At 49.9% G+C, this 137,181-nt stretch overlaps 1 protein-coding gene across 6 annotated transcripts; it reads right to left on the bottom strand.

Moving 5' to 3' along the window:
• Positions 1 to 56,414: 56,414 nt before the first annotated feature.
• Positions 56,415 to 118,255, bottom strand: LOC121445228 (bifunctional heparan sulfate N-deacetylase/N-sulfotransferase 1). 6 transcript variants are annotated; one of them, XM_041647259.1, is made up of 15 exons: positions 118,220 to 118,255; positions 84,164 to 85,071; positions 78,797 to 79,291; positions 75,834 to 75,921; positions 74,180 to 74,334; positions 73,032 to 73,217; positions 72,038 to 72,166; positions 71,268 to 71,450; positions 69,926 to 70,022; positions 68,607 to 68,730; positions 66,699 to 66,873; positions 63,682 to 63,852; positions 63,101 to 63,210; positions 61,918 to 62,020; positions 56,415 to 61,295 (listed from the first exon to the last, which is right to left on the bottom strand). In XM_041647259.1, the coding sequence occupies exons 2-15, from the start codon at positions 84,674 to 84,676 to the stop codon at positions 61,176 to 61,178; spliced, it is 2,649 nt and encodes an 882-aa protein (XP_041503193.1). In that variant the 5' UTR covers positions 84,677 to 85,071; positions 118,220 to 118,255; the 3' UTR covers positions 56,415 to 61,175. The 6 variants fall into 6 exon arrangements, with proteins under 6 accessions (XP_041503193.1, XP_041503189.1, XP_041503190.1 ...); XM_041647255.1 differs by lacking the exon at positions 118,220 to 118,255 and adding an exon at positions 117,597 to 117,949; XM_041647256.1 differs by lacking the exon at positions 118,220 to 118,255 and adding an exon at positions 99,685 to 99,767.
• Between the last annotated feature and the right edge of the window lie 18,926 nt (positions 118,256 to 137,181).

The raw sequence follows: 137,181 nt of genomic DNA, 5'->3' as shown, positions 1-137,181 counted from the left end.
GTAGTACAAAGCAGCAGCTCCCTGGAGCAGGGTAGGTGGCCGTGTGAGTACTGCTCCTCACTCCTCTCGAGGCCTCCTTGGGTTCTCTGCAGAGTCACTTTCTGCTGCTGCTGCACAGGGCTGGAGTGAGGTCCAGATGAGGGACGAGACAAGTCCTGTCTGGGCTGGGGGAAGATGGAGTCCTCCAACACTTCCTACCCTCCTGAGCTCTGCTATGAAGGGCCCTTCAGAGCGATCTATCTGTATAGGAAGAGACGATACCACACATCAGAGAGCTACTGAGTGTTCTGAATGGAATCCCTGAGACCTGTCTACTCCTGGGTACCTGGAGAGCTGGGTGGGATCTGGGGTACAATTCCCACTCCTCCACAGGAAAGTGTTCCCAGATGTCCGACCTTGTAGTGTGCCATTCACGCCCTATCCTTAGGCTACCTGACATTTATTTACTTAATGTTTCCCTTCAATCCACTTTAAATAACATAATTTCTATTACTTTAGAATTATCTTGAGCAATAATTGCAGGAAAACCACAAGCATACAGTGCCAAGTCATTTTCTTCCCTGTGCACATTAAATAAATATGTCGTTATTTTAAAGCACTTGTGAGCACCATGTAAAAAGAATTCTTTCACATCCCACCAAAGGTACACACACCACAAGAATCACAGGGACAGTGGGGTGGGGGACACAAGTAGGGTACACAGCTGGTTATAAGAGTCAACACACACAAAAGAAAATTTGCCAGGCGGTGGTAGCACATGCCTTTAATCCCAGCACTTGGGAGGCAGAGGCAAGCAGATCTCTGTGAATTTGAGGCTAGTCTGGTCTACAAGAGTTAGTTCTGGGACAGGCTCTAAAGCTAAAGAGAAAGAGAAAACCTGTCTCAAAACAAACAAACAAACAAAAAAGAGCCAACACAATGGCTTGCTTATGTGTGCCCAGACTTTGAGCGAGGATCCAACTCTACCACATATGTGTTGGTCTCGGAGTCTCCCACTCCCCACTTGTAAGATGGACATTGTAATCTAGCTTGAACACCCCAGAATTTGAAGATCACAAACCCAAAACTTTCTGAGCACCATCATGTAGCCACCAGTCCCAATCCCATCCTGGACTTGGGGACTAAGTCACAGAAAACATAAGGTACAGTTAACAGTAAAAAGCCTCTTGTAAAATGGCCTTCAGGCTGGGTATATGATATGTATGAAACAGAAAGTAAACTTAATTTTAGACTTGGCTTCTCATCCCCAAAGCTATCTCATTATGCATATGCAAATTTTCCAAAAACCTAAAAGAGTCTAAAATTTGAAACACTTCTGGTCCCAAGCACTTTGGATGAGGGATCAACTCTAATTTAATCGTGCCAAGGGTTCTATGAAAAAATGGATGCAGAGCACTGAGCCCACTTTCTGAGCCATCACTTAACTTATGTGGGTTGCTCTTTCAACCCACAAACATTTATCAGGCAGGCCCCTGTTCTACTTCAGGTATCGTTAAGAGACACATAGTGTAGATGGAGGTATGGTGTTCTAGCTCATGAAGTTTTGATATTTGTGAGAGCAGTGATTCTCAATCCTCCTAAGGCTGGGGCCCTTTAATATAGTTCTTCATGTTGTGGTGACCCCCAATCATAAAATTGCCTCATTGCTGCTTCATAACTGTAATTTTGCTACTGTTATGAATCATAATATAAATAAATATCTGTGCTTTCTGATGATCTTAGACAACCCCTGTGAAATGGTCCTTCGACCCCAGAGGTACAGGTTGAGAACCGCTATGTTAGGTAGCACTGTGAATAATAATGAAAAATAGTGATAATAGTAGAATTTTTTATAAGTGTTACAAATGATAATTAGCAGAGGGCGGAAGCTTTCTCTAAGGGCGGAGGAGGAGGGGATGAATGGAGGATACTCGGGCGGAAGAGCTTGGCAGATGGACAGTGGGCGTAGAAAAGGGGGAAGAATATGGGGTGCCACGCAGGTCCCTGGCTCTGAGGACACGTGACTGTGCTCGTGGGGGATGAAAACAAACTGGAAGGTGCAGGTGTTTGGTGGAACAGGGAGGTGTTTGATGCTTAGATTCCCAGGGAAGATGTGCAGTGGGCAGGTCCAGGTGGGGTCCCAGAAAGCAGGAGAGAGTCCCATGGTGGGGATAACAGTTTGGAAATCATTTGAGGAGATACAGAGTCTGATATGAAGAAGCCATTTTCAGTTGAGCGGACAGCCCTTGAGGCAGGGCACATTGCCAGTTACACTTGCGGGCACCCTTGTAGTGAGTGGATGTTGTAGAAAGACGCCGTCTACCACAGCTTAGCCGTGTGAACTCTCTATTAGGAGATAGCTAGAGGACTCGTGCGTGCATATACTCATGTACTGACTATGCCTGGCTGGTGAGGATTTATGGAAGGCTACTGGCTTGATGACAATGGGGCCGAGCCCTACCACCCATGGCCCTGAGGCCTCCAGTCCGGGCGGAGGCCAGTCATCTCATCTGTAATAGTCTGGGTTGAGCTGCTGGCCTCTGACTGGGGCTGTGCCAGGAGAGACTGGTAGGCAGTCTGGGGAATAAGTGCATTACCAGACCCTCTGGTAGGTCGGAGCCAAGCAGGGGAAGGCAAACATGAGTCCTGATCATAGAGAGAACCAAGCACCTGTCAGCGGGGCCTGGGAAGAAGGGAGCCCCCAGGACTGGGCATCCACTCCCTCCTGGGTGTTCACTTAGGCAAGCACCAGATAGATGCTTCATAGCTCATCCTAGAGGGAGGGAAAGAGAGAATCCACTAAATGAAGTGACCCAGTTAGGAATCACACCTTGCTTTGACACCTTGATCCTGGGGCTGGACCTCAAACCTGGTGAAGGTGGCCTCAGATCTTCACTCCTCCCCAAGACCTTGCTTGCTTACCAACAGATGCCAGACTCCTGCCACTGAAGTCAAAGGCCTTTGACTCTCAGGAAGAGGACCTTAGATTCTGTGTGAGCCTGACCAGACGCCTCCCACCCTCTGGAGGCAGTTTTCCCCAAGGGCACAGTGCAAATCAGGCAGCCAGCGCTAGAAGGACCACGGGACTCTGGCATCACAGATCCATGAGTTTCAGTACTCAGAGCCACCCACCCCTACCCTGTCACAGAACCAGATGGCAGGAGGCAGCGGGAGTGGGTGAAGGGCGGGGGCAGAGCTCTCTGACTCCCTGTGGGGGCCTCGCCTGCTCCATCTTCCCTGCTTCTGTTTTGCTGTAGTTGACAGTGGCCACGGTTTCCAGGAAAGAAGAGAGAGGCGGAAAAGTTAACTTTCCGCCACCCACACAAATATTTTTGGCCAGCTTTGTCTTCAGGCTGCCAAGCCAGGAGGGAGGGGTTGGCAGGAGCACTGCAATTCAAAGCTCCCTCCCAAGGAGGCAGGGTTTCCAACCCAGGCAGGGGACTCAGCAGGGGTCCAAGCAGGCCCGGAGGCTCTGAAGTACCCACAGATGCGCCAGAGTCACAGGAACTACTCATAATCACAATAGAGGGCATCGCCTCTTACGTGTCTGCCAGGTGCTGGTCTGAGATCTTTACCCATAATTCTTCAGGAAGGTGGCAGGGGTGGGGGGAGTATGGTCTGGGGATGAAGACCCTGAAGCTTGATACATATGTAGAGTTTTGGGCAAGAAGGGTAAAAGAGTGGGGACCAGCATTGCCAGGGTCAGTTCTCTGAGCTACCATTTTCAGCAGCTACGAACTATGGCTCCAGGGTCCCTGGAGATGCTGAGCCCATATGACAGCCCATCCGTGTGGGCAGGAGAAGGCCAGTCCTGCTTAGCAGAGATGGAAAGGGTCCCTCCCGAGCTTGATTGCATCTTTATGCACGCACTGCCCCTATCTTGCTACCAGCTCTGAGCTCTGGCAGAGACCTACAGAGTACACCCGTTTCCTCCCAGAGGGAGCTTGGAGCCCAGGTTAGGAGCAGGTACTAATTGAACCCAGGCACCTGGATGCTCCAGACTCAGCACCACAGTCCAGTTGGGCATCAGATGCCCTGTAGTCCCAGCACCTGCTTCCAGCTTCTGAAAGTAGAGTTCAGCATCTGGGACCCAGGGTGTGTGTGTGTGTGTGTGTGTGTGTGTGTGTGTGTGTGTGTGGTCCTTTGTGCTGTTCTCTGCATAGTGGAGGAAGGAAGGGTGCTGGCTGGGGGTCAGGTCTCGATTCAAATCCTGTCTCTCTGTCTCTGTCTCTCTCTGTCTCTCTCTGTGTGTCTGTGTCTGTCTCTCTCTTTCTCTCTGTCTCGCACACACACGCACGCACGCAGGCACGCACTCACACGCTGAAAATGCCCAGCCTGAACTAGCACCCCGTGCCTCCCAGGGTGGTTGTAGGGATCTGCAGGCAGAGTGTAAGCTCACTGCTTTCAGCCACAAACTTCTTGCTTTCCAGGCCCTGTGCATGCTTGCAGCCCAGACATTCAGGGCCAGTGACTGCCATTCACAGGCTACCATGTGGTTATGAAGGAGCTGAGGGAGCGAGGGCTGCAGGAGGTAACAACAGTGTCCATCCAGACATGGGGCCCTTGTCGTTCTCCCAGAGTCATCACAGGATCCGAGCTTCTCTTTCCGCCTTTTTCTAATTATATCCCCACTTCTCTCTTCTCCCTTTCTTTTGACAGAGTCTCTAGCCCACATAGGCCTCAAGCTGGTTATGCAGACAAGGATAACCTTGATCTCATGATTCTCCCGTCTCTTCCTCCTAGCTGTGTGCCACCAAAGCCCAGGTTATATGGTGCTAAGGGTTTCGCCAAAGGCCTTGTACATGGTAAGCAAGCACTCTACCAACTGAGCCACATCTTTGGCCCCTTTTTTCTATTTTACAAATCTTTTTAATTTTTTCTTATTTTATCTGTATGAGTGTTTTACTGATGTATATATGTGCACCACGTGCATGCCTGGTGCCCACAGAAGACAGAAGAAGGTGTCAGGTCCTCACAACAGGAGTTATGGATGGCTGTGACCCATCATGTGGGTGCCGAGAACTGAACCCGGATCCTCTGCAAAGGTAACAAACGATCTCAACCACTGAGCCATCTCTCCAGCCAGGCCCAACCCCTTATTTTCCTTTTTGGCAGAGTCTCACTATGTAGCCCTGGTTAGCTTCCAACTCATAGCCTCCTACCTCTCCCTTATCCCTACCCAAGTGCTGAGATTCTAGGCATACCTGGACCACAGGGTCTGATCCTGTAGGCAGAGGACAAAATTAGGCTGAGAAGGAATTAGTAGCCTAGGAAAATAAGACCCTAATCCTCCAAAAGGTCCTTCTCGCTACCTGACCCCATCCTCCCCTATAGTCTATTCCCACCTCTATACTGAGTAGAATATGATCCATTTTTCTTGGCTTCCTAAGGGAGATGATCCATCAAGGCCCCATGAAGGCAAGGCAAAACCACTGGAGAGAGAGATCTGGAAACCCATGTGGGTTTGGATAGGCCAAGGCTGAGCATATTGGGAAGGGTATAGGCAGGGGAGGCTGGAAGAGAGAGGGCCAGATTACAATAGGCTTTAGTTGCCAGGACCTTTCTGTAGATACAACCCTGTAGGACCACTCCTGGCCAGTTCTGTGGAACGGGGTCAAGGGCGGGAAGGTTGGAGCGGAAGGCCAGAAACTGGACCAGGGCTGGCACACAGGGGTCCCTGGAACGGAAATGTTTTGGAGCAGTTTCCCAGCTCGTGGCCCAGTGCCAGGTACATAAAACCAATACAGGTGATAGAGATGACAACTGTGTAGTGTCTATGTCAGGTTCTCTTCCAAACACCTCCCTCATCTGACCCTCTTCAGGAGAAGGGGGTGCTATTATTAACCCCATTCCATAGATAAGGAAGTTGAGCCTCCATGATGTGCCAAGTTCACACAGCCAGCAAGTGACTCAATCAGGTTCTGATCCCCAGAGTCTCATTCGAGACATCACAGCTCATCCACAAGGCTGCACTTCCCTAGCAGTGTAAATAGCTCCTGAATGAACTCATGGGTGAGGGAAAAGGACAACAGGATGGGAGATTTCCTCCAGTGCCTGCTACATCACCTAGCACACTCGCTGTCCCTTAACATACGAATGTGGGGTAACCAAGAATTAACTATAGGTGTAGCTGATGCTAAAAACAGGGTATCCCTGGGAAAGGGGGTACTCAGAATCTGCCCACCCCACTTCTATCTGGCAGTATCCTCAGATTCAGATTGGATAAAAGGGCATTGTCTGGTCTGTTTAGAGCTATGGTCTTCCTACCACTAAGCAGAGGGCCCATGCTATCCCCAAACACCTGAGCTAAGAAAATGCCCTGTCTACCTCTCTCTCTCTCTCCCGGGGCAAGGATGGGTACCAAGGAAGGGACATAAAGCAAGAATCCCATGCATTGGCAACCTCCAGACTGGGGCACTTGACATTGCTCTGCATTCTTGGAGAAATTACTTTCCTTTCCCTGGGCCTCAATTTCTCCTGCTGAAAAAAAAGGTATTAGGTAGTGTGGTTGGTGGAGCAGAAGCAGTGGGGTGACACCGCATGGACCCCTTCCTTGAACTTCTCCTGTCCCATTGTCTTTGTGGCATTGGAAGATGACTGCCCATTTCCAAGCCCTCCTCCTAGGCCCTGAAGAAAAGACAAGGCTTCTGGCCTCCTCCATCTCTGCCCATCAGCAGTGTCAAGAGACCCAACCTGCTAGGGCCTTTCCCTCTTCCTTGATATTCCTTTCCTTCCAACCCTACCTGTCCCTCGGGGAGAAGGAGCCTGGGCTGAGCGGGCATGGCTCAAGGCTAGGAGAGCCCAGAAGCATCAGGAAATCCCAGGCATGAGAGGGCAGTGAGAACCGAGGGTCCTCAGGGAGGTGAGTGCTAGCCAAGCCTCAAGATTGCAAATGACCCCGGATGTGTCTCGTTGCCCCCCTGAATCCCACCCCCACCCCCACGCCCTCTTGGCAGAGCAGAGGCTCAGTCATTCATTTCTCTGTTCTTTCACTCAACACGCATTCACGAACGCCTGCTATTTTAAGCTCTGGTGGCACACGGTGAACAAGAGGGAGAGAAACCCTACCCACGTGGAGCTCACATGTTGTTGGTTGGGGTGGAGAGATAATAAATAAATAAATAAACGAGCCAATCAGATGGTGCGAAATGGGATGGACACATAGTTAAGCAGGAAAGAGAGCCAGGGCGTGCTGTGTAGAAGTCGAGATAGAGCAACCAGAGAGAAACCTCCACAGATGCTATTCTGGGTTTTGGGTGGCATGTGTATTTCAAGTTCACAATGGTGTTAGATTTTCATATGCAATTATTTTAAAAAAGCATAAAAATCAACACTAAACGGCAGAAGCCCTGGGAGGTGCTATTGTTCGAATGACTCAGCTACTCACAGTTTTAGAACCTATTCATCCCCCCCAATGACTATGACTACCGTGATTTTTGCAACCTGTACCTAAACCTTTGGTTTCATATATTATTTCATTTGAGAACACAGTGTCTCAAGGTTATGAAATTGATAGGATGCCTCCTCCTCCTCTTCCTGGAAAAACAGACGCCGCGCAATGAGCCTGGCAATAATGGCAGCAATTCTGGATAGTCCTTGGATGGATTAAATCAGGTAACCCGTGAACGAGCTCTCTAAGGTGCAGCTCTGGCCACTGTAATTATTGGTTTGTGAGAGGATGCCTGAGTGTGTAATAAGAACCAGAGCCAGCACTGAGTACTCATCCCGGTACCTGCTAATCTTTCTTCCCAGTTAAATGAAGAAAGCCCAAGTCCATGGTCCAAGAGAAGGGGGATGACCACGCTGGGACTTGATAGGTCCCTGGGACATGAAGAAATCCCCAGGGTCCTCTGAGGACTCCCAGAGGGGAGGAATGTACCATACAGCACAATAGGTCTTTATTCTGGTCCTGGCTTAACCACAGACCTCCATTCTGGTCCTCGGTGACCCCTACGCTTGAGCCTCAAAGCCTGTTTCCAGCTCTGGATTGCCTGTGGCACCAGGCACTCAAGGCCCTGGATGTCAAGTCTGTTCTAAATGGACTTGCAAATCCAGGCTGCACCAAATCAGTTAAGCCCCCTGCACGTCACACCTATTTCTGCCATGCTGGGTTGACAAGTTCATGGGCCAAGGAACCAGTTCTGACGAAACTGGAGAGACTGAAGTCAGGGCTATAAATATAGGGTTAGTGCTGGCCAGATCAGACCAGCCTGGGAAGCCACAAGTCCCCTCCTGGCTACAAGAAAAGATGAGGACTGAGAAGGGAAGGAACTTCCTCAAGTTTGTGTGGTCATGGAGGGCCCAGAGTAGGCCAGAGCTCCAGGCACTTGGCCCTAAAGCTGTTCTATCTGACCATGCTCGCTCTGCTTTGGGGACTTGATGTGAGAAGTCCTTCTCTGTGTGTTACTTTTATTGGTTAATGAATAAAGCTGCTTGGGCCTATTACAGGGCAGAATAGAGCTAGGTGGGAAAACTAAACTGAATGCTGGGAGAAAGAAGATGGATTCAAGGAGACGCCATGTAGCTGGCAAAGGAGAAAGACGTGAACCACCAACCAGAACCTTACTGGTAGGCCACGATCCTCATGGTAAAATTCAAAATAATAGAAATGGGTTAATTTAAGAGCTAGCTAGTCAGGCAGTGGTGGCACCCACCTTTAATCCCAGCACTCGGGAACAGAGGCAGATGGATCTCTGTGAGTTCGAGGCCAGTATGGTCTACAAGAGCTAGTTCCAGGACAGGCTCCAAAGCCACAGAGAAACCCTGTTTCGAAAAAAAAAAAAAAGAGCTAGCTAGCAATATGCCTAAGTGATTGGCCAAGTAGTGTTTTAATTAATACATTCTCTGGGTTTCTGGGTGATTATTTCGGGTCTGGGAGGCCAGAATGAACGAGCAGCCTCTGTCTACAGGGACTCAATAAGACGAGTCCAGCCTGAACAAAAATGGTGTGTTATGATTTCAGGTTGTAAAAGAATCTGAAAATCCAGAGCGTTTCTATCCATTTCCCTCCCACTCGCGGGCTCCCCTCTTCACCCAGAGTTTTTGTCAGCATGGGGGAATCCAGGCATATATACTTGATAGCCAAATGCACACCTCTCTTTTGTTTTATCTGAGTGTGTCTGTGAGCATGCGCATGTGGAGTATGGGGAGGGTGCCCTAGTAGAGGCCAGAGGAGGACATCAGGTGTCCTCCTGACCACTCTCCATTTTCTTCCCTTGAGACAGGGTCTCTCATTAAACCTGGCACTTGACTGATGGCCAACAAACCCCAGTGATCCTCTTGTCCCCGTGCCCACAGCACTGGGGTCACTAGCACAACCACACACCTTCATGTTTACGTAGCAAGCACTCTTACCCACCAACCCATCTCCCCAGCCAGATACGTGCACATCTCTTGCCCCCTCTGCACCCCTCCAGAGAAGAATCGATAGCTTGAAATGAACTGCGGCAGGAGCAGTGATACCATGGAAATGAGAAGATGCCACAAACCAAGGTCTTTCCCCGTACAGAGCCCCCTGTTCAGCACTGACCTCCCCAGAACTGGTTAAAGTCACAGCCAGCGAATCCCGCTACACCACAGTTCCTCAGTCGTGGTGAGTCTCTGCTTTCCCTGAAACCGCACCTGCGCCATGACCGCCGCGAGAGCTGCCTGGGCATATGCCTTGAGCACAGGCCTCCAAGAGGAAATACCTGCTTCCCAAGCTAGCCCATACATTAGAACCACCTGAGAACGCTTCACACATTCCAGACCCCCGGCTGAAGCCCTGACGGATGACATACGCACCAATGAGTAGAAATGGAGCATCTGAAAGTTTTTATCTTTCCCAGTCATTCCTATGTGCGGAGAGTTCGGGAAGACTACCCTTCGCGGGCGCTCATTTCGCTGTTCCCAGACAATAGCGGACAGGGAGCAGTGCGGACCCCTATCCCTGTTGCACTTAATAATTCATGGGGTTTCATGAAAAGTGTGTGTGAAGGATAATGGGTTTTATTTGTTGGCCTACAACCCTCGCAGCTGAAAGGACACAGGACCTGGGAGGCAGAATTTCCTTTGCCTTCTCGTTTGCAGCCCAGCCACTTACAACATCCTGAGCAGATGGGCCCCAGGCTCATCAACCCTCGGGAGGCCTCGCCTCATGTGGTACCCAGCTGGCCAGTCAGGGAGATGGAGGGTTCTCAGCCAGCCCCTCCTCCTCTCCAAGCTGCCACTGCCTAACCTAAGGGCCAAAGGTTCACAAAGGAGGCTCCCCCTGGGGGACATCACGCATCAGGCTCAGGAGACTGGAAATAAAGACATCAGGGCGCAGCTTATGCCACAGGCTTGAGGCCCCATCCCGGCCTTTTCCTGGACAAACAACAGCTAATGGTAAAACTGATCATTCTGAAGTCTAACGTTTATGGGTTTCTTCCTGTGACCCACAGTAAGTCCTTGTGAGGTTGTGCTAACCAAGTTGGCTACCGCTAGCCACATATGCTTCTGAGTAGCTCTAATGTGGCCCTCCAAGTGACACAGCCCTGGGCAAATAATACAGACCATTCCCAAGATGATACCAAAAGAAAAAACAAAGAAAGGAAGGAAGAAATGGAAAAAGAATTGAGACTTGTCTCAGAAAAAATAACTCCACCTGGTTTGTAAGTAAGATATTAGAATTAATTGCACTGGCCTCTTTCGTCCACCAGTGAAGTTTGGTGTTGGTTTTCTCCCTCCCCTTTCGGTATGACCGCAGGTAGACATTTTAAAATTAGCCATGTGCTTCTCTGATCAACCCTAGCCGAGTCTGGAAAGGCATGGCCTCCCCCACCACAATTCCGAACTTGAGACTAGAGTCTGCGTGTCACCATTTTGCCAGCTCAGAAACTGGACAAATTATGGATCTGTCCCTCAACTTCCTCATCTGCCAGCTACGATAATATTAGCCAATTTCCTGATAGTGTGTACTTGGAATCTCAGCGCTTAAAAGGCAGGGGCAGGAGGACTGAGCGTTGGAGGCCTGCTTGGACAACCTAGTGGATTCCACACAAGCTTGTGCTACGGAGACCCTGTCTATAAGAGAAACACGACAGCCTGAGATAAGAATAGCACACACTTAGCCAGGTGGGGTGTACACCTTTAATCCCAGAACTTAGGAGGCAGAGGCAGGTGGATCTCTGGGAGTTCAAGGTCAGCCTGGGCTACCGAGTGAGTTCCAGGATAGTCTGAGCTGCAGAGAAAAACTCTGTCTGGGGTGGGAGTGAGGGAATAGTATGTGCTTCTCAAAGCCATGGTGGGGGTTGGAGCAAGTCCTGTACAGAGAAATTTCCCAGCGAAGAGTAGCCAAGCTGGGAAAGTTGAACTCTGGACTAAGTGGCTTTTTGGATATCATATGCCTCAGTAAATAAGCCGACTCCCCCCAGTGGTAGGGAGCCAAGGGGTCTGGGAAGCTCCTTAGCAGGCCTCTCCAGACGGGGTATAAAGAACGGCAGATGAGGGAGTCCTTGGGAAAAGGTCTGACAGCGTGCATGCATCCTTTCCCTTCCCCAGTTTTCAGTCAGCCCAGCTGGACATACACGGGCCCTGGACACTGCGGGAGCACACAGTGAAGACAGCAGGAGTCAAGAGAGTGAGGCAGGAGCTTGAGCGTCATACAGGGTGGGAGATGACACAGGACAGGAAAAGCTGCTGAGCCTCTCAGCCTCAATTTGACAACCTGTAAAATGGGGCCAAATACAGGGCCTTGTGGGCATGTGGTGGGGCTGAAATGAGGTGACACAGGGAGGGCCTGGGCAGGAAGGGTTTTGGTTAGTAGTCCTCTCCCTGAGCCATGTCAGCTTTTCTCACTGAAATTGTTCTATTTCTCTCTCTCTCTCTCTCTCTCTCTCTCTCTCTCTCTCTTTCTGTCTGTCTCTCTGACAAGGTCTCATTGCATAGCCAATTGCCATGGCTAGCCTTCAAATCACTATGTAGCCCAGGCTAACCTAACATTAATCTAGCTGCCTCAAGACTCTTAAATGCTATGATTACAAGCATAAGCCACCACCTAGTCCCTCCTCCCGCCCCTTCCCTCATTTTGTTTTGGAAGTCTTTATACAGCCCTGGCTGGTCAAGAACTGACTTTGTAGACCAGGCTGCCTTATAATGATCTTCCTGCCTCTGTGTCCAGTGTACTGGGACTGCAGGAACAAGTCACTATGGTGATTTGAGTGACAATGGCCCCCATAGGTTCATAGGGTGTGGGACTATTAGGAGGTGTGGCCTTGTTGGAGGAAGTGTGTCACTGGGGGTGGACTTTGAGGTTTTAGATGCTCAAGCCAGGCCCAGTGTGACTTTCTTCACTCTCTCTTCCTGCTGCCTTCAGATCTGGGTACAGAACTCTCAGCAACCTCTCAAGCACCATGTCTGTCTGCACACTGCCATGCTGCCCGCCATGAGAATAATGGACTAAATCTCTGAAACTGTAAGCCAGCCCCCAATTAAATGTTTTCCTTTATAAGAGTTGCTGTGGCCATGGAGTCTCTTATCAGTAATAGAAACCCTAACTAAGACAGCCACCATCCCCAGCTCTGACAAGCAGCTCCTGAACACACACCGTGTACCAAGCTTGCTCTAAGGACTAGGAGTCAAGCAAGGACTCTCCTGGGTTTGAGAGCAAGGTCAGGAGGGCAAAGAGGGAAACAATAAAAAAAAAAGTGCCAAGTAATTTCAGGAAACAGAAAATGCTCTGTTGGGGGCAAGTCAGGAGGAGACTGCCATTCCTTCCTTTTATAGTGGCCATCAAATCCCTTGACCTACAAAAACGGATGCCAGCCGGGCGGTGGTGGCGCACGCCTTTAATCCCAGCACTCAGGAGGCAGAGGCAGGCGGATCTCTGGGAGTTCGAGGCCAGCCTGGTGTACAAGAGCTAGTTCCAGGACAGGAACCAAAAAGCTACGGAGAAACCCTGTCTCGAAAAATCAAAAACAAAACAAAACAAAAAAAATGGATGCCATCTATAGGGCCTAAGTAAGTAAGTGCACACGAACATATCTCAAGCCAGAAGTGCCTTGAGTTGTGGTGAAGGGCATGCAGGCTCCTCCAGAAAGCCTTCTCTGATAGGAATGTTTTTAGTCCCTCACTGGCCTGGCAGGCTGGGGACATAGGAGCCTAGGGCTGGAGACACGTTTGAGCTAGAACTATAACCCACCACCTCCTCTGAGTCCACTGATTTCAGAAGAGCTGAGGTGCATTCAGGCTGGTATTATTGTAGGCAACCCATTGGCTTTAAACAACTTGTCCTCGTTTGCCTCAGTTTACCCCTCCACCAAATGAGAAGGTTGCTCCAGGTGCTCGCCAATAGTTCCCTCAACTCTGGTAAGTACGTGTCTCTCCAATTAAGAAACCATGTCCTGGAAGGAGTGAAGAGGGTTGAAGATGAGGCTGCACCAACATGCAGTACTCAGAGCAGGTAGGACATGTCCAGTTCTCCCCTGAGGGCCCCACATCTTTAGCGCCTAGAACAAAAACAGCAGTGTCACGGGGACACTAATTTGAGTGGTCAAATGTTGACCCCGAGGGGGCTGACCTCTGTGATTTCTGGAGTCCTTATATATTTTTAAATTGTACTGACTTCTTTTTATGTGTATGGGTGTTTAACCCGCATGTATTTCTGTGAACCACAATTCATGCATGGTACCCATAGAGATCAGAAGAGGACATCCGACCACAGGGACTGAAATTACAGATGATTGTGAGCCATATGAGTGCTGAGAATTGAACCCGGGTCGTCTGGAAGAGCAGCCAGTGAGTGCTCTTAACCTCTGAGCCATCTTTCCAGCCCATCTCTATGATTTCCAAATCCGTTTCACTAGTCACCCAGCAACAGCTGGTACCTCCAAGGTGTCAGGATGTGTTTCCTCCAAAACTAGTGTTTTTTGTTGTTGTTGTTTGTTTGTTTGTTTGTTTTTGTTTTGCTTTAAGAGAGAGGGTTTATCTGTAGCTTTGGAGCCTGTCCTGGACCTAGCTCTTGTAGACCAGGCTGGCCTCAAACTCACAGAGATCCACCTGCCTCTGCCTCCCGAGTGCTGGGATTAAAGGCATGTGCCACCACCGCCCAGCTGCCAGAACATTCTTGCGCTTCAGAACCCTTTTCCTACAGACTGAGGCCTCTCTTCTGGTACCTCAAACCATTGCCGCTGCCACCACTGATCTCTGTTCTCTGGGCATGCTCACCTCTCCTATGCAGCTAACCCTCATTGAGACCTACAAGAACACACGGCCCCTTTCTCATCCTGCCCACCCTCCCTGCTGGGAGCCCGTCCCATCATTTCTTAGAAGTGGAAAACCAGACTCAGACCCATGCAAAATCTACGCCTCACCATTCTAGACATCCTACCTACATCAACAAAGAGAAACATTAGATCAGTGTGGTGATGTTTCCTTTCAACAGCCGCTTGACCACTGTCCACAAAGACCTCTCTGTACATCTGTCTGTACCCCGTGTTCTACGTCCCATACCTACGCAGTTGTCATTCTAAGCCCAATAGACAGATTATAAATGTTTTAGTTTTACACACACACACACACACACACACACACCACACATGTATGAACTCTTGGGAGCAGGGTAGAGCCAAGACTTAAGCCTGTTAAAAGATGATAATGACTTCCTCTGCCATCATACATGCTGGCTGATGCAGAATAATAGAAGGGAAATACAACTAGCAGCCAAAGCTTGGAACGTGCTTGCTGAGGTAGTAGCTGGGTGGGTGGGGGAGAGAGGAATGGGGTGAGCCAAGGAAAAGGGGGTGATGGAAGATGCTCAAGGATCAGGCAGGTGCAGGTCCACCCTGTCACTGCTTCTGCTCTTCATCAAAGCCTGAGCTAGACACACACAGAGACCCAGCCTGCTTCTTCCAGTCTGACATGAGCATGGCTCTCCTTGTCTAGGCCTGAAAAGGGGCCAACTCCTATCGCTGCTGCCCTGGACCTGACCGTGGTGGAGGTGCAGAGATGAGCCCCCATGTCCGGGTCATGGTAGGACCTTAGTGACTCAGACACACCAGCTAAAGTTCTGCACTCTGGTGGTCTGCTTCGGAAAAGCTACTAAACCAACTACAACCTCCAGCAATCTGCTCGCCTCTCTGGGACTGGATTTCTCCATATGCAAATCAGGGCTAAGGACAGTGCCTGTCTCACAGGGTGCTGTGAGGACTGAGTGAGGTCATACAAGGGTTTAGAGCCTGGCTCCATACATGGCAAGAGTTAATAACATTGCAGAGTGAGGCTGAAGAGAGGCAGCAGGTTGAGCCCAGCACCTCCCTCTGGCTTGGAGCTTCACTGCTGTGTGTGTGTGTGTGTGTGTGTGTGTGTGTGTGTGTCCATATGCCTCTGTGTGTCTGTATGCTGATATGTGGCTGTAGGCTTGTTTCCGTGTGTGAGGTGCATGCCCACTGATGTTTAAACCTCAGTATGTTCATTTGCTCGTGCACATGGTAGGGGCAGCCTGCAGACCCCAAGAGTGATCCAGGAGGCTGCTCAGCCAGACTAAACAACCCCATCTTAGCACTCCAGGCTTCCTCCTGAATATGTATTCCTCTGTGTTCTGGTTCTCTTAACCCTTTTCTGTTTTTAAGGGGAGCTCAAGGGCAGTTTGGTCTAGGTTCCCCCCCCCCCCACCCCCCGTTCTTTCTTTTTTCCTGTCCTTTCCCTCTCAAGGTCTCCGTTCCCCCAAGTGTGTCCTACTTAATATTCTTCAGGTGTGAAGCCACCCCACTGTCTTTGCCCCACCGCTGGCCGCACCCATCCTATGATCCTGGAGTGAGCCCTTCCAAGACCTAGTCTGGCATTGTTCATGGCAAAGTCTAAGATGAGCCCTGAGGCAAGGCACCTGAAGCTGCTGGCTAGTGAGCCAACTGACTATGTGGACCGTGACCTGAAGCAGCAGGAAAGGACTGTGGGAGGGGCTTCATCTGAGATACAAGCCAGGCCTCCATCATCTGAGTACTTACTGTGTGCCAGGCACTTGAGCTGATGGAGTCCAGTAGACACCATGAAGGGGGCACTGCTCCTGCATCTGCTTCATATGAGGGAATAAGACCCAGCAGAGTTCAATGGCCTGCTATAAGTCACAGAGACACAGGTCAGGATTCGAGCCCAGTCTGGGGTCTGCTGGTCCTAGACCTCAGGGCCCCTTGTCTTGTCTTCTCTGTCACAGGATGGTGACACCCCTCCCTTCGGTCAGCAGAGTTATGGAACTATTATGGCCTTCATGTCTACTGAGTGTGTACGTATCAGTCTGTCCTGGTTACTGTGTCAGTTTCTGGTGACCCATCTTACAGATCAGGAAAGTAGAGCCCCGATGCTCACAAGGATCTAGCGACCCCAGCGGGAGCTACAGAGCCTGGCTTGATCCTTTGTTTCTTAGCCCAGTTGTAGCCCTCAGTTTCCCCTTGCCTGTAGTGGACATTGTCACTAACAGCTCGGGTGCAACACGACAGATAAACTGCTTTGACTACTTCCACTCTGCTTCTAACAAACCCAGAAAAAGGATTCAAGGAAACCGGAGGAGGTGGCGAGCCCAGGCATGGCTGTGACGAGGGAGCTCAGTGGAGCGCTAATCCTACGCCTCTGTCACTGATCGCCGTAACAGAAGCAGGTCTGTTCTCTAAATGAGGACATTTCTTTGGGGAAAAGCTGGTCTTGCAGCTCACATCCTGCCCGCTGAGCAGAGCCTCGGTCAAGCTGAACCCCATGACTCTCAGGCGTGGCCCAGGGCAGGTCTGCATGGCCTTGGCTGTGGAGTGCCTGTGAGGACTCAGCAGGCCTCACAAGGCCACCGCAGGCCTGTCAGATGTGCTGAGTTCTACAGGCAGAAACTATGCCCCTGCACCTAGCCAGTTGCTTCCTCAGAGTTTGACAAAGCTACCACCAGCACCAAAGAAACCTGGACAATCAGAAGACGGATGGCTCCAGTCGGCCAACCTGCCTGAGGGAGCCATCCACATTCTGCAGGGGAAGCATCCTTCTAGAGGAACAAGAACATTCCAGGAGTGCTCAGTCCAACCAAAGACAAGGATTCCTTGGGTTAGAGAGGAGAAAGCGGATATAAGGGGCAAGTTCGTGGTCACGCAACATATTAGTGGTAAATGTATGAGGAACCCAGCCTTCAGCTCCTTCCTCCACCTGCTGCGTTCGCAAGAAAAGGTCATGAATTCCTCCCTAACCAAGGACGCTCTCTGCCACTGTGTGCCAAAGACCGGTGCCCTCTGCTTGGTATGGGCTGAGACAAGAAAGAATGGTCAGAGAAGATGCTGTACCACAACAGCAGAATAAGTCTTTCCCAAGAGCTGATGATAAGAAAGCGCCCAGTGAAGCTCTGTGTATGAGCTACAACAAGCTACAACCAAGCTACAACAGCAACCACAGTGAACTCATGCAAGAGGGGCATGTCCTCACGGGTGCCATCTTAGACCAACTCAGCCTGAAGAAGTAACTAAGATGCTGCTAAGCCCCCCCCCAACCCCTGCAAGTCCCCCCAGCACTCCCTACCTGGGGTAAGTCCTGGCCCAGCATCTAAATCACAGCCAAGTAGCTGGGAGCTAGTAGTGAATGGCAGGAAAGGCGTGAGCCACAGTGGCCTTAGGACAGCCTCCACCCGGCCCTCTCAGCAATTCAAAGGAGGCTGTGACCAGAGGAAGCACTTGAAATGCCACTCAGGGGACATTCTTTTTCCCAAGACCCTGCCTTTGACCTTGGACACCAAATCCACATTAAGAATAAACTGATCTTTCCCCTCTACCCATGCTGGCCCTTGCTTTCTCAAACAGCACCCATCACACACACAAAAACACACACACACACACACACACACGCATGCATGCACACAAGGTAGCAACTGGGCTTTCTCCTCTAAACTCACGGAAATTAGTACTGCTAATTTGCAGAACCAAAGGATGGTCTCCACAGCAGATCACATCTGGCTCTCAACAGCTAGAATTAGATTCTTTTTGTATGTGTAAGACAGGGTCTCATGTATCCCATACTGGCCTCAAATGATATATATTGGAGGATGACCTCCACGTCCCAGCCACTGGGATTACAGGCACACACCACCAATCCTGGTTTCTACGGTAATGAGACTCAAACCCAGGGTTTTATACACGTGGGCAAGCACTCTATTAACTGAGTTACATACCCAGCCCAAGAAACAACACTCCTGAGAGCAATTTCAGTGCTATGAGCGTAAAAGGAGGCACTGCCCAAAAGGACAGGACTCAAAGGATTTTCTACCGAGTCCTAGTTTCCATTCATTGTAGAAGAGTAAATCTCCTCACAGTTTTGAGATGCTGCTTGTTTATTCTTCACAGTATAAGTAAGACAAACACACACTTCTTGATAAGATGAAAACCGGCAGTGCACAGGGCACTGTGACATGAGCTGCCAGTGGTAGGCATGCTGGGCTTTGGAAGCACCGCCCTGACCCAACCATGTCAATGTAGGCAAGAAGACGAAGCCAGGTGATGGGCGGGGCCCTGTGCAGCAAGGCCTGGCAGGGCCACCACCTGAATAGAAAGCTAGTTCCCTGCAAGGCTCATTCTTCAGGAAGAAATGGCCTTGGACTCGGGTTACCTGGCCCTCAGAAATGATCCCACTGGCCAAAGAATGGAGAAGGAAGGACCTGTCTTTCCTGGAGCCTAAGTCCTCACCCCTGCCAACCAATGCTGCCTGCCTGAGTGTACGCAGCCCATACCCCAATCCTCCCAGTGGCCAGGGACAAGCTGCCCCCTGACTCAAGCTTAGTGTCCTTACCTTCCAGGGCTATGGTGACAATGTCAAGTTCCCAAAGGTGAGGGAACACTATGAAGAACAGGAAACAGATGGGAAAGGGGGCTGCTATTTCCCTCCCTGTCTTCTGCTATTTCATCTGGCAAATGAGAAGAAGTTCCACAAGTAAGAGAAGATGAAATGTAGCTGCAGGAAATGCATAAAAGACAGCAGTGGGCAGGATGGAGCCTGGTAAAGTCCAGAGCCCACTGGGCCAGGAGGGAGGCTGTGTGAGCCCTGTGAGTCGACACACCTCAGCTTGGAGATGGGCACACACCCATTCATGCATGCACATCACACACACACACACACACACACACACACACACACAACCTTACATCTCTAGCACTCTGATAGCCCCAATACACGTACATATACACCCATGCGCACACAACGCGCACACGCACTTACACACATGCACACGCACACGCACACACACATGCACGTACACACACACGCACACACGCCTTCCTGCCTAGCCCTTCACCTACCCTGGAGCACACTGCAGACCAGCCTACATCTTTTCTCTCCTAGTCCCAAGCCTCAGGCCAGGCAGCGTCCTTGTCCCGCTGCATGGGAGGCACATGTGGTTTCAGTTAGCTGCAGAGCGGGCATTTCCGTCCCAGACAGTGGGACCCTGCCAGGGCCCCAGCTCCATAAGAGCCCACGAGAAGGGCCATCTCAGCTCCCACTCCCCACTGGACATCCCAGGGCCCTTTCTCCTCAGGAAAACTCGACGGGCCCTTGCCCACTATCACCCCCTCACCTGGAGCTGGACTTTGCACACACTGGAGAGGAAGCCGGCTGTGCCCAACCTCTGTCCACGGCAGCTCGCTGCCCACCGCCTGCCCGCCTGCCTCCTCTCTCTGCTGTCTCTAGCAGGCTGAAAGGGATGGGAGGAGGGCAGGGTGTCAGGGGGCGGGCGGGAGGGAGGGGAGGGGGCGTGTGGAAATGAAACTTTAATAACAGAGCCCCTTTTGTTTCCGAACATATGGGATATTTCATACATACTGAAGACATTAGCCGTCTATATTTTTAAGGGCTCAGGCGAAAGGATGAATAAATACAGCCCATGTTCTACTCAACAAACACACATGCAGAGTGCTGACTTCTGGGGCATTTCAAACCCCAAAGAAACAGCCCTAGTGACACCAGACACTTCAGAATAAACATGTTTCCAAGCCTTAGGGCTTGCCTGGCCCCCTCTTGGAGCCACCTGAAGCCTTGGGGCACCTTTTCCCCTGCACCATCTACCCTGTGCCTCCATACCTCCTATTCTATAGGGGGAGGCGAGTCTCTGGAATCCAGCCCCATCCTACCCCCTTTCCCAGGACCCCCAGCCCCCAACCAGATCTCAAGTGTCAGAGTTCCAAAAGAACTTGGAAATCTCTGCCTTCCTCACTGTACAAACCGGGACCAAGGCCCAGAAATGGGCAGGGACTTGCCTGGGGTCACACAGCAAAGACATCAGGATCCTGGGCCAAGGGGCAGTGTTGCTTCCTTCAACAAGCGAGATGCCCTATTTCCTCACCTCAGGGATAAAGGTGGGGAGACCCCAGGACCCGGAGGCAGGGCCAGCAGTGTGTGTACTGGGAGTGTGCCCGCCTCTTTTTCCCACTGGAACGCCGCTCTGAGCACTGCCCCCCAATTCTGGGCACCCATCCAAGGGCACCGTCAGCAACGCTAGGAACAGGGCCCGCCCCAGGAAATCCCCTTCAGGCCAGCAGATCCCAACAGGCCTGGAGGCTTCAGGTGCGAGAAAGTTTCCCTCCGTGGAAGCTCAACTCTTACTCCTCACGGACCTTCTTTCTGTCCTCCAGAAAGAGAAACGGGCCCAGAGAGGGGCAGGCCTTGAAGGAGGCAAAGCAAGATGGTGGCCAGGAAACAGAAGCTTGACTTCTGGAGCCTGTGTTTGCTGCACGACCGTGATTGAATAGGCCTTCAGCCCCCTTCCGGCAAACCCTTGCACGGTGCCACAGGGAGCCCCCAGTGTCAGTTGCCTCTCTCCCTGTTGAAGCCCATTCTCTTCTTACCAGCCATCTACTCAGTTAGCAGAGGGCACCACACTAAGAGCCCATAATGAACACACACAACTATGAGGTTGCCTCAATCCTTCAGTGGGCTCTAACCACAGCCACGCCTCTGCAGCAGTCATACACACTCAGTACGAGAGGGGTCTCAGCCTCCATTTGCTCAAAGACCCTCCAAGACAAGTTTTGCAGTAGACTCCACTATCCATCTCTGTTGGTATTCAGGCTCAGGGATTGGGCTCCTTCCCTGGGTCACATAGGTGGTCAGTGCAAGCCCGGGTCTCTAGACTCCAGATGTGACTTCTGTGACCCTGTCACTCGCTCATCATTTATCCCCAACTCTAGTCCTGGGACTGCAGAACCATCACCACACTAACGAGAACCTCTTTATTTAATAAAGTCTGTTACAGGCCTGCCTGCCTAACCTGTTGTTAGGGAGCACTCTAAGGTGTCTGTGGAAAAATGGCACTGGCCTCAGAGCAGAAGATAGGACCTCTTAGCCTCATCCTGCCATCCGTGCCCTGCAAGGGTCCCTCTGAGGACATGTTCCTTTTCTCATGGACAAAGTAGATGGAGCCACCTCACTGAGTGACAAAGATGATAGGATAGAGGGTGAGAAGGACTCTCACCTACATGGTGGTTTCCCTCTCTGGAATTTCATGCTGAGCCTGGATCCTGGCATTAAGTTCTGTCTGGATTCCAACAGGCCCTAACTGGTCTCTCTGCACCTGGGAGGTCCTACTGTAACCTTCAGCTATCACAGAGGCAGTCTACTGATGGAGCGGGTCCACCTCTGCACCCCAGCAGTGAGCAGACAGCAGCTCCCATCACCCGGATGGACGGATGCACGAGGGTAGGCGCATGTGAGACTCCACGCGGTTTTCTCCTTCTTTCCCATGCTGACTGCACCTTTGGTCTCCAGGATGCTAACCATCCCACTATCCCTTCCACTTCCGTTGACAGCGTTCTGGTGAGAGGCGTACACAACCTCTGGACACAGGCACAGAACTCTGTTGGAGGTCAGGGCCGTTTTGAAGGAGGTTTCTTGTGTGTCCTGTGCTGTATTCTGCATTAGGATCTTTTCTAGGTGAGGAGCGGTTGTCTTGATTATAGTCATTTCACACCATAATAATAATCCTGCCAAGAGCAGAGCACCGACTGCTGCCACTGTGGGAAGCGTTTTGTAAGACTGTCCCTTTCCTGGCAATTGTTTGAAGCAAGCCTCATGGTCCCAGCTTGTCCCTTTCAGGGCAAGCATACAAGCACGGCCACCAGCTTCCGCTCTCTTCACTGTTACACCACTGGCTTGAGGGTCAGCTTCCTCTGGCTCCTCTGACGTGCAAACCCCTGGGGAGGGAGGTGTGGCCTCAGACTTGTCTTTCCCTAGGCAGCAGACGTGAGCACAGGACTCTGATCTGAACTGGCATCATGGGCACATGCCTAGCTCTCCACTCGACTTGTGTTGAGTAGCTCCTCAGAGGCAACGCATAGTTCAGTCTGTGTGGCCCGTATGGAGCATATGCTTGGGGCCTCGCTCACCCAGAGGGCTGTGACCTTCACAGGCATGATGCCGCTACTGATGAGCATGTGTGAGCTTACCTGCTGCTTCTTTCTGTCTTTTCAAAAACTTTAAAAAAAAAAAAGATGTATTTTATGTTTATGAGTACTCTATTTGCATGTACAACTTTATGTCAGAAGAGGGCATCTGATCTCACCATTAGATGGTTGTTGAGCCACTATGTGGTTGCTGGAAATAGAACTCAGGACCTCTGGAAGAGTAGCCAGTGCTCCTTAACGACTAAGCCATCTCTCCAGATCCACCTGCTGTTTCTTATCCAAGCCTGTTCATCTTTCCTTAGGCTACCTGGTGATCCCTCACTAGGAGGTTGCAGGCATGATGACAAACTCAATAGAGCACCTGATTTGCATGGCACACTGTGCCCAGAACTCCTAAGTGCAGATCTTGTTGGATGTGTTGGTAGAAATGGAGAAAGGGGGTGGGAGGGGCAGGATGGCCAAGAAAGTAGCCTTGAGCCATAGGCTCCTAACAAGGGTCCCCATCGGAGAGTCTGAGCAACAGAAGCTCCAGAGACCAATGACCCCACTAAACTTGGCAAAAAAAAAAAAAAAAAAAAAAAAAGACATCAGAAGACGGCAGGACTTATCTTGATTTCTCAAAGAAGACATAGTCTAATATCCTTAAATCCTAACTGTCAAAGCTTTGCAAACACCATCTTAACCATCAAGGTCCCCTAGCAGGGGTCAGAGTGTGAATAGAGACAAGGAGAATCCCCTTTGCACTGGTGTGTGGGCACGATCCACGAGCCAACTTCCATTTCCCTCCAGCTTCTACACGCTTACCCGGCTTGGGGATGGGGTAGACCTTACCAGGTCTTTGTTCTTCGCCCAGTGGACATGGCTCTGCACATCTCGTCTCCCCAGAGACCTCCAAAAAGCACTAGAGCTGTGAGAGCAGTCAGGCACCCTCACCCCCGCAGAACAGCCTGCTCCGGGGCCCCTCTGACACATGAGCTGTCCTGATCGCATCACAGCAATGGAGTTGCATTGGGGGTAAATTCCATCCAGATGTTTGGAGGGTGGGGTGACTTCCTGAGCAGAGTGGGGTGGTGTGTGCTGATATGTGGGGGCTACACAGCCAGCTCGCCAGTACCCAGGAATCCCAAGGGAGCACACTGCTTTCTGCAAAAGCCAAAGGAGGAATTTCAAGGCCAGGTTCTCTGTGTCTAACCTTGGTGGGCAGAGGAAACTGGGGCCCAGAGAGGCGAGGAACTGATCCAGGTGACTGGTGGATTTGGTGGGTCAGGACCCCAGATCTCTCTGGCAGGAGCTCTTATGTCTGGGGAATTTTAGATGGAAGCTGGCTGAGGAGCCTCCACCTCCCTGCAAAGTCCCTGAGGAGCCTTGGATTAGGAGGGCAGGAGTGGGGGGCAGGAAGTGGAGACTCTGTGGTTAGGGGAGCTCTAATAACCTCCAGCTTGAACCTCCAAACCAGAGAATGTTCCGCATTCCGTTTGCAGGGGTTATGAGGATAGCATGAAGGAGCAGGCTGCAGGGGTAAGTAAGGCTGCAAGCGCCATGCCCTCTCTCTTTATATCCCGCGTTGGCTAGTTAAGGGGAGCCTGTGGCCTAGGCCTCTTTCTTCAGGGAGGACTCTCTACGTGTCTCTCCTTGGACTTCCGCTGGGCCACATACCTTCCTGACTCCTTTGGGCTGACTTACTGGAAGACAGGAAGAAGCCAGTCAGCTTGGGGGGAGCATGAGAACTTGGAGAGAATGAAAGGAAACAAGGGGGAGTGGGTAAGGGGGAATCGAGAAGGGAATTTTTTGCCTCCTGCCTCATGTTTTGGCTGCCTTAGTGTGAACATGTCTAGGCGCCTTATCGTGAAGGCCTGCACAGCCTGCACAAGAAAGAAAATAGTGTCTGCAGCAGGGGAAAAAATACATCTTGATTAAACATCCCGTTGGAATGGCACTGGGGGTCTCTTATCAGCAGGCAGCTGGGCCCCACATACCTCTGTCTGCCTGCCTGTCCCAAGGCTCCCACCCTCACTCTGCCCCACCCCCAGCCCCTACATCATGTCTCCCCAGCAAGCCGCCTGTGTAGAGACTGTCAGCAGAGCGGAGACTCACCTTCTCGTCCTGCCACTGTCCTTGACGCTATATGACCCAGGCCAAATTCTTTCCTCTGTCTGGCCAGGTCTCAGTTTTTCTTCATTAAAAGTCAGGAAGGGAGGGCTGGAGCAGCTGGTGTCTAGAGACCTTTCCAGCATTAACACTTTGCAGCTCTGACATTTTTGTAGTTTGTCATTCTGTGTGTTTCTGAAGTTTTCCAGTCTCCACCCTAATCCCGATGGACTAAATGTCTACAATCTAACACTCTCAAGTCCTATCTTTCCCAGGAGACCCTTGTAGCACTTTTTTAAAGCTGCAGTCAAGCCCTGAGCTGGTGAGACTCACCAGAGGGTCCTTCTGAGCTTCTGTGAGAATTCCTGCGGCAGCAAAAGGCCAGCAACACTGTTTAAGCACAAGTATGTTTTTCTCAAGATTCCCATGAAAATCCATACAGAAAGCAAGCAACTGGAACACAGTGCCTGCTCTGCCTAGCCCCTCCTCAGTACATTCTGTCTTCTGGGCCCCTGTCTCTTCTCTATAGCCTCCAGGGACCCACCGATGTCTCTTGAAGTCTTCAGGCGCAGTGGACAGAGACGAGGCCAGAAGGCATCTACAAACAGGATGGTACCTTTTTCTCTGAGCTATGATGCCGTCACCCGAGGGCTAAGCTTGCCAGGCTCCCTCTGCCCCAAGTTGCTGAGGAATCAGTAGGAAAATCTCCAGGGACATCCTTCGAGGGTAGGGCTGTGATAGCAATGAACTTCAAACTCCACATAGCTGGAAGGGAGGCTTGGGAAGGCGCCTAATACAACGCAATGATAAACGTTTGAGACATGGATAAGCTAATTACCCTGTCTGATCCTATCCACCCACTGAAATGTTGTCCTTTACCTTATAAATACGTGTAATTATTGTGTCAATTAAAGGGGGAAAATAACAAAGTACTCCGCAATCTTAAGAGCGCCATGGTGGTGTTTACGGAGAGCTTGGAGACTGTAAACATGGGACCAAGGAGGGTCTCTACTGGCCAACTGTCAAATTCTTCCTCACACAATTAGGAAAACTCGGGCTGGAGGTGAGGGCGGAGTGCTTGGCCAAGGTCAACAGCAGAAGCAGAGTCAGGGCACAAGCCGTCTGTCAGAAAAGCCTATCCACAAGTGGGGGAAGGGCTGGCTAACATTTAGGAATTCCACACACACAATTTGGAGGTTCAATATGACCCTCTTGAGATATTTAGAGTCTCGGCTCTCCCTACCCAGGCTAGGCTCCTAGCCCTGAGACACAGGAGTGAGGAGAAAGCCCCCTTTATGTGGCAGCTAGGCCCTGCCCTGAGCCATGATAAACACCTTTCTGTCCTCGTTCCCCTAGCCCTGCCAGCCAACCGTCTGCTGCAGGCCACAAATCTCAGCCTGTGCACAGGACTCTACAGAGCGCCCCTGTCTTCCAGCTGTCTGAGTGGCACACGTGTGACCGTGTGCAGGATGGTGGAAGGCCAGGCCAGAAGCAGCAGAGGCAGATTCCGCCTTGCCTCTGACTTGAGAACAACTCCCCATCCTGCCAATGCCGGAGCTCCCTGCCCTTCTCACCTGCCGCCTATGTAGCCCCAAGTCACCGTTCCCTAGTCACCCTGCCTGCTTTCTCTCTGAACTCAGACAAAGCCTAGGATGCTTTCCGATCCCTGAATTCCAAACAGCACTAACTAGTTAGAACTGACCCATTCAGAGAGATCAGCCAGGACACTAGGAGAACAGTAAAAAGATGCAGCAAAGAGAAACCAGGGACTGAACAACAACAGAGACCAGGATGCCACGGCTCTGCCTGCAAATGCCACAGCCTGAGCATCACAAGAAAAGTGGCTCCCTCCCTGGCAATGGCCTCCTCTAGGAGCACACCCACCTCTTCCCGCTCCCCACATTGCACACTGTGGTGCTGCTCCAGGTAATGCCCCGACACCCAACCCAAGACCAAACTATAAGGACAGCTCAAAGAACTTAGTCTCTTCAGACCCCAGCAGGCCTCCAGGCCAGATGGCAGCAGCTAAGGACAGTTGGTACTGGGGTTGAAGGCATACAGTGCTCTACTGTAGACTGACGAGTCTGCAGTAAGTGACTTTACCCAGTCCAAGAAGACCTTTCAAACAGTAAAGGTGCCCCATGCGAACAGAAGCCTCAGGAGACGGTGAGCTCCATTGCTAGAGATAGACCCCAACCCCAAAGGGATACACAGGGGAGGGTGAAGATGTTCAAGGAGACCATCTCAAAGGTCTTTTCTGTCTTGGGAGGCTGTGTGGGGGACAAATGTTTAACACACATGCTTTCAAACTGGACACTCAGACATAAGCCCTCTGTCCTCCAAAAGCTGGGTCAAGCCATCTTCCCCGAGGCTGTCCTCTACCCACAGGCCAGCTGACCTCCGGAGCCAGCCCCAGTGTCGCCTTGTCCCCCACATGCCTTTCAGAAATTCCCCAGCTAGAACGCTCTTTCCTGCATTTCCTCATCAGCTGCACACAGTGGCCCAATGCAACCTTGACTCAGAACGAGCTTCCTCAAAATTCTTTTTGATAGCATAGAAACAGCACAAGGAAACATCTAACTTCTCAGCCGTGGGAAAGTTGCTCCTTCGAATGCTATATTAAATCAGGGCTGGAAAGATGGTTCAGTGCTTTAGAGCTTGCGCTGCTCTTCCAGAGCACGCTGGTTTGATTCCCACATGGTGGTCCATAACCATCTCTAACTCCAGTTCCAGGAGATCCAACACCCTCTGCTGACTTCTGCAGGCACCAGGCACACATATGGCGCACATACACATATGCAGGCAGAACACTCATACACGTAAAACAAATAAATCTAAAAAAAAATAATTTTTAAAACTTTATTGCGTTCACTGAGGGTAGAGTCGCCAGATTTAGCAAGTAAAAAGGCGGCTGCCCCACTAACTCTGCACTGAGACAAATCAGTGTATGTATGATTATGCATTATCTGAAATGTACTTATACAATAATTATTTGTTATTGGGCTTGGAGTATAGCTCAGTAGTAGAATGACTTGCCTAGAAGGTAAGAGGCCTGGGTGAAGTTTGATCCCCAGCGCCACCAACAGTGAAAGTTAATCAATATCTATAAAGAATGGGGTCTTGTCTCCAGCAATGGTGCTCACCATCTCTGCGGGTTTCTCCTTGCATGGTTAATAAAAAATAATCATGTTCTACTATCTACGTTTAACTACCTATCTTACATTATACCTGCCAGCTGGAATGGAAAGGAGTCTTGTTCTATAACAGTCCTCCTATGTGTTGATCTCCCTGTTTTAAATCGGAGGAACCTCGGCCACTAAAAGTCACAATTAACAACACTGTTTCGTTTTTATTATAACTACCTATATTGTTGCTAGGTACTGGGAGCCTAGAGTCTTCCATTGACAGCAGCAATGTAACTTTCCTTTTGACATAAGTGTATTCAAGGTGTTTTAAATAACTCAGTCTAAAGGGAAATGTTACATAAGGAACCTCACAGGCTAAACAAGGATAAAGCAAAGCAGAACAATGTAGCCCAAGAGATCAAGGCATGGGCTCGTCTGTAAAGGTGCTTCTATTGTTTGCTCCTCAGGGAGGCAGGAGCCCTGGTCCTCTGGCTCCAGTGAACACTCAGCCTTCAGGTCTGGGAGGCCTGCAGGAAGTACCAGAGCCTGCACTCTGTGATTGCAGGGGCGAGGTCACAGCCTACTCTCCATCACCAAGTCCCCGGCGCCCCTGTACACAAAACAGCCCTCCCTGGCCAGCTTGACTTCAGAGACTGTTTGAGGGGGGAGGCAGCCGCCAGGCCCTTCGCACACTGTTTCCAAGTCAAATCCAAACCTTTTCAGTTTTGCCAGGAAACCACCCCACCCCACCCCCTTTCTACTCTGTCTGCCTCCAAAAGTCGGGGCTGCAGGCTTCCAGATGCTGCCCCCACCTACCAGGCCCCTTCCGGCCCAGACAGAGCCTCCCCCACCCATCCCTGCCTGGCACCTTCTCCTTATCCTCCCGACCCCCTCTAAGCCTGGGACTCTGAACAGAGAGCTGTGGAATTAGAGGCAGGAGGTAGGGAAGAGCCAAAGTAGGGGTTAATTTTCCTTTGCACCAAAGGTCCCTGTAATCCTCAGGCCATGTCAGTGAGGAAGCCCTTAGACCGCTTTTTCTCAGAAACCCCTTCGCCACACCTTGGTCATCATCCTCGGTCGCCAGCTGTTCTTTTGTGAGTCTCTTCACACACCAGACACTTGTGCCGTATACCTCACCATCTCCCTATTTCTCCATGACAGAAATGCTCAAGGTGGCGATTACCATTTAAAAAAAAGTTTGGGGCTGATTTACTGTGCTAATTATTTTCACTATACCATCTAGCTATATACAAGGGACAGAACTGAGGGTTTGGACCTAGGTAGGGTGACCATCGAGGTCTACAAAGGACCACTACCCTCAGCTACAGGGTATTCATGCTTGGAGTCTCAGGAAGTGATAGAAGGGAACTGAGAGGTTGACGGTAACAAAAGCTGCCCGACTCCTATGATACTGGCAGTTTTGTGCTCTTCCCATTCAAACTGGGGCGCGGAACAGCTCCTTGCCATTCCCGGACTCCACTTCCCATTGTAGGCTTTCCAACTCAGCCGTAGACCCACAGTTGTAGCTGGGGTGGCTCCTGGAGAAGACATTGGGGGAAAGGCCTGGGGACCATCTCGATCTGCAAACCCCTCTTGATCCTCGGCAAGATGTGTCTCCCCCAGGCGGAGGCAGGCTCGGCCCAGACATCAAAGGGCCTGCGCGGCTGGCTCTTTGAAGGGAGCCTTGAAGAGTAATAGGAAACATGAGGATGACACTGTGACCCAGCCCAAAGCGCAAGACTTGGAAAAATGAAACGAAGGAACTTCTGGCAGCCCTCCGTGTGGGCTTTGGCTGAACTCAGCCCCTCGCAGCTGCTGGCAGTCTGTCCTCTCTCCCTGGTTGTGGGTCCTTGCATTGCCCAGGGGCGGGGACTTCGCCACACAGGAGAGGATCTCTAGCGCCTAGCGCCCGACTCCTCTTTTGTTGCTGCGGCAGGCATTACAGAGCTCAGGACTTGGAAAAGGGTTAATGGGGACTCAGAATAAACCCACCTGAAGATCCTTGAGCCTGTTGAAACTCTACGGCTCATAACTTACGCTCCCTGCCAAAGGTAGCAGCAGCAATGAACTAGCCCATGCAAGCGACAATCTGCTGATGTCTACTGAAGCCGATGCATGGGGCCCCCTGGTCTGCAATAGCAGTTCGAGGAAGTTATCTGGCACATGGCCTGAACCATATGCTCAGAGATAGTTGCACCAGCAGGTTTCCATTGCAGGACCATTTGCGGAAGGAATGAGACCAAGAATATTATCAGTTCACTTGTTCCTTGCTTATGCTAAGGCAAGCACCCTAACCACTGAGCTCCACCCCTCCATTTGACAAGCGGTAGCATATTATACACACCACTTTGTCTAATGAGGGCTCTTAGCGATTATTTCCACCCGGCACCTGCAGTCCGTGCCAGCGGGGTTGCCTTCATGCACTCTGTTGGGCCGTTTGGGTTTATTTTCCTCTGACAGCGGTTATGCAATATGAATTTGTTAATGTCAGAAGCACATGAAAGCTTTTTATAGAAACATCATTCTCTCCTTTATAGAGGAGAAAGTCCAGAGGTCAGCCTGGCTTTATAGCCTTGCGAGACCCACCCTACCTCTCCTTCTTTCCCTGCCTGCACCCCAGTTCAGCACAGCTGTCATGTGGCTCCCCAGCATGGTCAGCAGAAAACCCCCTCCTTCTATCCAGACTCTACAGTCCTCTGTTTGTGGGGTTAGAAACATCTTTTTTTTCCCCTTTTAGTTTTTCAAGACAGAATTTCTCTGTGTCACAGCCCTAGCTGTCCTGGAACTAACTCTTGTCGACCAGGCTGGCCTCAAACTCACAGAGATCTGCCTGCCTCTGCCTCCCAAGTGCTGCAATTAAAGACATATGCCACCACAATCCACTTAGAAACATCTTAAGGCCTACTTGTGTTCCACAGCCATGACAGAGATCCCTTCCTTACACTCAAGCCTTTCCCCTACCCCGACCAGGAGAGGCATCCCCCAGCCTCAGGAGCTGGAGGGCTGCAGGAGTCGTCTAGGACTCTGAGCATGTCATAAACCTGGCATGAGGAGTCAGAAATCCACTAAGGGGCTTTTCACAGCACAGCATCTATGGGGCTCCTAAGATAGTGATAATGGGAGGTAGCCAGGCTGGCTCCAGAGAGAGACTGAGGCTCGTCCTCCTACCCTAAACTTCACCCCCGGGTTTGGAGTCACCTTGTTAGATCCGGGGATCTTTGTGGACGGAGTGGGAAAGGGTAGCTGAAACAGGTCTAACACCCCCAACAAGGTAGGACTTCTGAAGAGTCAAAGGAGATGCTAGATTTGGGTCCCGGTGGAGCTCCAACCTTTTCTTTCAAAGGTTGAAAAGCGTAATTCCAATATCTTGTCCCAGGTCACCCAGATGCTCAGAAGAGACCCGCTGTCACTAGAACTTTGATCTTGTTGCAGGTGGTGAGGAGGCATTAGTATCACGTCATTTGCTGTGTGATCCTGGGCTAATCTACTTCATTTCTCAGAGCATGTGGGAGCTTAGGTCTGCAAACATCCTTCCTGATAACAGTGCTGACCCATGCTGTATTTCAGCAAGGCAGAAAAAAAAATCTGATTTTCACAGTTTAGAACTACATGCTTAGTCTAATGTCCTCGAGGTTCCTCTCTCAACTGTCTGTTACCTTCCCAGCATCCACTGCGTAGGTCCATCTCTTTACTTAACCAGCCACCATCTTCCTGCTCACTCCGCTTCCCCCTCGTTTGTTCACCCATCTGCCCACATGCATCTATGCTGAACGGGCCCTTTGCTCATCAAGTATTGCTTCGGTTCTCATCACTCTCCAAGGCCCGAGGATACTCTGGGGAACACAACAGGCACATCTGCCTCCTCAGAACTTTTAACCACAAGGGACATAAATCAATCTAAGCATACCCCAGCTCGGAGTATAGTCTAGTTGAGGCATAGGAAGCCCAACTGTGGAAGGGCTGTCGAGGAGAGGGCCTGTGTCTCTGCAGAAGGAGAATGCATGGCAGAAGGCTGGTCAAAGCAGGCTGTCATGGATTGGACACTTTAAGGTAGAGGTTCAGGATTCTTCTGCCGTAATCATCTACTGGTTCCTGGGGGCGGCCTCTGTGCTTTGGGGGTTTAAGTGAGCACATCACAGTACTGAACTCTCAGGCTCCACCCCACGAAGAAGACACCTGGTAATGATGGGGTTTCCCGCCTCCCATATCATTTTCCAGCCCACAATCCCCTCAGCCCACCATTTCCAAGGGCAGTCTTGCCTGAACTCACCTCAGCAGACCTGCAGCACTGGCCAGCAGCCATCGCACATGCCAGGGGCGGTGATGCTGATGCGCACAGAGGACCTCTAGGGTGGTATAGCCACTGGGGCGCTCATGGCTCCTCCTTCCACGTGGGCTGGTTTATGATGCCAAAGAGACCTTTGCCCGGCTTAGAGCCTCTGGGGCCACCGACAAGAGTCTAATGAGCTCCCAGACCTGGGGACATGGAACCAGACTGACTTGCTGGAACCTCTTTGGAGAAGGAAGGGCTATGGGGATGCCCTGTCCCTTAGTTGGTACCAGAATTCGCCAGGCATTTTTTTTTTGGCCTTGCTACACAAAGACACACAGACAGACATGTAGAGAGAGAAAGAGAGACAGAGAGAGGCAGACACGCAGAGAAACAGAGACAGAGAGACAGAGTGAGAGAGACAGAGAAACCAAAGAACAAAGCATCACCCAGAGTTATCATACACAGCTGGGGATATAGCACAGCAGTAACGTGCCTAGCAATTTTGAAGACTTAGATTCAACTTCCAGGAAACTCAACTAAAAGCAAAATTCAGGACTGCGGATGTGGCTTAGTAGGTAAAGTGATTGTCTAGAATGTTCAGAATGCTCAGCGCCACATAAACCAGATGTAATACCTCACTTCCGTAACCCCAGCATTTGAGAGACAGAAAAATCAGGCATTCAAGGTCATCCCTGGCTACCTAGTAAGTGCAAGGTCAACTGAGCTCTATGAGACTCTTTCTCAAAATAAATCAAATAAACAAACCAACAACCACAAAACCAAAACAGCAATGAAATGACCGTATGGCATAATTTACTGCCAGCAGGCCAGTACAAATTCTTTTTTTATTTATTTATTCTGTATACAATATTCAATCTGTGTGTGTTTGCAGACCAGAAGAGGACAGCAGACCTTGTTACAGATGGTTGTGAGCCACCATGTGGTTGCCGGGAATTGAACTCATGGCCTTTGGAAGCAGGCAATGCTCTTAACCACTGAGCCATCTCTCCAGCCCCCCAGTACAAATTCTTATATTCAGGTTTACACGTGTAAAAAGTTAGGTGTGCGTAAAAAATGGGTTCATCATTGCTGCCTATCCTTGTAAACTTCCTGCCTACTCAGAGTATGTTGTGAACGTCTGCTGGTGTAAGAGATGCAAATCTACACCAGCTCAAGGCTTTCCGTGTGTGTGTGTGTGTGTGTGTGTGTGTGTGTGTGTGTGTGTGCCTGTGCCTTCAAGCCGTGCCGATCTAGATAGACAACACCGTCCCTGAGCATGCGTCTTTGAACATACCTGCTTTGCTCCCTTAGGATAGATCCCCTGAAACAAAACTGCCCAACTCAGCCAGCCAAGCTCATGGGTGCAGCCCTCCATCCTCAGCTCTGTTGCTTCTCAGTTCAGTACCCACCATGTCCCAGCCCCACCTCTGGAGGAGGGTGGCTGGTGGCTGAGGCGGCAAAAACCTACCTGGGGGCCCAGAAATAATACCTCCCATTGTTCTATAGGAACCCACAGGATTCCTGGGGACTGAAGACACTATGAGTCATTTTGGTTTACACTTTCTTTTTGGGGACCTGGGGAGCCGATGTCGCTGTACCCTTCTGTTCACACAGCCTGAATGACAGGGGTTCCTTGACAAACTGGCCTGATCTTCAGGGACATTTAAGGACTGTGGTGGGCACGAGGCAAAAATGTTCATATCACAAACACTCACCCTAGGCACAGGCTTATGCAAGGACAGGCCAGCTTTCTGCCGTAGAGCCAGGAAGATTTGGCCAAGGTGAGAGCAACCCAGCTTAGCCTAGGTTAAAGGGACCAAGGAAGACGGGATGTCCCTCTTTGGGGAGATGGATGTAGACAAAACAGCATGAGTTTTGCCACTGAGAGGAAGTTGGAGGTAGGACTTGGACTGGGAGATGATGGTTCGAAGCTCTTTGGAACTCAAGAATCCTAAGAGCTGTGCAGAGCCAGTGCCTCCATGATGGCATTTGCCCGCACACACTCTCCTTTATCTGCACACAAATCAACCATTGTCAGCAGCTTCTCTGCCCTACATACACGCACACGTGCGCACACACGCATTTCCATTGCCTCACCGCACACGTCACTGCACTCAGACAGCACAATGAGAATAACACTTTGAGTGGCACATTCCTTGATTTATCGTGCACTTGCTGAGAGCCGACCTTTCCTGGGCTTTGTTTACTCCTCCCATTGTTGGCTCCTTCGCGCAAAGGGGGTGAACTCACTTGGCTAAGGTCACAGAGGTATGGAACAAGGGCGCCCCACCCTATACACACACGCGGCCTCTCGCCCACTCAGACACTCCCACCCCCCTTGGTCTCCTTACTTGCCCCCTTCCTATCCCGTTCAGGCTGAGTACTTACCACACACCGCCCCTCATGCCTCACCCAGCCCTTGGTACACAACTGAACAGACCTGACTTGTCCACATGCAGGCAGTTAGAGACCCAGTAAATCCAGGCTATAAACCTCCTTAGTTTCTTGTGTAGACACAGTTTGTTTGTTTGCTTGTTTGTTTATTATTTTATTTCCCAGCTCAGAACTTAACTGGAATGAGGCAGAGGCTACCACCACAGGCTGCTGAATCCTTTCTCTTCCCGACTCTCTCCCCTGTCCTCCTTTGCCCTCTCAGCCAACCTCGAAGACTTGTCTTCTCTGTGCCTGGCACTAGGCTTGGCACTAGGCTGTGGAAAGGATGAGAACCCAGTCTCCTGGTCCCAGGAACTCAATCCAGTCGTAGGAGGTGCAGGAGAAAGGGGTTTGCTCAAGCTCATACAAAGACCAAGTGACAGAGCCAGATAAAACAGGGAAAGCACCCTCTGCCCGGGTCAGTGCTGTATCTGGGAGCTAAGCAGGAGAAATGGTGACCCAAGGTGACATCTGCTACCCTCTAGATCCAGGCAGAGATACTGGAGGCTGAGTTCAAAGCAGCCCTGACATTGGTCAAGGTTCTGAAGCCTCCAGCACTTTCTATGCATCCTCTCACTTACTGCTCTCCAATAACCCAACAAGCTGCTGCGATACTATTATTCTCTTCTGCTACTTTGTAGCTACAAAAGGTTCACCGTCAGCCACTGAGACTTGAGTGTGTGCTACCAAACCCAAACTCTTCCTCTAGGCTGTGCTGCCTTGTTTGAGGTGGATTTTGGCAGGTGGCTGGAAGTGAGTAGGACGTGGATAGGATGGGAGGAGAGGGGAACATTCTGGATAGTGGTCACTGTTTGGGGCAGTCAGATTCCCTCTGGTGCTGAGAGCTTTTTCCTAGGAAGTGTGCCTTGACCAGGACAGGGCAAGTAAGGACTGCCAGCAACAGACCAACACCAGCCACAGAACCAAAGCTCCCTCAGCCCAGTTGCAGAAAACACAGAGAAGCCCAACATCTGGGCAGCTGCCCTTTGCCTCACTGTTGGCCTGCCCTGCCCCCACCCTAGTTCTCCAAAGGCTGGGAACATCTGGCTGCTGGCCTTACTCCAGGAGGGGTGAGCAAGGGGCTTCCTTCCACCAGGCCCGGAGGCTGCCGTGGTGTAAGGCACATCTATCAAAGGCTGCAGAGCTAGCTGGTGCTGGAAGAGAAGCCGGCTCCTTTCCCACCCCCTCCCTAGACATTCCGATGTAATGGACTCTCCTTTCCTGTTCATTTATTACCAGCCCACAGAGCTCCGTCAAACCCAGTCTGCAGACTCCAGCTCTATCAAGCCTGCCTTCCCCCGGGAGACCTGGAAGAGCATCAGACCCTAGTGCTCACTCGCACATACTGACCATGCTCCCCTGCCCTACCCACAGTCCTGCTCCAGGGGCCAACTCTGTTAAACAGTTTACATAGGCATCTTGCATGTCCCCGCTCATGAACTGAATGTCCTCTTACTGCCTGTGACTGCTAACAGATGAGAAACTCCACTCAGAGACACTAGGTCACTGGTCTGGGAAGTACTGTCATTTCAACTGGGGTAATGTGTCTTCCAGCCCATGGACAGATGGTATTTTCCACCTAAATATAGGTATTTCTTTCCAAAGCTTTATATTATAGCTTTATAAGTATTGTGCCTTTTCTGTTAAGTTATATCTATGTATTTTGTTCTTTCTTTTTTTTTTTTTTTTTTTTTTTTTTTTTTGGTTTTTCAAGACAGGGTTTCTCTGTGGTTTTTTGGAGCCTGTCCTGGAACTAGCTCTTGTAGACCAGGATGGTTTCTAACTCACAGAGATCTGCCTGCTTCTGCCTCCCAAGTGCTGGGATTAAAGACGTGCGCCACCACCGCCCGGTATTTTGTTCTTTCATTTCAATGTGGACTATAATTGTTTTCTTAATCTTGGATTGTTCTTTGTGACTATGCAGAAAATACAACTCTTATTCTCTATGTTTATCTTGTACCATATTAAACATATTCTTTTTGCTTGTTTGTTTTTGGTTTGTCGAGTCAGGGTTTTTCTGTGTAGCCCTGGTTGTCCTGGAACTAGCTCTGTAGACCACGCTGGTCTTGAACTTGGAGATCCTCTGCCTCTGCCTGCCAAATGCTGGAACTAAAGGTGTGCCTCTCTACTGTTTATCTTAAACTAATTCCTTTAAAGGTTTATTTGTTTATGAGAGGGACAGACGACAGACAGACTGTGGGTGCATGGTGCCATATTATGTGTGCAGAGATCAGGGGACAACTTTTGAGGGGTAGGTTCTCGCCTTCCACCTCGTTTATGAGGTGCAGTTTTTTGAAAGCTTCCAGCATTACACAGTGTATGTGCACTTTGGTCAATTGTCCTGTATCTGTCTCCCGTCCCGCCATAGGAGGGCTGTGGTTCCTATCCCACCATAGAAGGGTCATGGCTCCCATCCCCCAATAGGAAGGCAAATCTCTGTGAGTTTGAGGCCAGCATGGTCTACAAGAGCTAGTTCCAGGACAGGATCCAAAGCTACAGAGAAACCCTGTCTTGAAAAACCAAAACCAAACAAACAAACAAACAAAGATGAAAAACAAAATCTTGGGTTCAATCCTCAACACTCCATGGAAAGGATAAGGCATATACTTTTGTACAAAGGTAGAGGCCCTCCATCTCAATGCTTTTCCCCCTCCTTGCTTAATCACCCCGAGGAGAATCACCTCTAGAACATGATGGGTGGAAGGGTCGAGCATGCACATCTTGGTCTCTGCCCTTCTCTTCCTGCCCTACATCTTCCCCCTCACTTCCTTAAGCTTCAGGTCTTTCTTCCCTGATCCTGCCCACCAGGACGGGTGTGGGAAGTGTTAGAAGAGAGGAGTGCTATCGCACAGTGGGTGATAAAGAAAAGAAGAAACACTGAATGATGATGCATGCCTATAATCCAAACACTTAGCAGACAGAGGCAGGAGGACTCCCACAAGCTTCTAGCTAGCCAGATCTCCATAGGAAATTCCAAGCCAACTAGGGCTACATAGAAAGACTTTCAAACAAGCAAACAAGCAAGCAAACAAACAGGACTAGTGAGGTGGTCTGGTCAGTGTTGCCCTTGTAACTATGAAGCCCTGAGTTTGATCCCCAGAACCCATGGAAATGTCAGGTGTAGTGGTACCTGCTTGTAGTCCCAGCAATGGCAATATGGGAGATGGAGACAGAAAGGTCCTCAGAGTCCACCGGTCAGATACTTGCACTGGTTGCTCTTGGAGAGGACCTGCTTCTGTTCCCAGCACCCACATGGTAGTTCATAACTGTAATTCCAGTGCCCGGTGCCCTCCTCTGCCCCCTGGGAGTACCAAGCATGCATATACTACATGTCTATACATGCAGGCAAACACTTATACATACAAAACAAAAAGGTATTTTTTTAATTAAGAATTAGTTTTAAGATACTCATAACATAGAAAGTGGAAGCCTAAGAAGAACATGATGACTGATATCTGCCACTCACCTACTCCCATGTGCTCCCATGAGAATACAAAGATGAACCAGATATAACGAGTCAAAGCTGTGGGCTGGAGAGATGGCTCGGCAGTTGAAAGTACATGCTGTTCCTGCACAGGACCCAGGTTCAGTTCGGTTCAGTTCCCAAGGCCCACATCAGGTGGCTCACAGCTGTCGGTGACTCCATCTCATTGTTCCTGGTCTTCTTTGCTGTTCACACTAATGTGCGTGTGTCCAAACATAGACAGATCCACATACATACATACTTACTTACTTACTTAAAAATAAAAATCAAATCTCTTAAAAAGAGTCAAAGCTGGAATTCAAACTGAGATCAAAGCTTGGGTAGACCCACAATCTTTTCTTTTTTATTCCCACTATCAGGCTTGAACCTAGGATCCTGCACACGCTGGTTAAGTGCTCTACCACTGAGTTACATCCTTCAGTGGCCCATATTTCATTTTGTAAAGAGGCAAAATCTATACTGAGCCCATCATTGCCATTCAAAATTCTCCAGAGTCTACCAGCAACAGACCCAGAGTTGTGCAACCTGGTTCAGATGGAGTCTGCAGTTCCTAGTTATGGGCTTAACATTGTCCCTGTAACTTTGTCCTTCCGTGAGATGAAGAAACACGGTAGCAACCTCAGAAGGGGGAAAATATTGTGAAAACCAAGTTAGTTCGTTGGTAAAATACTTAGTAGAAGGCTTGCATGCAATGGAGCTATGTGAGTGCTTCCTCCTCTGCACATGTGGTACCCAGAGAAGCCCACCTGCCTGTAGTGAGTCTGGTTGTGTAGCATCTTGGAGGCAGATGGCTGCTTGGACCCCATGGAGTTGCGGAAAATTTGCCATGACTTATGTTCCTTATAAGACAGATCTCTTTGGCCAGGCGGTGGTGGCGCACGCCTTTAATCCTAGCTCTCGGGAGGCAGAGGCAGGCGGATCTCAGTGAGTTCGAGACCAGCCTGGTCTACAGAGCTAGTTCCAGGACAGGCTCCAAAGCCACAGAGAAACCCTGTCTCGAAAAAAACCAAAAAAAAAAAAAAAAAAAAAAAAGACAGATCTCTTTGGTGTCCGCCAATGGTGAGCTGTGTGCAGACCCAGGGCTGGAAACTCACAAACATAACAGTCTAACTAATGGTTATTCTTGCTGTGGCTTACTATGTGTAGGTCAGAGCTCAGCCAGAGAAACCCAACCAGCAAGAGACATCTTCTAGGATACTTAATGCTAGGACTTGGCCTTGGTTGTAGGGATGAGCTGGGTATCTTCCGGTCTCTATTGCTGTGATAAAATGCCATGACCAAAAACAACTCAGGGAGGAAAGGGTTTATTTTGCTTACACTCCCAAATCACAGCTCATCGCCGAAGGAGGTAAGGATGGGAACATGGCGGCCATGGAGAAACGCTATTTACTACTTTCCTATACCACCCAGGACCACCCGCCCAGGGATGGCACCCTCCACAGTGGGTAGGGCTCATCTACATCAGTCATTAGTCAAGAAAATGCCTTCCAAACTTACCTAAGGCCAGTTTTACAGAGGCACTTTCCCAATTATGATTTCCTCTTCCCAGGTATGTCTAGGTTTATGACAAAACCATCACACTAGGCCAGTCTGATATCCACAAGTGTGATGGTTACTGTGGCACCTCGTCAAAAGAATGACGCATGGTGAACAGTGCCTCAGGGAACTGTGAGAGAGGCTCCAGGAAAAAAGGCAGAGGCCTTTTACCTCCGGGCACTCTGTTCCCTGGGTTGCTCTTGAATATGATTTTGTACCTCTGTGTTGAACATTTACACGCCACGTATAAGACGTTTATTCTTGTTGGTTGTCAGAGGCTATAGAACCTCATCTGGTCAGTGTACCCTGAACCTGGGCATGGCCTTCTGCCTTGCTTTCAGGCTTTCCCAGGTATATACGTGCCAGGCAATTGTGTGTTTGTTTTTATTATTATTATTTTAACAGAATGGTTTTTTAATATTATTTATTTATTTATTTATTTATTTATTATGCATACAATATTCTGTCTGTGTGTATGCCTGAAGGCCAGAAGAGGGCACCAGACCCCATTACAGATGGTTGTGAGCCACCATGTGGTTGCTGGGAATTGAACTCAGGACCTTTGGAAGAGCAGGCAATGCTCTTAACCTCTGAGCCATCTCTCCAGCCCCCTTTTTATTATTTTTTTAAAGATTTATTTATTGCCGGGCAGTGGTGGCGCACGCCTTTAATCCCAGCACTTGGGAGGCAGTGGCAGGCGGATCTTTGTGAGTTCGAGACCAGCCTGGTCTACAAGAGCTAGTTCCAGGACAGGCTCCAAAATCACAGAGAAACCCTGTCTCGAAAAACTAAAAAAAAAAAAAAAAAAAAAAGATTTATTTATTATGTATACGATGGTCTGCCTGCATGTGTCCCTGCAGACAGAAGTTGGCACCAGATCTTATTACCAGTGCTTGTGCACCACCATATGGTTGCTGGGAACTGAACTCAGGACCTCTGGAAGAGCAGTCAATGCTCTTAACCACTGAGCCATCTCTCCAGCCCCCAATTGTGTTTTTAAATTGGTCTGACCTGAGAAAGGGCTGCTCCATTGGTATTTAGTATGTGTTTGTTGATGTTTATTTTTCTGATCATGTTTTTCGGAACTCAAGCAACCTTCCTTGGGTCATTGCCTTCTTTGTTACATTTGTGTATTTAAAGTAATTGAGAAGAAAGTAAGGCTGCCTAACAGCATTAGACTGTAGCCTGCCCCGTTCTTTCGGCTCCTCAGATCCCAGGTCTAGCAGTCCAGATCTGCACAGATCGGCTGAAAACTGTACAGCTAATTTATGGGTCAACTTGAGTGGGCTAAGGAGTGCCCAGATACTTTGCTAAGCAGTCCTCTTCTACATGAGGATGGGATTTGCATTTGAACCAATGGGATGGCTAAGGCACACGGCCTCACCATTGCGGGGGGGGGGGGGGGGGGGGGACACGGACTCTTCATCCAACCAGCCAGATAGATACAAAAAGAGGAAAAAGACTCCCTCCCAGGAGTAAGGGAAAGTTTTTTTCTGTCCAGCTGCCTTGGAACTAAACTGTTATCTGCTTTTTTCATACCTTCAGGTTTGAGCCATAACATTGTCTAGGTTTCCAGCTTGCTGATCTGGGGAAATGTTTAGCCTCCATAAGCACATGAACCAGGCCCTTGTAACAAATCCTTTCCTATGTAAACAAATACACAAGCACACATGAACACACTCACACGTCGGCAGAAACGCTCCTACAAAGCCTGCTGGCTCTGCCTCTGGAGAAGGCTAACAGAGGGACGGGCCTTGAGGAAGGACAAGCTGGGGTACGACGCAGGCCTAAGCTGGCACACACAAGCAAACGTTCTTCTTGAAGGAACCCTCAGCTTTGCACACAGATGAAGACAGGCCTGCACCTATCATCTGGACCCATCTCTCTCACCTCACGCAAACACCTTCCAGATTTGGATTTGAGTCACATCCACGGTGTACCCCGAAAGCATCATCCGCATCACCATCTGGCCCAACACCTGGGTCTACCACCTAGTCAGACGTATACTCTCACACAATGCGTGTGAGCACGGTGCCGAGCCCATAGCAACTGCTCTGTTTTCCCAACAACCCCACAAGGAAGGCTTATCCCGCTCTTTGTTCTACAAGAATCTGACTTGTCCATGGTCACACTGCTATTGTGGAAAAGAGCTGAAGAAGAACCCGGGTCCTCCAGGGCCACCTATGAAATCACAGCTGGCCCTGGGCCACTGACTCATTTTCTAATCATACCACCCTCGGTGCCAGGATGCTTTTGCTGGCTTTATAGAGGGTAGGTGGCTGCACCGGTTACTCAGCAGGGAGAAAGAGTCCCGTCCACCCCTCTTCCTGCCTCCCCAGAGCCATCTGCCCTCTACCTCACCTCAGCAGCTCATCACACAGGAAAACACCACCCAAGGTCTCTCCCTCGGATGACACAGCACAACCTTCCACCCAGCCTCAGCCTTGCCCTGTGGAAGGAAGGGCACTCTTTGCTGGCTTTCACACTGAAGGGCCTGGCTTGGAGACACAGGGTAGCATGCAGGATCCCTTGTCCCAGGGAACTCCTAGGGTGGGCTAGTCCCACCCACGGGAGGTGCTGATACTTGTTGGTCAGGATCCACAGTCACTTTGTGAGCCTAGTGTTAGGCTACCAGGCTGTGGGTCACATAGTAGGATTTGCCTTCCTGGGAAACCAGGGCAGCTTCTGAGGCTAAGCACTCAGCTGGAAGGGTCTCAGTGCAGCCAGGCCTGTGGTCAGGGCAGGCTGTGATCTGACTTAACCACCCACCCCTTCCGGTGGGGGGCCTCAGCACCAGGAGAGGCAGTCCCGTGAACAATGTCTCACTGTGTTCTTGGCTAATTCAGCTACACCTTAGACCACTCCCGACTCACCCCCACAAAGCACAGCTTCTGCCCCCAAACAACCTCTGAGTTTCCTGACACAATATTGAGGTCAGGACAGGGGTCCAGGATCTGGAGATGAGGGCGGGCATATCAGCATATCAGCAAAGCATCCATCCAACTCATCCATCCATCCATCCATCCTTCCCCTCAACCCGGATAGTTCCTCCTTTGTCCAACCACTTTGAACAGGGCCCAATCATCGTGGTGAACGATGAGAGAGGGCTCTGAGGAGATGAGCAGCTTGCCTCTTGTCAAACAACCTGGGAGCAACCCAAGCAGAAACAAGGCCAGATCCGCGTGCACCCAGAGCTCCCGGTATTAAACGCTGCATCCAAATGCCCCTTTAAAGTTCTGAAGAAATCTTAAGGTCAAGGGCTCCAGGGGTGCTTTGTGGCGATCTCAACAAACACATACACACCCATCCCTGGGAACCAAAGCCTGCCCACAGTCTGCCTTTTCCAGACGGCTTTGGAGAGGCCCCTGCAAGGTCCTGAGGTATTCTAAGCCCGGGTCTCCACCTTCACCTGGAGAGAACCGCTGTCTCCTACAACTCAGCCTGACCCCAAGAGCCCAGCTCAGGGTACAATTGGTATGTGTTAGGGGGTAGGAGTTCCAGTCCCGTCCCCGTGCTCTCTCAGCCTGATAGACCTGTGGGTCACCAGCTCCTTCCCCCAGCCCTTATAGCCACAGGCCCCAGGCCAGGCCTGGTTTCCGGAACTGCCGCCAGCAGGGCCAGCCACACCACACATGGTTTTAATCAGTAGCCCGCCTGAATGAATAGTGCCTTGTGCACACGCCACAGGGCTCACCTCCATGGCAGGGCAGGCCAGGTAGGCAGCCTCAAAGAGGGTGGAGTGCAAAAAGACCTCAGCTGAGGAAGGGGGGTGGCGTTTGAGGCAATGTCACGGTAACAAGAGTTACGAGCCAGAGCCTGTGTTCAGACAGAGGGGTGAAGTTCTGGCCCTGCCACCCACAGTCTGTGTCTAGGCTTCTCAGGAAACCTCTGAACGTCCGCCCCACCCTGGCACACAGGACTGAAGAGAGCTCCTGGCAGAGCCGTGAGAACGCAAGAAATGACACTTGGCACATAGCAAGCACTTTGTGCCCAGAGTCCAGCCCAACCTGCTGGGGGACAGGGCAGGGGACCCACCAACTTGCTTCTCTATGGGGAGTGGCCCTTAGAGGTAGAACAGCATCTGTGAGCAGAAGGGCTCCAGTTACTTCTATGGTTCCGTTGGCCCTCACCCCTGAAGCTCCCTGCTCACTTCGGAAGCCTAGTGAGAAGAGACCTCAGTCAGAGACAGGCCAGCTACCTTCCTCCTTTGCTGCAGCCAGTTTAGATGACCGGATCTAATATCTGCAAATACCTTCACTCACGCTGCTCTGGTTAAGCCTTTAGTCAGCTAGACACAGCTGGAGTTATCTGAGAAGAGAAGCTTTGATTAAGAAAGCACTTCAGGGCTGGAGAGATGGCTCAGGGGTTAAGAGCACTGGCTAATCTTCTAGAAGTCCTGAGTTCAATTCCCAGCAAACACATGGTGGCTCACAGTGATCTGTAATGAGATCTGGCGCCCTCTTCTGGCCTGGAGGCATACATGCAGGCAGAATATATGCATAATAAATAAATCAGAGAGGAGAGAGAGAGAGAGAGAGAGAGAGAGAGAGAACGCTTTAATCAGATTGGGTTGTAGGCAGGCCCGTGAGGCATTTTCTTGATTACTGATTGATGTGGAAGGGCCCAGCCCACCATGGGCAGTGCCACCTCTAGGCAGGTGGTCCTAGGTTATATAAGAAGGCAAACCGAGCAAACCATGGGGATCAAGCCAGTGAGTAATCTTTCCTTTATCTTCCTATGAGGCTTCTTCTTCAGTTCCTGCTTCCAAGTCCCTGCCCTGAGTTCCTGCCTCTTGGCATCCTTCAGTGGCCTGTGACCTGGGATATCTACATATCTACATGAAACGAACCCTTTCTTCCCTGTGTTGCATTTGGGTCGTGACGTTTTATCACACTGGAAAGCTAACAAAGACCTGTGCTTTACCCTTGACTCGGATCATCTTACATCTTTGACCATTGATTCTTCTTTCCTATGACAAAGCAGAAACAGGTAAGCAACTGGAAGATAGCTCCTTAGCACCACCCACCTGCCTGGGAGCATCAAGTCTGCACCCCTCCCCTCACGGGGGAGTGTTCTTGAGAGAGCTGAGGAGGCCTTTTCTATGGCCCCCCAGGGGCAGGCTGTTTACTCACAGAGACCCCTGCCCAACCGTCTTTCTGTGCACAGACTTCTCATGGCCAGGACAAGGGCCACAAACTTGTATCTCTATTCCCACCTCACCCGAGCACCCCACAGCCTGGTAGAGAAGGGAGTCCCGGGGATTTGAAAGGGGAGTAGGAGAGTGAGGAGGGAAAGTACAGACTCCATGGTTCTCATACCCCACAGGCTGCACAAGTCCCCAGTTCCTCATTTCCCTCTCTGCCTTCCCATCGTGACCACTGTGCTGCCTAAGCTGTGAGGCCTAGCTCACACCTCCAGCTTGGCTCAGTGAGCTCCACTAACTCCCCCTCCCGCCCTGGCTAACTGTCCTTTGAGGCCCAGCCAGGCACCTCATACAATGTGATACCTGACAGTCATTGTTGTGGAATATTAGTTGAAGATGTGTTATACTTGTTTATGCTGTGGAACATTTGTTTTAAAGATACAAAGATGTGTTGCATTCTTGTTTGTTGTGTTTGTTTAACTCTGTGAAGCTGTGTTGCTTTGCCTGTCTAAAACACCCGATTGGTCTAATAAAGAGCTGAATGGCCAATAGCAAGGCAGGAGGAAGGGTAAGTGGGGTTGGCCGGCAGAGACAGTAAATAGAAGGAGAAAAAGGGTGATGGAGGAACAAGAGCGAGAGAAGGAGAAAGGACATCAGGGCCCAGACACCTAGCTACACAAGCCAGAATGAGAAGGAAAGAAAAGATATACATACATAGGTAAAGGCACAGAGGCAAAAGGCAGATGGGATAATTTAAGAAAAGCTACCTAGAAACAAGCCAAGCTAAGGCCAGGCATTCATAAGTAAGAATAAGCCTCAATGTGTTATTTGAGAGCTGAGTAGTGCACCCCCTCCCCAAGAGTAAAGAACAAAGAATAGGGCTGGAGAGATGGCTCAGGGGTTTAGAGCCTGGTTGCTCTTCCAGAGTTCCTGAGTTCAATTCCCAGCAGCCACATGGTGGCTCACAGCCATCTGTAATGAGTTCTGGTGTCCTCTTCTGGCCTGAAGGCATACATGCAGGCAGAACACTGTATACATAATAAATAAATGAATAAATAAATATTTTTTTAAAAAAAGAACAAAGTAAAATAACCAACTACAATGGTCTGACTGGGTGAAGTCCCTCTGTGTTCCAGAGGTTTCTTTCTGTTAGCAGAGCCTGAGGATCCTAGGAGTTCCCCAAATCCAGAATTCATTTCTGCAGAAGCAGGAACTATCCTTCTATCCAGCTGTGAGAAGCCGTCTTTATGGACTGGTATCTCCTATCTATTCTATTCTAACCCAGTAGCAGCCAAGCTGTGGGTGACAAGCATCTCCCCTGGGTGTCAACTAGGTCTTAGGCTCTCAGGGGGCTCCAAGCTCAACGAGAAACCATTTAAAGAATAAACTGTACCCAGGCAGTGGTGGTGCCCATGCCTTTAATCAATCACAGCACTCAGGAGGCAGAAGCAGGCAGATCTCTGTGAATTCGAGGCCAGCCTGGTCTACAGAGCAAGTTCTAGGACTGGTTCTATAGCTACTGAGAAACCCTGTTTCGAAAAACCAAAAAAAAAAAAAAAGGAATAAAACATGTTAGTCATGTTTGCATGACTTGGATATCCCTCTAGTTGCGGTATCCCTGTAATAATGGGGCACATACGGATCTTCAGTGGCCCCAGTCACCCCCAACTTGCCTGGCTCTTGATGCAATGGGCCAGTGAAAGCCAGGAAAGAAAACATCTCTGGAAATAACTGTGGACACACTCGAGGGCTTGACCACAAGAATGTTCAGCATGCCTTTGTTTACAATCCAGAAAACTCTAAAGTAACCCACACGGTCAATGGTTAAAGTCTGGTGCCTTCACAAAACCTAATCCCACAAAGTGGGTGTTACATGACACCCAGAGATGGTCCCAATGCATCTCCAAGTGAGGGGGGTAGAACGCAAGAAAGTTCATGGGAAAGCTGACTCCAGGCAATTCTGTAAAGGAAGCAAAGGATGAAGAGAGGGGTTGGGGGGGTGGCTGGGGGTACACTACCTCTTGGCCAGGGACTCTGGGAGATCTACCAGACACAGAAGTTAAGGGACCACCTGCAAATGGGAAGGGTACAAATGCCTGTTGGTGCGGGCACACCAGCCACAAGGAGCAGTATGGGAGGCAGGAACGAACCCAATTTGCACACCAATGTGAGCAGCTCTGATCCCACATGGTCGGTCCTTTTAATCTCCTTATGTGTGTGTGCTTGTACTTCCAGAATTATCTGCAATGAATGCGTATGGCTTCATGTGCACGTGTGCCTGCATGGGAACGTGTGTGTGCAGACTGCAGACTGCAGATTGACAACAGGTGTCCTCCTCAATCACTCACCACCTTCTGCTTTTGTTTGTGGTGATTTTTTTGGAAACTAGTCTCTCACGGGTTCTGGGATTCACCAGTTCAGCTACCCTGGCAGGTCAGCAAGCCCCAGGAATCCCTCGGTCTTCACTGGGATTCCAGGTGCAAACAGTCAGGCCTAGCTTTTCCTTGGGTGCTGGGGATCCAAACAGGCCTTATGCTGTGTAGCAAGCACTTTGCCCACTGAGACATCTCTCCAGCCCTCTGAGGCTTCAGATTTAGAATCAACATCGTTCTTTTACGAGCTTGGATTACAATGAAATGGGAATAACATTGATGGGGTAGAAAATGTTTAATACTCCGTAAAGATTTTGAGACGTATTCTGATTGAAAAGAAGCTTGCAGAACGCAGTAGACGGGGCCAGGGAGAAGGCTCGGCAGGTAAATAAAAGGACTTGCTGCCATGCCTGACAATCCAAGTTCCGTGCCAGGAACCCACGCAACAGAAGGCAGAACCAACTCCTGCAAGCTGCCCGATAACCTCCACTTGCACGCTACAGCACACTCATTCACACACGCAACACCAAGAAACGAACCAATGTGTCATCTTAAAAAGCTTTATTTCACCAAGAAACGAACCAATGTGTCATCTTAAAAAGCTTTATTTAGAGGCTGGAGGGATGGCTCAATGGTTAAGAGCACATACTGCTCTTGCCGAGGATCCAAGTGTGGTTCCCAGCAACCGTGTCAGGCGGCTCACAACCACCCGTAACTCCAGCTCCAGGGGATCCAATGCCCTTTTCTGGCCTCCTCGGGCACCAGCACACATATGAGTACGTGCACACACATAGAAATAAATAATGATAAACAATGTTTTTAAAAGCTTTATTTAAAAAAACACACACACAAAAAAATAGTGTATGTTCTTTTACAGAAACTACTCTGTGCCCATGAACAAAAGGCAGAGAGTAAGTGGTCACCTCAGGACAGTAGGATCTGGACATTAACGCTGTCTTATTTGTCTGTGTTCTTCATTTTCCACAATGGATATTTATAACTTAGGGGATTAACATGTACATATGCAAGCATGTATATTCTTAAAGGAAAGAGTTGGCTCAAGTTCTCGCCTGTGCTAAAAGTGCCTCAGCTACGGCAGACTGCGTCTCCAGGCTTCTCCTTGCCTCCACGTTCTCCCTCACATACGTTCACACCTGCTTCCAATTTGCACCATCTTGCTGTCCTTCCCGAGTCCTTATAAAAGATCTGAAGTCCGTGTTGGAACCAGACAACCAGGGCTTGGGCCCACTCCACCATTCCTATCCAGTGGGCGCCCACCACCCCACATGGCCTCCTGGGATACTGTTCCAATTACTGGAGACTCAAAGCAGATCCAAAGACAGAACTATAAACACCACAGGCAGAGGCCCATAAACATCTGGGTAAGTGACTCCAGCTGTGCAGATGGGCCCTGGCCTTCATTCACACTGGGACCAGAGGGGACTGGCTAGTCACGAGGAAAGCCCTCTGCCTCCTCCTTGGACCATGAACTACCAAGAGTCATACAGACTTGCAGGGAGGGCTATCCTAGGTGAAATCACATCCAATAGAGAGGAGGTATGGGGGCCAGAGTTTCTCAGTCATTTGAGCCACATTACCTATGTACTGGGGTCACAATTTATCTGTCTGTAAAATGGGGAAGCAAAGACGCAACAGACTAGACAGCCATGAGCTCTAGTACACTGCAAATAATTCATTAAGTCAACGCCCTAGGCATGAATCTGCTCACAATTTCTTTGTCTATACTATACTAGGTATATATGAGAATTTGATAGCATAAACATAAGCTATAATAAATTGAAAAATTTTTTGAGACACCATCTCTACCTCCCGCGTGCTGCAATTACAGGCATGCAGCATCGCACCCTGACTTACTCTTATTATTATTTTTTTCTCCAGGTATGTGATAGGAAGGTATGTAGAGACAAGTCAGGGGGCGTTCCTGTAAGAAGGGAGATATAAGACCTATGAGTCAGAAGCAGATGAAACCTCCAAAAGCTCCTTGTGTCGGGTAACAGAGAGCGCTGAGGGCTAGAGGTTTCCTAGCACTGTTTGCAGGAGGTTCATCAAGCACCCTGAACTAAAATGACCAAGCTTCACCAGCCCTGCCTGGGAGCTCCTAATGCTGTCTACACCACAGAACCCTTGGGGAGCGAGGTCAAACCCAGCTCACTGCATGCAACCTGGAACGCTTGAGCCCAGGCCACCTCTGAGCTTCTGACTGTGGAACGGTTGCCTGGTGGCCTCTGAGAAGAGATTTCTGGCGTAGTGGGCATTTGGGAACCTCTGATCTGTGGGTGGCTTGTGGAGTAGAGGATTCACGCCTGTGTCAGATTCTCCACTGGGCACCATCCCATGTTTGCAGCCTGATGTTAGCTGGGAGCCCTCAGGACACTCATTAGGTAGTCAGGGTTCCAGGACAGCCTCCCCACCCCCCACCCCCGCCTTCTGAGTTCAGTGGTGGAGGCTGGAAGCTCCTCAGCAGCGCAGCCCAAGGGTGGGTTCATGGGCGCTCAGAGCAGCGCAGCTAGGGGCCCGGGTAGAGCTCAAAGACGCAGTGTCTGCCCAGAAGCAGAAAGTCCCGCATTCCCTCCTCAGCAGTAAAATCAAATAGCATCAACAACAACAAAAACTCACCCAGGAGGCTTTGCAGAGAAGGTACCCTGAGGTCGGTGAACAGGCCAGGAATCGTCCAAGTGGAACCTTTCTCTGGCCCTGTGTGTGTCAGGAGCCCTCCCTGCTGCCCACATCACAGACAGCAGCAGAGTCCAGACCTAAACTCCCCTGACATGCCTGTGGACATCCCCCTCTCTTGTGACCAGTGACTTCCCAGTTCCATTTGACTCCTACCGGGCAGGTACAGGCAGGAGTGAGTGGCACATTCCAATCTTGCCTCCAAGATCAAAACCTCCTTTTCCAGGTGGGCCTGAGGCCATATGCCATTCTTGACCCGGGTCAACACCTCGCCAAGCTAACTCACTTCCAACTGCTATTCCTACGCATGCTCTTTGTTATGCTCTATGAGATTATCAGAACAGCAAAGCCGGGCACTTGCAGCCAAACCCAACAATCTGAGTTCAATCCCAGAGACCCAAAGGGTGGAAGAACTGACGACTCCCAGGAGTTTTCTCTGACCTCACAAGGGGCTATGGCATCCTTGAATGAGTACACACACGCACACAAGAATGGAATTTTGAGCATTGATTAGTGGGCATATGCAAATCCGAACTGCAATGAGAGTCCATTTCATCCCATGAGGGTAGCTGGAGCTCACAAAGGGAAATAATTTTGATAAGACTGCAGCAGAGAGGGAATCCTTACGCTTATGCATGGCATGTGTGGTTGATACGGAAGGAGCGTGGCAGTTCCTCAGAGCGTAAGCACAGAATTACCTGTCCCAGCGACCCCTCCAAAGCTGACACCGGAAGGGCTTTCAGTCGCAGGCTTGCGCTCAGATCTCCGCAGCACTGATGCAGCAGCCAACTAGAAAAACAACACCAGCCGGGCAGTGGTGGTGCGTGCTTTTGATCCCAGCACGCGACAGGCAGAGGCAGGTGGATCTCTGTGAGTTCGAAGCTAGCCTGGTCTACAAAGAGCGTAGCCAGGACAACCAGGGCTGGTACACAGAAAAATCCTGTCTCAAGAACAAACAAAAAAAAAAGGGGGGGGGGGAATAAAGAAGACATCTCCTCACTCTGCCTTCCAAGTGCTGGGAATAAAGACATGTGCTACCATGCCTGGCAAAACAAACAAACAAATAAAAAAAACAACTTAATTTTAAAAACTATATTAAGGGGCTGGAGAGATGGCTCAGAGGTTAGGAGCTCTGAACGCTCTTCCAGAGGATCCTGAGTTCAATTCCCAGCACCCACATGACGGCTCATAACTATCTATGATGAGATATAGTGCCCTCTTTCTGACAAGTAGGTGTACATGCAGACAGATACTGTATACATGAAAAATAAATAGACCTTAAAGATGAAGTTTTGGTAGATGCTACAAAATAAATGAACTTTAAAAACACCATGGTGTTTAAACGTCATGCAAGCCTGAAGATTTGAGTTCAATCTCTAGAACCTAAGGAAGGAGAGAAGCAACATCACAAAGCTGTGCTGTGATAACCACATACATGTATGTGGTGGCAAGCACATGCCTGTATTTCAACATACGTGATGCATACACTCACAAAGTTTAAAAAACTAAAAACTACAAAAAAAAATAGATGCTAAGTGAAGGAAACCAGGCACAAAGGCTACAACACATGAATTCCGTTCATGTGAAATGTCCAGCCTCAGCAGCCCACACACGCAGAAAGCGCTAGCCGTGGTGGTGCACTCCTGTCTCAGTTCTCCTGAGACTCAGGCAGAAGAATCCCAAGTTCAAAGTGCACCTGAGCTACACAGACAGACCCCGTCTCCAGGAGAAAGATAACATGAAGGAAAGAAGGGGGAGGGAGGGTGGGCGGGAGGAATAGTTTAATGTTGGGAGAACAGAAATGGAATTAAAGATGATGGGGCCCGGCTCTTAGCACATGCGGTACAATCATCTAATAACAGAGCTCCATCCCAGCCCCAGGTCTTTGTCTGGCCTTACTACTAAACCGTACTGACCTCAGAGAGTGAGTCAGAGAGTGTTCCTCTCTTCCATCTTTTCCTAAGGGTCTGACAGGGATTGGTGCTGATGCTTCCTCGCGTGTTGGGGAGAACTGGAGGTGACACTCAGCTTCTCTTTGCTGTGAGGTTTTAAAATGTTTTGATTTGCTGCGTTTGGTGGTAACTGGGGATGGGACTTGGTGGTGTGTGCTCCCCAGCATGAAGCCCTGGGTTCAACCCTCAGCACTGCCAAATCCAAGTGTGATGGGGCACACTGCAACCCCGGAATCTGAGGGGGGTGGCCAGGAAGGTCAGAGGAACACGGTCATCCTAAGATACACAACTCAAGGACAGTGGGGGTTGTGTGAGTCTGTCTAAAACAATAATGAAACAATTACTTCTCTGCCTTCTGGCTAAGGCCAAGGAAGGTTTGTCTGATTGGTCGGTCCGTTAGCCAGCTGGTTGGTTGACAGATTTGGGGGGAGGGGAAGAAGGTCTTGCTACCTAGCCCAACAGGGCCTCAAACTCATGGTAATTTTCCTGCCTCTTTCTAGGGTATATGCCAGCATGCCTGGTTCTGGCTGGGAGTGTTCTGATCTCTGGTTCTCTTCCCTGGCTCTGTCTACTGGATGTGACCATTGCTTCTGGGCATCTCTAGGAATGCGTCCCCTTCACCTAAGCTCTCCAGTGTGGTGGTGCGCAGCGGTCATGTCCCTGCAGTCTTCCAAGCTCTGTCTGTTTCTGCGCTGGTCAGCAGCTGCATCTGTAGTTTAAGGATCCTTCTCAGAGCCCCAGATCACCAAAACCCTTCCGTTCCAAGGGTCCTGGGGAAAGCAGCCAAGTGCAGCTTCTGTGCAGGGGCGGCGGCTCTCAGGACAAAAGTGGCAGAGTGGCTTCAGGCTCAGTGACGGGGCTGTGTGGACTGGACACCACGGACTAAGACTCCCTGGTGTACTTCCGACACAGCAGGCATCTACAGTGAGTTCTTCGTGCTCAGATGCCCCAGACCTTCCAGAAGGCTATTTCAGCTCCTCTTAGCCACGCCAGTTTACAGACGGGGAGCCAAGCCACCTGCCCTAAGCCACACGGCCAACATCTGCCCAGATATGAGATCAGATCAACCCTCCTGGAATGTGTTGATGGCTATGCTAACAGTTAACCTTTCATATGATAAGAGAGAGCATCCCTCAAACGGGGCAGAGGCTGGGGAGGGCATGTGCCAGCTTCTCTGTGCTCCAAAGGTGGGCAGAACAGGGCTTGTCTGTGTACCGACAGAGCAGGAGCCCCTCCGCCTGCCTCCATGCACGGATGCAGACTGCCCTGCAGTGGTGCCCACGGGCTCTGTGAAAAAGAACGGGAAAAGAACACGAAGAGCACACACCAGTGGAAGATGTCTGTTTACTTGGCTGTTCACACATGTAAAATAATTCTGGAAAGATCCACAAAGCCAGGAGTGGTGGCCTGCACTGAAGCAGTGGTCGGGGATGAGTATTAGTACATCCTGCTACGCTTTTGTTAGCTTTACTTAGGCTCCGGAACGTAAGTTATCTTTAAGGCCAGTTTTGGGAAGAACAGAGTCAAGCACGGGGAACTGCTCCACTCTGTCCCGAGGACACTGCACATTTCTTCTCTGCAGGTCAGGGCTATTTCCCAGCCTCAGCCCCAGGAGGCACGATCACAGAGGGGACTTGGGGCTGGGGCATCTCAGGGACCAAGGACGGTAGTCATCTAACCTCAGACTTTGGATCTGCAATAGAACCGTGAGAACATCCGCCTCAAGGCCCTGTCAAGTACTGAGAGGACCATTCCCAGGAGCAGAGTGCCTGACTAGCATGCGGGAAGGACCTTTTAGTATTTTCCTACGTGTTTAATGTCCTGTGGGCCTTAGTGTAATCTGCCTCACATTAACAAGCCCCAGCTGGTGAGGCGTGAGAAACTTAGCTAAGAGTGCCCCCTGCTGGACACATCCTATACTGCACCCTACACATATCAAAATTCAGCTTGCTTTCTTCCTGTTCCTAAATACTCCTAAATTATTTCGGTGAGTACTTACTATGTAGCCCAGGCTGGCCACGTACTCACAGTAATCCCCTTGCCTCAGCTCCCAGGTGCAGGTGTGAGAGACATGAGTCACCATGCCCAGCTTTAATGTGTACTCTTAGCAAGGACCAACTCCTAAAGACCAGTATAATAGCCAAAATTTGAGCTTAGCTTTGAGAGAACACTATTCCCTAGAATGCATAGTCCAGATTTGAAAACTGTCCTTCACAGCTAATTATTTAATGGCTCTGGTTTGTTTCTAGGGTCGTCTGTGGCATGTGAATACCAGGCCAGTCAGCACCCTTCAGTCCCAAGCCATTACTCAGCCTTGCCATTATTTGAATTTCAGATAGTTATTTGGCAAAAATGTCTTGCTGAGGACCTATCTCTGGTTTCCTCTTGGAATCTAGAATTTCACAAGTGGAAACCCAGGTCCCCAGGAACTACATAATGCCAGTCTTTTCAGTGTTGGTGACTGCAACTCTAATGCCCCAGACAGAGTGGGGCCAACGCCAAGCGGAGCTGGTTTGCCTGAGGGCTGGGTGTTGGGCAGCACTGGTCCCTAACGTGCCATTCCAAGTCAAGCTGTCTTGAGCACCCTTTCCTGCTTCCACTGGAGTTTTGATTCCGCAAGTGATGTCTCAGCAGAAGTTAAAGTCCCCATAGAAAACACTCCTCTCCCTCCTCCGGAAGCAGCCACTGTGGTTGTCTTGGTGGGAGACACATTTCTATTCCCAGGAAAAACACTCTTGATACTCTTGTTACATAAATGGTCACAAAGGAACTTCCCAAGACTTGGAGGCTGAGGTAATTAGTGGACATGTGTGCAAATGTGTATCCAGACGCGTGTGCATGGTGGTCAGAACAACATCCGGTATTGTTCTTCGGCTACTGGCACCCTGTCTTCAGGAGAGTCTCTCCTTAGCCTGATGGCTGCTCTGCAAACGCCCTGGGCCCACCTGTCTGCTTCCCCACCACTGGAACTGCAAGCAAATGCCCCCATGACCAGGTCTTTCCGTTGTTTTGTTTGTTTGAAATTATGGGTTCTGAGAACCAAGCTCAGGTGCCAGTGCTTGACAGTCACATCCTACAGATCCTCCACCAAGGACTGTTTCTGGACTCTGCTCTTATGAAACACACGACCTGTGCTGCTAGTTCTTTGTCAGTTTGACACAAGCTAGAGTCATCTGAGGAGAGAGAGAGAGGCTTTGGGTATTTTAAAGAGACTGAACTTTTGAAGACTCTGGGACTTTTAAACGTTGAAATGTTTTTATATTGTGATACTAACATTAACAATGCCATCTTAGGGACAAGGAAAGGAAGGTTATAACTCACTAGTGATGGGTCTGTGGGCCAAGTTTGCAAGGGCTCGACTGTGTTGGTGAGATAGTTCTCTTGTCAACTTGACACAAGCCAGGGTTAGCTGTGAAAACCCATCAGACTGGCCTACAGTCAAGCCTGTGGCACGCTTTCTTGACTGACGTTGATGTGGAAGGGCCTAGCCTGCTGTCGGTACTGCCGCTAGGCCAGTGGTCCTGGGCATATCCGTAGACTGAGCAAGCAATGGACTATAAGGTGGGTGCTGAGATAAACCCTTCCCCCCACCCCGAGTTGCTTTTGGTCACGGTGTTTATCAAAGTGTAAGAGACTAAACTAGAAGATGACCCTAAGACTTTGGCAAGAAGCTGCATCCTCTGGGAGCTTGGGCCACTTGGTTAACTGGCTTCCTGAGTGGGTGCCTCAGTCAAGAGTAGAGGGCCTGGTGGACCTGTATCACCGAGCTTTTGGTGTTGTACAACTACAAACATCCGGGCAAGGTTTTTTATTTTGTTTTTCCTATTTCATGGAATCTTAGAATTCCGGAAGCATGAGGTGAGGCTGAGCAAAGCTGCTCAGCACAGCTGTCCTAGCCCCTTCCTGTTCAGTGACTCGGAAGGCCTGTGTCTTCCGGGCACAGGAGTCGCATAGGCACCATACTGCCTGGGTCTGCTCCCAGCAGCTAGGACATCGTTCTGGACAGCGATGTCTCATGATCCACGCTACACTTGCTGCTGACCAACCCGTAAGGTTCCTACAGGTTGGAGTTTGGTGCGCCCACCTGGAGCCTGGGCTCCCTTCTCCTCCCAGACAGAACACCTGCCCTCTGTCAAAGTGAGGGGGAGGGTGTTCTCTGGCATACACCTGGGAGCTTGACTCTGCCCCAAAGCTTTCTGAGCAGCAGGGAGTTCTCTGAATACACGCTGCTTGATCCTACTCCCAGAAGTTCTAGGTGAGTGGGTTTGGACAAGGCACCCAGAATGCCCACTTCCCAAGAGGATTCTGGGATTGGGCCTAGCCTCCTGCCTTGCAGATATCAGGACAGAGCTTCTGTGCTGGGAAGACTCTGGTCCTCACTAGGATATTTTCAAGGCTGGCAGGGGTGGGGTGGGGTACTTGACAATCATTCATTTTACCTAAGGGTTTTTTTTTGGATAATGAGGAACCTATGAAACCTTCTGTCTGAGCCTGGATCCCTAAAAGAGTTTGCTCCGAATGCCTTGTCCATACCTGCTGGAGGTCAGTCTCTAGAGCCAGGGCCTGGGAATCTACATCCCAGGCCCATTTTCTAGGTGAGGCCACTAAGTCCAACTCATTTCACATCCTAAAAGACAAGGGAACTACCAATCAAAAAGTAAAAGTGGCATGTCCACAGTCAAGAAAGAAATGAATGATAGGAACATCTCTAGCCTCTGAGGGTCCTTTGGGGACAGTGGCCACACCTAGCACTCTGGTAACCCTGTGCCCAAAGGCTCTTGGTCATCTGAGACATTTGAGGCATTTGAAAAGGCATTGATTTAGAACGAGGGGACATGGTCTGTCTTGACCAAATCAGGATGCAAACTGAGCAAATATGGGCCATGATGAAAACCTCCCCAGCTCCACTTTCCCCTGCAGGCAAAGGTCAGACACAAAAACAGGACCAATATGTACAAACAGAATCCCATTTTATTAGCAGTTAGTTCAAGATTGGACATTAATGGAGGAAAGTTCCCACATTTAACACAACCCAAAACGGCTGGTTCAAGAGCCCTCTTCAGGTGAGCTGGGTAGCATGCCCTCTGCAACCCCTTCCCACCCCTGCAGGGAAGGAACCCTCTGCCTGCTTCCCAAACGTGCCCCCCACCCCACTCAGTTGGCCCTCTTCTCTCCCCAGGAAATAACATGAATTTCATGCATGAATTACAAAAAGAGCCCTCTTGCCCGTAAGAAAAGCTAGCTCAGTCATAGAAAACCCTTTCCTCTGATAGCCTCCTCCGGGCCAGGGAGAGAAGAGGGAGAAATGAACTTCTTAGGCAGAAACACTGTGGGGAGAGTCCCCTGACCTTCCTGTTGGACCTCAGCAGGGTGGACACACATGGTCATTGCCTGGCCTGCTCAGAGCTGGCAAGGGCATCAAGCCCAGAGCCAGACAACCTCAACCCAGCACTGCATGGAAGGCCTGGGATGAGGGGTAAGGAGCAAACGGCTAACCTCATTTTATACAGAGTACAGCTGATTCTAGCATGGGCATGTGGAAATCCCTGCTGTAGCCTCCATCTCACTGTATGGAAGGGAAGCTGAGGCCTGGGGAGGAAGACTGTCACATGACCACCCGCTGTATCCGCTGTACCCGGCGCTCCTCTCACACTGCACCTGGAGGAGGCCTTTCTCCATCTAGCCCTTCCTGTCATAGCCTGAGGTCTTATTTCTGCTCCAGTGCACATGGACCATCTAGAAATTGAAGATCCCTGAACCACAGAACAGAAGCAGGGACACCAAAACAAAGGCAGAGAAGGAAAGAGACGAAGAAACAAGGATGCTGTGTTTGGCATGGGGCAGCCTAGCTCCTCCAAGCTATATACACTCATTCTGACAACTCAGTGCCCAGCCTGGCCTCCCTGGGGCAGTTCCACAGGCCGCCCCACCCCGCAGTGCCCTCAGACTGCCCCCAACGTGATGCTACCTCATCAGAGAGCCCTTTCCCCTCCTCCAAGCTGGTCTGGCCCCTCCTGCAGATGGTGGTGGGAGGAGGCACACCTTGGCAGGCGAGAAACGCCACATTAGTACAAACAGCAAAACTACCTTGAAAACATGTGGGCTAAGGGACGAGGGGGAAACAAGCGGATCTGGAATGTGGGACTTCTATGTGACAACAGACCCTCTGGCCATAAAAAAAATAATACCTTTTGAAGGCTGGGAGTGGTGGCCCACACCTTTAATCCCAGCAATTGGGAGGCAGAGGCAGGTAGGTGGATCTCTGAGTTCGAAACCAGGCTGGTTCATATAGTAATTTCCAGGACAGCCAGAGCTACATGGTGAGACCCTGTCTCAATAAAGCAAACAAAATACCATTTTGGACTGGGCCTGGTAAGTGCACACATTTAATCTCAACTCTTGAGAGTCAAGTGGATCTCTATGAGTTCCAGGGCTAGCCTATTCTACACAGCAAATTCCAGGCTAGCCAAGACTACATGAGACCTTGTCTCAAACAAACAAAAATCAAACAAAAAAAAAAAAATCAGATGAGTAGAGGGAAACCTTTTTAGAATTCAAAGAAACTTTTAAATAAAATACAATGTTCTTGCCCTGACTGGATCCAATCTAAAACCAGGTATAATTGCTGGGGGGTGGGGTAGGGGACCTTTGGGTACAGACTAGACAGCAGTTGTTAGTGAGGATGGGACTACTATCTCGGCTGTGGCACTGGCTGATCTGGCAGAAGGCCCTTAGGGCAACAACAGGGATAAACAGTCTCTGCAACTCACTTTGAAAATACATAAATGTACAGAGAAAGAAAACAAACTGGCAAATGCTAACCTCCTTCAGCCCAGATGAAGGGTGGCTGGCACTCAGAACCCAACACTGGGCAAGACGGTTCTGAACTGGCTCTTCCCCTGACATATCTGTGGGCTCCAGGGTATGACAGGCCAGTTTTCCTCCACTGAAGTCAGCAGACTCAGAAGCGCCCACTGCTCACACATCAGGGTTTGAAAAGGTCCATTTTAACATCATGCTCTCAGAGGTGCCTGCCCCATAGAAAGCGCTAGAACCTGGAATGACTGAGGCAGTTGTAGGTGATCTGCACCCATAAGGCAAAGGCTGCTGGCAGAGACTGGAGGGGGTGGGGAACGGCCTGAACAACTGAAGTGAATTTCCTCAAACATTTTTTTTTTTTTGATTTTCCAAATGCCTCCAGTCATTCTAGTTGAGAGATCCTAGGACAAACTTAGCTACTTTCCAAGACCCAGTATCTGCAAGCTGGGGCGGAGTCTCGGTCCAGTAGCAAGAAGGGACATAGTAGCAGCAATAATCTACAGACTCAGACAGATGGCAGTCTCCAGGGTCTTAGTAGGGAACAGACCATAGAGAGCATCCCCTCTGTCTGCCAGTCTCCAGCCTGCCTGTTTTCACCTGAAGCCAGAGAAGGAGGCTAATAGAGCTGCATGTTATACGAGGGCCACTCTAACCACCCTACCTCAGCTCTCACAGGGTCTCAAACAGAGAGTAACCTTCAGGATACAAGAGCCACCCTCACTGAGGGGTGGAAAGTCGGGCTAACGGCACACACTTTGACCCAACTCCGAGTCTGATTCCAGCTTGCTGGCAGGGTATCTGAGCATACCCAATCCTGTCCTCAGGTACTGTGTATGGAAGGGACCCACGGGCCCCAAGACCACAAGGAGAAACGTGATGTACCATGCTTTGCATACCAAAACCACGCAAGCAGGTCCCCCTGAGCGTGCAACACTCTCCACAGCAGTGGAGAGCTCAAGGACAGACTAGTTCAGAATGCAAACAGCCCCGTCACCAGGATGTATGAACTCTGGAGGCAAGAGAACACAACAGGAAAGCAGTGTGCAGGTCTTGGAAGGGGAAGGCTCAAAGGCACCTGGCTGGGAAAGAGTGGTTTGTCCCCATGTCCTGGAATGACCACAGTTTTGACTGAGGGAAATACAGGGCCCTGGAACACAGGTGGGCCTGGAGGCAGTGTGGTACTGGAAGAGCACTGGGCTCAGAATCAGGGGCCTGCATTTAGCTCTTGCTATACTGCTTCCAACAGCTCTGTGACATTGACCAAGGCCACCTCCCATTCCTGTACCCACTTTGTGCCCATCTCGGAACCCCTTCAAGTCCAGGATGCCAGAATGTCCCGGACGCCTGGTAGACACTGAATTGGCAGTTGAGGGTGGGGGGCAAGGAAAGAGAACCCAACCTCAGTGACTTCACATTGTTAAAGGGGAACAGACGCAGAACCCAAACAGAAAACAGTCAGAGACCCTGTGTCTGCAGGGTCTAGAGACAATTCTGTGGGTCTTTGTGGGCACCCCCTCCAAGGCAGCCCCCAACCTAGCACCATGTGAGGGGGGAGGACAGCTCAGGGCCTTAGGTCTCCCACCCCAGCCCAGCTTTTCCCTGTGGCCCAAACACCCCAGGGCCACTAGGCTTGTAAACCCAGACTTCCTGGAGAGAGCTGGTCTTCCTTTCCATCTTACCATCTCTACTCCCTCTGTGGGAGGTCATCTTCCTGAGGCCTAGACTCTTAGAGAAAATCTGCCTTCCCTTCCAACTCATTCTCTAGCATTAAAATAGACACCCTTTGAGACTAGGGCTTGCCACCATTGTGTATGACTTAATTAAAAGCAAACCCAACCAAAAAAAAATATAATATATATATACACATTATATATATATATATATATATAAAACACAGTGCGACCCCAGCACCCAGGGTATAAACTCTGGCACCAAGAAAAAAAACACAAAATATTAAAATACTTTAGCTTCTTAGTATTTGGGAGGTTAGGGGGGTCTCTGGGGACCCTCGGCCACAGGTTGCTGGGCAAAGCAGTGGATAGCAGTCTTGCTAACTCTGCCATGTCTGCTGGGCCGAGGCAGTGACTGTAAAACGATGTATATACACGGAGCACAAACACTGGCAGACTCCTGACTCGCCTCAGCCTTTACCACAGGAAACACCACAGTCACACCCAGGTGAACAGGGCAGGGCTCAGGCCCATGTCGCTAGGCCCAGTGGCATGGCAGTGGCCCAGGGCCTATAAGAGACCAAGAGCACTAGGTGGACACTACAGGGACCAGAGAGTCTCTCCCCTAAAGGGAAGAAGAGATGCGGTAATATTAACTCAAATATAGATGTCATATGATGGCCACCTTCACATCCAATCCAATGAGTGCCTCTGGGAGCCCAGCTAAACCCTGGCAGAGACTGGCTCAAAACCCTCAAGGGCATGCCCAGTCTTTCTCCCTAGTTGGGCAGAAGGCCCAGCTGCATTATTCTCCCTTACTGCCTGGAGGACAGGGCAATATGGCAGCTAATACTGAGGGGACAACCTGCTGGAGCAGGGGGCGGTATGACCAAGGAAAGGGCAGGGATGGCAGAACACAGTGAGGGACAGGAGAGAGTCTCCAGGACCCCTCCTACCAGGAAATGACCTTCCACCAATAGGAAGTGGTCTCTCCAGGCAGGGCAGCTGCAAACGGAATGGACCTCCGGTACCAGAGAGATCCACAGGCCACACATTCAGCAGTAGATGCTCGGAGACGCTGCAGACCTGCCTGGGCTTCTGGCCCCAGTGGGCCTTAGCAGGGTATTGCTCGTTGCTTTTGGCTGGCCGGGCCCAGCGCCCTTCTTGGCAGGTCAGTCTGGCTCAGTGTGAGGCAGGACATCCCTGCTAACACAAGCGTTCTGTCTGGCTGTGGTGACCGAGGCTACCTGGTATTCTGGAGGTCCTCACGCAGCCAGGTGGGCAATGTCTGGCCCATCTTATACAGCAGCTTAGAGAGCTCAATGTTGTGGTCCCGGTAGTAATCCTTTAGGAAGGCTCGGGACTGCAATGGGAAGGAAGCTCGGGTCAGGAGCGACGGCCAGCACCAGCACAACCCCCTCCATAACACCACACTCTATCCTATCCCAGTCCTCTTCTAAAAAGAAGCCCCCAGGGAAAGTGCTCACGTAGGAGGAGCATCAAAACATAGTGCCCAAGGTCAAACCCATGAGAGAGAGGAGAGCATCCATCAAAACTAAAGGCAAAAAGAAGAAAACAAAACAAGATGCAATCTGTGACCTTCCCTGCATGTGCTTTCATACAGTGTTCTCCCTGCAGGGTGGCCTACTTCTCCCTTTCACAGGGCCAAATCCTGGGGCCCCTCCATGACCACATCCCTGTGTCGGCACCCCTGCCCTGAACTCTGCTTCCTACTGCATGTGGAGGTCATGCATAGTATCTGCTTTATCCATGGAACCCACAGTGCTACCCTTGCTAAAAGGTAATAAACACTCGACTAAAGCGATGCTGACCTCCAGGGCCCTACACCTATGTCCTTCTCTAGAGCAGACTACTGTGCAAGAGGTCCTAAGGTCACTGCCACAGTCAAGAGTAAAGGTTTAAAGGCCTCCCCAAGGGACCCCTCCCACTCAGCCCACTGTCATGGTACTATATCCCCCACTTACATCCAAGTCCATTTCTGGGTATTTCCGTCCCTTGCTTTTGCCCAGACACTTGGTTTTTCCTCCTTCAAGCAGTTGGCACCAAAATCCTTTCTTTGGGTCAAACCTGAAGAGAGTGGAAGCCCATGGGTGAGTGGTCTGGCCTCCCTCCTCAAGGCCATGTCTGTGTCCTAGTGTGCAGGAAGTCGCCTTCACTGGCAGTGTGACTATGCAGGCTGACACTTGCCATCTGTAGCTCAAGTGTTGCCTGGGGCATACTGCCTTTCTCCCAGAAAAGGCACCTCCATGTTCTAAGTCACTCTGGTCCAGGTTAAGCAGCTCCAGTTCCTCCCATAATCCCTCTGGACTCTTTCTAGTCCCAAAGAATTCTGAGAGACATTTTCTGAGTAACCCCTAATAGTGTAGAATAGGGTTTTCTGATTATTTTTGTGTTGAACCCAAGATTTCTTTAACCCCCACATTTCAAGACGGTAGTAGTCACACAGAAAACACATGCTACATTCCAAGCGTGGAGTCCAGAGCACCACACATACTTTCTCATTCAATCCCTCAATCTTGGGAGGCAGGAGTTAACCTCCTTATCCTCCCCAGAACAACAAGTGGAGGCTCCAGAACCCAGAGGACTTGTCAAAAGTCACAGAACTCAGAGATGAAAGAAACAAGTCAAGATGGTCCTATTTGGTCCTAACCTCTATCAGTGACGAAGCAGCCTACGCTCAGGAGTGTTATAGCCTCCAGTACCCTTGACAGCAGAGGGAATACTCCCAAGAAAGCAGCCAATTAGGGTAAGTTTATTCCTCCTACTCTTGAGACTGAACATGCCACCTGTATGTGACACAGCACATGTGACCCAAGCCCCTGGAACCCAGGCTGATGCTTACTGTGGGAGCTACCTCACTGAGACAAAAGAGTCAAGACTGCACTGAAGAAATTCCTCCAAGCTGGGCTGAGCAGAGAAGATCCATCACTGCCTTCTCCTAAGGCCACAGCGTCACTGATGTAACTTAAGCCATCTTAACACTTGCTTTTCTGCTAAGAGTCACCATCAGGGAAGGGCTGCATGTTCTCTTACTAACTTAAAGCAACTCTGGGTCTCTCCCAGTCATTCAAGTCTTTATTTCCTTGGCCCAGAGTCTGGGCCAGGGAAATCGCCTCATGGCAACACTTGCCTAAAAGCAACACTTACGCCAAGGTTTTGTGGTAGTCAACGGTGCTGGTCACCCCGAGGAATTTCTGCACTGTGTCCATCACTTTGGCAGGTTCTGTTCTCAGCAGTTTGCCATCCAAGACCAGGATCTGGAGACAAGGAAAGGGGGAAAGGCTATCTGGACTCGCTTTCATCTCAATAGCAAACTGTCCATGCCCATTGCAGCAGGAATGGCCTGGATACAAACACAGGGTCCTGAACATCCCGAGTTTACCCTACTCATGACATCTCTACCAAAGGTATCCCTGCTCAATCCCTGCTCACTTCCAGCTCTCCATCTCGCTCTTTCCCAAAGTTTAAGCTATTAGCACAGCTGTCATCCCTGCTCCTCACATCCCTACAGAATACGTATTAAAGCCTCCTGCAAAGCCTCCAGCCCACACTGTTCTTCTGCTCCAGTCTTCAAGATGTCCTGTGATCTAACCATGCCGGCCCTCCACTCAGGCTTCCCTTCCACCACCACACCATGGCTCCTCCTCCTTCCTAGTCCCCCACAGGGCTTTCCAGGTCTCCTTAAACTAAGGCCACTCCTTTTCCCAAGAGGCAAGGCAGATAGCTACCTGGTTGGCATGGAAGGCGCTGAGCCAGCGTTCAATATGCGTGGCATACCAGCCAGGGACCAGGCAACGGTTCTGGAGGGCACGCAGCTTTGCAGATGCATCAGGGCCAGCTGTGATCACCTCATGAAAGGTGTACTTTAGGGCCACTGGGTCATCGTGGGCTCGCTGGTGCTGCAGGCAAGGGAAGAAGATGAGTGCACCACAGGCGGAACAGAAGCAAGCTTATGGCCTAGGCTGATGCTCTGCTTCTGCCTCACTGCTTTAGAACAAAGAGTCATCAACCCCAGATTCCCAGGTTCCACATCTCTGCAAGGTAGGAAATATAATACACCAACTTCCCAAATGCTCTTAATTGGCATAGTCTCTGAGATTCCTGCCACTCCAGGGACCTGCTAACCAACAAGTATCAACATCAATGTGGCTTTCTTGACTCTGACTCCCATTTCTTGAGACACAGTCTCATATAATCCAGGCTGGTCTAAAATTTACTGTGTATAGCATAGGATGGCCTTGTGACCCTGAACTTCTGATTCTCCTACATTCTGAGCACTAAGATCACAGACACGTGTCACCACATCTAGTTTTGTGCAGTGCAGAGCTCAAACCCAGAGCCTTGTACACACTAGGCAAGCATTCTACCAACTGAGCTAACTCCCTGGCCCTCATTTTTCCTTTTTACAACAATTTACTAAAATCCAAACAACAAGAAAACCCTTGACATATCCTTTATAAAATGGAAAACCAGAATCAGTTGCAACATACCGAAAATGGCTATAAGATAAAAATGCAACCATATTCTCAAATGCCAGGTAGAAGAAAATACCTGCTCCAAGCCCTGCATTCAAAGCCACCATCCTTGCTGAAACAGAGTGTCACCTACTAGAAAGGACACGAGTCTCTTCCACCAAAAGCAACATTGCCCTTGATAGACACTGGATGGACTGACAGAAATCACAGAAGAGAGGAATGTCAGGTAAAGCCATCAGCAGATCTCAGAAGTCAGAGGCCAGGGACTTGCCCATGTTAACTGACCCTGATCACCATTGAGGGTCATGCACAGTCCAAGGCAGGAGAGGCAGGGAAGTGATGTATATACATGTACAGGACAACCTCTGCTCCTCCTCACTTTCTGAAGACAGCCTAGTTCTCTTCCTCTCCTCCCAGTACCTTCTGATACCCTAAAATGAAGCAGCCTCTTTCTCCTTAAAGCACTTACTCCCCAGACCATTGACAGGAGAAAGAATAAGGCCTTAGGTGTATAAGACCTGTATTCAAAATGCAACGTGTGATGGTGAATCTTAGTTGTCAACATGACATAATCTGAAATCAACTAACAGGCAAGAGGCAAAGAATACCCATGAGGGATTGTCTTGATCAAGTAATCTGAAGAGGAAAGACCCACCCTAAATGAGAGCAGCACCTCCCAGTGGCAGCCTTATAAAAAGAGGAAGAACAAAGTTTGCCTTTTGCATATCTGTTTTCATTCTCATTGGCAAGTTCATCTACCCTGCTGCTGCTGCTGCTACCATTGTTGCTACATTTCCTCTGGCTTCCAAATGTGAACTGAAGACTAGCAGCTCTCCAGGAATCCAACAGGCCTTCAGGGTCAGACTGGGGTTGCTGAATTCTCAGCCGCTCCAGTGCGCCAGTCACTATAGACTACTCAGACTATATCATGTACCAATCCAATAAACCCTTTATACACATATTCATTCCATAGGTTCTGTTCCTTTAAAGAACTCCATTACACATGGAAGCTGGGTAAAGAAGCCCTGCGCGCGCGCGCGCTCTCTCTCTCTCTCTCTCTCTCTCTCTCTCTCTCTCTCTCTCTCACACACACACACACACGCGTGCACGCACACACACCCTTGTCAGCTTTCTAGAAAACTGCTGTACAGTTGAAGGGAGGCTGCAACTGTAGCCTGTCATGCCCACCAGACAGGACCGACAGGGCACAGGAGCAGCCTTCTAGCCATCCACGCTGTGCTGAAGCAGGTGTACCCACAGAGGAAAGAAATGCTGCCTGCTTCACTCTGGGCTTCCCATAAAGACAAAGGCCCTGGAAATGCCAAGACAAGGTATGAACCAGCATCCTAAAGAACAAGAGAAGGAGGGCTCCTTTCTCATGACCACAGGCTCAAGATGAGAGTTCTAAGGAACCAGGATAAAAGAAAAGCACCGAGGCCCCAGAAAGCAGTCACTACAGCATGAGGTAAGGAGGTTCAGAAGGCGGCAAAGAGCCACTGAGAGTGGCTAGGCGGGAAGAAGCCTCCCCGGCCAGGACAGTGTGCACTTCCCAGGTGACCAGAGGCTGAGGCCCAGCTGCCCCACAGCATGAAGATCAAACCCAGTCTGATGGTTTGATGCAGGTAGCCAGAAACGTAGCCTTAGGCACCAAGGCCACTCAGACATAGTGCTTGCAGTGTGGCATACTCCCAAAAAGGAGCAGGAGGACAGGAGAGGAAACCCCTCCTAGCTCCATGCCAGGGTGAGAAGCATTCGCAGGAGCCAGTGGAATACATGCACAAGTCTAGCCAGGAACAGAAACTCAGGAAGCCCTGGAGCACACACCTGCAATGGCAACAGGAAGGTCTCTGTCTGCAGCTCATACAGCTCATGTTGCCTCACAGGTGGGAGCTACCTTCTTAGATCACCCTAGGAGGGTTTTATCCCACCCAAGTCCCTACTCCCAACCACCCCTCACAGGTAGGAAACCATAGCAAGCATAACCAGATGGCTGCTTTGGGGATCTAGGCTTTCTCTAAGTCCACTCAGCCTCTGCCTTATATGGCTATCAGAGCCCGAGTAAAGCCTGGAGTGGGCAGGGAGATGGAAAACGACATTCGACATCAGTTCTGCTTGTCACCACCACCAGGCCAGACACATCACAAAGGCAAGACTATTCTCACCATCACACGCCAGGCTATGTGCTCACAAGTGGTGCTTGTTCAATGCTGGTTAAGTAAATGTCATATAGATCCACACCCTTCCTGGGGACACAGCCCCAGCCCACTCACCTGGTACCAGGAGTAAGCTCGGTCGGCTGGATTGATGAGGATGGTGAGGATCTTGGCCTTGGGCAACAGGGTAGCTGCCCGTCGTGGTGCCACTTCTGAATCAAAGTAGTTGGCACTTTTCTCAAAGTAGAAGTCAGAGGTGGTGTTGGAGGGAATAGGGAAGAACTCCATGTACCTGTAGGAAGCCCAGAGACAGGGCTTAAGGCCAAATCTCGTAAGCCAGGGACCCCAGGAATGCAGTGACAGGGTGGGGGGATCCCTGAGGTGGAACTTCCTCAAAAACGAGGCAAAGTGCACTGCTCCAAGCAGCAAGGACTTGCCTCTGATAGGGTTTGGGAGGAACTGCCACTTGGCAGTGTCCTATTCCAAATTCATTTTTTTTCTGGTGGGCATCTTAGAATCAAAGATCTGGAGATTCTTAAAAGGGTGGTGTGGAAGCAGGGCAGTGGTGGCGCATGCCTTTAATCCCAGCACTCGGGAGGCAGAGGCAGGAGGATCTCTGTGAGTTCGAGGCCAGCCTGGTCTACAAGAGCTAGTTCCAGGACAGGTTCTAAAGCTACAGAGAAAAAAAAAAACTGTGGTGTGGGTTGTGGGGCCTGGGGAGGGGACCATGCAGCTCCACAGATAACCTGCCGGCCCTGACTTCTTTGGGGACAAACTAGGCACGGAGTGACTCGCATCCAGGAAGAACAAGTCCAAGGAGATGGATGTCCTCCGTCACCTCTGGGCCTGGGGTAGTGTTCTGCCACTCATCCTCCTCTCTCTAAACTGCTATGGGTGAGCACAGCTTCCCATCTAACACCCTACCTCCCACCCAAACAGAACAGACTCTTGGAGATACTGAAAAGGAAATGAAGTACATCCTAATTGAAAGTACACATTTCTTCAATGGTCCCAAGGACCTTTAAACAGAATCCCCTAGGACCTATCAGACCTTCAGCCCCACAACCCACACCTGTAAAACCAGTCTTAGGAATGTGGCCAAGAAGTCAGCCTTTCTTGTTTTAGGCCCGACTTTCTCCACCTATAATACCTGACCTGAGAATGCTCAGAAAACTTGTTTCCTAAGCTTGTAGTGTCCAGCAATCAACTCCTTAACCTTCTTAGCAGAAACATCCCCACAGCTGCCCAATGGACTGTGTGCATGCGAGTGTGCAGTGGCTCACCCACATTTCCTTCTAAAACTCAGAACACACTGGCTTGCACTAAGACATCTGGCCACAAGGGGCCTTAGGTAAGAGTTAGGAATATAGACTGAAAGGTGGATAAACATGGACAGATGATATATGGCAAACGAAAGAAAACAATGTGAAAAAGGTATCAAAAGACAAACACAGAGTCTCATAATTTCTGCACCCAGGGAACCCACTAATCAATAACGCACAATGGCAGAACATGCTCACATAGGCTTATCAAAGGCAGGAAAGTTACAAGGGGAAAGACTGGAGGGTGACAGCACCCATGCTAGCCTCCTATATGGTGCCCTCTTGGGAAAGTTCTGGTGGGAAGTGTCAATCTACTGCCCCCAGAGAGCTCCTAAAAACCATGGGAACCCCTCTCCCTGCTGATGGCCACAGGCATAGGAAAAGCCAGTCAGAAGACCTGACTGTCACTAGCAGACAAGTCACACGGTGCAACCCTTCCTCCTTGAGGATTCTGTTTCTAGGCAGTCAGGGAGGGGCTGGATGCCCACTCAAGCTAGCTCCGACCCTGGGCAAAGGGCTTCCTCATCCAGTTTGTCACAACACTGTGGCAACATGACTCAACGGTCACTGAGCCATGTCCCTGTTTACAGGAACTTCAGCTGTGTGTGAGCAAGCACCAGCTGCTTCCTGCTGTGGCCACAATGGCCACTCCAGCTGGCTCCATGATGGCCTTCCTGTCCTGCTGGAGACAGAGGCCACTTACCAGTCGATGCCTTTGTGATAGTTGTGGCCATTAAAAAACTGGATCTCCTCAAAGGTCTCGGAGCTGGGGTAGTTGCTGCTGAGGTCCGGGTGCATGCCCAGGAACAGGTAGAGGGCCGTGGTGCCTAGGAGAGGGGACAGCTGAGAACTCAGCCCAGCCCCCAACAAGACAAGAGTACACCCTGGGCCTATCTTCCCCAGTCACCAGGAGGGCTGGGAAAATCCCTTCCCTTCTGGAGTCTTAGTTCCTTCACGAGTACAATAAATGCAGACCTTAAGCATAAGGTCTAAATAAGACTATCGGGTCCTGGAGCCTTCCCGGGTACCATGCATCTATCACAGGATTCCTCACCGCTAAACAAGGACTCGCCCTCAGAGGCTTTCTTGCCACCGCACTCCAGCCTGGTTACTTGCTGTCTCCTCAGAGCCTCAGAACTAGGCGCTTCCTGCTTGTCTTTTCTAGCTCTGGGAACAGCCCAGGGATAAGGAAGCGCCAACCCTCCAGGGTTTGGTCACAGGAAGCTCTTGCTCTTCTCACTTCTTTTTATTGCTGGTTTTTGTTCACTTGCTTTGCTTTTTGACAGGGTCCTGATATGTAAAGCAGGCAACTTCAAACTCACGATCTTCTGACCTCAGCATTCAGAATGCCAGGATTTACAGGCATGTGGCACTATGCCTAGGTGGTATCGAACTCTCCAGAAGCCAGGAGGTCCAAGCCCACTAACTAGCCCCTCTTGCTGGTGTCTATCCACCATGGTCCCTTATTTGACAGGACCTTTTGTTCATTCTTGGGGTGCTTTCTGTGTAACAGCACAGAGAGAAACTCTGAAGCTTGGCGACTGTGAAGCCTCAAGGCTGCAGATCAGGTCTCAAGACCTGGAACTATCACTTCCCAACCATGCTGCACAAAGTCAGTGAACTTCCCTTGTCTATAAAAAGAACACCTACCTGTCCTTACAGAACTGAGTGGAAGGCAAATGCTTAGCCTCCGACAGACATGACTAATGGATCACAGTCCTCTACGCTGATCCAGTTTTACCTAGCATTGCTCAAATTTGCAAAGTAGATGAACAAGACATCCTTCCTGCCTTGTCTCAGAGACTCCTAGGGTGTTGGGGTGTTCTCTGAGGCTGTGGTTCGAACTCCCCTGCTCTCTGCTCCCACAAAGACAGACAACTCATATTTGTCCCCATGTTGCTCCCATTTCTGGTAAAAGGAGATAGAATACTTAAGACTGAGACCCGATCAAGATGGTCCCCAGAATTCTATGGCTGAACTAACAGGCACAGGGGAAGCTGGGTCAAGGGTCAAGAGACCTGCCTGTTTTCTGGGGGCCAATGATGAGAAGCTTTGGAAAGCGGTCACATGTCTTCTCCTTAGACCAGATGTCTTTGTGGCGTTTGTCCTCACAGGGATCCTAAAACAGCAATGGAAAGGATATGAGGGAGGCCTAAGGACCGTGAAGGAACTCCCTCCATATGTGGCTATGTCTTTGTTTATTTGTTTGAAACCAGGGTCTCACCATGTAACCCTGGCTGGCCTGAAAGTCACTATGTAAACTAGGCTGGCCTCAAACTCACAGAGATCTTCCTGACTCTGCCTCCCAAGTGCTGAACTAAAGGCGGGCGCCACCACTGTCCAGCAGGTACGTGTCTCCTAACCACCCTGTGCTCCGGCTGCATCCTCACCCCCAGCACCACTCTGTGACAGATAGGGACCATTTCTGGTTAGTGCTATAATCCCATCAAGCCTGGCAAATGGCCAGCTATGTGGTCATCACTAACGGGAACTCATAAGCACTTGCTCACTTTAACTGCACAGGCTATGCCTGAATCAGGGTTCAGCAAACTTGCCCTGCGGGACAGGATAAACCTCTTGGGAAATGTTTAGTAAACACAGTAGGCTTACAGAACTCTCAGGTCTCTGCTGCAGTGACAGGAAAGTGGCACAGAGAGACACACAAGAAGCGTGACTGGGAGCCAATGAAGCTTTCTTTACAAAGACACACCACAAGCCAGAGCTGGCCCGGGTGTAAGTGTGTGGATCCCTGGCCTGAGTCTAGCTTCTGCCTCCAATTTTTAGTATTCCCAGTATAGATTTTCCCAAGGACGGCCCTAAACCTTCCCTCCACCCATTTACTAGTAGCTGAGAGCCTGCTGCAATTGAAGGAGATGGCATGAATGGCCACTAGGTAGGGCAGACACTCTCTATATACTTTGTCTACACTAGTCTTACCCCAAGTTTTTTGTTTTTGTGCTTTTTTTAAATGTGCATTAGTGTTTTGCCAGCATATGTGTCTGTGTGAGGGTGCCAAGTGCCCTGAAACTGGAGTCACAGACAGTTGTGAGCTGCCATGTGGGCACTGGGAATTGAACCTGGGTCCTCTAGAAGAGTAGCCAGTACTCTTAACTGCTGAACCATCTCTCCAGCCCTTACCCACAGTTCCTAAAGGCTCTTTTCCAAGGCTGTGCATGAGTATGCATGCACAGAGTTTATGGGAAGAGGTAGGAGCATATACAGTGTGTACACATACTGCACCTATGTGTGCCCAGGAGTGTGCCCAGGAGTGTGCCCACACTGCTGAGGGGAGTGAAGTATGATGGCTGTGCCTTGGGCCTATGCCTGAGAACAGTGCCGCAAGGCACCTGGCCACTCTGCCCACCTGCCATAGTGGGTCCTTCTCCTCAGAGAAGATCTGGAAGTACTTCTGGGCCAGCTGCACGGGAGGCAGCGTCTGCAGCCTCAGGTTGGTCCAAGAGTGCAGAAAGCGCACCAGGTGCTTGAAGGTGTACAGCCCAAGGCGGTCGTTTCCATAGTTGGACAAGTGCGTCATGAAGATGCTGATCTGTTTCGGGGAAGGAAGAGGGCGGTGAGGCTGGGCCAGCTTCTGAGCCACCCAAAGTCCCCCCTGACCTTGAGCTGTGTTCAGCCAAGGAAAACCCAGGTCTAAATGACAGGTCGAGGGAAGGAAGCTAGCCTGGGCAGGAGTTATTCGCACTGTTTTATAAATCAGGATGGGGAGTTTACATTGAATATGAAGAACATGCAGTTCACAAGTCTGGGAATAAAACATTTTATAATGTTAGAATAGTTGGTTCCACTTACAAATAAGAAAAAGAAAGGCCCAAAAAGGTCCAACTGAAATAGGTGTGGTGTGCACATGCATGTGTCTGTGCATGTATACACACGCAAACAATAGAAAGAGAACACAAAGTGCTAACATTTCTATATAGGTGTGCAGAATTACAAAAGAGAAAACACCTATGCTTTTGTCTGGGCCACACAACGGAGGAGGCCAGCACTACAACTGGACAGTGGACCTCCCAGTTTCCGGGCCCATGTATGCACTCTTCCCCAGCTCAGGAAGCCTCCTAGAACACAAAGGCTGTCAGCATCCTCCCTCATACCAGCCCTGGGCTGAAGAGCACTCACAGGATTGAGGAGCACAGTAAGGAAGAGTTCGCCCCCATTGATGATCTTGTCCAGCTCACTGGAGCCTCCAGGGTATTCGTTGTAGAAGATGGTGTGTGTGAAGAGGCCACAGGTCTGCCGAGGGAGGACCTAGGAGTGGTAGATGGGCCATGGTATCTCCAGTCATGGTCCAGAAAATAAGGCTGCTTCCTCAGGACAAGGGCTGGGGCCTCCTTGGAAAGATGCTCCCCTAAGAGGCCACACAGCCCTGACTCCTGGGAGTCCTTTCCAAGGGCTCTGCCTATAGTGTCCCCAGGTGAACCATTATCTTTGCCTTCTACATCACTGCTATTTTCTATAAAATAAGCAGATCCAAAAGTAGCGTGGAAACTTGTGCCATCTGCAGAGAGGGTCTCTGACCTCCAACACAGCACTGCGGGAGCTCAGAGCCCCAGCTAGTCTATTAGTCTACTGATGTAACTACATGTTGTCTGTCTTCCTTCTGGAAACCAGGCCCTGAGAACAGGGAATGAACATGTCTATGTCTCATAACTACCTCATGCCCAGAGTTAACATGAATCCTAGGGCTATCCTGGACTATGAGACCCTGTCTCAAAATAAATAAAGGAAGGAAGGATGGAGGAAGGACCTGCACGTGATTCCCAGCACCCAAGTCAGGTACCTCACAACCACCTCTAATTCCAGAGCCAGGAGGATCTGATACCTCTGCAGGTACCTGCACTCTTGGGCGTACATACACAAGCACATACACACACACACACACACACACACACACACACACACACACACAATGAAAATGCACTTTAAAAAAGAAACAAGGAAAGCAAGCTTTTCTGATACTATCACAGAAGCTACGGACAGCAATCTGCCTTCCCTGTGATGGAACCTGAGGCAGGACAGCAGCAGAAACCGGCCCCAAACCCCCAAGTCAGCCAATTGCATAGTGTGCAGCCCCATAATGACAACGCCCACCATGACCCTCCCAGCCACTTGCCATGATGCCATTGTGGATGAAGCCACGGCGGTAGCGGGCGGGCTTCAGATGGGGGTACTCCTCTGTGCTGGTCACACGGATGTTCCACACCTGCTTCCAGGCCTCGTACAGCTGCACATGCACAGGGTACACACCGGAGTGGTGGGGTGCCACTGCGTACCCCATGTCTGTGGGAATGCCGTGCTCCTGGGGAGAGGATGACCCAGGCAGGATGAGAATGGGGGTCTTTCCCTTTGGACCTTGTTTCTCTTTTTTAGAACACAAAACAAAAACCAAAGGCTAAAATGGCAGGGTATGTGGTGTCAGCCCATAGATGTAGATGGGGAAACTGAGGCCTGGAACAGAAAGGAAGGGACTCAGATTCTCAAAGCGAGTAACTAGCAAAAATGAGACTAGATTAATTTCCAACTGGTTAATAAAAAAAATGAGCCTAAAAAAAAATGTTCCGAAACTATCTTTTTTTTTGGGGGGGGGGTTAAAAACAGGACAGGGTTTTTCTGTCAAATTGTCCTGGTTGTCCTAGAACTCGTTCTATAAATCAGGCTGGCTTCAAACTAAGATCTGCCTGCCTCTGTCTCCCAAGTGCTGGAATTCAAGGTGTGCGCCATCACCACTCGGCTCCAGCTCTCATTCAGTACAAATGCCTGGCACCTAGCTCAGAGCACTCATGTTCCACTGTGTCCTGTTTGGCTAGTGTGTCCAAGCTGATCTTTTGTGTAGATCTCTCTTAAGTAACTCTGCCAGCTCTCCAGAGGTTCCACCCTGGACCCAGTAAATAAACAGGCCTCAGCATGCGTCCTTAGGTGACAGCCTGAGCCACAGTTTCTTTGGTTTGGGGTTTTGGTTTTTGCTGTTTTGAGACAGGGTCTCATGTAGCCCAGACTGGCCACAACTGATCCTCCTGCCTCTGCCTCCCAAAGGCTGGAATTCAGACATGTACCACCAGGCCCGGTGAGCTTTGGTTTCCTGTCTGTAAAGAGGGCCTGCCCTCTTGAGGTATCCAGGAGACACTGCTATCAGGGCCGCTCACCCCAGGCTCTGGCACAGAAACACACCTATCAAATTGAACTGCACAGCACTGAGAGGCAAGTGAAGCCCAGCCCAGCCCCTGATCCCCCCAGCTCTGTCCCCTAGGGAATCTTACTCACGACAGCGAACTTCTTGTTCAGGGCCATCTGCTCAGCCAGCACAGACTGGTTATGGAATAGGTGGGGCTGCATGTGACTCCACATGTGGGGAAACCACCAGAACTCTTTCACGTAGGACAGCAGAAGATCATCCCCGGCATCCTCGGCGTCGGTACCTAAGGCAGGGGCATAGTATTCAGCACAGCTGGCTGGTCATTCAACCCTCCAACCTGGCCCCTGACTACAGATGGGACATTCAGTCAGCTAAGGGTCATGTAGGAGCGGTGTGGAAGGTCAACCGAGCTTTGGCAGAGGAGACACAAGTCTAATCTGGACTGCCCTTGCCATACTATCTCCTCTGTGGGCTGTTGGTGTTTGAAGTCAACAACCCCAAGTATTTCTTCTGCCTTTCACATGCCTGCTCTTGTCCTGTTCCAAGGATCTAAACTGGGTCATATGTCCTTTTGCCTACTAGCCTGCAGAAGTTCTGGGTGGACACAGGACGTTTAAACCTCTGTCAGAAGCACGACTACAGTCACTACAGTCTGTGAAGGGCTAAGAACAGATACGCAGACCATCAGTAGTACTCTCAGGAACCTTTGGGCCATCTTGCACACTCTTGACCGCAATCTATTACTGACTATGGTGGCCCTGCCTACAACTCCAGAAGCCATCCTCACTGAGGACTGTAGACCTGGTTGCTGTTCATTTGCCCAGCATGTGAAGAACCTGGAAGAACCCGCAACCTCATCCCTGCTACTGCAAACAAAACATGTGATATTGATGGTCATGCTGGGGAGGGACAGTCATTTGTGCTTTCACTTTCTATGCTATGTATTTCTGGAACAGTCTTAAAACTCTCCCAGCACTCGGGAGGCAGAGGCAGGCGGATCTCTGTGAGTTCGAGACCAGCCTGGTCTACAAGAGCTAGTGCCAGGACAGGCTTCAAAGCCACAGAGAAACCCTGTCTCAAAAAACCAAAAAAAAAAAAAAAAAAAAAAAACCTCAATCCATTTCTGGCTACTGTAATAGCTTGGCAGAGCTATTTCAGCAATGAAATGGCCACACTTGACAACCTGAGTTTAGTCCCCAGGATCCACAGAGTGGAAGGAGAAAATCAATTCCCAACTTGTCCTCTGACCTTCATACATTATGGCATATGAATACAAACATATGTATACATAGGTATATATACAGTAAATAAAAATGCAATAAAAGCTTTTTTGTTTGTTTTTGTTTGGTTTGGTTTTCAAGGCAGGGTTTCTCTGGCTGTCCTGGAACTTACTTTGTAGATCAGGCTGGCCTCAAGCTCACAGAGATCTGCCTGCCTCTGCCTCCCAAGTGCTGAGATTAAGGCATGAGATGCCACTATCTGGCTAAGCATTTTTTTTTAATTTAACTAATATCTTTTATAAGTGGAAATCATTTTGAAAGGTAAGGGTGATGAGGAGACAGGAGGAAGAAGATACATAGCCCAGGACTGCACAAGCTGTCAGGCGTATGGAAACCTTGTTGCTGCTAATTACTGTCCCCAGATGACCTCTGCTGGGACGTCCCTTGTGGACCATGGACTCTGGAGTCACTCCCCACTCCTACACAGTATATCTGGTGCCCTTGTAACAGCAATCCAGGGGGCAGTTGTGTGGAGAGCAGGGATAAACCACCACATACATACCTGTGTGGAAGAATTTCCCTGAGTAGCCCAGGTTGAAGGTGAAGTTTGGGATGTGTGTACGAAGTTCATTCTGTGTATCAAACAGGGCCTAGGACAGGCAGAGGAGAGGCAGCAGTGAGGGGGGTCGGGTCAGACTCCTCCCACTGAGCATCCAATTGGTATCCTGTTAGAACAGGACCAGCTACAAAACTCACAGGACCCAACACAGGGCTGTCAGTAAAGCTCGGTGATGGAGCCTTTGCCTCACATCTGAGGACTGGGTTCCATCTCCAGCACAGACCCCAAGATGCATGTGCTGGGCCCTTGCTCCAATGCTAGGAACATCAAGCAGTGAACAGTAGGCCTCAGTTACACAGGGACTGCCTCAGCATAATCTCTGTGGAGCAACCCAGGCTGCTCACCTAAGAAGCCGTCCCCCTGCCATCTCCTACGCTGGACCCTGGCTTGAAACGCCCTGAGCTCCAGCCTGGATCAGCAATGCAAGCCTGAGAAGCTTTTGAATTTCTTAGGCCTTAACTGCAAAAGGGGAACAGAAGATCTCTGCCCTCATGGGGCTCTTTAGGCAAGTGAGAATCGGTCTGTGAAACTGCAGGGCTTGTGGTGAAAAAGTGATGGAGAGAGAGCTACAGTCACAGCTGCAGCCACTGACACCGTGAGCACCAATATCTCCTCAGGAAGGATTGTTCTCCTCAGGAGAATGCAAGACTAGATCAAAGGATCCTGGCCCTTCCAAGGACGTCCTCTGTGTTCTGTGTGACCACATCTAGCACCTATGGGAGTCCATGGAAGGGCTGACCTCTGGGCCAGGACTGCGCTGCTCACACGGCTTTCAGAAAACCTCCAGGAGCTCACTTTCAGGTAGGACTGTTACCTCGGGTGTCTAACCAAGTCTAACCACTGTCTGACAGACACATGATCCAGCCATGTGGCCGCAGGCAAGCTGTCCCATCTCTCTGAGTCACTAAAAGGGGACTCATACCTCTTCACCAGCTGCTGTGACATCCAATGAGGATCACACACAGATGGCTAAACACCAAGCCTGGCACTCACCAAACCCCAGCTATGCAAACTCTGCTGGGACTACAGAAACTGCATTGAATTGCAGGAAGGACACAAGCTAATGAGGTGACAGTTGTGGTTCTGAAGGAAAATCAGTGGGTAGCTATGTTCAGTACTAAAGTGGAAAACTAGCCCTTCAGACTCAGAAAGATGTTAAAGGGGAAGGAGGCCTGACAAAGAAGCACTTGCGTCTTCCCTGAGCTGGGAATGTGTAAGATATTTGTTCTCTACAGGCATGGCTCTTTGCACTACCTCTTCCTCAGAAATGGGGAAACTGAGTCAGGCCTGGAAACATGTTTATAAGCCTGGCATTCAGGAAGGATGGAGGATCAAGAGTTCAAGGCCAACCTGGGCTACATGATACTGAATCCAAAAGAAAAAAGGGGGGTGCTAAAAGCTAGGCAGAGTATTCAGGAGGCTAAAGATAATAAAGTCTAGACTAGCCTGGGCTATAGTAATCAACCCTGGATCAATGGCTCACAGGGTACACAGTGAGCCTGGAGCTAGAGGCCTCACCCTGGACCACAGTCTGTCAGACATTCCCTGCTAATGCAGTGAGGACCCAAACTATAATGGATAGACACTTGGGCCACTGGAAGAGTGTGCCAAGCAAGCAACAGGGCCATCTGCTTTGTTGGGGTTGGTTCAGCACTGCATGAAGATGTTGGCAGGACGGCTCAACTGGAGTGAGCTTAAATTCTTCAACAGAACACCTGAGAAAAGTGTCAGGAGCAGCACTGTGCATAAAAGCAGATCAACAGTGCCTAGGTCTGCTGTGGCAAGTAAGGGAGGGAGGAGCCTGGCCATGTGGACATACCCCTCCAGGGCCTCAGCCGGGCGCCACTGTGTAAGCCTAGTGTAGCAAACAGCCTGAGCCCCTCCCGGCACTCCCCCTTATTTTAGACCCAGTGATGGGATGAGACTTCCCCAAGTCACCAAGTCAGAGTCACTATCTGCCATGCTCCTGTTTGCAGAGTTCATTTCTGAGCAGGACAAGGCCACAACCCCAGAGGAACCCTCCTTCTAGCCAGCCCTGCCTAAGGCTTCAGAAGACAATGCCAATGGGTCTGTGCTGCCCACGGAGAGTGCCTGCCACACTGTCTAAAGCCTCCTTCAGCATCAAAGAGGTCTGTGTCTGGTGCTAATGCATCTCAAGCCCTGTTAATCTCCAGAGAGGACGCCCAGTCGGCAGGCAGAAGCTCTGGGCACTTAATCCCGTTGCCTCCGCCTGCTTTACTGCTATGCTGGCCCTCTGTGCAGCAACCACAGCAATGCCCTTCCTCTACATCTGTCTCCTCCGCAGGGTCTCCAGGGAGACTGATGGCTAAAGGACAACTGCAGCTTTTGTAAAAAATAATTATAAATAAATATTATATTTTATGAGCATTGGTGTTTTTGCCTTCATGTATATCTGTGCGAGGCTGTCAGATCTCGGGAGCCACAGACAGTTGTGAGCTGCCATGTAGGAGCTGGGACTTTAACATGGGTCCTCTGGAAGAGCAGTCAGTGCCCTTAACCACTGAGCCATCGCTCCAGCCTGGACAACTGCATCTAAAAGACTGTCCTCTGGCAGGCTTCTTTCTTGACAGTTCACAGGTATAGCTACCCTGTGTTTGTGAGGAGTGCCCACAAACAATTTGCTAAATGGTTTCAGGATTTAACATAAGCCCCCACCATCCACATACAGCTGCTGGAACATGCTGTACATGTGACTTTTTATTCTGAAGAATCTTATGGAACTGTGATAATGACAAACATTTTAGAAGAGCTAAAAGATCACATCTGGGCTAAAAGGCAGACAACAACCCTAGCCAGATCTGTTTCTGCCCGTGTCCCTTCCTCCTGAACTCCAGCATACACATGCAAAACATCTCCGTACAGTAAGACAGCAAATGGCTCCTTACCTTCACATCCTCCACCTTCATACGTGTGCCCTCCTTGCCCACAAAAATATCATCGATATCCACCAGGATGTATCGGTCCAAAGGCAGTGAGAGGCGCTTCCCTGTGAGGAAGGCCACGGCATCCACGAAGACAAGCTTATGCAGCCAAAAGTTAAGGTTGTTGCCAAACAGCACACGTTGGATGCCATCATGGAGGCCCAGATCCTGAACCACAGTCGCGTGCAAGGCGGCATGCAAGCCAGCATCTGCGCCCAGGTGTGGGATGGACTCAGAGGAGCGTGTCTTGGCCAGCAGCACTGGTTCATAGGTGGAGTGGTTGGACTGGAACACAGTCCAATCCTCACCGGGCAGCACGCCCTTCTCCACCTCGCTGGGCCGTGTCACATAGAGCAGCGGGGACTTGGGGTTGATGCTGCAGTCCTTTAGGCCCAAGTTCGAATGCAGGAAAAGAGGGAAGCCTTTGAGTTGTGCACTTAGCAGGCTGTTCTCATTGGCCTAGAGCAGGAAAGGGTAGGAGAACAGCTGTCAGGCATAGTAGAGAACAGTAATGTCAACAATATTTACAACTTCACAAGAGCTACCATATCCCTCACTGAATACACACACAGACACATAAATACACAAAGACACAGACAAACCCATGCTCACAGACATACATACAGATACACATACAGTCAGACAGATACATAGACAGACAGAAATACAAACAGACACAGGTACATGCACACACAAAGACACAGAGATAGACAGATAGACACACACACACACACACACACACACACACACACAGGCTCCCTTCCACACAGAAGGGCTGCTCTCTTGCCCTCTAGCCACCACTGAGAGTGATGTGATCTTTACCTCCTCCTCCCGGGACTTGATGCTGCCCCCATTCCCTGTACTCCATCTCCCCTTCCCTGGCCTCACTGGTGACTCCTTCATGCTCTTCCTCACCCTTCCAGACATCTGACTCCAGATATATACAGTACATTTATCCTTGTTCCTATACTGGTTCTATCATCTCTAGGACTCATAAACTCCTGTTCATCCTTCAAAACCAAACACATATACCTGCTTCCTGCAATGGCCTCCCTGGGACCATGATAAAGTCAGCTGCTGCACTGGGTTCAGAGCATCCCTCCCCGCTATGCCTATTTGAAAAGAAGGCTTTAGTTATTACTTTGGATCCCTGACACCCAGGTGGGACACACATTCATTTGCTGAGTAACTATTTTTAAGAATGAAAGAGGAACAGAGACCTGGCCGTACCTAGCACCTGATAGCTGTGGGTTCCCGGGTTAATTTATCAGTCTGCAGCTAGTTACTGTACCAGACATTATAATAAGTATTTAATGAGATATAATGAGAAAAGACAGGAAACTGTGTCAAGTGAGAAAAGCAAATGTGACCCTCCCCCTTGAGTCAAGCAGGGAGGAGAGACAGCCATCAAAGCCAGGTAAGAATAAAACACGGTATACCTACAGGGGAACAGTCACAACTGGGGACCAGCACATGCTGGGCAGTCAGCAGGCTCAGGAGGCTCCTGGAGAAAGGGCCTTTGGAGCTTGTTACAGAACAACTGAGCGACTAGAAGGAGGCAGAAGTCAAGTCCTAAGAATAGCCTGTGGAAAGGCCCTGAGGCAGGAGAAAGAACACCGTGACCAAGGAGCCAGAGAAAGGACAAGAGGCAGCAAGGTCCCTGGAGCTGTCATACTCTACCCAAGGATTCTGAATGCTGGAGAAGGAAGGAGGGTCACCCACAGGCCCCCTGTGGGGCTAGCCTAGAGAGTACCCCGCCTGAGCACATGCTGAACAGAGAGTGGACGGGAGGTGATAGTCTGAGCCTTGAGCCAGGTGCAGACCTGAGCCTGCCCAGAGGAAGCTCTTTACTAATCTTTTTTTTTTTTTTTTTTTTTTTTTTTTTTTTGGTTTTTCGAGACAGGGTTTCTCTGTGGCTTTGGAGCCTGTCCTGGCACTAGCTCTGTAGACCAGGCTGGTCTCGAACTCACAGAGATCCGCCTGCCTCTGCCTCCCGAGTGCTGGGATTAAAGGCGTGCAGTCAGGCCTTTCTCATTCCCACAAAGCTCTGCAGGGGCCTGGCTCTGTAAACTGTGATAGGGAACCACTTTAGATCTCTAAATGCAGGAAGTGCCTGCCAAGACCCCATCCTGAGCCAGCCTCAGTGCTGAAGTGCAAGAGACTGCGACCCATCCTCAGAGACACCCTCCTGAGGCTCCCAGCTCCCCACCACAATGCTAGGCATTGGCCGAGAGTATGACCTATGAAGGGACCAAAGACAGACACATCAGGCCTTGTCTACCACTGCTGGGGCCTGGGAACTCACCACAGGCACTGGAGTTCGGGGATCCCATTTCCAAGTCTGGCCCCGAGCTTGTTGTGAGGTGCTGAAGAAGTCAGCCATGATAACTACCACAGGCAGCCATGAAAGGAAGGGAACAGAGGGTCTAGGGCCAGAGGTGCTGGCCCTGTCACAGGGTCCTTCCTACTCCTCAGCACTGAGACAGGGGTGACCCTGACATAAGGAGAACCTGAGCAACGCGTGGGATATGGAGGCCTAGCACAGACTTCCTTCTCAACTGGCGAGACACACTGAGAAACCCTGTATCCTTCTGGGTCTCTAGTCGGTCTGCTCCTATGCGGTCTTCTGAGGTCATCCACTTAGAAGCAGTAAGCTGGGCTGTCAAATCTTGGCTGGGCGGCATACTAACTATGTCACTCTGGTAAAGCCACTTAATTCTGAGTCATGTTATCTGAGAACAAAGTGCCTACTCCATGGGACAGAGCACACAAAGCAACATGCTGGGCACTGAAAGGTCAGGTGGCCTTTGCTGGCCCTCAGGGTGCATTCAGATGCAGGCCATCTACTCCGCAAGGCAGATGCGTGACTTTGTAGGAATGGCACAGGTGAGGACCTGACCCCATCTCAAGGACTTCTCCAGGGCCCAGTGTCAGAGCCACAGACCAAGAGCAACCACTACGTTTGCTGAACTGGAGTGGACACGTCACCCCCGCAGCCACTGATGGAGTGACTGCCGGCCTAGTCTTCAGGGCTTCCCTCAACTGTCTGACTTCTAGCAGGGTCTAGAGGCAGGATCTGGAACTCGTCTCACTAGCTGAGCACCCTGGTCATGGTCACAGAGTCTGGACTTTTAAGCTCATGATTTCACCGCGCCTTGACAATCTGGCCTGAAAGAGACGGAACTTGAGCCCTGGCACAAGCCCTTGAGTCTAACAGCAAGGAAGCCAGCCTTAGCAGAAGAGTAGTGGTGTGCCTCGACCACCAGGAGGCGTGCGTTCTAACCCACAGCCACAAGCCGCTGCTCAAAAGCCAGGAGTCTTGACTTATGCAACAGGGCAGGGAGAGCTGCCTTTGCCACTGACCCCAGTGAGACTGAGCGCATGTCCCTGCTCTTCAATGGGCCTCATGCTTTTACCATACACAAGGAGCTGGGGATTACACAGGGTTTGAGTTCTGTTATTTTAACTGTGCTCAATGTCCAAGCCCCAGGCCTAAAGAAGCCCAGTACACAATACAGGGCTTCTGGCACAGACCTCCACTGAGAATATTCAGCGCCGAGACTCATCAAACCTTAGAAAGACCAAGCCTATGGCTTCGGTTATTTGGACTTGAATCCTGGACAATTTCTTTTTGTTGTTGTTTTGTTTGTTTTCTCAAGAAAGGGTTTTTCTGTGTGGCCCTCGCTGTTCTGGAACTTGCTTTGTGAATCAGGCTGACCTTGAACTCAGAGATTCACCTGTCTCTGCCTCCCAGGTGCTGGCATTAAAGGCGTGGGCCACCACCACCTGGCATTGAATACATTTCTTAACCTCTTTCTGCCTCAGTTTCCCCTCTCTTAAATCACCATACCCTCTGCCTGCCATGGAAAATGGCTTATTAGTGAGAAGTAAGTTAATTTGTGCAAAGCAGGCAGGCAGCACAGGGCACTGAAGGAGCTCTTAATAAACGTCAGCCGTTCTGATGATTCTCAGGCCTGGGGCTCTGAACCAACCTTAATGAAGTTCATGGCAGGAGAGGGGAGAGAGTATAGGAGGAAAGAAAAAAAGCACAGACAATGGAGCCAGCCTAACTTTCTGCTTCTGTGAAGCCATAAACCAGGCCAGCGTTCCCCAGAGGGTGCTCTGTGAAAGAGATCAAGCTGGCTGAGAAACATGGCACTGGGCAGCTCCACTGCAGGATTTCTAAGGCCTTTGGTGTTTTGACTCACTATCCCTTTTCAGTGCAGAGCCTCCTGCTGTATTAGTGCATGAAAGAACATGCTGTGGGAAGCCTGAGCTAAAGCAGGCCCTCCCAGCACTGAACAAAGGAACAATGAGCAGAGAGGGTTGGAACATGGGCACCTTCTGCCCGATTCTATCCATTGCTCTAGGTACAAACACCATGCAATAGCCCTATGCCCTTCCCAGACCCTTTAGGCTGCTTCAGAGGGGACAACTTTCCTGGCTGAGCACAGAAGCCATTGGCCCCCATAGCCACTCCTGCGCCCCGTTCTCTGCTCCTCCTCATCGTCCATATCACCCCTGCCAGGGCCTCTGTGCTTCAGTCACTGCCTACTCCATGGCTACTATGCTAAATGTCAGCTCTGGAAGAGCAGGGCCCTGCCCGTTCCCACTACTCTATGTACTAGTCCTCAGCACAGGGCCCAGCACACTGGAAGCATCCAGTAAACAAATGTCCCCTCAAAGCCCCCAAGTCCCCAGCTGGTGCCTGCACTCATCTTTCATGACCATACACCATTGTTCCTGCCCTTCCTCAAGGGCAGACCTTCCATGACAAGCTTTAAGCAATAACCCGGTCCCAATCCCAGGGGTGGTCCTGGGAACTCCACAAAATCCAGAACAGCTCCCCTCCTGCAAACTGGGATTTCCTTCTCCTTTCTCCTAGTGTAAAATGGCTCCGGTTTGAGAGAAATACAAACTTCACACCCCCCCCCCCCCACTATCGATCTCCAGGAGGAAGGCTGTAGATAGGGAGCCAACCTGCCTCAGGTGGGGGACCACACTCTTAGGTCTGCACCTGCTCATCCTGAGACGACTGCCATGCAGGGTTCAGCATCCCTAGCAGACTATGCCTTTCCTGCCTTGCACCCAGCCCCAAGTCTCCTTCAGGCAAGCACCTAGTGTGCACTGAGTCCCATGTGCAGCAGACAATGCCTCCAAATATCTTATTGAGCATTCATCAGCAGGAAGCAGGAACCCCTTTAACCTTGATGACAAGCCCAGGCGCTTAGTGCTACCACTGCACTCGTTTACAGTGTGAACTGGGAGGTGCTTGGCTAATAAATATAGAGACAGTGCTGGGCACTACTCAGAAACCTGCTCCTTGAATACCTTGAAGAAGCCAATGATGCCCACACCATAGGCCACACAGTACTTGTCCAGCAGCTCCCGGTTCCAGGCATCCAGGTTGACATACTTGAGGATGTTCTCATAGATGATGAGGGCAAAGCGGCCACGGCCCTTGTCAGTGAGTGTGGGCATGTCCCCCTTTCCTGGAGCAATCTCTGTTCGGTACTTGAAGCGGCTAGATTCCAGGATTGCCACCACCTCCTGGCCCAGCTGTGAATAGAGGCTCTCCACAAATACCAGCACCAGTGGGTCCGTCCGGGAAGGGGCAACTGCCTGCACAGGCTTGATCGGCAGGAGACGGCTGGGAGCCACAGGTGGTGGGTCCCCAGAGTCAGACTCAGAGGCATCTGCTGAGGGCTCAAGGCCCCGGTTCCAACCATACAAGTAGTAGGCAGAGACAAAGACACTGAACAGGCAGAAGACAAACAGCAGAAAAAGGACAGCCTGTGGGGACATGTGCCGACACAGTCTCCGGAGGCACGCCAGAGCAGGCATCCTGGCCCCCAAGATCTCAACCAGCAGAGGCCCAGCCTGGCCTGGCCCCCTCAAGGCCTCACACAGGAGGCCCAAGAGTTGTCCACTGAACTGAGAAATTCGGAGACTTAGGAAGTAAGACGTTCAAAGGGCAGTGGAGAGAAGGATCCGAGCCCCTGGCCCTTTCTCCCAGCCAGGGGCACAGTCAACAGGCTGGTCTTGCTCCTTCCTTCCTCTACACCCCTTTATGTCACCATGGCAAACCCCAACGTGGTCCTGTGCAGAGCAAAAGTGCCCCAGGGCGTCAGGGCCTCCTGGGAGTGGTCAACAGCAGGTCAGAAGACAATGGGCCAGCCAGGGGGTGCTGCATGCCGCTTGCTCTCTTGAGTTGGACCCACAGGGTGAAGGCTGGGGAGCTGGGGAGAGAAGGAGAGAATCAGAGTAGGGCTTTCACAGCTGACCACAGAAACCTGAGTCCTGTCAAGGTGGGCTCATGTTCAGGAACTGCCACCCAACCTGACACTCTTACCTCTGTGAGCGTCAGTCTCCCCATGTGGGAAATGAAGCAAACAACGGTAGCCATATCATAAGGAGTTGGGAAATGAAGGCCAACAATGGAGAGAAACCACTAGGAGTGCACTTACCGAAGCATCCACCCATGGCAGCTGTAAGTGCTCATCATTATTAGCCAAGAAACTCCACAAGCAGGGCTGGAGCGATGGCTCAGAGTAACCTCAGTACTCAGATTGAAAGTACTGTTCTTGCAGAGGACTGGATTCAGTTCCCACCACCTACATGGAGGCTCACCAAGATCTGCAGCTCCAGTTTCACAGAACTCAATGCCTTCCATAGGTACCAGGCATGTTCATGGCACACATACATACATGCAGGCCAAACACTCATACACGAAATACAAATGCAGTATCTTAAAGAAAAAATCCAGACGCAAAATGTGACACTGAACAGCTGCCAAGGCCTGGGAGGAAGAATGTCCCATCAGGACCAAACAGCACAGCCTCCTGTCCACTCCCTCCTGCCTTTCCTTCCCTCTGCCAGCCTTTCCTGGGTGACCCTAACAACCCCAGTCCCTAACAGAAGCAGCCAGAGCAGGGATCCAAGCCAGCTGTGTACAAAAGCCTACAGGACGTCACTGCTGTTGAAACATCAGGGAACTCACCCTGTGAGGTTCCTCCACGCTGGACTGCGGTGAGGACTGATGGAACAAGAGGACCTAAGGACACACTGTGGCCTGACACAAGGACACTAAGAAACAGAGGTGGTAAGCATTTCCCAGATGCAACCATGTCTTCAGGGACATGTCTGACAACCTTGGACACCAGGTGACCAAATGCCTGCCTGAGAACCAATGAGACAGGACTTCCTCTACAATGGCCTTATCCACCCAGACAGCCACAACTCTACACTCTAGCTCTTTCCCAAGCCTGTGCCCCACTAGGGGGCCCAAGTCAGAACACCCATCTCTCTCTGGAAAGAGTAAACAGAGACCACACAAGCAGTGCAAAGGCTCCATTCCCATGTTTCCACAGCAACCCTAGACACCACCCTCCAGCTCCTGTTTCAGGAGTGAAAACCACCAAACCTAGAAGCACCTTCCCATAGGGCACCATGCAGACTAGAAAGTGCTCAAATGGGCCAGCAATCACGGAAGTGAGACAGACTGGGCTGAGGTACCAGATGGGGAACTGGGAGTCTGGGGGTTGGCTTAGGGGTAAAGGTCGCTAATCTCCTCCTAGGCCCAAGACTCTCTGATGTGCTCAGCATGGGGACCATATGATAGACAGCAAGAGCTGTACTTCTAGGAATTCATCCTGAGGGAATCACTACAGAAGCACAGACGAGTTGGGCAGTGGGGGAAGGAAAGGGAGGGACAAATACAAATAAAGTAAAAGGCCTGGAGAGCACCGGCTGCTCTACCAGAAGATCGGTGTTCTATTTTCAGCACCCACACGGCAGTTCACAACCACCTGTAACTTCATTTCAGGAATCCAAGGCCCTCTTCTGGCCTCTCTGTGGGCACCAGGTACACACATGGTACAAAGACATACATACAGGCAAAATACTCATACGCAAAATAAAAAAAATAAATTTAAAAATTAAAAAATTCATGTATAATTTTTTAAGGAATAAAATATAATGATACAAATATATGAAAATACCATAATGAAGTCCATCATTTTGTATGCACACTTAAAAATCCTATGGAGAGGGGCTGGAGAGATGGCCAGAGGTTAGGAGCAATGACTGCTCTTCCAGAGGTCCTGAGTTCAATTCCCAGCAACCACATGGTGGCTCACAACCATCTGTATATATATATGGTGCCCTCTTCTGGTGTGCATGCAGAACACTGTACACATAATAAATAAATCGTAAAAGAAAAAAATCCTGTGGAGGGACTGGGGAAATGGCTCAGTGGATTGACGTGCTTGATAAACGAGCCTGATCCCAGGACTCCTACAGTGAGAGAGGAGGCTGAGACAGCAGGAACCCCAAGAAGCTATGTGCTGGCTAGGCTGGAGTAAGCAGCAAAGCCTCAGCCACAACCAGACACCCTGCCTCAAGCAAGGAAAGGAAGATGGAAGATGAGAGCCAACTCCACATACATGCCTTGGCACGCACAAGCCTGCTTTCACACACACGATCATCCAAACACACCGTTAGAGAAACACAGAATGGATTTGTTTGTTTGCTTTGTTTTTTTCAAGACAGAGTTTCTCTGGATGTCCTGGAACTCGCTCTGTAAACCAGGCTGCCCTCAAACACACAGAGATCAGTTTTCCTCTACCTCCCAAGTGTGGGGATTAAAGGTGTGAGCCACCACTACCCAGCTAAATAAATTAAAAAAAAAAAAAAAAGGATTTCTCACCAGGCAGTGGTGGTGCACACCTTTAATCCCAGCACCCAGGAGGCAGAGGCAGGCAGATGAGTTTGAGGCTAGTCTGGTCTACAAAGTGAATTCCAGGTACATCAAGGCTACCCAGAGAAACCCTGTCTCAAAAAAACAAAACAAAACAAAAAATTTCTCTATAGGAATCCAAATCCCTGTGCCGCTTATAATGGCAAATGCCCAACATGGAGGTATTCTCTAGAAATCATAATGCAAGTCAGGTATGGTGTCACATGCAATCTTAGCACCCAAGAGGATGTAGCAGGATGACCACTCCAAGTTTGGGACCAGCCTCCTGTATGTAGAGTTCAAGCCAGCCAGGGCTACACAGCTAGTCCCTGTCCCAAAAACAAGCAAACAACAATTCCTAATGTGATGATGGGATCCTAGATAAACAAAGCACATAAAGAATACTGACAGACATCTGCCACAGGTGTGCATGTGTGTGCGCATGCATGTAGAAGCCAACGGCCTCAGGTATCATTTTTCAGATACTGTCTACCTTTTTTCTGAGATAAAGACCTCTTACTGGACTGGAACCCAAGTCTATGCTCCCTGCCAGTGAACCCTAGGGATGTGCCTGTGTGCCTCCCCAGTGCTGAGATTACAAGCACACCCTTTCTCTTGATACATCATTAGGTGGGAACTCAGATACTCAGTCATGCAAGGCATATACTGGCTGAGCTATCCCACAGCCCCTTGCCACATGTACTATTGAAACTATCTGTATAAATTTATTTTTGCTAAATATTTTTATATACAGGATAAAAAATGGTACTAAATACACATACACACACACATACCATGTTAACATGGTATTACTGGTGATTTTAATGTTCTGCTTTGTCGTCTGAAATGAGGAGTTGGTCCCATCTGTGCTATGATGCACCCTGACCCTGAGCATATATACACCTTGTCCCTCTCTGGGCTTCCTGCCTGTTAGAGGGGGTTGGGGGCCCTTCTATCTCTGACATTCTGCACTGTGTGCAGCTGGGAAAGAGGCTGCCTGTTCAAAGCAGACATCTGTGATGGCAGGGAGTAAGTAAGTGTGGCTGGTGGGAAAGGAACATGGTATCTGGAAGAAGTTAGCAGCATTTAATCTCTACAAACAGATCAGGAGGACAGAGGAAGGCTTCTGGGGCTAGAGGTACTTGAGCAGGACAGAGCAAGGACTAGCTAAGAATGGAAGAAAGATGGCTTGTGCAGGAGCCTGGAGATAAGGAAACGTGTGATGCCTTCCAGGATTCCCTGCAGTTCCAGAGAGCAAAGCACCAAAGGGCAGGTGTCCTGGAGCCAGGAAGGCCAGAGCGACCAGCATCTCACTCACCAGTGATAGGAGCTGTCTACAGCCAGAGCCATGGCTAGGCCTGACCTCACACCATGCCGACAGGAACACAAAGCTGGGGGTGGTCCCTGCCCACACCATCCATCCATCCGGCCCTACAGAAGGGGAGGTGGTGAGCTCATGTGTGTGTCCCTGTCCCTGTCTGCCCCATTAACAGCCTTTCTCCTTGTTAGTAATGCAGTTCATGGTCTCAGGCATCTGGGGGTCAAGAATCTGACATCATTTTTCAGATATTAAAGGACTGCACACTTTAAACCAGGGCTCTGCACAGTGTTACATCAGCTGTAACAATGAACTCTAGTGGGGGGTCATCAATAACAGGGAGACTACGTACAGCAGGGAACATTACTTTTCTTTTAGTTTAATGTAAAAGCAAACATGTTCTTCAAATAAAGGAGAGACGGTTCAGTAGTGAAAAGCTCTTTCAAGGGGCTGGAGAGATGGCTCAGTGGTTAAGAGCACTGACTGCTCCTCCAGAGGACCCGGGTTCAATTCCCAGCACCCACATGGCAGCTCACAGCTGTCTGTAGCTCCAGTTCAAGAGAATCTGACATCGTTATACCAATGTGCATGAAATAAAGTTAAATAAAGTTTTTTTTTTAAAAAAAAAAAAAGTTCTTCCAAGAGACCTGAATTCACTTCCCTCCACCCATATTAGGTAGCTCACAACATCCTGTAACTCCAGTTCCTGGGAATCCAACACTCTCTTCTAGCCCCCATTGGCACTCCCACATATGAAATACAAAATAAATTTTTAACTTTGAAAAATACATACGTGTACATATATTGTAACTGTAATAATTCCAGAACTCAGACCAGGAGCCCAAGTCCAAGCAAGGACCCAGAGTCCTACATTAAGAAACTTTCTGATTACTCACGCAGGCTGTAGCCAGGTGGCATCACGTCAAATCAAGGTCCATCACCTAGGAGCTGTGTAATCTTGGACAATTAATTACTCGGTGCCTCAGTTACATCACCCATAAGCCAGGCACTTACACACTACTTCTTGGGTTGGGGAAAATGAAGTGAGCTCTGACGTAGCTGGGCTGACTGCACTGAGCTGTCCGCTGCTGCTAGTGCTCGCTCTTGTTGCCTCCTGACCACACTCACAATGATCCCTCACAACATGGACAACAGCTTAGTTCACACAGACTGCAGAGCTCATCTCTCTGGCAGCCCTGGAATCTGGCCGGGGCAAGCCCTGATTTCACAGAGGGAGAACAAGTGTATAAGTGGGGTGCCTGTTCCATGCAGTAAGAAGCCTGCCTAGCCCAATGCCACCTCCTCATCTTCCTCCTCCTCCAAGAATTCCCATCTTTAAAGTGTGTGGCTTTTCCCACCAGGCAAGGGATATAGGCCTTGGCAAAGTCCAGGCCAGACAGCAAATTAACCAGCTTCCTTGTAAACAAAACACTGACGTCCCAGCTTCCTGGTAAGGAGCCTCTGCACAGACTACCCATCACCCATCAGTAGCTACTGAAAGCCCTTCTCACCCCCTGCATTATAGAGCACCAGTGGCCCATGGGACAAAGAACTGGGAACATCTACTCTCTCTCTAGAATCACCAAGGCTTCAGGACAGCTGAGGCAATCCGGGCTCTTTCCCATAAACCACAGTCTTGCCCAGCCAGTCACCACATTAGTCAGGTAGCTCATGATGTTCCCATCCCCAGAAATGCCTCCCCCAATCTCTTGAGACACTTAATCATTCTCCACATGCCAATTCCAATGTCACAGTCTCTCTGAAGTCCTTTCCAACCATCCCATTCTCACTCCAGGCCTATCCCTGAGCATCCCCACCCTTTGCTGGAGGGTGGGAAATATAGCTCTGGAACCAGAGGGTGGATATGTGTTCTCAAAATGTTTTTCTTTCGTTTTGAAAATTTCCTCCAAAGGTTAGAACCTTTGTAACTTCTCTTTCAAAAGGGTACACCCAGGACTGGGGGGCCGGCTCAGTGGGTAAAGCACTTGTCACATAAACATGAGGACTGGGGTTTAGATCCTCAGCACGTACACAAATGTCAGGTGAGCATGGCCATCCACCTGTAATCCCATGCTCAAGAGGCACACTGGTGGAGCCCCCAGTGGTCTTTCTAGTTTGACTGCCCAAATTAGAGAGTTGGGTTCAGGTGAGAGACTCTGCCTCTGTATGGAAGGTAGAAAGTTAATTAGGAGAGGGAGAGAGAGAGAGCATGCTCTAGTAACAATCAGGTGCATATCCCTACATCTGACGTCCACAAGACCCTGTCCACCTGGCTGGCTTCTCCCCAAACCCTGGGAGTCACACAAAGGTGAGGACCACATATTAGTCATTAGGAAGGCTCCCACTTTTCCTCAGATCCCAATGTCTCCAGATATGATAAATAGCTCCCAGGCAAGGTTCTTTAAACCACTAAATTTTGATTCAAAACTGATTCTTCCTGACTTTGAGTTAGTCTTTCATTCCTTCAAGAAGCCCAGAGGTCCCTCTAATGAAATTATAGCGACAGTTAACAATCATAATCATCACCATGACTGGTACTGACACTACACGTGAAGCGTTTGCTATGAGCCTCACACTGTGGTTTTTGTTTTTAGCTGGGGTGAGGGGGTGGGAAGTGGGGGGAAATTGGTAGAGGTTTTTTTTGTTGTTGCTTTGTTTTTGCTTTTTGGAGACAGGGTTTCTCTGTGTAACAGTCCTAACTGTCCTGGAGCTAGCTCTGTAGAACAGACTGGCCTCAAACTCACAGAGATCCACCTGCCTCCGCCTCCCAAGTGCTGGGATTAAAGGCATGAGTCACCACTGCCCAGCTACATCCTGTACTTTCCACATTTTATACCTTATCTCATGTAATCCTTACATTATATGTCAATATCCTCTCATTTACAGTTGAGAAAAATTAGGCTCAGAGACGTCATTTTCCAAAAACCACACAGCTAGTCCATTGTACAGCTGAAATTTTAATCCAGACTCCATGAAAAGGAGTGCTCCGGAGCCACAGGAGACCCTTAGCTGTGCAGCTTGAGAAGGACCACAGTCACAGAACCCTCCAGCCCTTACCCTGACTTCCACTGCACTCTCCCAGTCCCAGCCTTAGCTTTCCCTGCCAAGGTGCTAGAGATAATGAATGAGATGCTCTGGTTGTCATAGAGACACCATGGCAACCCAGCACTTTTGGGAAATACCACAGTAACTGTGGCCACTGCTCTAGAGTCGAAAGTCACTCCCTAACCTACATCCCTACCTCAAAGTGCTGCTCCTCCACAACCCTTGCTGGGACCCATAGGAAATGGAAGATTTCCTATAGAGCAGACTGTTCAGAGCATGACAACAGGAGAGGGGGTAAGCAACTTGGCTCAGGTGAAAGGGTGGGTTCCAGGATTGAGACTGAGAGACCCCAGAATAGGCAAGGATTAAGTGAGCTATAAATCTGAGGGTGAAGTGTGTTACCATGTGCCAGCAGGCCCTGAAAAGCACTATGTGCTATTTTCCTTTATCCAAACACCATCAGGAACAGAAGCCAACAAAGTGACTGCTAGCCACAGTCAAAGTTCAGGCTGACAACAGTTTGAAGCTTGGCTTCATTATTTACCAGCCTGTGACCTTTATACAAATCTCCCAACTTCTCTGAACCTCAGTTTCCCTTCCTCTACTGGGGAAAAGAAAGTGTAGTCATGTGATATTCCTTTCTATGATATGTATGGCTGGGTGCAGTGGCTTTGGCTTATACTTGTAATTTCAGCACACAGGAGGCTGAGGCAGGATTGCTGAGAGTTTGAGGCTAGACTGGGCCACAGAGAGACTTTTTTGTTTTGTTTTTTCAGGGTTTCTCTGTGTAGTCCTGGCTGTCCTGGAATTCATTATGTAAGCCAGGCTGGCCTCAAACTCAGAAATCTGCCTGCCTTTGCCTCTCAAGTGTACCATCAATGTGTGTGTGTGTGTGTGTGTGTGTGTGTGTGTGTGTACAGGTGTGTGCTGTGCACAGTTTATGAGAATGTGAAGATGTCAATACTCACAATCAAGGTGTGGAATGGACAGAAGACACTGGCTACCCTCCTCTATGATTACTATGGCTTCTCCACTTATTTATTCCCTTGAGACAGTCACTCATTGAACCTGAAATCTGCCATTTTTTAGCTGGGCTGACAGCCAGTAGGCCCCAGCAACCCTGTTTCCACCCCCACTCTCCAACCGTGCTACCTTCCGGCATGGGTGCTGGGGCTCCAAATTCAGCACTCTCACCCACTGAGCCCTCTCTCCAACCCCAGACCCCATCTTAAAGATAAAGAGGGGAAAAAAAAGGGAAAAAAATTCTGACAAGCAAGATTATGAACCATATTCACAGTTAACAAAACATGCTTTAACTTTCCTGTGAACTTTGCAAAGGATTTTTTGATCTTTTTTACCTATGTTTTTAAACTTAGCCTGTAAACCTATACATTTCAAAATGCATCTTACAGGCTGGAGAAATGGCTCAACAATTAAGAGTGCTGGCTACTCTTCTAGAGGATGGGGGTTCAGTTCCCAGCACCCATCTGGCAGCTCACACCTGTCCGTAACTTCAGTTCCAGAGCCTCTGATGCTCTCGCTGGACTCCACAGACACCAGGCACATACTCAGTTCACCAACATTCATACAGGCAGAACACCCATTCACACAAATTTAAAAACTAGTAATAGAAATATCAAAAAATTAATTATTTTTAAAAATAACTCCAATTAGCTTTTTTTAAAAAAAAAAAAAAGCCAGACACAATGGCATACACCTTTAATCCTAGCTAGCACTCAGGAGGCAGAAGCAGGTGGATCTCTGTAAATTCTAGGCTAGACTGATCTATTAAAAATATTAAGCTAAGCCGGGCGGTGGTGGCGCACGCCTTTAATCCCAGCACTCGGGAGGCAGAGGCAGGCAGATCTCTGTGAGTTCGAGACCAGCCTGGTCTACAAGAGCTAGTTCCAGGACAGGCTCCAAAGCCACAGAGAAACCCTGTCTCAAAAAACCAAAAAAAAAAAAAAATTAAGCTAGCAAGGGCAACACACTGATACTTCATCTCAAAACTAAACAAAACAAAACAGGATCTAGAAAATGGGACAAGAGGATGAAGTCAGAAAGAAAAAGCAGGGAAAGAGGCTTCAGGAAAGAGTAGCAGTTCAACATCACCCTGGGAGCTGAAGCATGCAGGTGACGTGTCGGTTCCCTCAGTCTGTCTGTCACACAGGACGAGGTGCCAGGCACAGCACCAGGCACTGATGAAGCAGTGATGACCCAGAGCTTCAGGGAAGGTCTCTGAGAGCTTCAGAAATCACGGTTTTAAGTCTCTGGTGTGATGTCACTTCAGGGTGAGTGAGAGAAGGTCCACACAGTCCAGTACATACTGTATTTCCAATCTGAGCCATTCGAAAACTGGGGTACCCACCTTGTAATACACACACCGAGCTCCTGTGTGCCAACACATAGGCACACTCACACACACAGACATGTTGAAAGGCACCATGTGGGAATCCAGGCCACACAAACACTGAGGGCTGAGAAAGAACCCTGCAGGCAGTTCCAAAGGATCTCCAAGGTAAGACTTGGCCAAGAACTTGGGAGGACAGCGTGGTGGCAGTTGCAGGCCCAGACACTAGTCCCACATGCGTCTAGAGCCATGCCACACAGCTGGCCCAGGTCCTCCCAGCCGTTACACCCTCAACCCAGTCACACAACCACCCACCACCCAGACACACCCTACAGCTGAGCCACACCCCACAGCCACCCAGCCTGGACTGCCACACCCTCCAGAACCAAAGCAATAAAGAAAATCCCACATTTGCTTCCCAGCTGTGGGGAGAGTTGTTCCATTCGAAGTTCTCCCCAAGAGGCCAAGACTAGGAGCAATCCCTTCCTGGTGGAATTTGTGGCACTCCCATCCCCCACGATCCCACAGTGTTGACTGGCCTTTGGCCAAGCTGCTGCCTATCAGTCACCCCACCAATACCACAGTCACCACTAGCCAAAGACTGAAAGTGCTAAGTTTAGATTGGACTCGGCCACAGGGCATAGTCCACCTGCAGTCAGTACACAGAGCAGAGGACAAGAAAGAGGAAAAGGAATTCTTTGAATTGTACCAACCAGGAATGTGCTGTTCCCACTGCCTTGACCCCTTTTCTTATCCATTAAAGCCTCGCCCACCCTCCTACAACGTCAGACTCTGCCTGCTGCGGGTTTTGCAAGCACTTGGATGAGTGCTCCTCTACTTCTCCACGGCCTCCCAAGGCACAGGCAGAGGCTTTCCTATTTCCCGTGGGAGCTCACAGCAAGGAATCCTTGCCTTCTTCTTCTATCTGTGGCAGGAGTCTCAAACCAGCGACAACAGTCACAACCACTTCCCTTTCCTGGACACCACATGGTGAGATCAGCCCCAGTCCAACAGCACCGTCCAGATGAGGAGCTGGAGCCCAGAGGCTCTTAGCCCGTGGAGTTGGCTGGGAATCTCAACACAAGCCTGGGCTCTTCTTCTGTAGCCTAATTCACCTGGGACAGCTGGTGCTAGCCTAGGGCCCAATACAGAGTGCACCTCTACTCTTTCCGCTGCATTATCCATTGTGCTTCACATGCAGGGATCCCCTCTAGAAGGAGCTCCACAAACCCTCCCCGCATCAGCAAGCAAACCAAACACTGCTCACCCTGTTTCTTAGCTTGGGAACTTGTTCTTGGTCCCCTCCTGGCAGGCAAAGGCAAGCACAAGACTGTGGGTGGCTAATGCCTTACTTCCAGCGGGGCCTGAGTTGAAAATTTATCTCTGTACCAGCTCTGAAAAAAAGGTTTACCAAGCAAACAAACAGCAGGTGGAGGATGGGCACTGTACAAGCCAAGGCAGAATCAGCTATGCAGGACCAGGGACTGTCTTCCCAAAAACAGGGCTTTCTGCTCACCCCAACATTCCTAAGACCATCAAATCCACTGGAGCTATTTTCCTCAGGTTCTGATCACAGACACTTAAAGGAAAAGGACATTTCCTTAAGACTAACAGCCTCTCAAGTCCAAATGGATCAAAGACCTGAACATAAAGCCAGCCACACTGAACCTTATAGAAGAGAAAATACACTTGAGCGTATTGGCACAAGGAACCACTTCCTAAATATAACTCCAGCAGGACAGACACAATTAATAAATGGGACCTCCTGAAACTGAAAAGCTTCTGTACAGCAAAGGACACGTCAACAAGACAAAATGACAGCCTACAGAATGGAAAAAGATCTTCACTAACCCCACATCAGACAGAGGTCTGATCTCCAAAATATACAAAGAACTCAAGAAATTGGTCATCAAAAGAACAAATAATCCAATAAAAAAATGGAGTACAGACCTAAGCAGAGAACTCTCAACAGAAGAGTCTAAAATGGCTGATAGACACTTAAGGAAATGTTCAACATCCTTAGTCATCAGAGAAATACAAATCAAAACAACTCTGAGATTCTATCTTACACCTGAAAGAATGGCCAAAATCAAAAACACTGATGACAACTTATGCTGGAGAGGTTGTGGGGTAAAGGGAACACTCCTGCGTTGCTGGTGGGAACGCAAGCTGGTACAACCCCTTTGGATGTCAGTGTGGCGATTTCTCAGAAAATTAGGAAACAACCTTCCACAAGACCCAGTAATACCACTTTTAGGTATATATCCAAAGGATGCTCAATCATGCCACAAGGACATGTGCTCAACTATGTTCATAGCAGCTTTGTCATAGCCAGAACCTGGAAACAACCTAAATGCCCCTCTACCAAAAAATGGATAAGGAAAATGTGTTCCATTTACACAATGGAGTATACTACACAGCAGAAAAAATAACAACTTGAATTTTGCAGGAAAATGGATGGAACTAGAAAACATTATTTTGAGTGAGGTAACCCAATTATCACATGTACTCACTCATAGGTGGCTTTTTAACATAAAGCAAAGAAAGCCAGCCTACAAACCACAATCCCAGAGAATTTAGACAACAATGAGGACACTAAGAGAGACTTACATAGATGAAATCTAGATGGGAAGTAGAAAGTAGAAAAAGACAAGATCTCCTGAGTAAATTGGGAGCATGGGGACCTTGGGGGAAGGTTGAAGCGGGGAGGGGAGACGCAAGGAGGGGAGCAGAGAAAAATGTAGAACTCAGTAAATATCAAAAAAAAAAAAAAAAGACTAACAGCCTTCCCTGCTGATGTCCACTAACTCAGAAGGACCTGAAAGCTCCCTGGAGCTGTGCTGGGAATCCCTGCTGTGCCCACCACACTAGGAGGAATGCTTCGTAGAAAGTGTGTGCAGGTCACAGAAAGGAAGAGCAGCCTCGGGAGGCAAGCGGCTGTCTTACAGGTCACACAGCTGAGAGGACTTGAAGCTAGGATGACCCTTCCCAGCATACTCTGGAGTGCATTCAAGCTCTTTACAGTTCCCTGCTCAGCATTCCACAGCGTGCCTCAGCCAGGCCCATAGCCGGAGGAGCCCTTCTAAAAAATAAGGAATGCACTCAACAGGTGTACACCTTCAATCCCAGAGGAAGCAGAGGCAGGCAGATCTCTGAGTTCAAGGCTAGCCTGGTCTACAAATAAAGTTTTAGGACAGCCAGGGCCACGCAGAGAAACCCTGTCTCAAAAAGCCGAAAGAAAGTGGAGGTAGGGGGAGTGCACACATACTCTAGTCAGAGGTCTCCTGCTAAAGAAGAGAGGGAGCCGGGCGGTGGTGGCGCACGCCTTTAATCCCAGCACTCAGGAGACAGAGGCAGGTGGATCTCTGTGAGTTCGAAGCCAGCCTGGTCTACAAGAGCTAGTACCAGGACAGGCTCCAAAGCTACAGAGAAACCCTGTCTCGAAAAACCAAAAAAAAAAAAAAAAAAAGCCATCTTGTTATTTGTTCCCAGTGGAAATCAACCTATGCCTTGAACTTCTCTGGTCTGCCTTCCTTTCGGGAAATAAGGAAGTGCCACCCCCTTCTATATTTTCCCCTATGGTTGTGAGCCACATCAGAATCCAGCCCCCCCCCCACCAGGTGTTAAGCTTAGGGGCTACGAAGGCAGGGTCCCCTCCACCAGCTAGAAAATCAGAGAGAAGAACAGCAGCAACGCAGGAAGACATCTGGGCAGCCTCTCTGCGGAGCCTGCTTCCCCCGCTGCACAGTGTGACATGGTGTGTACACGAGAGCAGAAGCAGCTTAGGACCTTTTCAGAAGCTAATGACAATAGCTGGCAGACTCTCCCCAAATCCACAAATTCAGGGTGGTCATGACAAACCAATCCCCACCAAAAGCCAGGTTAAGAACTTGGATCTCCAGGGGTCTTTGGCCTGCCCTAGTGTAGCAGATGGGCAAGAATGTCCCCCATAGGCTCACACACTGAATTACACACTTAGTTACCAGGGCGTGGAACTATTTGGGATTAGAAGGATTATGAGGTATGTCCTTGCTGGAGGAGGTGTGGCCTTGTTGGAGAAAGTGGTGTGGTGTCACTAGGAATAGGCTTTGAGATTTCAAAAGCCCACGACAGGTTCGGTTCCCTCTCCCTCTCCCTCTCCCTCTCCCTCTCCCTCTCCCTCTCCCTCTCCCTCTCCCTCTCCCTCGTGTGTGTGTGTGTGTGTGTGTGTGTGTGTGTGTGTGTGCGCTGTCCATAGATCAGGATATAAAGCTCTCCCTACTTCAGAGCCCTGTGTGCCACCATGTTCCCCCCACAATAATACAATAATAATGGACTAAGCTCTGTAAACCAAACAATTAAATGATTTCTTTTATAAGAGCTGCTTTGATAATGGTGTCTCTTTTCAGCAATAGAATGATGACTAAGACACCCAGCTCTTTCGGTTTGGCAGAACTGAAGTCACATATGTGACTTCAACTGAGTACCCTCAGAGATCACCATTCCAGGATCCCCACTGCCTTGAAGGAAACCTTCAGTTCCTGAGTCTACCTGCCTCAGGTATTGCTGTCGACTCCCTAGCTATTCCAGGATGCTGCAGAAGAACTGAACACATCCCTCACCATCTCCTCCCACTCCTCTTTCTCCTCCACCTCAGCAATCCACCAGGACAGCCCCTGCTACTTACCTACGGCAGCCAAGTTATCAGGACACCCATGAAACCCGCTTCTCCTCCTGACTATTGACAGACAGAAGCCTGCTGTACACCCTGGCCCCACACATACGCATACACGTTGTAAATTAACACACACTCAGAATGGACAAGGCAGGGGACTGATGACAACAGTCAAAAGGGCCAAGAAGGCCAACACAGACGGGAACCAGAGCAGGAAGGACCGGACACACCAGAGCTTCGGGAGTTCAGGCAGTGGCTGCTCCGAGGCTCTGCATCTGGCTGTGTCTCTCCAGGGCTCCATACTCACTTCACACAGCTGCACCGAATCTCAGAGCCAGGACAAATGGTACTGCTGTCTGCCTAGTTCCCTTCTGGAAAGGAGGGAGGAAGGGGGGGAGGGAGGGAGGGAGGGAGGGAGGGAGGGAGGGAGATGACCCTAGGGAACCCTGCTCTAGGAAACCTCTGGTTCTCTCACCACCTCCCTTACAGGGCGGCCAGCCTGGACTCCTGGACCTCCCAGGTCCAGCAAGGCTCACAGGCACTCACAGCAAGTAGAAGCTACCTGGAGGTACCCTCCATACAAGAAGAAAAGCATGTCCCCAACCCTAGGAGAGTCTGGCTTCTCTGGTTCCTCTCAGAAAAGGTGGCAGTGAAAACTGGATAGAACTCATGCAAGCAACAAATGTAAACTAGGTTCCAAAGGACCTTGACTTCCCATATGACCTCCCCTGCCAGCCTGTTTCCCTACCTGTCTCGAGAAAAGGAGGAAAGCTTGATACTCCCTCTTGGTACCATCTGGAAGTCAAAGTATCCATGACGTTGGCTTTTGGCACCTGACCCCGCCCTAGCTGAGCTGACAGGCCCTTCCCACTATTCCGCCCCACACAGGAGGAAGAAAGGTGACTGGCGGAAGCACGGAGGGTGTCAGAGTCCCTGTGACTGTCCACATGCCAGAGTTGCAAAGCTTGCACACAGTCATGGCCCAGAGAGAAGCAGCAACTTGGCTCTGGTCACACCGTAAGCTGTGAAAGGTCAGGCCAGCTGGGGATAGCTTCATGACAGCAAACACTCAGAAGTGTCCACCCGGACTTGACTTCTGAAAGGACACCAAAAAAAGTACAAAGCACTTTATTAATGGCAGAGGTTCAGGCTCAAGAGCAACAATCGAAACAAAAAGATGGTGTGCTCATACTTGTGGGGCCCAGGACGACACTGGGCTTTTCAGTCATGGCACAATGACAACAGGGATCCTGGGAACCCCGACAAGGGATGAACAGCCTTAGCCATCTCTTAAGTCACCTGGGGTTTGGCACTTGGGAGACAGAGGGAAGAGGACGGAGAGATGGATATCAACCTAGGTTACAAAAACAAACATATGGGCAGCAATTAGAGAACTGTCCGGAGTGCCCTAAAAGCAGCCAGCCCAAAAGATGTCAAAGCCCTGGGGATGCTAAAAGCCTACAGGCCCTAAAGCCAGTACAGAGGAAAGCCAGTGGCTAGAACGACTCCCTCCGGAAGAGAAAAGAGGGGAGGCTGGAGCCATAGACGCCCCTAATCTCCTAAAGGCCTGGTGAGCACAACACAGGCCTGCTGAGACAAAGGACGGCTCCTGAAGGCCCACATGAAAGCAGTCTGTCCCTTCAGACTTGCTGGAGCTTGTCACCATGACAAGGGCCTGCTGCCAATAAACCTGGGGCATGAGGGGGCTCACTGCAGTCACTAGGAGGCACAGCTAGCAGAGAGGGTAAGGAGGGCCTGGTAAAGGAGGACCTGGCTTCTCTAGAGAGCAGAGACCAGAACAAAGGGTGCACCCAAACCTACTTCAGTCAGAATCCACTTGAAGGGGACTGAGGGCACTCTAGACAGGGTCACCAGGTATCCCAAAAGGCTCCTGATAAATACATCATGCACTAGTCCCAAGGCTCTGCTCAGTGAAACATGCAAGGTGTGGGGACAGCTGGCAGAGGCAAGGGTTAAGGCGGCTCCTCTGTGCCTCACTGGAGGCCCAGCTTTTAATAACCGGCCTGGGACCTCAGGCAAGCACCTCCTCCTTTTAGGCTTTCTCTTTCATCTGTAAAAGAAACTGTACTAGATGGTTTGTACTCATGGATGCTCTTGACCCACGACTGTGAGATTCAAGGGCAGGCACAACCGACATCCACCACACCCCCCTAAAGGTACAATGGCCCAGCACACCACAGCCCACACCTATACCAACTGCTGAGCTTCTGCATCTTCAGGACTTGGCTTCACAAATGAGGAGACTTTGGTTCTAACTGCTCAAACTCCCAGCGGGGAAAATACTTAGCTGACATTCAGACCATGGCCTGTCTTGGCTCTTAATTCCTGACTCTGTGGCACTGGCCACAGTTAACGGCAAGCCCACCAAGTCCTGGGAAATGCCGGGGGATCTTTGCACCTCCCGCGATCCCTGGTACATAACACTGAAACTAATGTGCGAGGTGGTTGGGAACAGGCAGCTGGAGTGGGCAATCCCTGGGAACTCTGCAAGTTGGCCACTCAGCCAGCTGTCCACCACTATGGTTAATGTCCTCATTGCCACCAGCCAACACCTGCCATTTTTGACGCACGCACACACACACACATGCACACACACACACACACACACACACACACACACACACAGAGGCAACACTTCCTCACACCATTGCTTTGGTATCACAAGACAGCTTTGGGAAAACATAATAAGATTTCTTCCCCCACCCTCAGAAGGAGGAAACTGGACTCTTGAGGACATCCAACTTCCCCTAAAGATACACAGGAGATAGCAAACTCAAAGCCCACTCCTCTGCCTCCTTATGCAGAGTTGAGTCCACCACACATTCAACTTGCCAAGCCCACCAGCCAATTGGCCTTCGTGACAGCCATGAGCACATGTGAGAGCTTATGTCTTGCCAGCACACCACCAGTCATCTGAGCTGCCCATCCCCCAGCAACCCTGCAAGCTAAAGCCCGTGCTGATCTCACTGTGCAGACGGGATGCTGAGGCTTGGGAGGATCATTATGGCCACCGCAATGCTACATACGGAGAAAAGAGCCGAATGGCTCAAACCCAGGCTGTATGGCTCCAGAGCCTGCGGCCTAGGCCTCTGTACTGCATAGCTCTGTCTAGGAGGCTCCATCACAAGCAGACACTAGAACGGGACAAGAGGTCAGACATATCAAGTAGTGTGTGTGCCTGGCAGGGCATGGCAAAATTATGATAAGAGGAGGACAAACAAAGCTCGTGGGGAGCCACAAGAGGGAGGCTGATATAAATGTCTGTCTGGGCATTAGGCCAAGAGTCTGAGCAAGGGACACATGAACAGAAGGAGGTGACAGACATGGCAGGGGGGCATGTGAGATCATGGTCAAGTGTCTTGCTTTCTCTACCTCAGTTTACCCAGATGCTAAGGAAAGTTGCTGGACTATCTCCAGATCCTTTCCCACAGATCTAAAGACCCTTGGACCCTGAGAAAAAACAAACACTGCCCAGTGTTGCCCCAGGGACTTTGAAATGTCCTTGGCTGTCCTGGCACAACTCAACTGCTGGAAAAGGCTTACAAAGCAAAGAGTTCAACTAGCATGCCTGGGCCAGTGAAGTGTGTGGGGGTTCTTAGGGGGCCACATTCCGTTCATTGTCAACCTCTCCATGGCTCCACTGAAGCAGGCAGCACCCTGCCTGGACCCAGACCAGGAGCCAAGGCCACATCCAAGTGCACAGAGGAATGCCACTCCAGTCCAGCCTGCCCCACCGCACCACCAGCCCTGTTTACAGTTGGTTGTTTTAGTCAAGGTCTTACTATATAGCCCAGGTGGACCTCAAATGCTGTGACGCCCACACTGGGACTCCTAGGAACAAGTGATCCTACTGCCTCAACCTCTAGAGCACTTAGCACTGCAAATATATACCGCCACACCTAACTCAATGTCTGGAATGTCCCCTAAGTCCCCTCAATGTCACCTACCCCTCAAGCCTCTCACTCAAGTTTCCCCAAGGCTGTCCACTGAACAGCAGAGACAAGTCCCTAGGAAAATTCCCACTGTCCTCCCGGACACCTGCGCTGCCATGCCAACACAACAAAGACCCTCAGCTAGGGAGGGCACAGAGGTACAGGGGAAGGAACAGAGCCAAGGACCTTTCACCTGGGCCAGCCCTGTTCTTATCTGAGGCAGAAGTTAACAGGGACTTGCTAAGATTCTGAGCAAGACACATGGGAACAAAAGGAGGTGACAGCATAAGGTGGCCTTCTGAGACTTTGCTTAAGCGTCTTCTCTCCTCATATCTCAATTTACTTAATGACAAAGGGAAATCCCTGGAATGAGTCAGATGCCCACCATCCCAAATCTCAGCAACTACAGCTGACCCCACCAAACCACAAGTAAATGTGTTCTTGTTTGAAAAACTGCACGGTTCCCATAACCTACTAGGCAAAACCTCTTATCCTGATGGATCACACAGGTCATCGCTAATGCTTCTAATCGAGTGTGGTATCAGATCTTTGCCAAGTGTCTTCTGCACGTCTCCTCGCTAACTTCATCAGAGTAACCCCGTGAAGCAGGTTAGATCGGCCCGTTTACGCAGATGACAAAGCAGAGGGTCAGAGATGTCATTTCATTTGCCCAGAGTCTCACAGTCAAGCAGCAGAGCAAGGACTCACTGCCCACTTGCCTGACTCTAAGACCAAATTCTTAATCACTGTACTATGCTACCTCCTCAAATGCTCCTGGCTACCCTTGGAACTCCAGGCCAGGACAACACTGCAGTGCAGGGGGGCGAGGGGCGGCTGGCTAGCAGAGCCTGAGCCTGAGCCTCCTTCAAACTAGGCCCACCCACCAAAACCAAAACTCCTTCACATGAGGCATGCCACACAAAGGATTCTCTACCAAGACCTAGCATCCTCTTTGTCAGGGGGAAGGGGAAGGCAGGTCTGCAGACAGAACTGAGGGAGCAAAAGTGTTTGTCTCAGGACAGACTCTTGGAACAGGGGAGGACAGGGCACACCTCACACCCCAACAACACTCAGGGTCCCCAGGTACCCTCCATCAGTGTATGCCACACCCCAACACAACTGACCAGAAATCACCATTTCTCTTTCCATTCTGCTTGTCCTCAGCCTTCCTGGTCCTCCTTCCGGTTCCTCCAGCCAGCAACACTTTCCTCTCCATCCACAGCTAATCCCTCAGCAAATCTGTCGGCTCATCTACAAGATAAATTCAGAGGCCACTCCCGATGTCCCTACCCTCCCTACCACTGAGCCACCATCATTCTTCATCTGGGGGCTACAAGCTTCTCCTGGCATCACCCTGTATACCCCCCTGACCTTCCTGGCTCCTCTCTGGGAGGTAGCTACGTGATAGCTCTGCCTGAAGAGTTAAACAGGTCAGTCCTCCACTCCAAGCCCTTCAGCAGCTCCCCTTTACTCAGATCTAAACAGCAAAGTCCTCCCTCTTAAGGGACAAGAAAGCCCTTCCTCACCCACCCTCCCACTTTCTGCCTGACCTTCTGCCTTACTGCCCCTCGTATGTACCCATACCAACCCCCAGACTTGGTTTGGTGCTTCTTCTGCCAAGCATGCTCCTCCCCAATCTTGCAGCAGCGTCCTGCCTCCCTCCTGAGACACCCAACTGCTGGGGCATAGCCTGGCCCTTCAGGCAACCTGCTATCCTCAGGCCAACTTTACTCCTCCTAGGGATTTCTTGTCACTCGGCACGATGTGTTTGTATTGGTTTGTTGATTCCGCCCTACTGGTGGCATGCTATGAAAACAGAGTGCTGGGCTATTCTGCACACTGTTGGGTCAGTTCCTAGAAAAAGGCCCAAATGAAGCAGATGCTTCATAAGAATGTGATACTGCATCCCTGAGCCAGACACATCTAGTCTCTGGGTCCTGAAGGGTAGTACCACACCTGGGCCTGAACAAACCTCCAGGGTTTCATGTGACCCCTGATAACAATATTCCATTTCCCTCTGTCTACAGACTTTTGGCCCCTGGGGAAGAAGAGCTCTAGGTCCTGACAGTTGGGCTGCCAGAAGGAGCCTTGACAGGGCTGCCGCTGGCCTTCCCAACAGCCCACAGGTGCTCTCAGCAGGTGGAGGGGGAAGCCAGGGCCTTGTCTGCCCTTCTTTGTCAGCAGAAAGACTGTCAGAAATTAGCTTTGTTCTCAGAAGAAAGAGCACAAGGCCAGTGCCAGGCAGAAGTGGGCACACAGACAGCTGGCCCATCGAGACAGTGCAAGGGAAAACCAAGAAACAGGATGCAGGATGTTTGAGGGGTCACTCACATACCTATTCTATTTCATGCCTCCAGGGTACTGGTGCTCTGCTCAGTCTTCTAGGCCCTAACCGTCTCCTCAGACAATCAGCTGATTGTCCCCACTGAATGATCTGCCACTAACTGTCCAGAGGGCGATGAGGACAGAGAAGCAAAGCCTAGCTTGGAGAGAGAAGAGTGGAGGTTACAGCCTAACTTTTCATACACTCATGACTAATATTCGGAGGGACCCTCCCTATAGAACCTCAGTTCACTCAGTTGTAAATGGCTTGTTTGGTCTTGTACTTAATGGCTCAGCCTGTGTGGCACAGGCCCTCAGCAGACCAGTCATTTCTTACAAGGCCTGAGAGCAGAGTCCCAGCACCTACCTGCTAAGAGCCAGACTTCAGCTTCTTCTCGTTCTGGGGCAGATAGAGCACACCTCTCAGTGTGCCCTTCTCCTGAGCTGCCAGCCCATGTGAAGTGAAGTCCTCTGGGCCAACCCCACCCCACAAACCTGCCTAATGTGCTATCCTTGAAGAATTGCTCAAGACGTATTCAGAACGACAGGGAGGAGCCCTGCATGCTGGCCTAGAGGGTGGAAGAGAAGCCAGGGGTAGGGTAGGAAAGATGTCCCTGTTAATGTCATCCTGGGGTCCTCTACCAGTCCTAGACCCCTACAGTAGTACTCAAAGTGTGCCTGAAGCTCTCTGTGTCTGAGTATTTTCGGAGGAAAAGCCTAAACAGATGCAGGGGACAGAAATCTATAGGCAATTTTTGTAAGTTCCCCAGAGTTTTCTTATCTACAGGATAATTGTGATCTATCAGCAAAGACCACTTTGAAGGGGCATCTTCATTGGCATGGAAGCCTATGCCTTTAATCCCAGCTCTTGGGAGCAGAGACAAGTGGATCTCTGTGAGTTTGAGGCCAACCTGATCTACATGGAAAGTTCCTGGCCATCCAGGGCTAAACAATAAGATTTTTTTCTCAAAAGAAACAAAATCAGAAAACAAATTCAATAAACCTTGTATGCACAGTCCTGAGCCTAAGCACATTCCCGGACACAGATATGAACAGTCCACACCCTCACTGCCCACAAAGAGCCACAGGACACAGGCAGGCAGCACCCTGCCAAGTGGGAGAGAAAGCAGACCCTGTCTGAAGGACGGGGTTGCAAACTCAGATGTCTCTGGGGTCTAAGATTATAAAGCACATGAAACGGCAGGCAGGGCCAGTAACGGGCACAGGCCTATCCCTAGCATGAGCCACTGGAGAACACAGGCTTGAGGTTTGCAGTCTCCTAATGGGGAGCACAGGAAGTTGGAAGATAGAGTCTCATATAACCAAGACTGGCTCAACTCCTGGTCCTCCCACCTCTACCTCCCAAATGCTGGGATTAATAGCATATACCATTACATCCAGCTTGATGTTTCAGTTTTTGCAGTAAAGCAAGAAGTACTTTTTTTTTTTTAAATATAGAATGTCCTATTGACTACTAGCTCAATATCTGGCATGGACCAAATAGAATCTGCCCATAGGGTACATGTGGCCTGCCAGCTTTTACCTCTGTTCTCTTAAGAAGAGCAGAAAACACAGTATTGAGTTCACCGTAGAGTTCAGCACAGGAGTTGTGACTGGCACTGTGGAGGCCTGTCAGAAAGACGGATTCTCTGGATCAGGAAGGCTGCCTCAGGGAGGTGCTGGGCCAAAAGGTGAGGTGGGCATGTTTAGAAAGGGAATGAATCCAGAACTGGGACCTCTCGGCCTTAGGGGCTGGCAGGTCACAAGAGGGACCCATGCCACTTAGGAGCCAACAAACACAAAAATCCAAGGTGCCTGCCAGTCTCCGAAGCAAGTACAGTCCCCGGACAGCGAAAGGAGGGGCTGGCTGCCCGCCCCACAAACCTGCAGACGAAATCAATCAGACTAAATCAATTGGTGGAAGAATAGCAGGGGTCCGATTTCAGACCTGCAGCTTGAGGAAACCAGCTAACAACAGCTCCGTGGGGGAAGGGAGAAGAAGAGACAATGGAGGGACAAAATGAGGTTGAGAATCATGTCCTGCCTGGCCAGGCCAGGTTGTTACATAAGCCTGCCTCAGGACACAGTGTGGGAGGGCCTGGGCTGGGAGGCCCAGATGCAGAGAAGGCTACCCTCACTGCCTACCCACTGCAGCTCGACAGCCTTGCTGTGGCCCAGGCACCAGGTGAGCCCAGGGATAGGGAAAAGACCCAGACCCAGGGCAGGCATTTAGAAGGCCAAACCAGAAACCGGCAGCAAGGACAGCCACATACCAAAATCCTCTCAAACCGACAGTTTTGTACCAGGCATATCCTGACTGAACAGATAAGCATCCTTGCTATTGCCAGCTTATACACAAGGAATGTGAAACACAGTCATCATACAGATCCTAACTGGAAGAGCTGGCGTCACACCTGTCAGTGACTTCTGTGACCACACTTGAAACATCAGTGTGACATGGCCACTTCTCCCCAGCCTATAGCGCATGTGGTCCTTGCTCATCACAAGAACACCTTATCCTCTATCAGTCTGCCAAAACTGACAGGACTCTAACTTGAACACAGTACAGAGGCCTGGAGAGATGGCTTTCAGAGGTCAGTTCAATTCCCAGCATCCACATGGTGGCTCAAAACCATCTGTAACTGTAGTGTCATGGGATGTACAGACAGACAGATATACATGCAGGCAAAACATCCATATACATAAAGTAAATAAATCTTAAAAAAAATAGAAGCCAGGCGGTGGTTGAGTACACCTTTAATCCCAGCACTCGGGAGGCAGAGACAGGCAGATCTCTGTGAGTTCGAGGCCAGCCTAGTCTACAGAGCTAGTTCCAGGACAGGCTCCAAAGCTACAGAGAAATCCTGTCTCGAAAAACCAAAAAAAAAAAAAAAAAAAAAAAAAAAACAAAACAAAAAAAAAACAGTATGGGGGCTAGAGAGATGCTTAGAGGACCCAGATTCGGTTCCCAGAATCCACATGGCGGCTTACAAGCATCCCTAACTTCAGTTCTAGGGTCTGCATTCCACAAATACCAGGCATGCATGTGGTGCATAGACATACAAGCAAGCAAAATATGCGAGCAAACACCCATACAATAAAATTGGTAATAATAATAACTTTTTAAAAAGAGAGAAAAGCAGTATACAGAAATACCTTCAAATTCCATGTCTGATTTCAGGGGCTCAAAACCCCTGTCCTGGGGAGAACAGGTGGACCATGACCACAGAGCACCTAAAGACAGGAGATCAGGAGTAGCGGGATATCTGTAGGCACTGAGCCCTTCACTCACAATTATGGGCACGATTGGGGCCAGGGCCTAGTCATTCCTACAGAACTGGGAGAACAAAATGAATCAGGACACACAATGGCCCATGACTCTGTGCCCCACTGAGTGTGACTCAGAGTCCCTCGCTGCTGGGTAGGCAGTATACGGCTAGGTCCAGCATCTGGACAGGGTGGTCTCAGCTAGCTCCATCCAGCATAGCCTTCCCCAACCCCAGCAGCAGTGAGTTTCCAAAGCCCACCCCTACCATGACCCTTGCCATCTCCAACAAATCAGACATCTGAGGGATGGCAGGACCAAGAAGACCCCATTCTAGCCCAAGTTCTGGGCTGCCTGCTGGGCCACTTCTGACAGCTGCTCCCACCTCTCAATCTGCTCGTCAGATGGGGAGGTTTCCTAATAGAAGTCTTGCCCAGCTCCAAAGCCCTGAATCTATAAACAACAGGCCTAACAACTTCACAGAGCTCTGGATCTTGCTTCGGGAAATTACATAAACGTCCTTCAGAGAAACAAAAGTCAAACCTACAGACTCAACTTTTTTTTTTTTTAAGGGTAACAAGAAACCTTTTTCCAGTCCAGCTTCCCCCATCCTACCGCCATTGTTCCAAATATCCTCTCAGGACCTAGAAAATACATTTGGTTTCCGTCTGGAGTTTGGGCTTCTTGGTGATCTTCCTCATGGAAACTGCCCCACCCCTTCTTGGCAGCTGTCTCCCAGGACACCCCCATCTCTCTTCCCAGAATTGCCCTAGGCCACCCTGAGGATATGGCGATACAGCCTGCCAAAGACTAGATGGATAGGACAGTTTAAAGGAGAAAAGCCATCTCTGGTTAGGAAGGTCAGTAACAATTCTGAGCTCTGGTCCTAACAGTGACTCTGACGTCCCAAACAGCCTGAGTGAGCACCTGCTCCTGTTTGAGCCTTAGTCCTTCAACTTAAGATGAAAGGTTCCTATGCCACCAGGGAAATCCTGGGGTTCCTAGCAAGTACACTGCGGACACAGGCAGGAAAGAACAAGGTAGATGATAGAAAACTTTTAAATTTTATTTTTATTTATGTGTGCATGCGTGCATGTGTGTGTGTGTGTTTGTGTGTGTTCCCTTACACAGAGACCAGAAGCAGACTTCAGATCCCTTGGAGCTCAAGTTACAGGTGTTTGCAAGGGTGTTGAGATCTGGTCCTCTAATAGAACAACAGCAAGTGCTTAATAATGGCTTAGTCACCTTCCAGCCCCTAGGAGACTGACTTACCTCTCCCACTTCTCCAACCAAAACCAAAGGAAACCCACTTTCTCTCTCAAACTTAACCTCTCACCCTGCTCCGGGGCCTTGAACTCAGGCAGTTCATGGACAGAACAGAGAATAACAATGTCTGTAGTAAAGGGCCCCGATTGGGAGCAGAGGAAGGAAGATCTCTGTGAGTTCTATGCCAGTCAGACATACACAGTGAGACTCTGTCTCAATGAATAAACAAACAAACATTTCTAAATCTAGTCCTTCTGGCTATGCGTGGCCTAGGTACTTCCATCTATAAAACACAAGTGACTACAGTGCCTCCTTTATCTAGAGGGTTATTCTGAAGATTGCTTCTGAGATGACATGTAAATGTCTAGCAAGCATTGATAAACTGTCAACAGATACGAGTAGCCATTACAATCATCATTAGAGTTATTGAGATGCTTAAAACCACTGACTGGTGATAGCTAAGGCTTCTCAGACCCACATGTGGACACTGATTCATACAGATGCATGCCCTTACATCCCTAACACACAGCATTCTCTAGTGCAGGACCCACATTCTCTGACCCCGGGCCTGGCCCAGGCACAGAACACAGCTGGCTTGCTCCTAACACCCACATTTTTGTTTTGTTTTCTTTTTTGAGACAGTGTTCCTCTGTGTCATTCTAGTGGTCCTGGAACTCACTATGTAGACCAAGTTGGTCTCAAACTCACACAGATCCTCCTGCCTCTGCCTCCCAAGTACTAGGATTAAAGGCATGCCACTCTGCCCAGCCTCTTGGCACCCATTCTAGCCAACACAATCTCTCCCTCACTCTTCCTATTCCCACCTCTGTCCTCTTCAAATTGTCTCAATATTCTTTCTTATACTCACAGGGTTCAGCTATACCCCAGTGCTCTTATAAGACTGTTTCTTGGAGTAAAGGGCATTCATCCAAAATGGTACTCCTTCGAAACATGGTAGAACAAGGGTATAGTAGTACATGCCTTTAATCACAGCACTCAGGAGGCAAAAGGGGTGGATCTTTGTAAATTCAAGATCAGCCTGGCCTACATAGTATCAGACTAGCCAGGGTACACAGTCAGGATAGTGAGACACCCCCGCTCCCCTCTTGAAAGAAAAGAGAGAGAAAGAGAAAGTAGGCTTTCCATGGCCCCTACAGTTGTTCCACTTGAACAACTGAATATGCTGAAAACAGGAGCCCAAGGAAAGACACATTTATTTTCTTAAATGACCTAGCCCAGTGGTCACTAAAAGGATAAGATAGAAAGGAACTGGGCTTTCCTGGATTCATCCGGATACTGTGAGTCTGAATAAACCGAAAACAGAAAGAGGCACTGACCTTGTAATGACCTAACCAGTGGTTCTCATGCATCAGAACCATTTGGAGAGCGAATGAGCACAGACCACTGGGCTGCAGCGCCCCAGCGTCTGACTTAGTGGGTCTGGATAGGGAGGCAGCACCTGCACATTTCCTAAGTTCCCGGGTGATACAGATGCAGGAGAAGCAGGGAGAGCGCCTGCTGCTTCCATTCCCATAACACCATGGAACAGGGTGCCACAAGTGTCAGGAGGAAGGACATGCAGGCAGAGGGACCTGAGTGAAAGACCTGCTATGGCAACATTCTCTTCTCACTGGCCCCTGCCCGGGCAGGCAGCTATGTGCAAGCAGAGCAGAGGGTACAAACCAGAGGTGAGACTACAACAAGCCTCCACCCTCCACCACCTGGAGACCTGTCCAGACAAGTTAGTCCTTATCCAGGCTTTGCCTCATGGAATCAAATCTCAGGCCTGAAAGACCAGAATCCCCACCCACCATATTAATTACATACACTCTGGGAATTTTTTTTTAATTTTACTTATTTTTATTTTATGTGCATGAGAGCTTGCCTGAATGTATATCTGTGTACTACTTGTTTACAATGCCCATGAAGGCTAGAAAATGGAGTCAAATCCCCTGGCACTGAAATTATAGTTGCGAGCCACCCTGCGAATGCTGGAGATTGAACCTGGGTCCTCTGGAAGAGCAGCCAGTGCTCTTTACCTGCTGAGCCTCTCCACCTCTCCAGCCCTGAGCTGCATTCCCAGAAATATGGAGCTTTCTCCCTCCAGAAACAATACTGCCATCTTGGCCTGCTGTGATATGTTGCTTTCTTATTATATAGTTGAGTCAGTCCCCTCTGGTATATCTATTCTTCAATCTGTCTATCAGTGCTTCACAGAACAAGGCCAGAGCAGCCGTGAGAATCAGCAAACATTGGCTGTTATTCTGAGTTTAAGCTCCAGGTGGAGCCACTGGTCCCTCTAAACCTTGGTTGCCATATCTGCTTAAAGAAGGTGATACTAACTCCATTTCCCACTGCTGTTATAAGAAGGAAGTGAGCACCTCAGTCAAGAATAACTATCAAGCTGGCTTGGTGGTACACATCCTTAATCTAGCACATGGAAGGCAGAGCTGGAAGCCAGCATGGTCTATATAAAGAGTTATAGGCCAGCCAGGCAACACAGTAAGACCCGGTCTCCAAAATCAATAACTATCGCCAGGCAGTGGTGGTGTGGTTGCCTTTAATCCCAGCACACAGAAGCAGGTGAATCTATGCCAGCATGGGCTACAGAGTTAGTTCCAAGACAACCAGGACTATTACACAGAGAAACCGTCTTTAAAAACTCAAAAAATAAATGAATTGTAGTGATATTTCATTCGTATTTTAATAAATAAAGCTTGTCTGAAGATCAGCGAGTAACACAGCCCCACTGGTCAGCCTTACAGACCAGGCAGAGGTGACACACACCTGTAATCCCAGTAACCACACTGGTTTGTCACAGAAAGTGGGCAGTAGTGGTGTACAACTTTAAACCCAACACTAGAGAGGAATATAAGAAGGGAGGAAACAGCTCAGACACAGTCTCATTCTGAGATTCCTGGAGGCAGAATCGCCATTTCAGACTGGGGTAGAGCTAAGAGCCAGTAGCTGACTGTTTTTGCTTTTCTTACCTTCAAGTTGAACCCTAATATCTGTCTCTGGGTTTTTATTAATCGTGCTACAATCAATCATCAATCAATCAATAACAATGCCAGTCTCAATAATCAAAAGTAACCCAAAACTTGCACTGTCTGAATTAAAATGCTTCAAAGCAAGGACAACTGCAGTCCCCTTGCCCAGGCTCCACACAGCGGGGCCAGCCCCAGGCTCTCTGGTACTCAGGCTTGCTTGTAGCCTTGACTTGACCTGGACCTCACTACTCCCTTAAGGTGAAGTCCCCGCCTTCTTGTTCCCATGGCCTCTCCCTGCCACCACCTATTCCCCTTGCCCTTCTGGAAGTCCCAAGCCCACAGCCTAGCTCATGAGACGGGTCATGACAGCAGTCATAGGGCCACCTGAGCAAGCTTTAGACACTATCCAGTGTGGTCATCCAGGAGGAGACTGGGCCAGTGGGACTTAAGTCCTTTAACTTGGATGACAGGCAGGAAGTCAGAAAGCAGAGGCATCAACAAAGAGAGGAAATCCTGTCGGCTTCCAAGATATAACCACAGCTACTGCAGGCCATGAGGCTGTCCTACCGCTGGGACTCAGTTTCCTCACCTGAACTTTCCAACCTGCTTCTTTAAACAGCTCCTGTCTGCTGGGTGCTGCATAACAACCATCCTTTCCAAAATAGGAGTCTGGGGGTTGGTTGGTTGGTTTTTACAGGTAGACTGTGTGAGAGTGTGGGAATGGGTGTGTTTATGGCCTGTGTGGAGGTCAGGACTTAGTTTTGGAACTCTGCTGGAAGACCAGGTTGACCTTGAACTCACAGAGTTACCCAGCCTTACCTACGCGTGCGTGCGCCCATAGGAGAAAACCAATTCTAGGAGAGAATCAATACTTGCATTCCTGCGGGCCAGGTTCTGGTTTGCTCCAGAAGTAACTGCCTGCAACTCCCATCCCCTAAAATCCAACAAATACATGGTATATAGACACATATGCAGGCAGAACACTCACACACATAAAATAAAAACAAAGGTTAGAAAATATTTTTTAAAAAAGAAAGAAAAGGAAAGGAAATGAAGGAAGGAAAGGAGAAAAGGCGGGAGGGAAAGAGAGAGAAAGAGAGGGTAGGAGGGAGGGAAGGAGGGAGGGAGGAAGGAAAGAATGGAGGGAGGGAGGGTGTGAAGGAGACGGGGAGGAAGGGAAAAGAAAATCAATATTATTAGAAGCAGGCAAGGCTGGGTGGGTGTGTCCTCAAAGCACAGGGGCTCAAGGAGCTGTGCAGGCCACTGGGTGTTACACAGGAAAGGCCACTTCAAGAGCTCTGGGGACAGTGGGGCTAGAGTGAGCTCAGCACTACCCAACTTGTTCTCAGGCAAAGAGGGAACTGAAAGTGGTCACTCGAACCTGACCCGGGGGTGCGTTCTCCCACACCCTCTAAAGACTCTCTACTCCTCCTGCAGGCACTTAGCAGTGAGGTCTTCCCCCTGTCCTCAGGCAGTCTCTTCTCAGGTTAGATGCCCTGGGTGCGACCTTACTGCTGTCTTTGGCCTGGATCAGCCTACGGTATCTGCCCCTAGGGAGCTTTCCAAGGATTCAAAAGCAGAGATTTTGCTGAAGTCCTTCCCTAAACCTGGGCCAACCCCCGAGGCAGCTACAAAATCCTGTGGCCCTTTTCCCGCCTGAGTCTGCCTGAGGCGACCAGGTCAGCTCCACAGGGTGACAGTCAATGAGTTTTCCAGTCTCGGTCACTCTTGCCACCGTCCATGGCCAAAACGACCCTGAGAACAGCATCTCGGTGCCACATAAACAGATCAGTACGGGTTCAAACTCCGGCACTGCTAGTGCCTCTACCCCTCTGAGCCTCCATTTCCCCCACCTAGAAATAGGGCAGGATGGGGTGACCAGCTACTCTGCAGGGCATTGTGAGAAGTCAACGGGTGTCTGTAAAGAGCCTGGCACCATGCCTGGCAGAGTACAGTAGCAGGCACCATCTCAACAAGCTGCTTACAACCTTCTGTCTTCTCGGCTACCACATAAAACCCTAAGTCAGGAGCAGGACGCTGGTAAGCCCCCACAGTGCAGCCTGGTGCCCACCGTCCTCTCTGACGGCCTGACCCCTCAGATGCTTCCTCCTCTGGGAACCCTTGCCGACATGACCAACCAGGAAGCTCTTCCTTCCTGTCCTTCAGGCACCATCTTCTGCTGATCACCCTATCACACCCGGCTCCACAACCATCCCACCTCTGATCCTCGTCAAAACCCAGCAAGTACCCTGCCACCCTGGCCACAGAAATTTTCCATATGAATTTGAAAAATTACCCAATTTCCCATCTCAAGCAAAGAATGTCCTCCAAATAGCCCTGTTATTTCAAGCCATACTCAAATTCCAACCTAGAAGTCTGCACAAACCCTAGTGATTTCTAAGTCTGGCTCTGGTTCTAAAGTACAGACACATGGGCCCAGAGCACAGGCAAAGCGGGTCCCTAAGGCCAGGAAAGAGAGCTATGGACTGCTGAGACCATCTCTCACATTTTCTGTTGGCTCCTGTGCTGCTACTCCCGGTCCACGTCTCTCAGCCTGAAGACTCCCCCTTGCACACCCCATGTGATGGAAGGCTCTCCCTCTTCTTCCTTCTTCTCTCAGTCTGAAGACTCACCCTGCACACCCCTTGCACACACCCCTGTGACAGAAGCCTCTCCCTCTCTATCTTTCTCCCTGACTTTCTTCCTTTACCTGTTGACTTTCCCAGAGGCCTCTCTGCTCCGAGCGACTCTGACCACACAAGGGACAGCCTCCAGCCCCCAGGACCCTTTCCAGGTCTTTCAGCCCTCTACTTAATCTCCTGCCTTTCAGAGCTAAGTGGTGGAATTTCCACTCTTGTTCCTACAAGTTGATAGTGATGTCAGCTGGGGAGAGCTGTCTATTCCCAGGGCCCAGGGAAAGCCTACAAATCCTTGGGAATCCCACACTCTGAGCTGGAGGGTCTTGGAGCGGCTGGAGCCCTGTGCACAAACCTCCCTCCCCCAGGAACCCACCACACCCACCACACCAGCCCTCGGTCCAATGTTTTAAGATGTCATTAATTAGCAATTTGTATTCCATCTCTTAAGTAATTGCTCAAAACCTCCAATCAGAGCTTGACTGGTAATCATGTCCCTCCCCACCCTACCCGCACACACCACCAAAGACTGGGCCCACCTAGCACTTGAAAACCCAGTGAGGATCTGAGCCACTCTTCACAGTTACTAGGGGAAGTCTTTCCTCCGGGACTACGAGGTACCAGTACTGGGCTAGCTGGACTCTAGAACAAAGACCAGCATCTCTGTGAGGATTCTGCAATCTTGCTGGCTCCAAGTTCACCCTCCATACTAGCTCCAAGGACCTTTAAGGCTAAGGTATCAAAGCCTCCCTTAGTTTGGCCATGAAGCCTAAAACATTTGGGACATCAATCCTTGGCCTTAGATCCCTGATCTGCCCAAGGGTTCAACTCTTGAGCCCAACCTCCTACCCCCTGTTGATCTCAAAGTGACAGTTCTAAAGGGAGATAAAAGCCTCTGCAGGTCTCCTGGGTGCTGGGGAAGTCTGTTGACAAAGCCACCAGCTGTCCCCAGTTGGAGCCAGGGAGTCAGACTCCTCCCTGAACCACCACCCACACTGGGAGAGCGTTCCTTCCAGGACCTAGCCAGCAACGGAACTTGGACCATCATGAAGCTCTCTCTGATCACAGGCTCCAACCGACCTCCCCTCCAGCTCCAGCTGCTACACTAACAAGAGCAAGGGCACAAGACCTCAGCCAGGCAAGTGCCAGGTAGAAGGGCACCTCACCTGGGGAAGGGCGATGGGGTAGAGAGGCAGTTCACATGATTCCACTGAAAATGAAACCATAAACCCAGTCATACCAACAGGCTTAGTAGGGATCTGTAGTTCATATGTAGGACTGAGAGAAGGGGCAAATCCCGCTCCCACTTCCTACTCTCCTGACATTTTCCATTCGATGCCTCAGTTTCCCCTCTATAACATCTGCCTAACAGTCATGTAGAAGAATTTTGTGAACGACACCGTGTAAAGGAGTGAACTAGCCTAGTGCCTGGCACACAGCAATATGCACCGAACACTTGTTGAATATAAGCATGCCAACATTTTCCGAGATTCCCACACCCGGGCTTCATCCCCCACTCTGATACACCCATTTTACAGGTGAGGAAACAGAGGCTTAAAAAGGGAAAGAATCTGCTCAAGGTCACACAGCTGGGAAGTGACGAACACCCAGATCTGTCTAACCCTCAGTCCAGAGGGTAATATTGCCCCAGAATGTCCCCCAAGCTCTTCTAGGGGCGGGAGGGAGGACCAGTAGAGGGATGTAGGGTCTGTGGGGATCCTGGCACATAAAAGCCAGGTGATGGATGAGTCCTCAGATTCCTGGCAGCTCCCAGACCCCCGCGTCCTACAGGCGTCCCTTCTTCGTGCTGGTCAAATGCTAGAGTCCTAGCTCCGGGGGAAACTGAGGGAGGAGGGGAGTTAGGGACCAGGCCGCTCAGGGCCGGGAGAAAACCGGTCCGGCCGCCTCCCCACCCCCCCACCCCGGCCTCTAGCCCCCTCCCATGCCAGACAAAAGTTTCCCCTGTTCGGGAGCCGCGGAGGGGGAGGGGGCATTCCTCGTGGGTGACATTATCCGTGACCTACAGCTGCCGCGCTGCCCGGTCCGCACCCCGGCCCGCCCGGCCCCGCGAGGCCCCCACCCCTTTGTCCTCCCCACCGCCCGCCCGGCGCCCGCGCGCACCAAACTTGCACCGGGGCAGCTCGGGCCCCAGCGCGGCCTGCACGCCGTGCCCGGCTGGCGAACGCTCGGCCCGGGAAGTCGGGCCGCCCGGCCCTCCGGCTCCTTACCTGCCTCGGCCGGGGCGCCACGGGGAAGCGGCGCGGGTGGCCGCGCGGCCGCCGGTCCCGGGCGTGCGCGAGGCGGGCTGCGGGCCGGCTTAACCCCTTGCTGGCCGCGCTGCGCCCGCGCCCGCACACCCGCCCGTGGGGAGCGCGCACAGGGCCGCCGGGCCGCCCGCCTCCCTCGACCCGCGCCTACCTCCCCCGCCGTGGCCGTGCGCGGGGCTCGATCTGGTGGCGCGGGGCGCGCACGCTGCGGGGGCCCGGCAGGCGCCGGGGCGGGACCGGGCGCCGCGAGCTGCGAGCCGGGCTGGATTTCTCGCTTCCACCCGGATTCTCCCTCGGCTCTCCCGGCCGATTCGGTGCTGCTCGGCGACCACGTGACTCGGGCTGCCTTTGACCCCGGTCTCGGAGCGGGTAGGGGGCGGGGGCCCGGGCCCGAGGGGTGTCAGACGCGGGACCCGCGAGGGCGGTGCGCCCCGGCCAGTGTCCCGGAGGCGATGACCCCGAGCAAACAAAGCCCTGGGGAAACCAACAAGTTATTTGGAGTCAGAGAGGGACTGGCGCTGGGGGTCGGAGAGGCGGCTGAGGGAAGGAGGGGGGCACAAAGACATGTTCTCGCCGCGACTTACAGGCCTGGAATCGCTGGCTGGGCCCCGGGGCTGTGAGTTCTGCCCCGCTGGCCTGTGACAACCCTCCAGGGTTCCTCAGACAACAGGTACCTGTCAATGTGACCCCTCCAGCCCTCCAGGGCAGGACTTCACACCCACACCCACACTCCCCGTGCTCTGCTCCTGAAACATACTTGTATTCCCTTTACCGGGGAGGATCTGATTCACGTACTGATTTCATTGTTTACTAGGATGTCATCTCTCTCAACAAGTTGTTCCCAGCTTAATCAGTGCTCTCTGTGGCACATAGCAGGCAGACAAAGAGGTATACCGTCTTGTGCAAAAGTTTCTCCCACCTGGCCTGTTCTCCACCCTCCGCAATCCCACCTGTCTCAAAGACCGTGCAAACTGGACGAAGTTCCTCCCATTAAGCAGACGGAAACTGAGTCTCCTGTAGGGTGCTGAGAGTCCTTAACAGCTGGTGCTAGAATTTATTCTCAGCCCAGGGAGATCTGCCATTCCTCAGCCAACCAGTAAACCTGCAAGGGATAGGGAGGTGGGGTCCGGTGGAAGAATAGGTATTGACAGCCTTTGAAAGGTCTTTGCAGGGAGCGGGGTGGTGGGTCTCTGTGAGTTTGAGACCAGCCTGATGTACAGAACGAGTTCCAGAACAGGCTCCAAAGCTACACAGAGAAACCCAGTCTCGATAAACAAAAGGAACAAAACAAAACAAAACAAAAAAAAACGGTCCTTACACATTACAGATTACCAGGCAGACAGACTGAGGCCACTGCAAACACGGGAAACATCCTGGACTCTCAAGCACCATCAGAGGCTCAGGATTAACTGTAGGAACAGAATTGGTAAAAGAAAAAAACAAAAAACAAAAACCATGCGAGCAATCAGAGCAGAAAGGAGAGTTCAAAGAAGGCAGCTGGCACTGGGAAGCAGAACAGGCCCACAGGATCTCCCCAGTGGGATCAGGTGTCCTTGTTGGTCAGCCTGCTGTGTCTCCCAGAAGAGCAGGGATACTGAGGCCTAAACACAGATGCTGGTGTGCGAGCTGAGAAGCTACCAGGCTTCTGCTTCCTATATGCACCCATGTTACACCTCTGGAAGGAGCGGAGCCACAGGCCACAACTGCAGGCCACATGTGGACAGGATGTGACTTCCAAGCACATACTGCAGCCACCGCCAGTTTGGCTGGGGAAAACAGCATAGACCAGCAAATTCTTAACAATTTGAGTTTCCACACCGGGCAGTGTAAAGTCCTTGAAAAATGGGCTGAGGCTTGAGCAGGCTGGAAGGCAGTTCAGAAGGTCCATTCTGTCAGGATGCAGCCCCGTGAACCTGATCTGTATTCTAGACACCGTGTGGGAGGGGCAGAGCTGGGAGTTCATGCTCAAGCTATGAGCTGAGAATGTAGCTCAATTGGTAGAGTGCTTGCCTGGCATGCAGGATGCCCTGGGTTCAATCCCAGCACTGCATACATGGTACATGCCTATAATTCCATACAGGAGGTTGAGGCAATAGGAACAAGGTATTCAAAGAGTTCAAATGGGCATGAGCCTCCCCCCCTCTGCCCCTTTGTTCTGGCCACAGTGAGCCTGGAGGGAGGTAAGGTCCAAGTGCTCTGGCTCTCATGATGGAAGGAGCAAGGAAGGGAGGGGCTCCAGGGAGTCAGCCTCTCAGAGAGCTGGATCAGAGGAGCAGCTAGAGTGGGTTTGGGAAAGGAAGATAGACTTTTCTGGTACAAGGAACAATCCACCAGGACCACGTGGAAGTGGTTCTGGAAAAGGTGCGTGGAGCATGGCAGAGGAAGCAGGAAGGGAAGGCTGAGTCAGAAGAGACTGAAGGGTGTCAGGCGCTGAGTGCAGCCTCGGGAGCAGCTGGCTCCAGCCTGGACTGAACCTAAAATCCTGAGGGCCTGCTGGAGAGAGAAATGTCTTCTCGTGGGAGAAGAGATGACGGGGAGCCAGCCAGGTCAACAGCATGTTGAAAGCAGGCTTGGAGGGTTAGCTCGTAAGTTAGGTAACCCCATGTCTCTGACGACATTTCCTACCTCCGAGTCTTCAAAACTTCATAAGCTTCATAAGCTGGGCCTTCCAGCTTGCTGGATGTCCTGTGAGGATGTGTGTGGTGGGGAGGCCCAGCCAGGATGGAGATGGGCTGGAAGACTTACATTCTTTTACTCCTCCCTCCCCTCCTGACCCAGGCCCCTTCCTGAGGCCCAGTGACCCTCATCTGGGGCTTGAGACTTCCTTGCTGTCCCATCACCTCATCTCCATCTTAGCAAGGCAGAGGCCGAACTCATCACTCCTCATCAGGCCCACATCCAATCTCTCTGCCCGCCCCACATGTCATTCCATTGCTCCTGCTTCCAAGCTGGGTTTTTTTTCTCTCTCTTTCCCAACTCCTTTTCTCCTTCATGGGTGCTACCTGATGCATAGCCTTCTTAGCTTGTGCTTAATACAAGTACAGAGTCATGCATCTCAGCTTGCTTTTTGGGGGGAGCAGGGGAGAGGCTGGTTTCGAGACAGGGTTTTGCTGTGTAACAGCACTGGCTGCCCTGGAACTCACCAGGCTGGCTTCGAACTCACAGAGATCCACATGCATCTGCTTCCCAGGTGCTGGGATTGCCGCCATCACCACCACACAGCCCCTCTCTTCTTTGTTTGTTTGTTTGTTTTCAGAGACAAGGTTTCTCTATATAACAGCCCTAGCTATCCTGGAGCTTGCTCTGTAGATTAGGCTGGCCTCAAACTCACTAAGATCCGCCTGCCTCTGCCTCCTGAGTGCTGGAATCAAAGGTATGTGCCACCACCACCCAGCCCCTCTCAGCTTTTAATGAAACTTCATCAAGCCCATTTCCTATTGAAAGCCTCCAGCAGCTTGTTTCCCACCCTCCTAGGATCTTTCCTGATGTCTGTCCGTTATCTGGTGGTCCTTAGCGGGCAGAACTTCGCCTTCCACTTTGCCTGTCCGTTTATTTATTTTGAGACAAAGTCTCACTGCTGTAGCCCTGGATGGCCTGGAATGTGCTCTCTAGATCAGGCAGCTCTGTGCCTCCGGAATGCTTGGATCAAAGGCAGGAGCCGGAAACCTAGCCTCAGGCTGCTGATTTTTTGCTAAAAGAATGTACCAAAGTCATTCTTTCTGGGCTCTGGCCACATCTAAACTATGTGACCATGGTCATCATTTTCTCAACCTGTCTGTGCTATTATCTCTGCAGTGTGGGCAATAATTGTGTGTGCTGCTGAGAGCTCTGTGGGAATTAGACATGTGGAGCCCTTCATGCAGTATCTGCCATATGATAAGCACTATATATGTGTTAACTAAATGATGGCGATCCTTGTTTCTTGTTTTTTCTCTGTAGCCCTGTCTGTCCTGGAACTCGCTCTGTAGACCAGGCTGACCTTGAGCTCAAACACCCTCCTGCCTCGGCCTCCGGAGTGTTGGGATTAAAGGCATACACTACCACTGCCCAGCTATGACAGCATCCTTTAGGCCTCAAGGTTAAAGTTTATTTTCTCTTGGGTTTTTCCTGACCTCCTGACACAGCCCAAACCTTCTGGTGTATACTTCCCATTCCCTTCCCCACTATCCTCCTCGTGCCTGCCAGCTGCCCAACTCTCTTCTCTAGTCCAAGGTCATTGGAGGTCTTTGCCTCGAACCCTGTGCCCTGCATATTACTGGGCACATAGTAAGTACCTTTGTCTACTGACAAAGTGCCCACCGCCTGGCACTCCATTCCTTCATTCATCTATGGGTGCTGCCTCTAGAGTTTTCCTCACACAGTCCTGGCAGGGGAGGAAGGATGAGCAAGAGAGGTAAGGCCTCTGGGCAGTATACAGTGTTAGCTTCTGCAGAGAGAGGCATGTAAGCACACAGGAAGATGCAATACGCTGTCTGCGTGTTTTCGCAGTCTGTGGCGAGGATGGGTCCTTGAGATGATGTAAATGAAACAAACTCGCATAAACAAGCAAAGACCTTGGCCTTTTCAGCCAGCTTCCCAGTTCCTAAGCTGGACTTCTTTATTTATTTTTTTTTTGGAGTTTCATTTTATTTTATTATTGATTTTTGTTGAGCTTTACATTTTTCTCTGCTCCCTTGCCTGACTCTCCCCTGCCCCCTTCACTTCTCCCCTAAGGTCCCCATGCTCCCAATTTACTCAGGAGACCTTATTTTTTTCTACTTTTTACTTCCCATGTAGAATAGATTTATGTAAGTCTCTCTTAGTGTCTGCATTGTTGTCTGAGTTCCCTGGGATTGTGGTTAGTAGGCTGGTAGCTGGACTTCTTTAAAGCAGAAGAGTGGGTCCTATCCAGAGTAGACCGACCACTCTTCTTGCTGTCTGCAAACCTCCTATTCAGCCGTCAAAACCTACTGTCCACAGCACCCCATCCAGGAAACCTCGCTCTGCATAGAGGTCTGTTCAGGCCCTGATCACAGTTTTAATGATTTCCTATGAAGATAGTGGGATTTGCCAAGGATAATCCAAATTTCATGTCATTTGCTTTTTAAAAAGAAATTTAAGGTGATTTGATGAATGTATAACTACATGTGATTTCATGTCTGTACAGCAGTGGAGGCAGAAAATAGCCTGTGTTGGACCATGTGACCTGAACTGTGGTTTGGAGAACATGTGGTCACCATAATTACAGCATTGACCACATGGTGTAACAGTTTCCCCTACCCCCACCCGACGGGTGGTGGGGAAGGGAGGCAGGTTGTTCAGTGACAAGGACTAGAAAACTTGGTACCTGCTAAGCAAATGGAAAACAGATATAAAACAAACGTTTTGGGAACTGAAGTTTGTTTTGAGATGGAAGATGAGTGGGAGGGAGGGGATGAAAACAAGAGCAGCATCCTGCAAGCAAGAAAACGTGGCTTCTGCAAATCCGCTAATTCCCCCTTTAACGGTGCCATTGTTATGCTCCAATTACAATCTGACAAAGACAAAGAAAAACATTCTCAGGGGCCAGAGGTTTCTAAGTGAATGTTATCAGCAAGTGGTTTGAGGTTCCCTGAGGACAGTGCCAGGTGGAGGAGCCCAGCCTACAGGCTGTGGACCCTGGAGCAACCAGAACTGACGACTTTTTTTCAATTTTTTTTTTTAAGGCAGGGCCTTATGAAGTTAAGGTTGGCTTCGAACTATCTTTGCGGTCTAGAGTAACTTTGAACTTTTGATTCTCCTTCTTCTACCTCTTAAGTGGTATCATATAGGCCAATGCCACCACATCCGTTTTCATGTAGTGCTGGGGAACCAAACGCCCTGGAACCCAGGACTCTACACACACTAGGCACTCACGCTACCAGCTGAGTTAGCCTCCCAGCCCTCAGGGCTCATTTCATTTGCCTTGCCGTGCAGTAGCTGTGAGCCACGGAACACCAGGCCCCACACACACTCGACCGGCTCACTGCTGTCCCTAAGCCCCACCCCCATTCCACACTTGTCATTTATTTGCATTATTGCCCTTGACTCTATTGGCATCTGAGTTTCTGACTTCTGAACCACTCCAATTCTCCTTAAAGAAATGGAGAGGCCTGGAGAGACGGCTCTGCTGTTAAGAGCACTTGCTGCTCTTCACAGAGATGTAGAGTTCAGTGCCCAGCACCCGTGGATCGTACACCCACCCTCTTGTGGTTTCCATGGGCACCAGGCATGCACACTGTGCACATGGATGCATACAGGAAAAGCATTCATAATATTCATAATGCAAAATAAACATTTTTGTTTTGTGACAGGTGTCACTGTGCAGCCCTGGTTGTCCTGAACTCACTCTGTATATCGGGCTGACCTCGAACTCAGAGATCCACCCGCCTCTGCCTCCTGAGTGCTAGGATTAAAGGTGTACGCCACCACTGCTTGACAACAATTTTTTTAAGCCAAAGAAATAGAGAAACTAAGACCCGGGGAGGATAGGAATCTGTCAGAGCACCAATGGCATAAAGCAGAGTAGACCAGAGGAGGGCCTTGGTTGCCAGGTTTTCTGCTTACCTGTTCTATGTGAATGGGATGCTGGCACACAGAGGTGCAGGGGTTTGAAACCTACTGAACATAGATCCCCCAGGATCAAGCCTAGACACTATTCCTGGGTGCCTGGAGAGGTACCATATGGGAAGAGGAGCACTGTAAACCCTGATGGGAAGTTGGTTCTGGAACCAACAATGTGTTTAGCCCTTTGTTTTAGCCTACTGCTTCAAGGTGAGCGTTTTTCTCCTGTCTGTGTTGGATGTGACCTGGAGTAAGAGCTGGGGACCAGGTAGGGGAAAGTGAAGGACATGACAGGACCATCCAAGCAGAGCATTCAAGCACATGGAAAACTACCTCCAAAATTCTGTCATCTTAAGTTCTAAAGTACATTGCTTCTTTGACTGTGATCACACGAAAAAGTTCTGAAATGCCATGACCTTATGAGTCTTGGGTTCTAACATGGGAGTCTCAGGTTCTAAAACTGCCCTGTCATTAGAAACATGAAGCAAGCCGGGCAGTGGTGGCACACGCCTTTAATCCCAGCACTTGGGAGGCAGAGGCAGGTGGATCTCTGTGAGTTCGAGACCAGCCTGGTCTACAAGAGCTAGTTCCAGGACAGACTCCAAAACCACAGAGAAACCCTGTCTTGAAAAAAGCAAAAAAAAAAAAAAAAAAGAAAAAAGAAAAGAAAAGAAAGAAACATGAAGCAACCTGGAATAAGAGTGCTAACCTAGCACTTGTGAGGCCCTAGATTCAATTCTCGGTCATGGGTGGTAGGGGGAGAGGTAGGGGAGGAAGGGAATAGAGAAAAAAAGGAAGTGGGTGGGGTGGCTTGAGAACCTGGGTTCAGATCCCAGCACCCATCTCAAAAGAGGCCTGGGCCTGTAATACCAGTGCAGGTTGGGGTGGGGTTGAGGGGACAGACACAGGAGGCTCCCAGGACCAGCCACTCTTAACCAATAGAAAAGTCATGGGTTTAATGAAAGAACTTATCAAAAAAAAAGTTTGATATATGTGTCACACATACACATGTGCATACTCTTAAAAGAATAAATATAGGGGTGGAGAGATGGCTCAGTGGTTAAGAGCAGTGACTGGCCAGGCAGTGGTGGTGCACGCCTTTAATCCCAGCACTCAGGAGACAGAGGCAGGCAGATTTCTGTGAGTTTGAGGCCAGCCTGGTCTACAGAGTGAGTTCCAGGACAGGCTCCAAAGCTACAGAGAAACCCTGTCTCGAAAAACAAACAAACAAAAAAAAAAAAGAGCATTGACTGATCTTCCAGAGGTCCTGAGTTCAATTTCCAGCAACCACATAATGGTTCACAACCATCTGTAATGGGATCTGATGTCCTCTTCTGGCATATACACATCCATGCAGACAGAAAACTCATACCTAAAAAAATACATACATACATATATACATAAATAAATAATTTTGAAAAAGAATAAATATAATGCAGGCAGACCACATATAAACTTTTTTTAATATTTATTTATTTGTTAGATATACATTATTCTGTTTGCTTGTATGCCTGCAGGGCAGAAGAGGGCACCAGACCTCATTACAAATGGTTGTGAGCCACCATGTGATTGCTGGGAATTGAACTCAGGACCTTTGGAAGAGCAGGCAATGCTCTTAACCACTGAGCCATCTCTCCAGCCCCACATATAAACTTTTTAAATGATTTTTATGACACGTGATTTGGTGTTTTGTCTGCATGTATGTCTGTGTAAGGGTGTCGAATTCCTGGAGGTTATAGGCACTTGTGAGTTACCATGTGGGTGCTGGGAATTGAACCCAAGTCCTCTGGAAGACCAGCCAGTGCTCCTAACTGCTGAGCCATCTCTCCAGCCCTCACATAAATTTTTAAGTTCTCTAGTAACCAGTTTGTTTGTTTTTGAGACAAGGTCTCTAGATTTGGGCTGTCCTTGAACTCAGAGAGATCTGCCTGTCTATACCTCCCAAGTCTTAGGATTAAAGACGTGCACCACCACCACCCAGTAACCACATTTTTAAGCATAAAGAGAAATGGGCAAAACTGATGTTGTAAACATGTTGTATTTTACCCAGTAGACCAAAATAACATCATCTTGAAATGTAGTTAATATAAAGAAATTATAAATTGACTGTGATGGCTCAGCCCTGTGATCCTGTATGCCAGAGGTGGGAGTCTCAGGAGCATCCTAAGTTCAAAGTCATCATTGGCTAATAGTTTAAGGCCTACATAGATACTTCTTTTTGTTGTTGATATTTGTTTTCAAGACAGGGTTTCTCTGTGTAGCCCTGGCTGTCCTGAAACTCTCTGTAGACTAGTTGGCCTCAGATTCAGAAACTTGCCTGCCTCTGCTTCCCTAGTTAGTGTTGAGATTAAAGGCATGTGTCACTACCACCACCAGACAAGATACTTTTTCAAAAACAGAGAGCAGGAAGAGAGGGAGGGAAGGAAGGAGGGAGGGAGAGAACCAAAGAGCTGTTTCAAAGTCTTTCCTTAGTCTTCAGAATCCTGTGTGTTCTACACTTTCTAACACATGAGCTAGTCACATTCCAGACGCTCTGAAGCCACATGTGCCCAGTGGCTACAATGCTGGAGAGCATGGTATCAAAACCGAAAATTCTGTGACTCACTTCTCTAACATTCCAAGATGCTGGGCCTCTGAGATTCTAGACTCTTGCAGCCTGCTCGGCTCGCTAATGCTATGGCTGTGGTTCTATTGGACTAAAACATTTCCTGAGCACCAGGACTGCTTGTGAGAAAGGCTTTCCTCCACACATTTCTCCTGTAGAAATAAATCCCCGTTCCCTACAGAGCCAATAGCGAAGGTGGGAGCAAAGAGCCTCCCCTCAGCTGCCTGTACCATCTGGCCCAGCCTGTGGGAGAGGGGGGGGAGCGTGCCTCTCCACGTGGGGGACCTTGTTCCTCTGCCAATCCTGGAGTTCTTCATCTCCATCCTTGTGCATCAGTCTGCAAGGGAGACCCTGGCCTTGAGTCTTTGTGGAAGCAGGCCTTCCCCAGCTCCCTCCTTTGGTTTCAGGAGTCAGGACAGCATCTGGGCTCTGTGAGATAGGCTTCCATTTGCTCAAGGCTGGAGTCTGGGGAGGACAGAAGTCAGGGGTCCATGCCTTTGTGCTTGGAGAGTCAGAAGTCTCTGAGGGTCACAGGATCTGTGTCTTTTACTGTGCAGATGGGGAAACATAGCCAAGAGCTGAAGGCACAAGGTGAGTGTTGCACTGTGCCCAAAGGACATCTGCTTAGCAGCAAGTCTCTTCTGCACCCCAGCTCCAGTCCCAATCACCACCTTCCTGTGGGGGGAGGACAGGGAGCAAGATGGGCAAGGTTGAATATCAAGGACACTAGAGGAGACCACACACATTGCTGCTTGGTAGTGCCTTGGTGGCTTTGGGGGTGTTTCTTAGTCTGAGCTGCCAGAACAAATCTCATGGATGGACGAGCTTGTAAACTACAGAAATCTGTCTCCCAATTTTTGAGGCTGGGAAACCTAAGAGCAAGGCTCTGGTGGATTCTGTGTCTCAGCAAGCCACTTCCAGCTCATAGATGACTCTGCCATGCTCTTGAATAGCGGAAGAAACAAATGAGTTCTTGGGCCTATCTTATAAGGGTATTAACTCCCATCGTGAGGATTCAGTCTTCAAGACCTACCCATCTCCCACAGGTATTTAGGAGTCACCCAGACATTCAAACACAGCAGGATGCTCAGGCCAGGTCCAGAAATGTCCTGATGAGAACTGGTTCCACAGGAGGAGAGGAAGTTCAAGGCTGACCTGAACCACATCAAGGCCAAACTGAATAAGTTAGGAAAGTTCTGCCTCAAAAATAAAGTTGTTGGTTTTTTTTTTTTAATTTTATTTATTTATTTATTTATTAAGTATACAACATTCTGCCTCCATGTGTGCCCGCACGCCAGAGGAGGGCGCCAGATCTCAGTACAGATGGTTGCGAGCCACCATGTGGTTGCTGGGAATTTAACTCAGGACCTCTGTAAGAGCAGCCAGTGCTCTTAACCACTGAGCCATCTCTCCAGCCCGGGTTTTTTTTTTTTTTTCCTTAAGATTGTTTTAAGTTGGGCAATGGTGAGCACTCCTTTAATCCCAGCAGTTGGCAGGCAGAGGCAGATGGATCTTTGAGTTTGAGGCCAGCCTGGTCTACTAAATAAGTTCCAGGCTAGTCAGGGCTACACAGAGAAACCCTGTTACAAAAAACAACAACAAAAGGATTGTTTTACTTTTCTGTGTATGATTGTTTTATGTGTATGTCTGTGTGTGACTTGTGTGCCTGGTGCCCATGGAAGCCTTGAATTGGAGTTACAGATGGTTGTGAGCAGCGATGTGGGTGCTGGGAATCAAACCTGCTCCCCCTGGAAGAGTAACCAGTGCTCTTAACCACTGAACCATCTCTCCAACCCCTACAAGTTTATAAAGGGTTGAGAATGTAGCTCGGTTGGCCAAGTATATTCACCTGGACTCAATTCCCAACGTGGCAAACATTGGGTAAGGTAGCACAGAACTGTAAACGTGGCTCTAGGGAAGTAGAGACAGGAAGATCATGAATTCAAGATCATCTGTGTCTACACACCAAGTTTAAGGCCAGCCTGGGATACACGAGACTGTTAAAAAGGAGGAGGAGGAGGAGGAAAGAAAGTCCTTACCTAATGTTTTGAGGCCCTACACCTAAAGGTACATAAACTGCAAGCCCAAAGTCTTGAGTTCTATTCCCAACACCCACATAATAAGAGAGAACTGACTCCAAGAGTTATCTGTCCTTGGACCTACACACACATGTACATGCATACACATACACTAAATAAATACATGTTTGTTTTTAAAGTCTTTTTCCCCACTTTGTTTTGTTTTTTGAGACAGGGTTTCTCTGTGTAACAGCTTTGGCTGTCCTGGAACTAGCTTTGTAGACCAGTCTGGCCTCAAACTCACAGAGATCTGCCTGCCTGTGTCTCCTGAGTGCTGACAAAAAAGGCCACCACTGCCCTGTTTTTAAAGTCTTAACTCAGATTCCTGTTGAGTTCAGAGCCCAGTTTCCACATGGCTTGGGCGCCAGCCTGGAGGAGGCACAAAACTAGAGCTGACTAGTAAAATAGGAGTGGCCAGCTTCTTCATCTGCTCCCTTATCCAGCTCTGTGGCCCAAGTCCTTTCCAGGCTCCTGTCCCATTATATCCATCGATGAGCCCAAGAGGAGAGGCAGGCAGGCCAACTTGTCATCTACAGATAACCTCTCAACCTAAGTACCTGCTCTAGAGCTTTTGTGACTGCCCCGTTCCAGCAGGCAGGGAATCTGAGCCCCACAAAGGGCTTGTCTCAGCCCACAGAACCAGAGGGAGACACTCTAGGCACCTAGAAGACCTAGGCTTGGCACCCATCACAAGCGATTGCCACTCTACCCCCAGGTACCCTGTGCTCTACTGCTAAAGAGACAAATGCTCTGAGTGGCCCATAGCTGCATTCTCCATGGGTTACCTCCAGGCTGGGCCTCTCCATGCAAGGAAAACCCCAGGATGGTTCTTTGTGGTCAGGAGAATCCGGGAGGAAATGACAAAGATCCTGTGGAGGGCAACAGAAAACAGCTCAGCCTGGGGCTTCAGAGGACCTGCTTCTGACCAAAGTGGAGGCGAGAGAGAGCTGGGGTCCAGCAGGAAGGAATTCTCTAAATCTAGATTTGGAGCACAAACCTGCGGGAAGGGAGCCTGTTATCAAGGACTCAGACTTGTGTGGTCTGGGGTACATGCTCACCTGGCTCCCTCCCCTAACTGCAGTGTTTGTGTCCTGGTAGCAAGATTCAGAGCACTCAGAACTAGACCTACAGATAGTAGGTAAATGTGAGTGACTTGTTCATGATTATATACACAATTAGGGGCAGATGCTATGACTGGCCTATGGCTCCAGAAACTGGAAGCTAACAAAAGCTATTGGTTTTTTGTTTGTTTTGTTTTTGTTTTGAGATGAGGTCTTATATAGCCCAAGCTGGCTTTAAACTCAGTTTGCAGTGAAGAACGACCCTGAGTTTCTGATCCCCTTCCAGGAACCTTTCAGGGACATCTGCCACACTATGTTACCATATACTGCCTACGTGCATGTTAAATAAACAAATGCAGGGCTGGAGAGATGGCTCAGTGGTTAAGAGTATTGCCTGCTCTTCCAAAGGTCCTGAGTTCAATTCCCAGCAACCACATGGTGGCTCACAACCATCTTTAAAGAGGTCTGGTGCCGTCTTCTGGCCTGCAGACATGCACACAGACAGAATATTGTATACACAATAAATAAATAAATATTTAAAAAAAAAAATAAATAAGCCTGACGGTGGTGGCGCACGCCTGTAATCCCAGCACTCGGGAGGCAGAGGCAGGTGGATCTCTGTGAGTTCGAGGCCAGCCTGGTCTACAAAGGGAGTTCCAGGACAGGCTCCAAAGCTACAGAGAAACCCTGTCTCAAAAAAACAAAAAATAAATAAATAAATAAATAAATAAATAAAATAAACAAATGCATACATGGATGCATGGGTGCTGCAAGACAGGACTGAAGGATGGGGGTGGGGGAGAAAAGGTCTTGACCTGTTACATACGATGTGACAGACTCCATCCCAACTTGCTAGACAGCATCGGTTTTGCAAGAACATGATACAAAGTCACCTTCCCACAGCACTCATTCTGCAGCAGGCTTTGCTGAGCCCCGAGAACACCCAGTTCTTCCTACAGTACTTTGAGAAGGCATGACTATTATCCCCATGCTTCAAATGGGAAAACAGAGGCAGAGAGTAACCTTGAGGTCTTGGACAAGCCCAACCCCAAATGTTTCCCACATTGGAATGACTCTAAAGAGCCTGTGAGCTCTGCCCAACGAAGTTCATGGTGGGCACTCCTCAGAATTCAAGAGTTTTCGAGGCTGCTGCAGATCCACCTCTGGGGAGCAGATGTGGGAGACTAAGTGGGTCCTTTGTAAGACTAATTCTCTGCAGCTTTCCACCGCTTCCTGCCCCAAAGCAAAGCAGGAAGAAAGCCATGGGATTTTTGGCTTCAGCTCCTTTGTCCCCTCTCTTTCATCCTCCCACAGCCCCAGCTTCGGGACCTTCCCTTGTCTTGCCCAGCTATGAACTTGGAGCTTGAGGCCCACTCCCAGGCACAGTTTTCAGAGTGAGGGAGTGAGTTTTAGATGCTGACAGGAAATGCAAGACACTTTTCTTGGAGGTTGGGTCATATATGAAACTCATATATGTTAACCATCTGTAGACTTTTCATAGTGAGGTTGTTGGATCATCCAGCCACCCAGATTAGACATGGGTTAGATTGCGATAACCCTGACTTAACAGAAGAGGAAAGCAAGGCTTGAGGATTAAGGAACTTGTTCATAATTATGCAGATGGTTAACAGTAAATGTTAATTTCGCCCAGGTCTCCAGAAACTGGAGGCTAACAATAACTGGGATTTTGTTGTTGTTGTTTCTTTGTTTTGTTTGAGGCTTTTGTTTTATTTGTGTTGTTTTATTTTGACCCTGAACTCCTGATCCTCCTGCTGCCTCCTTCCAAATGCTGGGATTATAGACCTGGGCCACCACATGCGGGTGTGGTTTTTTCTTTGGGGGGGGGGGGGTTGTCCTCTAGTCCAGGCTATTGCATGCTAGGGAAGCTCTCTGTCAACTGAGCCACATTCTGGCAGAATCTTGTTACTATCAAATCTTTGCCAGGCTCTCACTGCAAGCCCTTTCTCTTCATTACTTCCCCCATTTCACAGATGAGAAACCAAGGCTTAGAGAAGCGATTCACCTATATATAGTGTCTACCTAAGCATCTAATCATCCACTCAGTGTCAAAGTCGGATTTAAACTCCAGATTGTTTAAGCTCCAAAGTCTCAGACCTCTTAGGCAAGATATGACCACCACCATCATGGTGAGGGATCACCCTGTTTCTCAGACAAGAACTAGGGCAAACCTGACCCCTAACTAGTTACCCACTGCACTGCTTCAGGCCGGGTCCACATAGTCCTGGGAGCCCACAGCAGGCCCTGAGAAATGTAACAAGTGGTGCAGACTGTGGGAGCCACTGAGCAGGGGTACTGTCTGCAGGTGAAGGGTCTTGATGGAGCAGCATCCTCTGGTCCACTGAGCAGGGGTACTGTCTGCAGGTGAAGGGTCTTGATGGAGCAGCATCCTCTGGTCCACGTGGCCTCTGACAGCCTCCACAGATCAGCTTCCCATGTATACTCCTAGATTCATCCGCCCACTATTCACTCACTCATTCATCCAACACCAGTCAACTGGCCCACACACTTCTATGCATGGACACCCACTTCTTTTGCCAGCTTTTCTTACTATGGCCAACTACATAATCTGCAGAGCCCAGTTCAAGCCAGGAACTATGCTCAGGTCTATAATCCCAAGCATGGCAAGGCAGGAGGATCACCTCAAGTTCAAGGCTAACCCGGGCTACCTTGAGAGACCCTGACTCAAAATCATCAGTCCTGAAAAAGAAATTAAAAAGGTTGCCGGGCGGTGGTGGCGCACGCCTTTAATCCCAGCACTGGGAGGCAGAGGCAGGCGGATCTCTGTGAGTTCGAGACCAGCCTGGTCTACAAGAGCTAGTTCCAGTTCCAGGACAGGTTCCAAAACCACAGAGAAACCCTGTCTTGAAAAAAGCAAAAAAAAAAAAAAAAAAAAAAAAAAAAAAAAAAAAGAAATTAAAAAGGCCTTTTCTTAGTTAAAAAAAGTTAAGATGTTTAAAACCAACACAACTGCCTATAACTCCATCTCCAGGGTGATCCAATTGTGTGTAACTTCCACAAATGTAATCTTTAAAAAAAAATACCTTAAAAACATAAAAAGAAAGAATGTATTTTATTCGTGTGTGTGTGTGTGTGTTTAGATATATTTCGGTACCCAATGAGCTGGAAGAGGGCATTACATCCTTGGAGACAAAGTACAGGTAGTCATGAAATGCGTGGTGTTGGTTCTTGGGAACCAAACTTTGGTCCTCTGCTAGAACAGTGTTGTTCTTCCACACCAGCAGTTCCCAATTTATGGGTCACAACCCCTTTGTGCTTGAATGACCCTTTCACAGAGGTTACCTGAAACCATCAGAAAACACAGATATTTACATTATGATTCATAACAGTAGCAAAATTACAGTTATGAAGTAGCAATGAAAATGACCTCATGGGTGGGGTCGACACAACACGAAGAACTGCGTTAAGGGTCGCAGTGTTGGGGAGGTTGAGAGCCACTGTTTTACACCTCCTGCTGAGCCCTTGCCAACCTCAGGACTATTGCAAGGGCTCTTCTTCCTGCCTGGAATGTTCTTCCCAATTTTCCCCCATAACTGATCTTTCTTATCATTCAAGGCTCTGTCTAAACGTCACTGACATGGCTCCCTAATTTAAAGTAGCTGCCCACATAGCTCTCCTCAGAATTTCTATTTAGAGCCTGGAGTTTGGCTCAGTATTAGAGCACTTACCTTACATTCCCTTAAGACCTTGAGTTCAAGTCCCAGCACTGGAAACACACACACACACACACACACAACCTAAATCAAACCAAACTACAAAAGCCCACTCTGTTCCTTTCACAGAGTGCATCATGATCTATGACATCATTTGTGTCTGCCAGTTACTGTCTCTTGTCCCTCCTCCCCATTGCAATGTAGACTTGTGACAACAGAGCCTATGTCTGTCCTGCTCAGACTGAGTCCCCAGGTGTCCGTCCTAGGACTTGGCATACTACACGATTAATTACTTTGTTGCTGAGTCTGTTGGCACACACCTGTAATGCCGACACTGAGGAGGCAGAGGCAGGAGGATTGGGCAAGTTCAAGGCACAGTGAGTTGCAGCCAGGCTCACAGCAAGACTCTGTCTCTCATGCACTCTGTATAACAGCGAGAGAAAGAATGCAGCTACTCAGAAACATGCTCCCTTCAGCCCCACGCCTCCTTCCACCTCTTTGTTCTCTCTACCACCCAGACTAGCATAGCGATGCTCTCCATATGTCCTAGCACACCTCAATACTGATGAGATGGAGAGCCGGGGCCCCATGCCTTGAAACAGAAACCGAACAGAGTGACAAGTGTTGAGAAAAACAAAAGAGGAGGGAGGGAGGGAGGGACGGAGGGAGGGAGGGGCAACAGGAAGGAGAGAAAAGGAAAAGAGAGAAGGAATTGAACTTGGTGATAATCCCACTTCTTCGCTTTATTAGTGAAACTAATAATTATTATTAATGCCTGGCCTCTGCGTGGCCCTTTCATCCGGCCTGGTGGGGAGGTTTTGAAGATGAAAGACACTGTGTGGGGACTTTCAGATGCAGGTTCCAACATCTCACAACCACTAATTAAACTTGGCAGCCCCCTTCATTATCCCTTGGTCCCTAGGGATGCTGTACCACCTGACTTGATGCCTTTCCAGGTGGGAGTCAGCAGGTGGCACCCGCTGGGCCTGGACCTCCTTGGAGAGAGGATGAGAAGCTTCTGGGGGGTGGGGGAGTCTCATAGCCCAGATAGTCACATGAGAGATGCTGTTGAGAACACGAAGCAGAAGGCTGAAATGCTGGAGCCTTGCCTCCAGCTGAAATTACAGCCCCATCCCGGAGGCTGCCCCGTCTCCCTCTCTCCCCAGAAACTGTGAGCAGCTGGGCCCTGCCATATGGCAATGGGGGAAGGGTATCACTGAGAAAGGAGGATCTAACTAGACAAAGAGATGGAGTTAAGTATGGCCAACCCCTCCACATTGTTCAAGAGTCATGGGGTTACTACTGACATCCTTCGGGTGACTTCCTTCTACTTCCAGTCCAGGAATCCGCTTCTCTCCAGCAGCCTTGACCAACATCAGCCAGCCCCTTCTACTTACTTACTTACGGTAATGGCCCTCACTGTCTCCTACCCTTTGGCTATCTAGATTATAGGGTGTTTGAAGAGGTCTCCTACACATTCACACACATACACACACACACACACACACACAAACACACACACACACACACGTAAAGTGGAGACTACCGATAGGATTTCGACTTTCCGATACCCTCCAACAGCTTGGCCATTGTCTTCCTACTAGAGTGTCACATAGATGACTCCAGGCATGGGCCATCCTAGCTTAGTGCACACCTTCACCCCAGAAGTACCTCCCCCAGGCCTCCCTGCCTTGGCACATGGTCTCAGCTTTACCCATCACTTAAGCCTGAATCATTCTCAGTCCTGGGCCCAACTAATCTTAAAGGTTAGAGTCTGCTTCCAAAATGAATCTCAAATATGGATATTGCCCTGGGGGTGTAGCTTGATGATAGAACACTTGCTTGTGAGGCTCTGGGTTTGCTCCAAGCACTGCATCGCCGCTAACTCCCCCAAAAATCTGTGTGATGTTTCTCTCTCTTCATAGCTGTCATGGTCTGAGCCACTGTGATCTCTCATCACACAACCGTCTTCTTCTCTTCTTGTCCCCATTCCTGTCCCCTTCAACTGACACTGATTCTCCAAACAAAACCAGGGCTTACTTTTCTTTCTTTCTTTCTTTCTTTCTTTCTTTCTTTCTTTCTGCTTTTGAGACAGGGCTTCATGTAGCCCATGCTACCCTCAAATTTACTGTGGATGTAAGTTCCTAAGCATGTCCCTAAGGATGACCTTGAACTTTAGCCCCTCCTTCCCAATGCCATACAAACAGTTCTACACCAAAATGGCTGGATTCTGTGCCACTTCAGACTGATCTCAGGGTTTGTATATTCTAGATAGGCACTCTACCGACTGAACTACATATCCAGGCTCCAGAGCAGACTTACAAAGACATCAATTGGGGCTGGAGAGATGCTCAGTGGTTAAGAGCACTTGTTTCTCTCGCAGAGGATCTGGGTTTGGTTCCCAGAATTCTCACTACCATCCATCACACATTCCTGCTCCCCTGATTTACTCTTTCTTCTTGTAGGTTTTAGACAAGGGTTTCCTGGCCGTGACAGTCCTGTCCCACTTCTAGCATAGTGGCCTTCTCCTGTAAGTCATCTTTCTTCCCGGCACTTACCGCAATCTGTACGGACACGATAATGGCTAGTCTTCTTACACAATGCCCTGTTACCACTCACATTAGATAGCTCTTTCCATGGGGAGAGAGACTTAGTTAGGACTTCCTTATCCACTGCTTTGTTACTCATCCCACATAGAGGGTTCCCTGAATGCACGGATTAAATACATGGCCTAAGTAGGCTATATACTCTAGTACGATAACCCAGTGGGTGTGATTCTTCCCGTTGAGAGAGCACAGAAGGGTGGGTCCTTGCAAGTTAGCCTGTGACTTGGCAGAGTACACAAAGGCATGGGTGCAGAATTTCTCCACTCGCTGAGTTCTGAAGCAGGCAAACAGCATTGGGTACTGCCCTGATATTCTCCTGATTCAGCTTCACTATAGCCCTGGTCACGCTGAAGCGATATCGTGAGACATCCTGGCTGAAGTGTGTACCATTCTCTGATGGATAAACAAACGCCAGAGCTCATAACAGCACTGGGTCCTTCAGGCAGCATCATGGAGCTAGGCGCCATCTAGCGGGTGCTTGGGCAAGGACAGGCATTTCCTAACCTCAATTTCCAAACCGGCACAAGCTACTGCCCTCAGTTTCCACACTCAGAACTCAGAGTGGCAGCTAAGCGCCCTGTAAGAAGCCCTGCTCCTGTGTCTTCCAGGCCCAGCCTCCAGTCTTTGGTCTCACCTTTTCAGACACTGAAAGATCTGTTCCTGGTGCCCAAATACAGTTATTTGTATTTTGGTTTGCTTTGTTTTATTATTTATTTATTTATTGGTTTTTTGAGACAGGGTTTCTCTGCAGCTGTAGAGCCTGTCCTGGAACTCGCTCTTGTAGACAAGGCTGGCCTAGAACTCACAGAGATCCACCTGCCTCTACCTCCCAAGTGCTGAGATTAAAAGCGAGCGCCACCACCCGGCTTGCTTTGTTTTTAATGGTAGTTATTTTTTAAATATATTTATTTATTTATTTATTATGTATATAATATTCTGTCTA

The sequence above is a fragment of the Microtus oregoni genome, unplaced genomic scaffold, assembly GCF_018167655.1.
Source record: "Microtus oregoni isolate MIOR12 unplaced genomic scaffold, Mior012 000168F_ref0000490, whole genome shotgun sequence".
Taxonomy (NCBI): Eukaryota; Metazoa; Chordata; class Mammalia; order Rodentia; family Cricetidae; genus Microtus; species Microtus oregoni.
The sequence above is the reverse complement of the archived record's forward strand: the minus strand, read 5'-3'. Positions and strand labels throughout refer to the sequence as shown.

What these genes read in the sequence shown, in the direction of transcription:
- LOC121445228 (XM_041647259.1), bottom strand. Translation starts at nt 84,676, where the DNA reads ATGCCTGCTCTGGCGTGCCTCCGGAGACTGTGTCGGCACATGTCCCCA. An exon ending in TTACTGTGCTCCTCAATCCT is followed by an intron (nt 71,451 to 72,037) that starts GTGAGTGCTCTT and finishes TCCCCGAAACAG; the next exon opens with ATCAGCATCTTCATGACGCA. An exon ending in ACCCAGAAATGGACTTGGAT is followed by an intron (nt 61,296 to 61,917) that starts GTAAGTGGGGGA and finishes TTCCCATTGCAG; the next exon opens with TCCCGAGCCTTCCTAAAGGA.